Source organism: Acanthochromis polyacanthus, chromosome 8 (genome assembly GCF_021347895.1).
Source record: "Acanthochromis polyacanthus isolate Apoly-LR-REF ecotype Palm Island chromosome 8, KAUST_Apoly_ChrSc, whole genome shotgun sequence".
In the NCBI taxonomy this organism is placed as follows: Eukaryota; Metazoa; Chordata; class Actinopteri; family Pomacentridae; genus Acanthochromis; species Acanthochromis polyacanthus.
Window position 1 is genome coordinate 21,268,892 of NC_067120.1, and position 143,571 is coordinate 21,412,462.

General features: G+C 40.1%; 8 protein-coding genes across 12 annotated transcripts; 7 read left to right on the forward strand and 1 right to left on the reverse strand.

Annotated features, from left to right (window-relative positions):
- Positions 1–5,463: 5,463 nt before the first annotated feature.
- Positions 5,464–7,144, forward strand: c8h11orf96 (chromosome 8 C11orf96 homolog). The gene has a single exon (XM_022211764.2). It carries the CDS (start codon positions 5,920–5,922, stop codon positions 6,298–6,300), a length of 381 nt encoding a protein of 126 aa, XP_022067456.1. The 5' UTR covers positions 5,464–5,919; the 3' UTR covers positions 6,301–7,144.
- A 6,998-nt stretch (positions 7,145–14,142) lies between these two features.
- ticrr (TopBP1-interacting, checkpoint, and replication regulator) lies at positions 14,143–33,436 on the forward strand. Of its 2 annotated transcripts, none has more exons than XM_022211772.2 (21): positions 14,143–15,260; positions 15,819–16,056; positions 16,350–16,582; positions 17,313–17,547; positions 19,951–20,089; positions 20,254–20,381; positions 20,566–20,769; positions 20,930–21,075; positions 21,170–21,270; positions 21,422–21,515; positions 21,929–22,011; positions 22,339–22,569; positions 22,825–22,912; positions 23,155–23,227; positions 23,671–23,802; positions 23,983–24,073; positions 24,232–24,290; positions 24,707–24,984; positions 29,735–31,958; positions 32,145–32,273; positions 32,761–33,436. In XM_022211772.2, the coding sequence occupies exons 1-21, from the start codon at positions 14,586–14,588 to the stop codon at positions 32,877–32,879; spliced, it is 5,700 nt and encodes a 1,899-aa protein (XP_022067464.2). In that variant the 5' UTR covers positions 14,143–14,585; the 3' UTR covers positions 32,880–33,436. The 2 variants fall into 2 exon arrangements, with proteins under 2 accessions (XP_022067464.2, XP_051808511.1); XM_051952551.1 differs by having other exon boundaries at positions 32,148–32,273.
- A 2,903-nt stretch (positions 33,437–36,339) lies between these two features.
- ckmt1 (creatine kinase, mitochondrial 1) lies at positions 36,340–50,423 on the forward strand. Its single transcript, XM_022211767.2, has 9 exons — positions 36,340–36,624; positions 40,192–40,390; positions 41,392–41,487; positions 41,844–42,065; positions 42,677–42,762; positions 45,901–46,024; positions 46,726–46,860; positions 48,245–48,370; positions 49,528–50,423. The coding sequence occupies exons 1-9, from the start codon at positions 36,479–36,481 to the stop codon at positions 49,639–49,641; spliced, it is 1,248 nt and encodes a 415-aa protein (XP_022067459.1). The 5' UTR covers positions 36,340–36,478; the 3' UTR covers positions 49,642–50,423.
- A 6,628-nt stretch (positions 50,424–57,051) lies between these two features.
- On the forward strand, positions 57,052–65,574 carry pdia3 (protein disulfide isomerase family A, member 3). The gene is made up of 13 exons (XM_022211790.2): positions 57,052–57,361; positions 58,358–58,436; positions 58,551–58,668; positions 58,778–58,885; positions 59,129–59,258; positions 59,445–59,561; positions 60,529–60,654; positions 60,825–61,007; positions 61,797–61,905; positions 63,524–63,652; positions 63,954–64,033; positions 64,630–64,687; positions 64,773–65,574. The coding sequence occupies exons 1-13, from the start codon at positions 57,228–57,230 to the stop codon at positions 64,890–64,892; spliced, it is 1,491 nt and encodes a 496-aa protein (XP_022067482.2). The 5' UTR covers positions 57,052–57,227; the 3' UTR covers positions 64,893–65,574.
- Positions 65,575–66,606: 1,032 nt separating this feature from the next.
- isg20 (interferon stimulated exonuclease gene) lies at positions 66,607–75,533 on the forward strand. Its single transcript, XM_022211791.2, has 4 exons — positions 66,607–66,696; positions 67,555–68,233; positions 70,620–70,820; positions 74,627–75,533. The coding sequence occupies exons 2-4, from the start codon at positions 67,586–67,588 to the stop codon at positions 74,825–74,827; spliced, it is 1,050 nt and encodes a 349-aa protein (XP_022067483.1). The 5' UTR covers positions 66,607–66,696; positions 67,555–67,585; the 3' UTR covers positions 74,828–75,533.
- Positions 75,534–86,941: 11,408 nt separating this feature from the next.
- On the forward strand, positions 86,942–92,176 carry rlbp1b (retinaldehyde binding protein 1b). Its single transcript, XM_022209229.2, has 8 exons — positions 86,942–87,026; positions 87,755–87,798; positions 89,223–89,351; positions 90,025–90,229; positions 90,491–90,669; positions 90,783–90,941; positions 91,135–91,245; positions 91,649–92,176. Exons 2-8 carry the CDS (start codon positions 87,787–87,789, stop codon positions 91,775–91,777), a joined length of 924 nt encoding a protein of 307 aa, XP_022064921.2. The 5' UTR covers positions 86,942–87,026; positions 87,755–87,786; the 3' UTR covers positions 91,778–92,176.
- A 735-nt stretch (positions 92,177–92,911) lies between these two features.
- On the reverse strand, positions 92,912–103,926 carry abhd2b (abhydrolase domain containing 2, acylglycerol lipase b). Its single transcript, XM_022209227.2, has 11 exons — positions 103,817–103,926; positions 103,445–103,494; positions 102,539–102,772; positions 101,299–101,474; positions 100,766–100,933; positions 100,307–100,490; positions 99,988–100,080; positions 99,208–99,309; positions 99,033–99,102; positions 98,642–98,726; positions 92,912–94,704 (listed from the first exon to the last, which is right to left on the reverse strand). Exons 3-11 carry the CDS (start codon positions 102,748–102,750, stop codon positions 94,478–94,480), a joined length of 1,317 nt encoding a protein of 438 aa, XP_022064919.1. The 5' UTR covers positions 102,751–102,772; positions 103,445–103,494; positions 103,817–103,926; the 3' UTR covers positions 92,912–94,477.
- A 6,154-nt stretch (positions 103,927–110,080) lies between these two features.
- On the forward strand, positions 110,081–136,729 carry mfge8b (milk fat globule EGF and factor V/VIII domain containing b). Of its 4 annotated transcripts, none has more exons than XM_051952390.1 (11): positions 110,081–110,285; positions 120,689–120,811; positions 121,080–121,211; positions 122,247–122,279; positions 128,463–128,576; positions 129,244–129,425; positions 129,733–129,888; positions 130,281–130,425; positions 132,044–132,246; positions 132,333–132,488; positions 133,486–136,729. In XM_051952390.1, the coding sequence occupies exons 1-11, from the start codon at positions 110,216–110,218 to the stop codon at positions 133,627–133,629; spliced, it is 1,458 nt and encodes a 485-aa protein (XP_051808350.1). In that variant the 5' UTR covers positions 110,081–110,215; the 3' UTR covers positions 133,630–136,729. The 4 variants fall into 4 exon arrangements, with proteins under 4 accessions (XP_051808350.1, XP_022064917.1, XP_051808352.1 ...); XM_022209225.2 differs by having other exon boundaries at positions 110,082–110,285; positions 132,062–132,246; XM_051952392.1 differs by lacking the exon at positions 122,247–122,279 and having other exon boundaries at positions 110,082–110,285.
- The last annotated feature ends 6,842 nt before the right edge of the window (positions 136,730–143,571 follow it).

Consider the following 143,571-nt stretch of genomic DNA (forward strand, 5'->3'; position numbering starts at 1 on the left):
TGATATATCGTGGCTTTTATTATCACTAAGGTCTGGCTGTATATGCAGAGCTCACTAATTATCCCAGTTGTATTGACTAGACCACCGTGAGCCGTGACATAGAGAAGATGACAGGCTGCAGCATGTCCGACCAACAAGCCTGGTTTATTATAAAGAAGTATTTTCTACTTTTTACATTAGTCATTTTGTTAGATCTTTTATTTTGCCTTTAAAAATCTGACTTACATGACCCTGTGTCAAAAAAGACACAATTATACAGAAAATTGTAGCAGAATTTTCTGACTTTTCCACAAACTTAAATCAACAGAATAATTTAAAGGATTCTGAAATGATAGAAAAAATGTACATGATTCCATTGTGTACATGATTCCATTTTTAAAACAATGATAACAATAGGAGATCAGGTAATTTTCTAACCTGGACTGTATTTTTTTTAAGAAAGCTGCTTTGCTGTCCCCCTGTTTAAACTGATTTACAGATGAGTGCAGGACAGAGTTTTTTTTTTTTTTCTGAATTTTGTTTTTGCCAAACTATGTCCTTGTGTGCAGCACATGCAGCCTTGTCGCTGCCTTTCAGGAAAACAAGTCATCCCCAAGGACACAGACACGCAGCTCTTGGCCTACCAGCTATATGCTCAGCACACTGATCATTCCCTGCAAGCGTGTTGTAAAAAAAATGCATACTAAATACATGAGTGATGGCACAAAATGAACTTCAGACATGCCACATACACTACCAGTCAAAAGTTTGGATACACCTTCTAATTCCGTAGTTTTTATTTTATTATTTTATACATTGTGGATTTATACTGAAGACACCAAAACTATAAAAGAATACATATGGAATTATGTTGTAGACAAAAAAGTGTTCATCTTCAGTATTAATCCACAATATAGAAAACAATACAATTACATAAAAAGCTTTGAATGAGAAAGTGTGTCCAGCCTTTTAAATGGTAACATATGTGCACGCAGCATAGACACCCATTACACATACTCATCCCCTGTAGCACACTCATAGGTAAGTGTTAGCTGTCATGTGATGTCACTTGACTGGCACCTGCCAGCTTGATCATGGTTGACCTTAGAGCTACTCAAAATAGATCAAGGGGGCGTTTGCAAGTTCACATCCACAACTTATAATCCTGCTGTGTGTGTGTGCGTTTGTTTGCTAGGCTGTGTTTGTGTGTGTGTGAAGAAACAGGATGACCTGGTGTCCGTCTAACTCTCCTGGGGTATCATCACAGGAATTCATGACGAAACAGGAGAGCTGTTTTAAGCTGCAACGTCACTCCTGAAAATCTGCGACTCGAGCGAAGGAAATCCCATGAGGTCAACCTTCAAAATGCAAAATAGCTGTCACCCCAGTGCGACTGATGGCACGTTGAGTGAAGTGGATTCCGCTATTGGTGACAGTACAAGTTAATATTAGTAAGTATGGATGATACTCGGGTTTGCCCCTGAGTTTCTGCTGTTTGTGTACATGTTGCCTTGCCCACTGTGACATTGACTGCAGTAATGGGCTGTGATGCGATTTGTAGTTACGTATCCTCCTGTTTTCTTTAATGTGCATGTGTAATAATTCATTTTATGGTGCTCTGCGTATGTTTCAGGCGATCATTCTAATCCTGCCTGATTTTTAATATCTGCAACTCTTTCATCAGCTGTGAAAAGTTGTTTACATAAAACCCATCATAGTTTACAGCATCCCCGAGGACACAGCACAATAAATAACCAGAATGAACAAAATAGTAATCACAGTAGGTAAATAAAATGCAACATAATATATCTTTTAGTAGAAAATATATATTATTACATATTTTGATGGCAACAGTGTTAATTTGTCTAGCTTGTTTGAAGCAGTGGTGGCGCTCTGGCAGTGAACTCTCCTATCACCATGCATCAGCCCTTGATTTTGCCCAATGACTTTCTGTACATGGCAGCAATAGTTGTGACCATAGTAACCATCTCTGTAGAGAGACAGGATAGTGAATAAACATAAATTAGCCTTCATATAATTATAAAAGATAACTGAGGTGTGTTGTTTTAGCTTCTTTTCTTTTGCCTCTTTTTCTTCTCTTTGCTTCCTGCATCACTGCTTTCCAGACAGTTTTAGTAAAACTGACACCAGACTATTTCCATAGATGATGACATGAAAAATCCCTGATCCTGTTTTTTCCTTTTTTTCTCATGCGAGTGTTCAAAATAGTCAGAAATAGGCTCAGGAAGGTGTTTTGTTATTTCATACCAGAAGTGAGAAAATATAACTCCAAACAGATCTGAACACATCTGATCAATGTATATGTGGAAGAGAAAAACCTGTCAGCTGCAGTGAGAATGTAACAGAAGCAGCCAATCTACACCAGCCCCAAGGTGCCTCCGTCAGCAGTGACACTGATAAATTTAGTCATTACACTCTCAGTAAAAATGATGTGACATGTTGACTGGGATGATGCTGGTATCGCTGATGCGTCTGTGGTGTTTTTGTTTCTGTTAACTTGCCTGCTGTGACTTTGACTACATATAAGGCTGAGCTTCCTGTGTGACCCTCTGAGATTTTCAGATGATGGAACAATCACCCAACTTTAAAATCAAGTTCAAATGCATGCATTGACTTACTTCTATATTTTTGCTCTGAGCACAATACTCCAAATACTGACAGTATTTTAAGATCATATTTACTGTAGGTTTAAGATAATTTATCAAAACTAACGCACCAAATTTGTGTGTTCTTGTGTTTCAACTTCTGAATAGGATATTATGTTGCATTTGTGCACATCTTACCACTAAGTTTCTACACATTTGCTTGTCTTTATTACATAGTTTTACTAGTTTGATTAGGTGCCTACTTAAACTAGTAAAACTATTTAATAAAGATCTAATCAAACCAGGCAATTCCACAAATCAATCGGCCATAGTGAAAGTGATTTATGATTAAAACAACAAATGTTACCTGTTTGCCTCTCCCTCTCAGACTCTGCTTGTGTATGTGTGTTTGGTATGTGGTGTTTTTCTTTAATTCAATAGGGCTTTTCTGTGAGAAAACATCATAACATTCAAGACGTAAAGATCACGTGTTAATATAATTCATTACATTCAGAAAATATACTGACACAGACTGCCACATCATTGCAGCCTGAAGGGCTTGTCGTTGTAATGTGGGGTAAATGTGATGGATTCCAAGTGTCTCATGGGTGCTGTCAGTGCTGTCTGGCACGGTCTGGATGCCAGCAAACTCTGAAAGCCTGTACATTTTTTTTTTTTAAATGTAAATGCTTTACTTCAGCCTGGTGTGTCTCCCATTAATGTGGTCACTTTGACTCCAACTTTCATGCTAACTTTGCACTTTTCACCATTTTTGCAGAGATTCAGGGGGATAAATTGTGGCACAAAACAGCTCATGGACAGTGTTTAAAGGGCCAGTTAGCTTGAGCTCACTGCAGCTTTCCCAACAAAGTCAGTTTTTACATGAATCATTTCAAATGTTTGTTTCTAATTCCAACCAAAGCTAAACACAGAAATAATCTTGAAGCAATGACAAAGACTGACCAGACTGAAAGCTTAGCCTTCTGAGTAAAAGCTAATAGAGCAAAATGGTTGTTGCAAATGGCTATTTTCTGTGTTTACCTTCAGTCTGACTGAAACAAACTTTTAAATTGTCTACATAAACGCTGTTCACAAACTGTTTGTGTGATTCCTCATTTCCTCAAATCTCTACAGAGGAGGTGACAAGTGAGAATTTGGCATGATCCATATAGCCACAATCACCACATTAATAGGTAATTCACAAAGTTGAAATTAGCCAGACTTCTCTTTAAATGCTATGCTGGAAGTAAGTGTTATTACTTTGCTAAGGAATGGTCATGATCGACATACGTTTGTCCGTCTGTCCATCCGTTTATCTTTCTGTCAGTTAGCAACATTAATCAAAAATGGACGAACAGATTTGGATGAAATTTTCAGGGAAGTTCAGAAATCACACAAGGACCAAGTGATCAGATTTTAGTAGTGATGGGGCTTATGGTCTGGATCCATGGATATGTTAAAGTTTTCTGAATCATTGCAAGATAGCGGCAAGGCATCACTGTAACTATGACAACAAGTGAACACTACGTCAGCTGCCTGCTGATAATCACATGATTGTGATCCTACTACAAATCCACTGCAGACTTATCAGGATGTATTCATCGGAAATGATACAAGCAACAATTGATTACATTGTGGGGGTGTTTCCGAGTCCCATCAGTTCCCACCGCCTGCTGCATATTTAGGTCACATGACTTGGTATCCATATATAATGTACATATTCATAACACGTGTCTGTGCTCAGTGTAAGGTCATTTTGTTTGTGGGTAGATCTATATTAAATGGTTGCACTCTATGGTGCCGTGATTACCACAGCCAATTTTTCAAGACTTCAGCTGTCAGAAATGATACAACTACTGAGCTGCCTTGGCAGAGTACTGCACTTTCTGAGTGCTTTTCTTGTTTTTATTTTGTGCCATTCAGAAATCCAGACCTCCTGCTACATTTGACATGGTGGCATATGATACCAAAGGAAGAAAGAGTTTTACTTAAATAGTCTTTGCTCACATTAATTCTACAAATTAAATAACAGCACTTAATGATCTTAACAGATGTCTGTAAGCAAACATGTCCTGCTCTACATCTGGACTGTGTGTTGCAAGTTCTCCTGTGTGTATACAGGTTTCCTCTGAGTGATCCAGTGTCTTCCCAGTAATGTCATGCAATCCTGGTGGATTTGTCTGCATGTTGTTATAACATTTAGCCCGTTACTGACGTGTGTGCAAGTACTGCCACGAGATAAGAGATTAGATTGTTGTCCCAACACAAGGACTGTTGTCACTTTCATTATTTGTCTCTCCTACAGTCGTGTTTACATATATATACTATGAACACTGGAAGCGTCATTGCCAGCCAGACACGCGTGTCAGGGTGAGTTTAGGGGAAAAGGCGCAAGGACCCTCTGTAAGCATGTTTCATTTGAGTGACCCAGTGAATCATCTGTGTGCATAGTGTTTCTACTTGACCAAAGTTAAGCAAGTTGAGGGACCAGCAGGTGAAATATTAGAAGCTGGCTTTATTGGCCAGGCATGTGTACGCCTACAAGGACTCTGGTTTCTTGTGGCTCTCAGAGTATTTACACCTCGTGCCATTTCAGGAGATATAAGGAGCTAAAAACAAGAACAAAAATCACATCAGTTAAATAAACGTGGGTAAAACTTGTCATCATAGTCATTGGTCTGGTTCTTTTCTCCCCTTAACATCTCCAAGTCTGTCTCAGCTGCCTTTCTTTCCCTTTTTCTCAACATGTGTCTCCCCTACTACAAATCCATCAAAGCCAACTCACCCAGATAGTCTCTTCTCATGTTTATTTTGAGGAGCTGACTGCTACAGACGCCACAATCATGACTGAGAGGGAAGGAGGGGAGTGGGAGGGACCTGGCAAATACCCGGAGCAGGAAGAGAGAGAGAGAGACTGAGTGGGTAGTGAGCTGCTATAAAAGAGGATCCTGGAGCCGTTTGTGGCATTAGCTTCAGCGGACTGAGATTCACACACACAAAACGAGAAACAGCAGGAACCAGCAGCTGAAATACATCGAAGGCTGAAGAGCAAAAGCTGACCAGATCAGTTTGAAAACACTTTTTTCTTCAAGACTGGTAGTTGTCAGTAAGCCTGGACTTGGAGGTTTGTGGAGTGTTTGGGCTGACTTTTGGATGGACTCTTGCTTTGTTTCTTCTGAGACAGAGATTTCTCATCAAAAAGGACAAATTACCAAGACAGAACAAGTCTGAGACTGTCTCTGAGCAGTAAAATACTTCTTTTTCAGCTGTTTTTACACCTGCTGTTAAATTTGATTTGAAATTAAATTTCAATTCACTGGGCTCCTGTTCCACCATGGCTGCAGTGCGTCAGATGGTTATGGAGGCCTCTGGCTTCCACGTCCTGCCGGCTCACCTTATGGCCTCAGCTATGGAGGAGTTCCCCCAGCAACTGCCTGTCCCCAAGTGCCCTGCAAGGGGCAAGAGCCGCTCCCGCCGACCTCGTGAGGCTCGCTTCAAAACACAGCCTGTCACCTTTGCTGAGATAGCAGAGGTAGAAGAAGAAGGCTCCTCACCCCTGGAGGAGGAGAGGGCACGTCGTTCCTTCTTGCAGTCCCTGGAGAACCTGCGGCGGAGCACTCAGACCCTCCACTGCCCACCGGCTGCCCATCACAGCTGCACCCCAACACCCACACAAGCCAGCCTGGACTCCAGTGACTCCGACTCCACCCAGTGAGGACTGGGACAAGCTGTACTCCTGGAACCCTTGTTCCTTGTTTTTCCTTGACGCCGCTTCAAAAGGAGGCCAACTGAACTGAACCAAACTGGCCTGTCTGCCAGCCTGCCTGTGTGTGTGAGGTGCTGGTTTCATACTGAAGTCTGCTTTTAATATATACTAACGTGTCAACATACAGTACAGTTCTTGAAGATGCACTTCAGACATATCTGTAAAAGTTTCTACCACAGGCTGGTTATACTGCTGTACAGAAAGAATGAGTGTAAAGGTAGCAGATGACACAGTACTGAACACACCTCTCTTCAAATGTATTCCTTTTCTACTGTAGATGTCTGAGAAAAACTTGAAAGATGAAAAATAGCTGATATTTTTCCATTTTTAAGTTGTATAAGTCTTTTTGTTTCTATCCAAATTTTTCTACTTGTGCAGTCGTCATAGCACAGACTGCCTAATAATGTTAGTATTGTGACTTACGACACTGTAAATGCTTTGACAAAGAAGGGTACTGAGCATCCGAAGTGACCTGGCCGTCACTGAAGCAGTAGAGTACCATTACAAACCTCTGTCAAGAGTTTGAGCTCTTTTTTCCCAGCTTCAATCAATGAAATCTCTGCTCTTGCTTCAGCTCTTGAGCAAAACTTTGCCTTTTAAAATCTTTATTTATTCTCTCATTTTGTTCATAACCAAGTGGAGGTGTAGTTGTGATATTTTATGGCTCTTTCTGACTTTTAAAGTCACCTCGACTTTCAAAGAAAATGATAACCTTTATACTTTATATTTGTTTTGCTTTATATGTATATGTCACAATGTTTGTCATATGTACTTTAATAAATATTTTCAAGTATTTGGAGTCATTTCCTGATTTCCTTTCTGTCTAGGAAGTGCAGTCGTAGAACCAAAATACTATACTTTACAGGATAATGAGTGCGCATTATTTATTGATGAAGGGACATTTTTGTCGTTAACTTTGCTAATGCTTTGCTTCAACCTTTCTGCAATGACTGTAAAAAAAGAGAAAAAAGGAACTAATACAGGCAAACAATGACAAGAGGTGCAAGGATCAGTAAGTGTCAGTGTCAAGATGGTGAGTTTGAAGAAATGTTATTGAATCAAAAAGGCGATGTGTGACAGCAACGTTATGGGTGACAACCTAAAATCCATCAGAAAGGCTTGTGACAAATACAGGAAGAGCTTGAAGTGTGATATAGCCTGAGGCAACTGCCCATCTACAGTGTTATTGTTAAAATAAGCTCACGTCTGACCCATATGTAAATACTCACGACTTGCCTTTTTCTGCTACATACCTACTTGACTGGTGACGCACTTTCAGTAATGTCAGATTTTCATCAGCAAACTCAGCCACAACAACATGAGAGAAGTGTGCTCAGGAGCCTCGCTGAGAACCACTGCAAAATCCCTCCTGTTGCTAATAACCCTCCTGTCCTAATCCAATTGGTGACAAGTAAAGTGTGTTCCTTAACTTTCATGTGAGAGTAAACGTGCAGCATGCTGTGTCGGAGACAATGCTGCAGGCATTTTAGTTGAGAACCTGCCTGTGATGCATGTGGATTGACTAAAAATAGGCTCTGATTAAGTAAATCTGTTAGATGAGAGAGACATTCTCACCAGATGTTTTTGGCTTAAGTTTTGGATTGTGATGCATGTGGGGTGAGAAGATGTAATCTCAGAGTGACAGATTAAAAATCAGCACCAGTGAGACAGAGATGGGTCACTGAAAAGAAAAGACTTAAACCAACTCACAATAGTTTTCCTTGACTTTCTGATTTCTTCACCCTGTCTTTCCATGTTCTTAGTGTCATTTATTTATATTCTTGTAATGTGCTAAAGTACATTTATACACCAAGACAATGTATTTTGGGTTGACTTAAAATAAGGTTCAGTTTCAGTGTTATTTTCTAACAACCAGTGCAAAGGTTTGACACTTTAGGATGTTTTTAATAGTTTTGGATGACAAAATAAAAGTGTGTCAGAGGAATTATTTCAATGCAGGTTTGGGTGTTTTCATGCTATTGGTAGACAGCAGGAAAGATACAGAATATTGGCAGCCTTTCCTTCAACTATTTAAGCATACCCACACTTCTCATATCGTTTGCAAAAACAAAAGCTCTCTCATCTTTGTGTGTCTGTCAGACAAATGACAAGCAAAGTAAACTAGCATGAACTTACAAGCTGTGACAACCCTGCTGCCGTATTGAGAATGAAACAAAGCAAACTTCCAGTCATCCAGCCAATGGAGACGATGGACAAAGACTGTAGCATATGGAAGGTCCCCATCCCTGACACAAACACACGCATTAATCATCGTTTTTCTTGCTTTTACTTGCTTGTAAAGCTGTCATACTTTAGCACTGCCACAGCATAATTACTGTGTGGAAACGTAACTCTGGACACATCTGCTTTGCTGAGATTTTGTGACAAGACTGTGTGATCACTTTGAAAAGAGAGAGGGGGAGAGATAAGAGACTCATATTTGTCATCATACACTGGGCTGACAGATTGATTCAGTTTGTGCCTCCACTTTCTGCCCTCTTTCTTCAGCAACCTAGTTTCTGTCTTGCAGAGGAGATATGGGAGTGTGCGAGAGAATCACTGAAACATCATCTTTCCTCATCAGATCTTATGTATGAGGACACTTCACTTCAGACCTAATTAGTTTCACTGTCTGACTGCAAGACAGATGCTTAGTTTTCCATAGAAAATACATTATTATAAGGACTGACTCTAACCCATATTTAACCCTGGATGACTGATTTTTATAATTATGAAGGCTTTGACAAATAACTGTGGACCAATAATACTCTTTTTTGCCTCAAGATGAAAAACATTTTAAAAAAGACTACCTGAACAACAAAGGTATTCTACCTTGGTCTGGAGACTGCACTGCATTCCATCAAGGGTTAAATCCTCAATCCTTTCAAGGTTGGGAGTAGGGACAAGACCTGGCTAAGCCCTAAAAGCAGTTAGTTTAATCTTCGAGTCAACAAGAAATGAGCAAAGAGGAGTTCAAAGAGAGATCGTGATGTGCATAGTGTCCTTATGGCAGCAGACACAACAGCATCAAAGGGCGATCATTTGATAAATAGCATAAATAGGGATGTCAGGATGTTTGAGAGGCAACATGACTGCCTTAAGTGAAGCATTGTAATAGCAAATGTGCCTCCTGTTGTACACCTTGATTCATCCAAACACACATAAACATGTTTTTTATTATAGTATATTTGGGATCAATCCCTGAAGACTGTAAACACCGGTGGGAAGTCACGTCCACACAGGTCAGAACTGATAGGAGGAACTTTGTGTGAGCTAAAAAGTATGTTTTTTGTGTGTAATTATTTACTATTGTTTTACTCCTAAAGTAAAAAAAAAAAAAGAAACGGCCATGTACTTAATAAAGTACTTTTGTTTTAAAATGTCCATTTTTTTGATTTTCATAATTCTCATTATTATCTGTACATACACTGTATATGTACAAAACAGTAGAGGACACCAGTTAAGAGAGTTGGTGCACAATTGGTAAATAAAAAGGACTGGCAGTTATATACAGTCTTTTTCAATGTAAGATCCTAAATTTATTCAAAGTGATTAGGACATCCAGATTTATGAGAAATTGTAACCCATTTCATCTACTTCAGACTTGACTAAATCTGATTTGGTGAGCTCACAACACAGATGAAGTCAGTATTTAAAGTGTAAGTGGAGAGTTTTCTAACTAAACAGCAGACAGCTATGATTTATTACCAGCACATTGTTTAATGATAAAACAGTGCTACGTAATGAATCATTAGAGCTTGAACTGGGCCTTTGAGATAGAAACAGTGATACACATAAGAAATGTGAATGAAGCCTGAAAGCATAAACAAGTGATATACTGGTCTTGCATAAGCAGCTTGTCTGCACTTCCAAAGCTTATATACACTATCATTCAAAAATGTGGGGTCACCCAGACAATTTTATGTTTTCCATGTTTTCCATGTGCTAACATAATTGCACAAGGGTTTTCTAATCATCATTTAGCCTTTCAAGACAATTAGCTAACACAATGTAGCATTAGAACACAGGAGTGATGGTTGCTGGAAATGTTCCTCTGTACCCCTATGGAGATATTCAATTAAAAAAAAACAGCTAGAATAGTCATTTACCACATTAACAATGTCTAGACTGTATTTCTGATTAATTTAATGTTACCTTCAGTAAAAAAAAAACAAAAAAAAACTGCTGTTTTCAAAAATAAGGACATTTCTAAGTCTCCCCAAACTTTAGGATGGTCCAACATATTTTTTATTTGAGATCTTTCTTAATTAAGTGCAGATTCAATTCATTTGGAAAGCCCTCTCTGGAGGACACATTATTATAAAATGTCAGCAAAACAAGGACAAAATGTCCTCAGAACAAGCTGGCTGTTTGTCCTGTTTGCAACACAAACAGAAGCCAGGAGACTCATCCACAGACACAGAGAGGTTTGTTTTTAGCATCAGTAAGATCAGAAAAGGTCCACAAGGTCAGACTGAGTGAAGACTGTCCCACTTTAGTGACGTAAATGATAAATATGTAATTTACATCTTGGCAAGGCTACTCTCGTGATGTGCACTCACCGAGTCTACATAAATAATATCTGGTACAATATTTGCACTGGAACAAGAGTCCTTTCTGCCACGTTGAAAGCATCTGCTCAGTGATTCCACCCACAGCCTGGAGAACATTTTATTGCAAGCAACCTGTTCATTGCATTGTGTGTTTGTATTGTTTCCATCCTGGTCTGCCCTCTCGGCATTTTTATGAACCTATTGACATTTATAGCAGTAGATGTATAATGGGCACATGCCTGATTTGGGTTCAATGAGAAATGTTGTCAAGTCCAAAATGAGTTGTTTCATATTTTGAGTATTCTAATGTTTAGAAATATAACGAGCCCAAAGGTCTAGTTTTTGAAAGAATGGCTGGATTAAAAATTGAGAAATAACTTAAGCAGCCTTTAAAGACTGATTTTGTGACTTGGAAAATTAGCTTTTAACAAAATGTGGTTCCTTTCACTGACGGACTTCAGTTTTGGGGGGAGTTTGTATTTAGGGCCTTTGTCAGGTCAAGTGCATTACACTTTTCATAAAATACAGACTCCTGAGTAAAAAAATGTTATTTACAAACTGCATGTTCACATGAATGTATTTAAAAGTTAGAACCTGATAAATTCATAACCTTGATATGCCATGAATGCAGCATCAGCTGGGCTTCAGCTAGCTAAATGTTCATGTAACAGGAACTATGACATTAGTTTTGTTTAGTCATGAAGAGGTGTCCTGCACTGAAGCGGTATACTTATCATTTAAAAGTCAGGGATTTCAAGTTCTTCCTCTAGGAAGCATGAATGCTGACACTAAATGTCATGCAGGTCAATTCCACAGTCGTTCAGATAATATACCATTCCGTATTGTTGAACCAACCAACAACCAGGGAGGCAGACAGCATGAACACTGTTGTCTTTACCATCACATTGGTAAGACTATGAAAAATAAAGCCGTTGTGCTGCAATAACATCGAAAACCCTGTACTCAAGTAAAAAAAAAAAGTTTAAACTGCTGGTAAAATGTTTCATTATTACTGGTAATATATCCCATGACCCTTTCTGACTCCAGCTACATGAACCTTAACCCCTGAAATAAAGATATTTGTTGTGGAAAGCAAACACTGCATCTTTGTGCACACAGTATTTGAATATTCATTATGCGTATAAAGTGTCTAAGTTGTCTTAGCAGCTGCATGCACCCAAAAGTATCTCTAACCTACATCTTGGTCTCATGACATAGTGAAGAGGCAGTCTGGTAGGACAAAGAAAGCAGAGTCCAGAATATTCAGACACATCTTTCATCTCTTGCTCTCTATTTCAAAGCTTTGTTTCTAAGCTCTTCATCTCCCCCTGGTGCTATAAAAAAAAAAAGAGGTGATTACGGATGCAAAACAGACGGTGACCTATATACTGTATCTCTTCTCCCAGTGTTCTTTCCTTAAAACGTTCTTATTCTGATGTACCCTCCAGCTCGTGCGGGGAGAAGGAAAAAGAAGCCTCACTTTGACTGTCCATTATCTGAAGAACGGATAAGCTGGATACATTTATTTCAAGATGATGATGCCAGTTCAAGGATTTTGGTTGTAGCTGTTTGAAAGTTTTAATGAAGATGACGATAGTAATGTAAATAAATGCAATGTATGTATATATATTTCGGTCATATTATTACAATCACTGAGAGATGAAGTCAATGATCTTAAGTATCTTGTTGTGATGTGGATGTTACTGTGACATGTATCTACTGTGACTGAGTATACCTCCTCGTGACAACATTTTAATCTGCTCAGCAATGGCTTGAGGAAGATGACAAAAAGCCCAAGGTGTTGACAGACCTCCAAAGTCCCCAAATCCCAATCCAGTCAAGAATCCACTGGAGGCACTCAATCCAGTGAAGCCCCACCCCACAACCCGCAGGAGCCGAAGGATCCACTGCTAACGTCCTGGTGCCTCCACAGGAAACCTCCAGAAGTCCTGTGTGCATGTCCAATGATTCAGAGCCCTTCAGTCAGCATGAATAGAACCTACAGAAAATGATAACATAGTGTCTGATTGGTGTATTTGCTCAGTGACTATGCAATGTTGCAACTAATTTATCAGCAATTGTAAAAACAACACATATGTAACAACATAAATATTTATGAATAAATTTAATCCTTCAATCGTGCAAAATTTTTTATTATGTACACTCACATATGTCAATATAGCCTCAAAATATCAGTCTAAGTATGTGGACATGGTGCATTCTACTTTGTTTGAAACTTAAGAGAAGTTCCAGACATCCAGATCAAAGCCAGGTCTTGCTGTGAATGCGAGTTTTGCCATTTTAGGCAGTGAAATACAAAGGGTTGAGAATGCCAAGCTCTATTTCTCACTGCTTTACTTGGCACAACACAGTAAGTAAATAATGACCAGATCAAACTGTCAGAGTCCTTTGCCCATTTTTGAATTTATCTTTTCAGTTTACACAGTCACAGAGCAGGAGGCTGAAATCAAGTAATACATCTATATGTCAAATTTACCGAACTTTTCAACAATGTCCAACGTCACTGAAATGTAGGCAACATCTACTTCAAGATCAGTTTACCTTTTCTCCCCCTATACTCAAAGATTCAGGAATCTCTGTGTTTGCATGGTTGTCTGCCAAATGTCTTTTTGGAAGTCTACATTTTCAGAGTAACCTTTAAGGTACAGCCTCAATAATGGAAGCTTGTGGTTTGCTATTTTTAGTGTATTTGTGGAATATTTGTTTATTTCTTCTGATTGCTCATGTCACTCTTTTTTTTTTTTTGCATAGTAATTATTTTTCACATAGCAAGAGATATCTGAACAATTAACCCTGACAGAAATGACTGGAACTTGAAAGAATTGCTTTGTAATTATTTTAACTACTTCTACAAAGTAGAAAAGAATAGAAGGATATGGAATTTTGGTGGGTTCCTAGTTACTGAATTGTACTGGTTATACAGAGCAATTCACTTTCACGAAATCATTATATTGTTAACTATGCCGCACGCGTATTTCTTTGATCTTGATGCACTAAGAATGGCGAGCAGCTGCAAATAAATTATTCTTTACTGCTGCCTCTTCTTGTGTAGGGTGGTTATTTTTCAAGAAATGTGGGTCCGTCCAAGTTTGATTGATGGAACATCTGCCCAATGAATAAAGACATAAGACCCAGTTGCGTATCACCGGATTTGGACAAATGATGTTGGTGTTGTTGCAGGATGTAGCCAATCAGAGTAAAGGGGCGGGATCTGGTTCAAGGAGCGCGAACAGTTGACAGACTGCTAGAAGAAAATGGCGAATGTTGACTTACGGTGTGCGAGTAACTTTAAATTGACACTTTAAGCATTCTTAAAAATGCCGTAATAAGTTCGAACTAGCTTCTTTTATGCCATTGATGTTGGGTTATGCCACACAAAGTTGAGCGATAGCCTAATGTCGCGTTAGCTCATGCTAATTTGTAACATACGTTAGCTTTACAATAGTTAGCCATCAGGATGGAAACATGAAGTTAGCTACCGTCAATTGTAAATGGCGTCTATGTGCCCACACACAGTGAACAACAAGCTGGATCAAGTTTAGTAACCTCGTGACAACGGGCTGGAATACATTTGATCAAGACTGGCGTGTTTACGTGGCATGTGGTTGAGTAAGGGCTTTGAAGCCACTCACTTTCTTTGGAGTTTTTGCAATTACCGGCATGGCTGTACACAACTTAGTTTTTGTTATCGATGTGGATTGTGGAGATCACGGCTCAGACAGTCAGCTGGATGTCAGGAACCACTTCGTGAAACGGGGAATTTTACACATTCTGTTGCATTTCGGCTACAAATTTGGATTCGAGAAAGTACGGTGGGGTTATACATTTTTTGAATCTAAGACTGGTCGCAATGCTAGCCTCGTATCGAAGGTATCAGACTTCAAGGAGCTTCGGCACAAAACATTTGAGGACTTTGAGCAAGAGTTTGAAGCGAAGTTTGACGTTAAGGATAAAAGGTGCTCTTTTCAACAGAAGCAACAATCCAGTCCCTGTGCTTCAGTGCAAAATGCGCTTAAAGAAACCCTGTTGGACTTTCAGTGGGACAGGCCGGACATCACTTCTCCCACTAAACTGTCCCTGCGGCCTAGGAAGGCTGGTCGTGCTGGAAGGCCCAGTGTCTCACATGAAGATGACATTTCAAGCAATGGGAGGAATGTGGTGTTCGTTGTCTCACAGTGTCCACTTTCTAAGACACAACTTGTGGACTATCTGTCCTTTGGAGACAATGTCCTGCCAGCAGATGTGACAGGGTACATTATATCCAAGGGACTTTGTGATATGCTGCTTCAGCGACAAGTTGTCCTCCACTGGATTGACAGTAGATCACATATCCAGGTGAGTACAGCACACTGTACGGTATTATATAAGATAATATCACCAAGCCACCTACAAAAATTGAGAGCTTACAGTAATGAGTTATCACAATCAACACTTTATAAGCAAACTGTTTTAGGAATATTGGCATAACTACCAGATATTTACACTGTTTTACTTGGCAATTGGTCATTAACAACAAAATCTTTATCATTTATTATAGTGTAATCAGTCACTGCTTATTTTACATGGATGATATTGTCACACACGTTTTGAAAACAATTTCAGACCAGAAAAACCTATACAATTTGGAATTGCATTTTTATTTTGACAACAACATTTTGAAAGTTTTGGTCCGTGGTTGAAAAATTCTGTTTGCTACCCATGTGGCAGAAAAAAGATATTTCTAATATAATTTTTTAAACATCTGTACACTTTAACACAAACTTAACTCTGAGGCTTATAAACAATTAAGTCAATAATTGACAGTATTTGTCAATTAAGGTACTGGAAATTTTAGATAAACACTTGCTATCTCCCCTACTACACTAATGTGAACAACTGTTTGTACTATTGCAGGTTATGAAGTGTGAGGACCATTTCGGCTCTGACAAGCTGTCTGAGGCTCTAGCTCAGGTGGGTGGCAGAGTGATCCCTGTGGTTGCACTGTTGAACCTCTGCTGCAACCGCAAGCCTGACTCAGGATTGATGAGAGAGGCCTTTGCATTCGAGTCCAGCATTGGATACCTGCTGTCTTATGAGAGGCTCTACCGTCGGGCTTTTCCTCTCAAAGCTGGAGTTCTACGATGGGAGCAAGGTTGGTAGCCAAGAGATAACGTCTTTAACAAATGCAAACTGAACTCCGATCAGATCGGATAGGTGCACACTCTGCGTCAACTGAGAAAGTCAGAGTCAGCTTGCCATCCTAACTCACAACTGTTCTCTAAACTGTGATAGCAAGTGGTTAGGGTCCATAAAATCAATTAAACATGAACCTAATATACCAGGGGAAGTGATATGAGATGACAGGAAAATAAAATTAGATACATTAAACATAACATAAACATAAGGCTATTCGTTTGTGTTATGTTGTTTTTTTTACCAAACCAGGGGATGTGACTCAGACATGTGGTATCATGGTGGAGCCAGTGTCCCGCAGACAGAAGCTTCTTCCAGAGCCTGTTGAAGTGTGTCTGAAAGGAGTGCTGCAGGACTGGGATGCTTCATCGCTGACGCAGACCTCCACAGAGTCATGGGTGCTTCAGTGCACTAGCAGCACTGATCAGGCGGCTGCTGCCCTCCAGCATCTCTTTTTGGAACTGTCTGCTTATGCTCTACACATGGTGAGACCAACACAGCAGTTCTGTTGTACTTAACAGAGTGACTCTTATGTATGCATATGCATATTTTGTTTCAGTTATACAGAACAGTACAGACTCTGTTGCAGTGTTAGCCATAAAATGTTTTTTTGTGGGGGGAAGAAACAACATGTGCTTCCTATTTCAAGAAACATTGTCTTTTGCTTTGCTTTTGACAAGTTTAAATATATAAAGCTTTTCTGATACCATCATCAACACATCAACAGCATTTGTCAAGTTTTTGCATCAATCCCCCCAGAGCAAGTTTTTCTACAATAGAGATGTTTGCACTGACTTTCATTAGTGAGAAGTTCATTGCAGAAAAGCCAGAGATAAACTTTAAGTTTAACATTGAAGTCACTGAAACAAATTGAAGGGTATATGGTGCAACAAAAATGGTTGGTATCACATGATCCCACTAAATTTAGTCATGGATCGAATGGATTAAATTTGTCATTAATGATGTTTTAGTCAATGTATAGTTATGAAATTGAAACTTGAAACAATGTAGGGATCTAGGGGTCTATGATTAGGTTATACAGCATATTGCCAGGGAGATAGACGGTCAGCTGAGATATGAACCAGCCTTCAGAAAGCTGCATCAGAACAAACAGGACATACTTTTTTTTTTTTTTTTTAAAGTCTCTAATATTTTGTTGTCTTCAATATGCATTCAGTGATTCATTTCTTTTCCGTCTCTTGTTTGTTCCCCCAGGTTGCTGAGGTAAATGTCAATGGACTGATGTGTCCGGCTGTCGTCTCCCCGTCGTCTCATTCTACAGCTCTGCTGACCATTTTTCAGCCTCTAATCACTCAGCCGCACCAGATCCTGACCACTGAAAACATTGCCTTCACCACAACTGAAACTTCTGCAGATCTGCCAGATGTAGTGAGCAGCGTTCTGGGAGTGGTGTATGACATCATGAAGGAGGATGCTGACGGCGCCAATGGTAGGGACTGGTTTCAATGTATATGTTGGCTGATCAATAACAAGACGTTTCATATCAGATATGCCAAACTAGGTTTACGGTAATTTAGAAACATTGTCACCATTATATACTTTATCGAACAGAGAAAATTACTTGATATTGGAGATGTAAAATCTGTTGCTTAGAAAATTGATTCATAGAGATTCTAACTCTTTTTTCCCCCCACATTTTGTATTGCAGATTTAATTGTAAATGGTCACAATTTGCAATTTTTGCCAATCAACAGTAATACATAACTCCATAACTACTAATTTTGCAGTTTTCTTAAAAAAAGAGAATTGGTACTTTCATCTACATAGGGGCGGCACGTATGGGCGGCATGCCTTAGTGGGTAGAGTGGCCGTCTTGTAACTGGAAGGTTGCCGGTTCGATCCTCGGCCCGTCGAGCTTATGTCGAGGTGTCCCTGAGCAAGGGAGCAAACCCCTACCTGCTCCTGGTGGGTCGTGGTTAGCGCCTTGCATGGCAGCTTCTGCCATCAGTGTGTGAATGTGTGTGTGTATGGGTGTATCATGTAAAGCGCTTTGGATAAAAGCGCTATATAAATACAACCATTTATAGGGTGTTCAGACTCTTAATTTAGTACCCATTCGTTAGCCATTACAGTTTTGATTCTTAAGTCTCCGCAATCTTTACACACCTGAATTTGGGAAGTTTGTCCCATTCTTCCTGGAAGATCCATTCAAGTCCCATCCAACTGGATCTGTATGTGTGAACTGCCATCTTCAGGTCTTTCCACACATGTGCAGACATCTCAGGTTGTGTCTATTCTGGAGCAGGTTTTCTTAAAGGGCCTCTTTGTATTTGGCTCCTTCCTTTAATTCTGACCAGTCTCTCTTTTAATGCTCCTGAGAAGCATGATGCCCTGGTGTTTTTCACACAGAGTGCTTGAAGTTCTGCTCAGATACTTTAGTTTTTGTCTCCGACATAGAAATATTTTCCCTCATGCTCTACATTCTTTAAATGGCAAAGATACTCCAAGCGAGTTATTATGTGCTTTCTATTCAATGGTTTCTGTCTAACCACTGTGCCATAAAGGCTTGACTGATAGAGTGCTGCTAAGATGGTCACCCTTTCTATGGATTTTCCCATGTCTCCAGCGTGCGACTGTGCCATCAGTCTGCTTCCTGGTGCTCCCCTGCCTCTCGTCTTGAGAGAAGCCACTGAGAAGTATAATGACTGACTCCCGTGCTGCGAGTATTGTCTAGCCCTCATCATCTCCTTTTGACTCAAATGACACCCTCCACCCTTGTACTGACTTCCTTGTTCTATACAACATCCCTATTAAGAACAAATATTGCCACTTTCAGCAACTGAAAGATCTGAGAGATTACCTGAACTGGATTTAAGAAACTCCTGCCACTGGGTCAGAATCAGAGTGGAAAAACTGCCTTTTTCTTGTAGTGCCCTTTAGCCTTACCAACACCACAGCTGTTTTTTGAACAATGTTATCAGAAATTTCCTTGTTTGCTTTGTTTATATGTACCCAGACACCATTCTTATCCTCTCCCACACTCCGCTAAACACATCATTCAAATCCGGTATGTTCTGTGAAGGCTTTTGTGAAACAGAATGTTTGTGAAAACAGAGAATTGTGAGTTCCATGCCAACTTGGTCAGCTTCCTGGACTTCTTGAGCTGTGTTAGACTGACTGTTGGGTTCTTGGTCACCTACCTGACCGTTCATTCATAGTTACTCATGCTGGACAAATAGACAACTCTATTTAGTTCTAACAGCTCCAGCTGTCCTCTCTTTCACAATTATTGAGGCCACTGTGGTCCTCGGAACACTGAAAACTTTAGAAATGTTGTGATACCTCCCTCTGATCTTTTCTTTACCACACTTTGATCATGACGATCTACAGATAGTTTCTTAGAACTGTTTTTTGTTTGGAGTACCACAGCAAGTACTTCTGTAAATAAGAGAATTCAGTTTTTTATTTCTTACACATTTGCAAAAAAAAAAAAAAATCTAAATCATGTCATTAAATCTGTAACATAAAGTCTAGAGACTGCCTGAATCGTATGTACTTTCTTCTGTAAAACAAATCTAAGTAATTCATATAAAGATGTTTATGTCAAAAAAACATACCATTTGGTGATTATTCATTGTCTGTTCTTTATACTTGTACAGAGACATCAATATCAGCTTCCAAAGTCCTGCATTAATTTGGTTATTGTAAGAATTTTGCAAAATTTTCTGCCCTAAGTAGTTCTGTCAGATATGCATGTAAACATAAGGTGCTGGTTTGAATTGTAGTTGTAAATACAATGTTCAGTGGTCCACAATAATAGCAACGGTGTTTTATTTTCAATTTGTGCATAATTTAATGGTTCACCATTTGTTTGTATTTATTTATTCCTCAGACACGGTAGAGGATTGTCCCGTTCCGGAGTGGGCTCTGCAGGAAATCAGCCAAAGCCAACTAACAAGTAGCACGTTTGGGAGATGGTTCCCCCAGTCAGACCAGTCAGGAGTGACCTCTCATTTAATGGAGTCAATGGGGTACATGAATTTATATGTCACCATTTCTCTATTGCTATTAACAGTACTTTTTGTATGTAGAACTTCCACATTATTTACTAGTAAAGTTACTGTGTTTTTTTTGTTTAACATAAAATAATAAACAGCATATGAAAACCTGTGGTTCTCCTGACACTGTTGAACAGGTTGCTGTATGCTGTGCCAGAGCAAAGAGAAGAGGAGGAGGTATCTGTCCTGCAGCAGGAACTTATCAGTGGTCTGGCTGGACTGTACCAAACTTCACAGGACTCAGACAACAAGAGGGACAAGAAACGTAAGCAAACTGCATCTGAATTTTTTACTTTCTGTGAAAATCATGAAAATAGTCAAATTTCAGATATTTGGAATCACAAATATCCTTTTTGTCATTAATTTTCACTATGTTTTTTCTCCTTCATTGTCAAAACCTCAATGTCACTCCTGTTTGTTTTTGTATCCTTGCTTTTCTTTATCTATAGGTGGCGCCCAGCGTACACCAGTGAAACAGAAGATGAAGACCATGAGTCGCTCCTTGCAGATGCTGAATGTGGCACGCCTGAATGTCAAAGCCCAAAAGACCCAGGCAGAAGCTGAGCAGCTGGGGACTGAGGGAAGGGGGCCAGACAGACTAGCGAAGAGACGATCAAGTGACAGAAACAAATCTGGAGGAGCAAGCACTATTAGTGAGTACCCCTGTCAATACTTACAACATACCCGCTCAAATATTCATGTGTTGAATGAAATAATCTAAGCAAAAAATAAAGATACGTTTTCCAAAATTTCTGTCGAACTATTCTTTTATATGCTGAGAAATCAACTGGAGTATCTTTTCTTTTTGCCCAGGTTTCACTAGTGACACAGAGCTGCTGTCCCATCTGAAGTCCAATTATGAAAAGACTGTGGCAGAGAGAGACTTACCTCTCCTGACAAGTGTTCAGCAACTTTTGTTTGCTGTGAAAACCTTTCTTGCAGCAGAATCAGACTGGGAGGTGAGACGTGATAGCTTTCAAATGTATTTCGATATTCTGTCTGATGATATCAATCATTGCAGCAGACTGATGATTATATTTGTCTTCTTTTTAGGTAAAGGCCTCCTTGTTTGTTCAACAGCATCTCCTCAAGACTAGCAAATCAGTCAGACAGCTTTATGGAATGTCTGCTGATGTTGATAGCAAAGTTAGAGAGTGAGTGATTTCTAACACATTTTTACTTTTACTTTGTTTTAAAAGTTGGAAAAACAGCCGTTTTCTTTCTCCTTGATAGTAATAAAGTTATTCTGTTTTAAAATCAAGTCGGTATTATTTATGTGTCACTAACACAGTCTGTCTTATCTAGATGCCAGCTGCAGGTGGTGTTGAGATTGGAGCTGTGCAAACTTTTCTCTTCGGAACAAACTGACTCACTCGATGTTGATCAGATGGCAGAGGAGGTAAGATGCTCATTACTGTTTTGTCCTTTATGCAGTGTAGTCTTTTGTGTTAAATGTGAACAAGTAGAAGGCTAACTGTGGCTACAGGGTGTGTAGTTCTCTTTTGCAAACAAGCACTGCCATTCTTTTTCATACCATACTGATGAAAAATTGATGCTTTGTGTGTTCACTCTTGGGAACAACAATTTTTGGCCGGTTGTTGTCGTTTGACTGACATAGTAGAAGGGGTCAAACATGGCAAATATCTGAATAGAATCACGCCAAATTTAATTATGTGTCTGGTCATCATAAAATAAGATTTTCAATTACATTTAAAACCATTTAATCTATTTTTTTATCAACCATTTCAAACTAATTAAAGTACATATCCTGAACTGATCAAGTAGTACATTCTATCCTCCTCTGTCCCTCAGATGGCTGAAATGCTAAGGATAATCTCCTTAACAAAAGATCCAATTTGCCTTGCAAGGTTCCTCCAAGATGAAGTTCTTCCAGGGTAAGTGTATGGCTACAGCAAGGGGGATTTTTTTTTTTGTTACATCAAGAGATTTCAACAGTCAAGAATGAAAAAGTGTACTTTCTGTCATCATTTTCTTTTTCAGAAGCAAATAAGTAATTGTTAATGACTTGTAAGGATCAATACTAAGAAAACAAGAATTTCCATGTATGCAGTGGCAAAGTCACATCAGGTTCCTCACCTGTACACTTTTGTTAAAATGTTCTCCCATATATCTAAATTTTAAAAAACAACTAATGACAGGTGCAATACCATAATTCATACTAAAGTTCTAAGAGTCTAACAGCTTTTTCTGCATCACGTCAGGTTCCTGACTGCCGTCCCCAGAGTGCTTGCAGACGTCTACCACAGTCTTGGCACCCAGCTCCCTGAGGCCTTAGTGGCTGCTCTGCCCGATGACTTCTTCAGCGACGAGTCAGTTGTGAAGGACAGCATTTCACCCTCAGCCTCTTCACCTCCCACTTCCACACTCAGCCTGGTTTCAGATGGCAAAGATTGCCTGCATGACCTGCGAAATCGCTCAGCCAACAAGAGAAGGTAATGAGGCGCTGTTCTCTGGCTGAAAAGACAGTATTTGATTGTGGAAAGTCAAGAAAGACCTGTAATTTAAACAGTAAATCCCTGATACTACAATAAAGAGGCAGACATTTGAAAGAAGATGAGGATGTTGCTATTTTAAAGTCTCTGCAATGAAATCCTAGTAATTGAGTGTTAAGAAGCTGTTTTCTGTTTTCTCCATGACACATATTGTATGTTATGTATGTTGGTATTAACATTTATTTTTTTTCTTAGGAATGGAATGCTGACTCGTCATCGCAGTATGAGTGAAGCGTCACAGAGTCTTCGTCAGATTGAAATGCCCAGAAAGTCTACAAGAGCTGTAAGACAATCACTTCTGACATCTCTGTTGAATTACTATGAAACCTTGATCAATATTAATAATCCCTTTGATTGTTGGGTTGAATCCTGATTAGAGTCATCAATAGGCGAGAACATTTTTAAATGTGCTGCTTTGACTGTCTATATGAAGACCACTACCTATCTACGACGCGTACCTCAGATTTACGTCCTTGTTTATTTAAGATGTCTAATCCAGATACCCGTTTATTGTGTTTTCGTTAGTCCAAATCAAAACTCTTTGTTGCTCTGGAGAATCCTGCTGCAGAACCACAACCTCAAAAACAAGAAACACAAGGTACGTTCTTTATATAGATCATAACTGAACCTGTATGAGTTTGACTGGGGTGGTAAAAATATGGTGGTAGGCTCCTAGTAAAAGAATAGTGACCAGATATCTGGAATTCATTTTACTGAACTTGTCAACACCTCCTCTGAAAACTCAGGCTTCTTCGATTTAAAAAGATAGAAGGGTTCATTCCTCTGCTGTTCATTAAATTGTTCAATCATTTGCATCACTTGTACTTGCCAAAATGGGCTTAAATACCGCTACTTTGAACCTCTGATGAGCACAAGGCATCGGGAATGACTAAGTGCATCCCAGTCTTTGTTTTTTCACAAAAACAAGCTCTTTAATAACATTAATACCATTGGACACCTTGAAAATAGAAAACTAATGAAAACAGTGCATTGCTATACTGACATTACAGTCCTGAAAACATACCATGTATTGATCCACAGAAGTGACGAAGGTGAGAAGAAACCTGTTCAACCAACAGACTGTTTCCCCTACAAAGAAAGCCAAGTTGCCAAGGAGCCAGTCTGTGTCTGCTGTGGAAGGACTGAAACGCAAGCGATCTCATGAATCTGAAGGTAAAAGAATTCTTCATTAATTCAAACTAGTATTGTATAACATTTAATCTACAGGAGATGCAAGTATTTTGCTAAGCAACTTGGTATGAGGGTTTTCCTTGCCAGGCAGACAGTAGCAAAAAAGACATTTTAATTGCATAGTTTTGTTAAATTATCTAACAGGGTATTATGCCATTTCAGTGAAGCACAAGCTTCTTACAAAGAAAGTGTGTGAGACTCCTGCGCACAAGCAAGTGTCCAGTCGACTCCTACATCGGCAGAAAATGGGAAGGTATGTTTTGTTTTTCATTGTTTTTATTTTACCTTAATGACATTTATTTAGGGACAGTTTCTCAATTTGGACAATAGTTTATTCTTGACAAAATCAACATCAGTATCATCATCATCAAATTCAAAATATTTACTCCTATTGTGACAATCTTTTTGCAGGAGATCTACCGTGGCTGAGGAGTGTATTGTGGAAGAATCACCAGTAAAACCTGCAGACGGTATCTTAGTTTTTTTGTTTCTCCACATACATTTTTAAAATGAATGTACAATACTTCATCTGTCTGTTTTTATGTATAAAATAGATGATTTCGAAATGTAGAAACAAGTCAGATAAAAACATTGCAGGAATCTGGAGATTCTTTATCGAAATCAATATCTTCATTTTTAATTTGAATTTAATACAAATTAAAAATGATTTGCCTTGAAATAAAATAAAATAACTTAGTCTTGCATACAGCAATTGGCTTTATTACAGATATTTTATTTAGAAATGGAATAGAATTGCAGGAATATTTTTGAGCTTTTGACATTTGTTTAATGCATATTTTTTTGTTTTGTTTTTCCTAACAAGAGTGCGGTTTTACAGAATTCAAGCACTACCTACAACTTTTTTTGTGCTTTGGTTTTCTGTTAGACCTAAGAAGGAGTCCAAGGATAAAGAAGTTTGCTAGAAGACACTCGAGCATCTTCTACTCAAGTTCTCAACCTCGCTCACGCAACCTGGACAGAGCTCTGTCTGTTTCTCAACTTCCTCTCAGTGGTGGAAAAATCAGTGGGGTTAGTGTAAAAAGAGTTCAGTCTCCTATGCGGCTTCTTTTCGGGGCTGCTGATTCACCCAGACGTCATTGTGACCAGTCTGGTACAGCCAGGGCCACCAGGTCACGGCTGTCTACAGACTCTAGTGTTTTTGAGGTAAGTTCTCCATCTTACAATTGAATTCACAAAAATTTCACATGCGTTGGTGGTGGCTATACCTAAAGATTTTAATGTTTGCAGATGAGTGCCAAATGGGAATTGACATATACATCATTGTCAAAGCACAATTTACCTACATGTGTCAAATTTAGTGTTTTGATTTTATTTTATTTTTTTGTACAATTGCTGGTTCAACAAACACTGCATATATTTATTCACTCGCTATCTCATCATACACACATTCTGCAATATGTCTTCCAATAAAGTAGTCCTTCCCAGCTGTGATGCGGGTACTGAGCGAGATGCATAGTCAGCTGGAATGTCATTAGTATGTACATAGTGCCACTGAGCAGGTTTTGTGGACTGATGGACTCGCTGCACCCTGTTGTGGACATACACATAGAATTTCTTAGTCTCATTACATATGTAGCCTAAGACTACTTGACTCTGTGTAGAAGTTAGTTTCATTCAGCTCAGTGTCTAGCTCATCCTGGATGAGCTCCGCCATCTCTACAGCTAAGATGGCAGCACAAAGCTCAAGTCTTGGGATGGTGGATTTGGACTGAGGTTCTAACTTTGACTTTCCCATTACAAACCTTATGTAAACATGTCCATCTTTTTGCACTCCTTTAAGGTATGCCACTGCACCTATTGCTTTTATGGAAGCGTCGGAAAACACACATAACTCTGTGTGTACTGCCTTGGTGAGGGAGGTTTTTGTGTATGCATGCGGCATTTGCAGGTCTTTCAGGTCCTGGAGGGAGTCTCTCCAGGCTGTCCATTTACGAAGCTTCTCAGGAGGGATTGGACTGTCCCAAGCACACTGGTCTATAGTAAATTCTTGAAGAAGAGCTCTTCCTTGGATTGTAACCGGGGCTAGCAATCCCAAAGGATCAAAAACACTTAACTGTGGAGAGCACTCCCTGGCGGGTGAACGGCTTACTTGCTGAAGATACAGCAACGGTGAAAGTGTCTGCTGCTATCTCCCATAACAGTCCCAGACTATGTTGAGTGGGCATAGCTTGGTCACTAAAGTCAAAGTCTTTCACGCCTTTAGTGCAATCCTCAGGTGCAAAGGCTGCCATGAGGGCTTGATTTATGGAGACGCAGATTTGACTCAGTAAGCAAAGCTCGGGCCCTACTTAGTAGGTCAATAACTGTAGCGTCAGTCGGTACAGAAAGGAGTTCGTCGTCGACATAGAAGTGTCTTTTCACAAACTTGACAGTGTCTTCTCCATATTTGTGTGCACATTTAGTGATGTCTCTTCTAAGGCCGTATATGGCCCCCGCAAGGGACGGGCTGTTGCCGAAAATGTAGACTCTCATCCTGTATCCGATGACTGGTTTAGTTGTGTCATTGTCTTTGTGCCAGAGGAAACGTAAAAAGTTCCTGTGGTCTTCTCTAACCTGGAAACAGTGGAACATTTGCTGCATGTCAGCCATTGCAGCAACCGGTTCCTTGCGAAAGCGAATCAGGACACCAAGAAGGGAATTGTTGAGGTCTGGACCTGTGAGCAGCATGTTGTTGAGAGAAATGTTGCAGAACCAGGCACTGGAGTCAAAGACCACGCGAATCTGTCCGCGCTTTTGCGAATGGTACACTCCAAACGTCGGTAGGTACCAGCATTCCTCATCTTTTCCCAGTGGGGTGCTACCTTGGCATGGTGATTCTTGAAAATCTTGCCCATGAAGGTGATGTACTGATCATGCATTTCTTGGTTTTTACTCAGAGTTCGCTGAAGAGATGTGAAGCGATCGACTGCCTGCTGTCTGTTAGGTAGTTTTTGACTTTGCTTTCTGAACGGCAGCAGAACAATCCAATTGTTAGCTTCATCCCTATAGACTTCCTTGTCCATTGTTTTAATAAAGATCATGTCTTCAATGGATGGAGCTGGCTTATTGTCTGATTCAGTTCTGTTGAATACTGTTTGTCCCAACATCTTTTCTGTAATCTTGCTAGTCCTGGAGACACTGTCATGAGACTCCCCTCCCTGACAGAATTTCTCTTTAACATGCAGGAAGCTTGTGCGTGGTCGGAGGATTGAAGGGCGGCCATTCTCTAGCACATTGGTCTTGAATGCTGCGTCGATTGGTTTGTGCGCGCTGCCCAGGCATATTTCTCCTACTAGCACCCAGCTCAAGTCCAGATGTTGGGCGAAAGGGGCATTGTGTGGCCCGCTGACTTGTTGTCTTACTTTATGCACTCTGGTGATGTCTCTGCCAAGTAACAGTAAGATCTCTGCTTAAGGATCTAACTCTGGGATATGTTTAGAAACTTGCCTTCGGTGTGGGTGGTGCAGGGCTGCATCTGGCGTGGGGATTTCTGACCTGTTGTTGATGATCTCGTTACACTCGATGAGCGGTGGCAGGGGAATACTAACATTGCCATCCAGCAACTTGATCTCGAATCCCTCAGCTTTTCTGCTGGATGTCTCGACCATGCCAGAACATGTCTTGAGGTATTGTGAAGATGGTTCAGCCTTCATGGCAAATAGATCAAACAAGTCAGATCTTGCTAATGACCGATTGCTTTGGTCATCTATTATTACATAAGCTTTGACATCTTTGTCCTGAGAACCCTTTGGATACAGTTTTACAAGACAGATCTTGGAGCATGATCTGCCAACTTGGCCCAGATCACATATTTCTGTGCTGCTGGACCTAATAATGGCTTCGCTAGCATGGTCTTCTTCCCACTCCCCACTGTTCTCTGCCAACAATGAAATAGCCCTGGATGGTTGCAAGACTGGCCTGGGATGCATGGCTGTTTCATGAAAGCTGCTTTTGCACTCAGCACACTTTACTGTTCTTTTGCAGTCCTTTGCTAGATGAGTGGATGAGGCTACACATTTGAAGCATATTGTCTTCTCCTTGAGAAACTCCTTCCTGTCAGACAGCGCTTTATTTCTAAATGTCTGGCACTTCTTAAGAGGGTGTGGTTTGTTGTGGATTGGACATGTTTTGACTATGTCATTGTCGCTTTTTAGTGGATCTGCATCTGAATTCTCCAAAGAGATGTTGGTCTTGTGAACCGAGATTTGATTTCTGGAACTGTGACTTTTAAAGTTAAGTCTATCTTATTTTGCAAATACGGTGCTACTGCTGGGAAGAACAAAGCTTGGGTCATTGTGCTTTCTTGCTTCATGACAGACAAACCTGGTAAAGTATGCGAATGGTGGGAAACAGGTGCCATTTTCTTCCTTCCACTTGGCGCCAGTGGACACCCACTTTTCTTGAAGTGCATAAGGTAGTCTCTCAACGATGAGGTTTACGCCTCGTGCAGTGTCTAAATATGACAATCCCAGGAGATCGCCATCCTCCTTTGCACACTGTAGCTCCATGAGCAGGTCACCAAGTTCTTGTAGCTTTTTGTTGTCGCTCTTGGAAATTCATCCAGCCTCTTGAATAGGGATCTCTCTGTTATTTCTGGAGCCACATAGCATTCATGGTGTCTCCCCCATGCCTTTGTAAGAGCTGCTGCTGGGTTATTTACATGCACAGAGCGCATCCGTCTGACATGTTTACCAGGTTCTTTACCAAGCCATTTTGTCAGTAAATGATCTTGGTCTGCTAATGGAGTCAGCATATAATGGCTGTTTACTGTTATCTGGGCTTGCTGTGTTAGATAGATAGCATTTTCACAGACTTGCGGAGGAGAGATGACGGATGTAGCTGTCTGACTTTTGTCTGAGTAAAACTGTTTGTGATTTCACAAACTCACTTGTGCGTTCCATTTTTTCCTCTTCTGTGACGGCATCCAGCACTTTAAAGCCTCCTTTGGTTTCAGTAGCCTGCAAGGCTTCAGCCTCTGCAACAGCTGCATCTGCTTCACGTTTGAAGGAAAGAGCTTCCATTTCAGCTTCCATTTCAGCATCAAATTTAGCTGCAGTTAGCTGTAGCTTTGCTTCCTTAGCAGCCTTCTCTATCTTGAGTTGAGCTCCTTGGCTAGCATAAGCTGCTCTTACTTTTGCAGCCTCTGCTTTAGCACGGGTATGTGCTGTGGCGCTGGCCGTCGAGTATGATGTCCGTGAGATTCTCCTGCTTGAAGTTGAAGATGTATCACTGTGCCTCTCTGCCATCTTTTGTACCTGCCAACACCGATGATGTATGCCTTTTTACTGTGCTGTTCTCACTAAAGTGTACGTGTACTTCAGCTCAACAGCGAGCTAAACTCACCTCCAAAAATGACAGTCGTGTAGTAAGCTTGACCTTTGACTGAAGACTCTTCATTTGCACATGGACATGGAATAAAAACTGAACTACAACAATGTTACATGCTGTCCTTTTTCCGTGTAAAAACTTGTAAATATGAATTGTTTTTCTTATGCAAAACAATCACTTTTTAACATATTTATAATCTACTGTTATCCTGAACTAATTTATGCAACATAAATTATTATTTGCGGCATTGCCTCCTTGGTGTTGGTAATATTTATATTAACCGAGAGCCAAGGTCAACGAAGTTTAACATGTTCTCCGTCTGCCTCTCATCACAACTACACTTCCTGCTTCTCTAAGAGAGAGCCATTTAAAATAACGTACTTCCACGTAGAGCGCTTATCAAAATAAAGATTTGTTAAAGAAATATTTAAACCTTACAAAATTTAAGAACAAACAAGAAGTAACAACGCATGCACTAAGAATTAAATGACTAAAGACAAAATTGGATAAATTTCTTATGCCATGTAAGTGTAAATACTAACATTTTGTTTGATGTAAAATGTGATCAATTGTTTTTGTTTTTTAGAGCCCAAACAAAACGCCAGCAAAGTCACCCAGCAGACAAGGAAGGACTATGAGCATGACTCCCAAGACTCCCAGGACCCCTCAAACCCCAAGAACTTTCAAAACCACGCCCTCATCCAGGATGTGTGTGTCCTCTGTTGCAGAGAGTCCTGTAGCAGGCAGCTCTAGGTCACTTGGTATGGCTCTGAGGGGCAGTCCCTTCAGATCTCCAGCCAGAAAAACTCTTGTTGTAAAAACACCTACTAAGCAAAGCCCCATGAGTAGTCCTCTGAAGAGTATTCTCAGGACCCCGGTCAAGGCTTTGGTTGAATACAGCTCCTCTGCTGGAATACATCTGCTCAGCAGTCCAATTTCCAGGACTCCCAAGAAGAGCGTCACATGGTCTCCCTCTCCTCAAAAATGTAGAATGGTGGAGAGCAGTGCTACCTTTAAAGTACCAGAATCCCCTTCTATGGCATCATGCAGTTCTCTGAGAACACCCAACAAGTTCAGGAGTCCTGTCAAAAACACAAACACTAAAAGAGACATTTTCAAGACCACAGAAAAGACTTGTCATGTAAGTCTCAGGAGGATATCTGAACATGAAGATAATGTCATCTTGACTCCAGAAGACAATCGAAGGGCTTCTAAAAACAGTCACAATGAGATTAACACACCTGAAAGAGGTGACACTGTAAATCTTCTGGAAATGCCTCTTCCACAATCCACACCACCTACAGCCAATCACCTCTCACCTTACCCAAGCACTAAAACTCAAAATATGACCCCTAGTCCTACTCATCAAATGATTACTCGCTCTGGACAAACTCCAGGGAAAAATGCAAACACTGCATCCCCATGTGAGACAGTATTTACGTCACAAGGAGGTGATACTCTTACAGAAGGGTCAGATGCCTCCATAAGATCACCAGCAAAGTTCCTTGTAAGAAAAAGATCTGGTCAAGGGGGTAGAGCCACAAGAAGGAACTTAAGATCCCAGTCTAATGAGGATATTCCTTCTAATTTGGACACAGAATCTGCTGAGAACTGTGACCTTGTGAAAAATAATATGCAGTCAGATAAAAAAGAAGAGATGCAAGCTGAAACCTCTCAGTCCTCTGAAACAGACTCCAGCTCCCATACAGATTCACAGCAGTTTGATTCTTCTCATGGGAAGTCTACCACTACTACCACCACAGATGAGGACAGTATAGACATTGTTGATGCAGCAGTTGTGAAGACGCAGTTTAGTGGAGGTCTCAAGATGAACATAAGCTTTTCAAGAAAGCCATCACGATCTAATGAAGACTTTTTGTCAAACACAGTCTCTCCTAAAATACGCCTGCCTTCCCAAGAAACACTTAGCCGGAGCTATGGCTTCCGGCAGACCCCTGACCGCCAACAGAGGGAGGCTGCTGCTCGTTTAGGGTACGGGAATGATTCCCCTCGATTTTCAACCCCTAGAGGCCCAGCAAAACGTAGCCGACAAAAGGGCACAGGTACTCCAAATCCCCTGACGTACCAAGTAGAAATGGAAATGCAAATGTCAGGACTTCCCAAACTCAAACTCAAACGCACGGATTCCATGAATGCAGGCGACTTTGTCACAGATGGAGGTCCTCAATCAGGAACTCGGAGCCCTGTAGTTGGTGTGAAACCTCAGCTGGAAAGCCCTCTGCCTTTGTTCTCTAGACATAGAGATCCTGGATGCGTTTCACCATCTCTCTGTGCTCATGTCACTCCAGCAAAAAGCACACCTGGGAAAGGTGGAGGTGTTCAGACTTACATCTGCCAGTCCTACACACCTACACGACATCCTACTGGAACAGTATCTCCAGTGGCAATCGCAGAAAGCATTCCTCTGACTCCTTCACCTCAGAGTTTAGGGAAAGTCACCCCAGATAACCTGAACAGCTGGCCCCGCAGGAAAAGAGCTCAGATTGGAGTGTTTGGAGGCCAAGATCGTGGCGTGAAGGGGGAGCCTCTGTTGGAGGAGTTACTGGAGGAAGCAGAGCTCGGAGTTAGCAGGTTGCAGGACGTTGAGGACGCTGATGAGTCTTCAAACAACAAAGTCGAAATGTTAGCTCTGACTTCCAAACAATCAGCTCCAGTTGGAGCAGATGCATCTCCTCTTTCTCCACTGGAGGATTTGTTGTGGATGGAAAAGCTGGCTCATGACTGCACTGCTCCTCAGACAGCTGAAGAAGAAAACATCTGGGCTTCTGAAAACGGAGATGGCAAGTCAGGTCAGTTGTGGTTTTCACGTTCTGGAAGATAACACTTTAAGCTTTATCAGTGTTTCAAAATTGGACATCTTGGTTTAACTTACATTTATTTATATTTTTGTGTTTAGTATCCAATGAAATGGAGCACAAACAGACAGTAAGTGATTTGAAGCAATTCACTGAAGTTTGTTTTCTACATTTTGGCAGTAGCAACTCCTCCCAGCTCGAAGGTGAGAAAGCCAGTGACTGCAAGTGGGATTTTGGCCCTCACTCAGTCTCCATTACTGTTCAAGAGCGAAACGGGTTCTGCAAGTAAGAGAACACGAAACTTTAAAGGTGAGAGACATGCGCTGTTTTAAAGGCATGTTTTTATTTATACCAGTAAATTATTAGCACTTTGACATGTTTCCCATTATATCTATAATAGCAAAAGCAGAATATCTATATCATGTTAAATGAGATCTTATATTAGCGTCATCGTGTGTTATATAGAGCTACAACTAAATCCCTGCCATTGGTCTCAAAAATCCTAAGCAGTGTCTGCTCAGGATAGTAAGAGGCTGTTTCAGGACTTTGATAATGCTAATGGTTTTGGAATAAGATGCTAAGCCATCATAATTACAAAGATATTGCCATGTTGTTGATGCAACTGCAGAGTTTTGGCCATGTAATGTAGTTTCTGCCTGTCACCCTGAGCCAGTGGGCCAGAGCTCCAGCATCTTTACACTGGCCTAACAGCCAAAAATAAAAATACTGCCAGATAGTGGGCATTCTTCTTACTGCAAGTTAACCTCTGATCTATTTTATTTCCTGAATGTTTTAGATGAATCTGCAACAGGGAAGAGGATGGAGGTAGAGGGAGCGGACCTCTCTCCCTTCAGCCAACCACTTAAACGCTCAAACACAGGGAAGACCTACAGCAGGAAGAGGCTGCTGCACTGAACCTCAAAACCATCTGGCAAACAAAGCCAAAAGAGTATCTATTCTGTGTCTGACTGTGAGACTGAGCCTTTTGATGGCATATCTGAAAGATGTGTCCCATTCAGTCTACTCAGGCAGTACTTCTGACAGCGACATGTTCAATTCGCACCAGTCGCTTGTGTTGAAGATTTCAGGTTATTGGCTGATTAAAATGTGAGTGGAAAATCTGTGCAGTTTTGCCATAATGTTTGAACTGGCCTTTGCAGTTCCAGTTTATCATTTAAAATGCACCATGTTTCCTGTTTGGATTTTTCTGAGGCTAAAACTTTGAAAAAAACGTGAAATTAAATGTCCTCTTTTTTTTCCAAAATGTAATCAATTTTGCAATCAAGTCAAAGCTATCATTTGTTGAATACTTTTCATGTGTATTTATTAGCTTGTTTTGTCACAAATATGTTTTTAAGTAAAAGGGAATTCTTAATGATTGATTGAAATTGTAAATATGTGATATGTTGCCAAAGTATTGTAAATAAATGTGTTCTTAATTGTTTGAATGTCATTAAAAATGCTTTTCATCCTGTTCTCACCTTTTGTGAATCCAAAGCAGGATCAGTAAACCTGTGCAGTAACTCAAACTAAAATGTTCCTGTACAGACTTTCTTGTCCTTATGTGACTTTCATGATAAAAAAATTTTTATCAGCTGCAAGCAAGTAAAAGGAAATGTAGTCCTTTAGTTCTGTAATCAAAGGTCAGTGCTCTAAAACCATAAAACTCTCAATGTGTGTTCAGCAGGTGAGGCGCTAATGGTACATGTAGGAAATTAGGTTTTAGCAGCTGTAACAGCTAAGTTACAGAGGATCCTGATTATCATCTGATCAGGATTTTGATATTTGTTTCATCCCATCGGCTTGTTTTAGAAGTTACTTTTATCTTTCAAAAAATCTCATTGTGTCAATGAAGGGACTGGCTTAGCATTTAGCATCAATTGGCTGCTGGAAAGTCAGATAAGGTGACACACCTCTTAGGTGTGCTGTTTGTACAAGTCATAACCACACGGAACAAGTATGCTAAAGCTTGATACTAAAATGAGTACCTTAGTCTGGCACATTCAATGCTAATAAAAAGTGTTCATTGCAGTGGATTTGATATATCACAGCTTCAGAACTTGGACCGTCTATTCACAGAAAAGTGTTTGACCTGAGGAATAAATTATGTCAGAACTCACTTTAACACCTTTGGTTTTACAGCCTGGCTCAGTCACGCTGTCTTCTAGCAAACAAGGCTAATATTAATTAGTAATCTGCTTTTGTATGTGTCCCAAGTCAAAATATCTCCTGTGAGAAAACTGAATTATAGCAGATGTAATCAGGCTTTCTTTCAAAACGGAAATCTCTGAAACTATACACAGGTTCTCTGGCCCTCTTCAGGTCTGTCCTTTGCTAGTAATTACAGCTTAATCTCAGTAGTGTGTGTGCCTCAGCTTTGCAGATCTGGACACTGAAATATTTCCCTTTATTCATACAAAACTGCACAAGTTCTTTGATGTTGCGTGGGAGACCACGAATAAACAGCAGCTTTCAGATCCTGCCACAAATGATGGATTGTTTGGAGTTGTATGCTCAGACTTGGCTTCTCCACAGCATTAACACTTTGGTACTCTGCGTCAGTGCATTCAGCTTCCAGCAGCCTTTCAGGGCCTCCACTCCGACACACACCTAATGAAGCTGCTACCACCAGCTCCATGATGTGGAAGATAGAGCCGCCGGCCTCATGATGGACTCTGGCACTGTCACATGACACACTGTTGCTTTTAATCAATTTGTTTTGTATTTGCATTTGAATACATGAGTAGAAATGTGTTTTTCTGTGTTGATGCTTAAAAAAAAAATCTCAACTGTGTTCACTTAGTTTCCATGTTATAAAACATTAAAGTTGATACAGTCTACATGAGGTGAAAATGTTTTATAACCACTGAAGTTACTCCTGCGGGTACCTTTTGTGCTAAATGCAACCTATGTATTGTAAACTAATTCCCTTCCCTGCAAGAAAGCAATGTGAACTTTGATCCAAGTACTGTATGCCAACTATTTCATCTATAATCCACAGATTACTGAATTATCTTCCTTAAGGAGCTCAGGCCTGGGATATAAAACAGTATGGCCTCTGTCTGATAACAAGTGACTGTAAACTGAACAGTCTGCACAGAAGTGTTTGGCTTTGTTTGAGTTACTGTTAGGTGCACCTTAATTGTTGCCATTGTTTTTAAGCAGATGTGAGATCAATTTACTGTCTGTTGCAAAAACAGATTTTACCAACCCGGCAAATGCAAAGCTAAAATCTGTGTCAAACATGTGGCAAAGAGTAATTAAACCAGTCTACTGAGACAGTCTTTTTACTAGTCTGCACAGAGATCAAAGTTAACCTGCTTTGAGTTACCTTTAGTGATAAGCAATGTGTAACTGAACAAAGCAAAGTCACTGGCCTTAATTTTCCTTTATCAGCCATGACTCATCATCATGAGGAAGTTTCAGCAGTTTTTATGAATAACTGGATTAACATTGTGATCTGAATACAGAAGTAACGCTTGCTTGTGTTCATATGTGTGTAGTTGTGAAAAATGTGACTGCACAGTGTGTTTGGGGTGTGTAGTAGCCCCTTTGCTCGGTATGATTCAGTGCTGCAGCTCTGTTCACTGGAGTCCTTTAGTATTCACACAGCACTACTGTCAAGATAGCCAAAATAAGCACCGTGACTTCCTGCACACGGAATAAGTCACCTTCAGTGGTCACTCTATGGGCAGTTTGTAGTGTTGAAGTGGAAATGGTTTGAAAAGAAAAAAAACATTAATTAAATATAATGTGAATACCTGCTCCTTTAAATGTGATTAGATGCATCTAGATGCACAATCATAATTTTATCACTGCTCTTTAGGTATTTGTTAAGATTAAATCTGTGATCAAACTGTACAAGACAAATATACTGTACAAAGAGGAACATTATTCTGTCTGTCTTGTTGTCCTTTGATTGAAATCAAATGTTGCATCATGCTGTAAAAAAGTAAAAATAATAATAATAATGCAAATCATTAGTCATAATGATAGTAAAATTAATAAGAAAATGGAAAAGAAGGATAATAACAATAACAGCTTTTCAGATAGTTAATCTGATACTACAGACCTAAATGATGATTATTTGTTCCAACGTTGGGATTAATTTTACTTACTGCTGCAGATCTGTGTCTCCATGCATTGTCAGCTTTTGGATTTAAGTGTTAATTTATGATGCCTGTAGAATGCAAATATAACAGCAGGTTTTATGAATATGTGTGTGGATTCAAAGACAAGATCGGTGATGAGTACAGAGCCAGAATTGAGGGTGAAAATCAGTAAAAAAATTATCTTCTAGTCACTCACGAAATTGGCTTCAGCTTGACATTTTATTTTGAAGGCGCAGCTACATCCTGCTCTTGCGTGTCTCCATCTAGCTTGACGTCGCTCCCCGTTAACCGTCACCTACTCATTCCAGCACTGCACTTCATCACCAACGCTCCCGTACACCTGTTCCTCCCTCCCTGCGACCGTGGACCTATTTTGACATTCAGCTACAAAGAAAAATAAAGATGGCAAGCAGCTTCTCACGCATCCTTTCCTCCAAACGAAACATCGGGATCCTGTCGTTGGTGGGAGGCTCCGCCACGGTTGGATTTCTGCTGCACCGGGATCATGTCAGCGCCGGGTCGCCCGTCCGCAGGAGGTACCCCGCCAGGTAATGTTACCCCACCCGTCCGTGTGTCCGGCTTTAATAACACTCCATACACAATTATACTGAATAATTAAGACATATTTAAAATATTTCAGTCCAGATAATGTCACGACATCCCCACAAAGTCTCAGTAGCATTACAAATCTGGGTAATGTTTTATGTGCAATTTAAGCTAATGATGGAGGAGGATGTGAAAATAACGGCTACTTAACGGCTAGCTGGCAAAACGCTCACAGGTCCTTCAGCATAATAGAAAACGAAAATTAAACCAGTTATTACTGAAGTGTGTTATTGAGAAATGCACAGCTTATCTATAGCAATGCCCATTTTAATGTCATATCACAGCAATTCACACAGCGGGAGTGTTAATATCTGCTCGGCGCCATGTTACGACCAAATGTAAACGGTCGAGCTAACTTCTAACACACCAAACTGTAACTCTGTCCAATGTCATGTTGAGTAGCATCTTCTCTGGTGATGCTGGACAAGCAGCTGTGTGAGACATGGATCTTTTTTTTTCAATAAAAGCCACCAAATTTAAGGCACAACCCCAGAGAGAACGTATGGCAGATTATACAACCTTAAAATACAAGCTGATGTGATAAGATAATGCGTCTTTAAGCTCAGATACATGACAGATCTGTAATTATCTGCAGAATAAGCTGTAAGTGAGTCATGTGAACCTGACTCCAGACACATAACAGTTGGTCCGGACCCAGAACTTGCGTGGGTTATCATGCTATATGATGGTACATAGGCACAGTATGGGTGGTTTAAAGACACCGAGGAGCTGAGGAGGGCTGTGTACGTGTCCCACGACACGCCTGACTGCTTGCATTACAAAGCGGCATATAAATGTAGATTAGTCCAACGTTATCTGCTGCTCAGATATATAACCCTTCCCAGTGTTATGTAACCATCATCCATTGGTCACACCTGCAACCCAGAGAATCTCTATAGAAAAATATGACACCAGCATGCTTATTTTTTATTGATAACAATTGCAATATTGGTTAAAAGACCTCCATCAGTATCCATCATCCTGCATGACAGTTCAGCACTGACTATAGAGCTGATCCATCTGTCTGTCTTTAATACAAATGCGCCCTAGAACTCTAAACAAGCAGTGTGTTCCCCATTAAAACCTTGTGAAAACTGTGGTATACACTATTTATATAAGCACATTTAATGTGATGATACACTTTGCATTTTGTCAGTGCCTACCTTTGTGCTTTTTTCTGATTGTGGAAAGGTTATTGCAGTGCCCTTGTGGTTTTAGAATTGTTGCACCACCAGGGGCTGCGGCCTTGTTTTGCTCTCCTTCATTTCCTGTAATCTGTCTCCCGGCTTTTTCTGCCAAAGGACCACAACAAAAGACAACATCATTATAGCAGACACAGATAATGTTAAATAAAGCCTGATTATCAACTGTTAACAAATGTCATGCCTAATTCATGTGGAAGAAAGACGAATTTAGTCCGTGTAGTAAGTAAAAGTACAAATAAGGCAAGAATGCAACGTCTTTGTTCACAATGGAAATAGATAGTTTAAGCCAAGAAAAAGAGACTTTGGTGAGTGTCAATCCATAGCAAAGATATGAAATAATGCTTTGTGAAACTGTTCTGATAGCAGTTTTAAGTTTAAATGCCTAAGTCTGCCCTATCTTTTGACAGCAAACAGGAAACAGAGGCACATAAGCTACTTAATCTCTGCTACTTTTGCAGTTTTAGTCTTTGACAGGCTAAACAGAATTTCTTTCCTTCCTTGGCCTGAAGGCAGAAGACTGGTTGGATGAAAGCCAGCCTAAACAGCACTTTCCTTTAGGTTCTGTCCAGGACTTCCTGAATGCCCAAATACTAATTTCCAGATAGATGTTAATACCCTTTAGATTAATTTTTCTAATTTAGCAGCATTATTTTTTTTACTGTAATAGCAAAAATCCAATTCTGTATTTGGTAACAGCATTAAAGGAGCTATATGTAACTGTTTTAGTATAAAATATAATTCCATTTTGTGCCTCAGGAGGCCACAGACCCATATTTATTAGTGGTGAAACACAATTAAATATTTTGTATCTAATTAGTTAGAGACTTTGTAATTAATCATGATTATTTGCATGTTTGTCAAATAGCAATATTTGACACAATAAGCAAAGTGTTTTTTATTTCAAATAAATTGTCTATTGTGAGATGGTTACACCGTTAACCGCTATCATGACTGTCGTAGCTAACATTAGCTCAGGTGCTAACAGCAACATGTTTTGCTTTGAGGCGATACCGTAGACACAATTTGCTAACTGAGCTAGTTTCATAAACCCTGTATCAACAAATAGCAAACTTAGCAAACATACTGTCGGTAATGTTATACAATTAGCTACCCTTATAAGGAATAGCTACAAAGCCAATTTACATACATAGTAGTTTACAAGTAGTTACAAGTTCAGCATGAAACTTCTTTCCTTTAACTGCCAAAAGCTGTCTCCAGTAGTGGAAAGCAACACCGATGTTGCTTCTTGTTTTTCCTCTATTTCTGTCACTTCTTTTCTTTGCCGGTAGTACTTTTAACATAATTTGTTGAAGGGTCAACATTTGCCCTCTGGGCAGTGCTAGACCTCCCTCCTCTCACGTTGCACTGATGGCAGAGTGGACACTACAATGACTTACTATCACCTGTTGGAGACACACAATAGGGATGCACGAAATTGATTTTCCTTCCAGATGTCTGACATTTTGGTTGATTGCCAGTACCAAGATGTATACATATTTTTTCCATCTAATATTGCTGAAGACATCAAGTCTTCAGCAATCTTAGCATCAGTCTTAGCATCTTCTTATGCGTACCCTCGTGTTTTCAGACAGTAAACATAATGCTTTTCAAAGGTACACATTCACTGGGCAAAAAAACAACTACTTCAACCTACATGTAAAGCATGCTACATGTCAGTTATTTCATTTTAAGCCTAAATCACCAATGTCAATGTTGTTGCTGGTAAAATGTTGCATGTCTTGTCCAAAGTGATATTATAAGTGAAACATTTAGGGGATAGCTGGTTAGCCTGCCAACTTCAGTAGATATCTCTGCAACACAAAACATAAACATCTTTGATACATTATTTCTTTACATTGTCTTAATTTCTTTGGTTATTTGTGAGTGTTTTAACTTAAAATATTTGCATGCAATTTTACCTTCAAACTAATAGCATTTAAAGGAATTTCATCAAGATTTACACATTGATTTAACACAGTACAGTCACTGTACTGTCTGTCAGTATGCGGGCCATTTTTGAGAGTAGCAGCCTCACATCCCTGTTTGTCTTACATCATCTGTCTTTAAGTTGGTAATAGGGTTTGCGATAGAATGTGTTTTTGACAGAGGGTCACAGGTTTAAGCTGCTTATAACTGTATACGTTTCTTGTGGAGATTTCCAGGAGTGTATCACACATTCTACACCTGTTCCAAGGGCAAAGCTCCATAATTGAAAGCTCCTTAGTTAACCTGTGCCTACACTGCTAAAACATTTCCTCTCTGAAAGATGCAATCAAATATTATCATGCTTTTATATTTGTGCAGTGCGGAGTACCCTGACCTGCGCAAACACAACAACTGCATGGCCAGTAGCCTGACACCTGCAATCTATGCCAAGTTGTGTGATAAGGCCACACCCAACGGTTTCACACTGGACCAAGCCATCCAGACGGGCGTGGACAACCCTGGACACCCCTTCATCAAGACTGTTGGCTTGGTGGCAGGAGATGAGGAGTCTTATGAGGTCAGACATTGCGCCTTTTCAAACATACACGTATGAGGTCCTCAATGTAGAATGAAAACAAGGAGGTGGTACGTCTCTTTGCATATTAAACAAAAGCCGTGGTGGTCCACAGCCTCCCCTGGCCCCTTGTGGAGTTTGCAATAAAAATTACAGTAAATAAAAGTGTAAAGTTGTGTTCCAGTGTCTCCAACTTTCTAATACTGCCAGCACAGTTTCAACAATGATTTAAACCTCAGAAAAATTCTGAAATTACTCATATTTTCACCCTAACGACAATATGAAAGAATTTTGTAACTGCTCCTCCCTGTCCTGTTTCAGAGGAAGGAGTATTACAGCCTCAGACAGGCGGGGTTTTAAGCTAGGACACCTCTTTTGGGATGTCTCAATATCTAGCTGTAATGAGGATCCAACTAAATTTCCATTTTAATTGCCTACTTCATTTAGAGGGCCTCATACATATCTTGGATCTCTGACAGAGGTCACTGTATGTTTTAGTCTGAGAGTAGCTATGAATCAAGAGAAAAAGTATGTGTCAGGGTTAGGGATGCAGACACAGGTCAAGGCTCAAGCATTTACATCACTTCTAAATGTCTGAGCTGCACTGCAGCACATTTCCTTTGTTTATGATCTAAAATGTAATGCAAGTATCAGTCTCTAATACCCACTGCTGTTGACATTTGTGATTGTTTCTGTTGCTTATCGTACTGCTGCAACTGACTTATAGTCAAAAAATGTCAAAAGAATTGTGATAATGGATTAAGGTCAGGTCAGGAAACATTTGCTTCAGAAAATATCCAAACTGCCTCACTTTTTGTGTTGTAGATTAAGTGTTAAATGGATTGAATATAATTTCTTTGTCCATCAGTCTATACGCAGTGATAGAATAAAAGCATATATATATATATATTTTTTTTTTTATTGTTTGCAATTTTATTGAAAAGTGAAAAACTGAAATCGCAAGTCGTATATTTGTTTATTCTTTAATTGTGGGTGTTTCTCAGGTATTTGCAGATCTGCTGGACCCTGTCATCAAAGAGAGGCACAACGGCTATGACCCCCGCAACATGAGGCACCCCACTGACCTGGACGCCAGCAAGGTAACGCTCACACTGACAACACAGGTTGTCTTGTTGGAGAAGAGTTTTACTCTTTGGATTAGTGATCTGCTGCAGTGAAGTAAAAATATTGTACACCAACATCCAACAGATAAACCGCTACATATTTTACTCCAGATGTTATAAGTCAACAGACACACTCACACTTTACTTATCTAAACAAGTAACACAGTAGCTCTCCCTCCTCTGTCATTTTTGTGTTATCTTTTTTACCAGCCTATTTTAATCCCTCCTGAGGTGTAATTTACCTAAAAGGTGGAAAAACCTCACCTGCAAGATAACCTCTTTCAATTTTAGAATGTAGAGTGGAAACATTTGCCTGCCTGTCTCTGTTTCAGATCCAGTCGGGCCAATTTGATGAGCGTTATGTGCTGTCCTCCAGGGTGAGGACGGGCCGCAGTATCCGAGGACTGAGCCTGCCCCCGGCCTGCACTCGGGCAGAACGCAGGGAGGTGGAGAGGGTGGTGGTTGACGCCCTCGCTGGCCTGAAGGGTGACCTGACTGGGAAGTACTACAGTCTCACCCAGATGACAGAAAAGGAGCAGCAACAGCTCATTGATGTGAGTGATAGAGGAATGCTCCTCTTTTTAGTGCTTAACTTGTTTTCCAAAAGGAATTGCAGAGGAAAAATCAATAATAGTTTCTATAATTCTGTAAGGAAGAATTTCTTTCAGTTGTAATGAAGAAAAGATGGGATGATCATGATACACATTGGTCACTCACGGTGATGTGGACTTCTTTGGATAAAATGCACTTAGGTTACTGTGACTGTGGTTACAATTAGTTTTATCACTTGCAACAAAAAAGGGTGTGTTGTAGCTGACTGCATTTTTCTCCTCACAATGAGAAAGATTGACCAGATTATTGCATTCTAAAGTCTCACCCACTTGTTTCTGTCTCCCCATACGCTGCATTTTACTACTAAGCATTTTAGTAAGAACACTTGCTGTAAGGATAGGGTAAGGTTTAGGGTTTGGCAAGTAGTGGTCATGGTCAGGGCACGTTCTCCAGGAAATTAATGTAGTGTATTCTGTGCTGCTGTTAACTGTGTGCGTGTGAAGGCTGATTCATCGTTTTGCTACTTTGTACGTTTTTCTCAGGTCTTGATCTCAATGAGTTTGCCTACTTAACAAATACTGTATAAAACATTTGTTTTCTATATTTACAATAGGACCACTTCCTGTTTGACAAGCCTGTGTCCCCGCTCCTGACGTGTGCTGGCATGGCTCGTGACTGGCCAGATGCCCGTGGTATTTGGTAAGTGGAAAGTAAGTTAGAAACTAAGTTTCTGGCTGGTAAACAAAACTTATTTTTGGCATTATTCATTTAATGGTTCCTGCATTTTGGATGATGATCCTAAATATCTCAATAAGGGTCTCTGTGTTTTCACTGTAATTTAAAGACAGTGACAGTGCCAACATTTTCCTTTTCTGTGGAATAGAGCCTTCTAGAGTACTTATTTTATTAAATTTGCTAGTATGTGTTATGAGCATGTGGATGATTAGATACTGTACATTTCATTTCCTCATTATGATGCCGGTAGTGGGTATGTGCAGATTGGAAAGAAGAGGTCTGAGGATTGATGTGTGGAATAAATGAGTACAGAAGGGAAAATATATCCTCACGCTTCAAATAGGAGCCTCACTGTTGTTTAAGAACATACTTGAAAAAATATGTCCAGTTTAATCCAGTATTTAAAAACCATTTAGGCCAGACAGATGAACATGAAAGAAACAATGACAACAGCACATAACAATACAATTTCAGAGAAGACAAAAGAATATTTACGAAAACTACATTAAAAACATCCAGATCTTACATGCTTCGACAATGGAAAAATAATGCAAAACTTTAAAAAGGTGCCAGCGTGTTTTTTTAGTGATCTGTTTACACTGGAAACAAATTAGTATTTCTAGCAATCGCATGAGCCTGAAGGCAGGGCAGAACATTTTGAGCTCAGTACAGAATATTTTTATTAAACAAATCAGACAGGCTTGTTTGTTTGCTTTTTGTCTACGCTCTTCTCTCTGTTTCTGACAATGACACTTAGTGCATTTTTGTATTTCACGGTAACATTAGCAGCCTACCAGAACCTATCCTTCAAAGAAAGAAAAAATAATAATTTCTGCAGTGTTTTCATCTTTTTGCCATTTTTTAGATGCTGTTGGTGGCGCATTGTAAGTTTCAGATTAGTACTTTATTTTCATTCGATTTTTTAAAATTTGTCTTTCATTTTTCTTTCTGAGACAGTTCCAACATTTTTACACATTCATATTTAGTTCCATCCACTTGAAATTTTAATTAACATTTTCCTCCATTGTGTGAAACTGGTAATGGAGGGCCTTAATCTTCCCTTTGTCTCAAATAGGACCACTCCATCAGTGCTTCACTGCCTGTTTCATATTTAACAGTTAATAAAATAAATCTCTTAATTTACAAAAAATCTTGAGCTTTACCGTGGCATGGTTGGACGTGTGAAGTCATTTCTGTGTTGGTGAGCTGTGGAGGAGGTGTATTAGCAATGCGGACAATGCTCCCTTAGCATTGAGTTTCAGCATGTGCCCAGGAATAACCCAATGCTACGTGTCAGCCAGCCAAAATCAATCACCAGCCTCCCTCCTCGCTCCCTCTGCCAGCGTATCAGCCAGCCTCTCCTCTCCTTAATAATTCACCTTCACTTCATCCCTCCATCAGCTCTTCTTTCAGGTGTACTGGCAGCTTTCTCTTTCTTAGGCTCTCACTCCCCCTCTCTTCTTACGTTTTTTCACTGCCCTTATTCTCTGCTCTACTTTCTTTCATTTTACTAATGATTCCCTTTCCCCCTCTAACATCCCTTTTTTTTCTTACTCCTCCTTCATTTTTCCTTGTGTTCCTTCTGTAGTACACTACTGTATTTTCCCTCATACTCCACTATCTGTTGGCCAATCTGCTGTCTCCACCTTTATTAAATGTGCAAGAACCCCTTGTTTAATCTGAGCCACATGTGACATATGAACCATTTCTTCATCCAAAGGCACCTTCAGATCCTACAAGCTAACACACCATGTGAACCTTTTCATGATTGCTTCCTTGTTCAGTGAGGCACCATTGAAGGTTAAAAGTACAACTAGTGTAGCTGTTCTCTCAGGTGGTATACTTCAGGGTAGAATCCATGCACCAGTGAAAAGAGGATTTACAAAGGTGAGGTTAGTTAGAAGTTAGCTTCAAGTTAGCAAGCCAGGTAGAAAAATCTGTTTGGAAAAACGAGAGCCTCACTAAAGAACAGTATCACCATAAGGTTGATACGTCTTAAAAAGTGAATATTAAGGAGGTCAGCATGAACAAAAAACCCCTCTGTACCCACTAGGAGTGGCTTTGTGTTTGGATTTTAAACTTTGAAACATCGTGTGTAAAAAGTTAACACAATGCCACTTTTGACAGGAGTGTTATCAGTTCAGTGCACACTTTCTCTGGGAGCATGATTGTGTGCACTAAATATGACTTTGCTTTTCAGATTTTGAAGTATTGTATTTATAGCTTGAATTCTTAGTGGCAGCTTACCGCTTTAAAACACTTCAGAGCATCAACAACCCTGTAATAAATCCCGTTACATGTTCTTTTTTTGTGAGAACCGGATTCTTTTCTAAGTATCTTTTCTTGAACTGAAGTGTGGGATAGGTGGAAATTCTGACCTGGTTATAGCCCTGTTCATGAAAAACTAGAGCATTTCTTCATTAAAATCATCCTCTGGAGACCATCAGTGTCCATATTCCAGTTTTTAAGAATCTTTAGCCTGGACCATAATCCTGGACCAATGCATAGACAGATGGAGCAGTTTGGTTCCTAGATTTCCAAGAGAAAAAACTGTAAAACAAATAAACACTTCATTACATATATTTTTCCTCTAAGAACTTTAAGCTTGCTCTCTACATTGCAGACAAACTCAAGTAGTGAGATTTTCATCAGATTTTCCTTTCTGTTATCTGTTTAATGAAGTATGTCATAAATCAGTATCACATTACAAGGTCCTGACAGCACAACAGTAAATGACCCAAAACAGAAACAAGCGTTGTTATCCATCCATCCATCCATCCATCCATCCATCCATCCATCCATCCATCCATCCATCCATCCATTCTCCATACACCGCTTTATCCTCACTAGGGTCGCGGGGGGTGCTGGAGCCGAAGCGTTACATGCATAAAGTTAAACATAAATAAGATAAGGCATAAGTGAGGGGTATCAGCTCTCTGTTCAGGTTGTCCTGGTTGCTGCATCAACATAAATGACCCTTCCCAGGGATGCAGCTTTTTCCAGCACTTCTTCATATCTGTGATGGTACAAATACAGAAGACAGACAACCTAAACTCACAGAGGTCATGATAGTATAACTCAAAATACCCTCCCTCTGTGCAGGCACAACAACGAGAAGACATTCCTTATTTGGATCAATGAGGAGGATCACACCAGGGTCATCTCCATGGAGAAAGGAGGCAACATGAAGAGAGTTTTTGAGAGGTTTTGCAGAGGCCTCAAAGAGGTATGTGAGGGGATTTTTTTAAGATTGGTTAACATCAACATAAAACACTAAAGAAAGAATTGGTGTGATTGAGGAGAAAGTTAAATTTTTCACTTGCGTGTACAAATCTGACTGGTTTTAACACACAAGTATGGAGCGTAAGGAGTTACAGCCAGACAGTCTGAAGTGCAGTCTGACGTGCAGCTTTTATGATTGAATAAAGACAGTGGATCTTAGATTTGATAATAGCAGATTGTTGGACTGCTGCTTATAGAGGAGGAGGGGGAGAAATAGAAGGCATTAATAACATCTAAAAGCATTTCTACAGAGAATGCTTGTACAAGCAAAAAGACTGCTTACACTAGTCTTCATCCTACCTCCAAAATACAGCATGTGGGCAGACGCATAAAAGCACTCTGTCCAAACATGGCCATGCAAACATAAACTATTTATCCAAGCAGTCTAAGTTTCCTATTGGAGAAAGAGCAAAGAACAAGCAGTGCAACATCTGGTGCTGCACTGTTGCACGCTGACAGTGTGACAACCCTGAACAACACTCTTTAGTGCTACATCAGCCTTGATTTTTGTATCATTCTACTCCCTCCAGAGTTGATTTAACAGTCCTACAAGTGAACAAGTCCTCATTCTGTACTCGTCAGCCATCAAGTATAAATAATGAAATGCTCTTAACTGTTTACTGTGATTGATTTGATCCCTCTTAGGTGGAGCATCTCATCCAGGAGAAAGGTTGGGAGTTCATGTGGAATGAGAGGCTTGGTTACATTCTCACATGTCCCTCCAACCTGGGCACAGGACTCAGGGCCGGAGTCCACGTTAAACTGCCCCTGCTGAGCAAGGTAACACAACAACTGCAATAAAACTAGCAAAATTTGAACTACAATATTTACACTGTATATTGCTATTAGAGGATGACAAATATTTGTCTTTTCATTGCATCTGTTCTACTAAATACAGGGTGACACAAAAAAAGGGAACTTTTTAACAATCCAATAAAACCAAGAGTGATGGAAGAAAAATATTTCATTCATAGTAATTGAAACCTTAAAACAAGCCATTTTAGAAACAATGATGGAATTTTCATTTTTTAAAAATTACTTCCTGTAGATGGCGTCCTCCTGTACGAATGCATTCTTGAAATCTGCTGTTGAGTTCCTCATTGACCGCTGCAACATGTCAGCTGGGATTCTGTGAATTTCATCCTGAATTCTGTTTTAACTCATCCAGAGTTCTTGGTCGAGTCGTGTACACTTTACTCTTAAGATAGCCCCAGGTAGATTTCAAGAATGCATTTGTACAGGAGGACGCCATCTACAGGAAGTAATTTTTAAAATATGAAAATTCCATCACTGTTGCTTAAATGGCATGTTTTAAGGTTTCAGTTACTATGAATAAAATATTTCTTCTATCACTCTTGGTTTTATTGGATTGTTAAAAAGTTCCCGTTTTTTTGTGCCACCCTGTATTAGGGATGAGCAATAATATTGGCATCATCATCAGTTAGGCCGATAAAGGCTTTAAATAGAAATATTGGCATCAGTGTAAAATGAAAACTGACAGGCTTGTATTGTCTTCAGGCTTAAAGTCTACAGTTTTGTGGCATAATCCATCCATTATCTATACACCGCTTACCCCTCATTAGGGTTGCAGGGGGGCTGGAGTCTGTCCCAGCTGAGTTACGGTGAAGGCAGGGGACACTGGGCTACATATACAGACAGACAATCACATTCACAGCTACAGACAATTTAGAGTTACCAGTTAACCTCAGCATATTTGTGGACTGGGCTGCACAGTAGCTCAGCACCGCTGCCTTGCAGCTCAAAAATCTCCAGTTCATGTCCTGGCCTGAGCCTGAGAACATGTACAGTTTTTATGTTCTTCCTGTACATGTGTGGATTTTCTCCTGCCATCCTCCCACATTTAAGGTTGATGGAAACTAATAATTGCTAATCACCATAGGTGTGAATGTGAGTGTGTGCTTGTTTGTCTCTATATGAAGCCCTGTGATAGACTGCTGACCTGTTCAGGTCCATGTTCACTTGGAAATACGCTGTTTATTAGATTTTTATTTATTAAATGTTGGTAAATATATTTATGAATTCAGCATATCTGAAAGACACATATAGATACCTATAATAAACTGAATAAATCTAAATATAATAAGTAAAAATGTTGCAATATGCTAATTAAAGCGCTATGAAACTACTTTTTCCTGCCTCCCAGGATGCCCGCTTCAGTAAGATCCTGGACAACCTGCGTCTGCAGAAGCGAGGAACGGGTGGTGTGGACACCGCTGCTGTGGGCGGTGTGTTCGACATCTCCAACCTGGACCGCCTGGGACAGTCTGAGGTAGGGAGACCTGGTTAGAAAAGCACAGAAGTGGGAGCTAAGTGACAATGAAGGGTGAAAGTAAATTCTGCACCTTTCATTAACAGAGCAAAGTGTTCTTCTGCTACCCTGTTTCACTGGAACTGTTTCTTAGCCAATAATACCTGTCAGTAGTTGGTATGAATGTGTGAAAGCACAGCTTTAAAGAAACATTGCATTATTTTTAAAAGAGCCTCTCTGAGTAAACAAAAATTCCACCCCATGTTATCAGTGTAGTAATACCTCAAGTAAAGTCATGTAAATCTTAAATATGTCACCTTGAAACACTGGTATTGTATCAGATAGCACGAGACCATTGCAAAATGAATGTTTTGAGATAGGGAATGTTAAAAGAGAGTAGAGGAGGAGGTAGTCTTGTTCAGGCTGTACATATCTGTCTTTGTTATGTCCTTGGTCATGCTGTCACGCCTGTGTGACACAGTCATTCAGTACAATGGAGCAGTTCTCTATTGTTGTCAGTGTGTGTGGTAGCATATTTTATTCTGATTACATGGAGAGTAGAGATGACTCTGGAGTGCACAAATTTGCAGTGAATATTGTGTAGTCTGAGGATCACCAGTCTAATCATCTTCCTTTTACATAACACCATCTGACTCTGAGTGTGGGTTGCTCAGTGTTCTTTGGTCCTCCATCACCCAAACTTATGCTCAGTAAGTTAAAGAATGAGGATGGAGACACGAGAGATAAGGGGAGTAAGGAGAGTTGGAGCAAAGAATAGGATTTTCTCAAATCTGAGAAGATGTAATAACTATATATTCAGAGCGCTCTACAAAAGTTTAAGGTACAAGAATTGAAGTGAGGATACTTCAAAATGATAAACTAATAGTTTTTATTCCTTAATTAACTAAAATTCAGTAAAGAAAAAAACTGGGCTGCTATATATATCTCACATTGAACTATAGCTAAATGCCTATAAGATGATCTAATAATTGTGAGTGAAATACATAAAATCATTTGTTTCTTCATCTGTCACAAGATAGAAATAATTCTGGGATGTGCTGCGGATCAGACTGTGTAACTGTAGTATTCTTGCAGCTTATTCACCAAATTCCACACTAGGAGTCAATTCATATGATTTCCTGGGTAGATACTGATTATGTGATGTGTTCTTCCCTCAGGTCCAGCTGGTGCAGACAGTGGTTGATGGAGTCAACTACCTAATCGAGTGTGAGAAGAGACTTGAGAGAGGCCAGGACATCAAGGTGCCCCCACCCCTTAAGCAGTTCAAGTAGACACTGGTCCCTCATCTCTACACACTAACCCCTGGGCACAAACACATGCACAAACACCCCGCTCTGTGCCCATAGATATTACAGATATCTATGTCATTGCCTCATTTATTACTACTACTTATCTAATCACCCCTCCCTGCCCCACACTATACCCTTCTATAATATAATCTAAATATATGTAGCTATCTGGCTGAACCCAGTCAAAGTCCCAGAATCCTGCTTTGGGCAAATTCATAAATTCAAACCTTGCTCTAAGCTCAAATTCAAACATTTCTTAATAAGGATGCACAAATTGTGGGGCTGTTGTAATGAAGTAAAGATCACCCTTGCATGGCCTAGCAGTATCTATGGCTCTGCTCCCAAACCACACCTCAGCCCACCAAACCCAGCTTTACCTCACCTCCGTCCCCTCCTGCCGCATGTCCTGTACTCAGCCTTTCTCTTCCCCCATTCCTGTGTGTTGATCGGTCATGTCTATTATCTGGTGCTTGTGTAGGCCATCCATTTGTGCTTTACTCGCCATCGTGGATTGTGTGTACATAGTTTCTTTTCACCATTTCGAGTGGATTTGAATGTAGACTAACAGTTTAAGACTGAAGAGACTTGTGTTTTCCAGATGATTTGTATGTTTGATGACACCTTTGTGTCATATTCTAACGTTATAACACACACTGGCCGGGTTGGGCTCTGTACTGTAAGCTACTGAAGCAATATCATTTGAGCTCATAACTGAATGTCACACTGTAACGTCTTTTATTAAAGAAATCATCTATTTAACAGTACCCTGTCCTTCTCTGTCTCTTGATTGTCAAAAGAGTGGTCTCTTTTGAGTTTCAGTGTGAATTAGGTGTAATTCTTCGGTCTCCAAGTAGATTTTGCACAGACATGAAGCCCAAATGTCAAGTAACCATGGTAACTAAGCTTGAGTGGCATGATTGCAATCAGCGTGGTTGTGACAGTGTTTGGTCAGACGAAGAACAAAACTGTATACTTGGACTTCATATTGGAAATGGTGGTACATAGGGTTCCTAATTTAACAGAGCCAGGACCAAAAATCTGGAAAATGTAAGAATTTCTTAACTTGATTAAAATTTTTAAATTGCTCCGGTGTCTGAAATCTTTTAAAACATTTCAGTTATTTACACTGTTTCACGTTTCCATATTGCCATACAAAAAGGTTCTATAGTTTTAATCCCATGTGTACTGCCATAACTAATGACAACCACACACAAATTCAGCTGTTAAAACAATCCCTATCACATGAAGTTTGGTGGAAACACTTGGAACACAACCAGAACAACTAAACATGCTACATGAATTTGTAGTTGTGTGTGCAAATGAACTTGAGTTGGTCTTTCATTTAGAAGCGAGTGTGAAGACGTCATCTGTGCAGGAAGTCTGTAACAAGTGCTTTGTCCCATTGTGAATGAATGGATATTTATCGTGTCTCGTGATGAAACAACAACAGTTTTTCCAGTGTTTTGGTCTGGGCGCTGACAGGACAACAAGGCGTTCAGTGTTCTGAGGAGCAGAACAGCTGAGATGTCAAGTGTAGGTGTTGCGAGGCATGAGCAATCTGTTTCTCTTTCTTCCAGGATTTGGTTGAAGGTTCTGATGTCCTGAATGCTCACACACTTCCTCCTCCTCATCCCTCACTCTCTGTCTCTCACAGTAGTCAGAGCATGTCGCTAGCTTAGTGCTGCAGACCTCTCTTCTCCGCTCGTCTCCTCCTTCTTCCAGATATGGCTGAGGAGCAAGCAGGTTGCTATGGCAACCACTTCACAGAGGCAATTGGGGCTCTGATGGGGGAGGGAAGGAGCTTTGTGGGTAACAAAACAAATCTCTACAGCACAGATGAATGCTGCACATTGCACGGCCAAAAATAGATACAAGTTCCCAGGATGAAATGACAACTGATTCATGATAACATGTAACTGATAAAATGTATTAATGGTGACAAAATCCTTTAGCTCGCTGTCTTTTTAGTGTAATATGTGCAAGAGGTATTCTGAGCTGCTGATGGGTGTCCAGTCTGATCTTGAAATGCAACAAAATTGTGCTCCCCTACACTACTCAATACACTACGGCTGCACAAATGCTGACTGTCAGCTCGTCCTCTCCCCATGAGAAAGACAGAACACAAGTTGAGGCTCTGCCCTCATTTGATCCCTAAATTATTTCTGTCTAATTCTGTCGTTTCCATCTCAGCTGTCAGTTTACAGTAAACAGGCAGGTCTGAGAGAAGGGCAGCTCTGCTTTACAGGATTAGCACAGCTCGCCAGTCGTCTGAGGATCTGCAAGTGTAACTACAGAGACGAAGGGAGTCTTTAAGAAGCAAAGTTTACAAGCATGAACTGAGGAATTCTGTTCACGTGTTTTTTTTTTACGTACAGTGCTTTGCAAAAGTATTCACTCCATGTTGACTTTTTACCTTTTTTGTCACATTGCAACCTCTAATTTAAATAGTTTTTGTTTTTAATATCTGAGTATTATTTGATGAATCTCCACAAAATAGTCAGTTTTGAAGTCAAATGAGAAATGTATATATATATATATATATATAAAAAATTAATAAAAAAGTGAACTTGTTATGAAGTCCCTAAAAAGCTCTGGTGCAACCAATTACCTTCAGAAGTCACATAATTAGTGAAATGAAGTCCACCTGCATGTCATGTGATCTGTCAGTATATACACACCTTTTCTGAAAAGCCCCAGAGACTGCAACACTGAAGTAAGAGGCACCACTAACCAAACACCGCCAAGAAGACCAAGGAACTCTCCAAACAAGTCAGGGACAAAGTTGTTGGGAAATGCAAGTCAGGGTTGGGTAATAAAAAATATCCAAATCTTTGAAGATCCCCAGGATGACAATCAAATCCAGTATAATCAAATGGAAAGAACATGGCACCACAACAAACCTGCAAAGAGAGGGCCGCCCACCAAAACTCAGGGATCGAGCTAGGAGAGCATTAACCAGAGAGGCAGCACCGCGACCAAAGGTAACCCTGGAGGAGCTGCAGAGTTCCACAGCAGAGACTGGGGTATCTGTCCACAGGAACACAATACGTCGTACACTCCATAGTGCCTGGCTTTGTGGAAGAGAGAAGAAAGCTATTACTTTCAGCTAAAAATAAGAAAGCACGTTTTGAGTTTGCGAAAAGGAATATGGGGGACTCCTAAAATGTATGGAGGAAGGTGTTGTGGTCAGATGAGACTAAAATTGAACATTTTGGTCATCAAGGAAAACGCTGTGTCTGGCATACACTCAACATATCTCATCACGCCAAGAACACCATCCCCACAGTGAAACATGGTGGTGGCAGCATCATGCTGTGGGGATGTTTTTCTGCAGCAGGGACTGGGAAACTGGTCCGATTCAAGGGAAAGATGCATGGTGCTAAATCTAGATATATCCTTGAGCAAAACCTGTACCAGTCTGATTTGAGACCAGGACAGAGGTTCACCTTCCAGCAGGATGATGACCCCAAGCATACTGCTAAAGCAACACTTGAGTGGTTTTGGGGCAAACATATAAATGTGTTGGAATGGCCAAGTCAAAGCCCAGACCTCAATCTGATTGAGAATCTGTGGTCAGACTTAAAGATTGCTCTTCACAAGCGCAAACCATCAAACCTGAAGGAGCTAGAGCAGTTTTCCCTGGAGGAATGGGCAAAAATTCCAGTGGCAAGCTCATAGAGACTTATCAAAGACAACTTGCAGCTTTGATTGCAGCAAAAGATGGCTCTACAAAGAGTTGACTTCAGGGAGGTGAATAGTTATGCACATTTATGTTTTCTGTTATTTTATCCTATTTTTTGTTTGCTCTACAATAAAAAATAATCATATCTTTAAATTTGTAGACAGGTTTTCTAAATTAAATGATGCAAACCTTCAAACAATCCATTTTAATTCCAGGTTGTGAGACAAGAAAACATGAAAAATGCCAAAGGGGGTAAATACTTTAGCAAGACACTGTATATACATTTAGTGGAGCTATATTTGGAGAGTTAACAGAAAAAGCACATAATGCACACTGAATACACAGTCTGCTATAAAGACTCCATAAGGCAATGTAAATAATTATTACTTTACAGTATTTTTTCAATCTTATAAGTTTAGGTTTTTTTTGTCTCATCTAATTTTATCTACGTAAAGAGCAGCTTCATCTTCTGTCTAATTTATCTTATTTATTATAGTCTAGATACAAATAGTCTGTTTTCCCAAAATATGATCAAAGAGCTCCTTGGTAGTTTCAGGTACTCAGTGTTAATTAAAAATTTAAAAATATGTTAAAAATATGGAACAATAAAAGTTTTCTAGTACTTGTCTGTAAGCGTCTAATTTAAACATAGCATTTATATACTGCCATTCAAAAGTTTGGGGTCACAAAATCAATTTCATGTTTTCCATGAAAACTCACACTTTTATTCACGTGCTAACATACCTGCACACGGGTTTTCTAATCATCAATGAGCCTTTCAACACCATTAGCTAACACAATGTAGCATTAGAACACAGGAGTGATGGTTGCTGGAAATGTTCCTCTGTACTCCGATGTAGATATTCCATTAAAAATCAGCCGTTTCCAGCTAGAATAGTCATTTAGCACATTAACAATGTCTAGAATGTATTACTGATTCATTTAATGTTATCTTGATTGGAAAAAAAAGTTTTTCTTTCAAAAATATGAACATTTCTAAGTGACCCCAAGTTATGTGGGTATCTGTAAGAGTTTGGATTACATCATTGACACAGGGATAATTCGTAACTTGCCACAACAACTGCAGTCTGAAGGAGAGAAATGGGAATCTGATGTGAAAGTGAAAGTGAACATGTGCATGGCAGTTATTAAAATTTTTGAAGCAGGTACTCTTTCATTTTGGGGAAGCAATTGCACCATCATTGACATGTAATGGTACAGATTAGAATCATAAGCAGTATAAAAATGTATGATTTTATCTACCAAGATAAAACAGGACACAGTTAAAGGGAATACCAATGTCTGTGGGGTAATGAAACAAACAAAAATGTTTAAATCTCATTGCAGATGAAGTGTTTTATGGCTTCACATCACTGGTCTGCATTCATGTGACACTTTGAATATAGGTCATTTTTTTAAATATGACATACCATGAACAGAAGGCTGTTAAACGGTGATTGTGTGGTGCCCTGAGCTGTCAGAGAGCTCCCCCTGCTGTCCTAATAATATAACTGCAGCTTTATAAAGAAGGAAAACGCTCAACACACAAATAACTGGCTGCTGTGTAATGGCAATGATAGCAGTGTCTGTCCACCTCAGCTTTTAAAATAGTAAACAAAACCTGTAGTGGGATCCCAGACTAATTGACAGATGCAGAGTTTGTTTAGAGATCTAGTTTTACAGCTGGATTTAAAAAAAATGAAAAAAATCTCAATTACACCAAATTAACAGTGTAATTCTGACTAAGATAACGTTGTTTAGAAATTGGCACCATGTGAGCTCAGTAGAAACAAAAATATTATTAATTTGAATATGTTGAACATGCAAAATCCTGCTTCAGAGCTCAAATTTGAGTCAACATTCTGTGGCCTTGCAGGTTGAACTGTACTTAAGCAAATTAACAGGTGTCTACTAAAGCAGCATTTCATCTCCTGCTTCAGGATGTCAAAGAATCAGCAAAAGTGGACAGATGCAGACTAGAACATCATAAACTGAGATAATGACAGTTAATTCAGATAATGACTGCAGCACACTAAGTCCTAGAGGGTTTGGTTTTTCCATAACAGATACATGGCACAGAGACTGAACAAACCTGCACATCAGCATGGCGATCATTGTGTTGACCTTTCCTCTGACATCTGAGCCAAGGCTGTGCTTAGTTTCACAACACTAGGACACTGGTTCATTGGTACACATGAGCTGATAAAAGTGGTCACCAGCAGTGCTGGCTGTTTGCCAGTGGTTGGATCTCTCTTGCACAACTGAAAATTAATCTGAAATGTTTTCAGAACTGATGAAGTGTTTGAGCCATTTTTAAAGCAAAAATTATCAACTTTTTCTAATCCTAATGACTGGTTTGTGTAAATCTGCTGCTGTTCCTTGTCTAGTTACTGTTTTCTGATGTTTTACAGGCTAAACAATTGATCTAGAAAATAACTGCATATTAATCAATTAAAACAATGGTGTTGGTAACAATGTTAGGAGTATAGCCCTAATACTTACACTACCATTCAAAAGTTTGGGGTCACCCAGATAATTTCATGTTTTCCATGAAAACTCACACTTTTATTCATGTGCTAACATAACTGCCCAAGGGTTTTCTCATCATCAATGAGCCTTTCAACACCTTTAGCTAACACAATGTAGCATTAGAACACAGGAGTGATGGTTGCTGGAAATGTTCCTCTGTACCCCTATGTAGGTATTCCATTAAAATGAGCTGTTTCAAGCTACAATAGTAATTTACCACATTAGCAATGTCTAGACTGCATTTCTGATTCATTTAATGCTATGTTCATTAGGTAATCCTTTAAAAGTAAAGAAAAAAAAGTTTGATGATAAATAACTAGAAATACACTGTTTATACAATGTGGTGTTAGAGCTTTTACTTAAGTACAAAAATCTAAAAGTAATCTAAAAGCAAGTCATTTTTTTTCTTCACCTCTGGGCTTGGAATATTTTTTTTCAATGATGATGATGACAGTTTGCTTTTGGTACAACATATCTGAGCCACCAACATTTCTTGACCTTTTATGTCTTCGCATTAAGATCCATAATAACAAGTATTATCTGGTGATTGCACCTTTTATATCAAAGGTGAAATCACCAAATGTCAGTCTGATATGGACTGGATGGTTTTGGTAACTATTGACATTTCAATTCAGTTCAGTATTGACAATTTTGACAGTGACAACAGTGCTGCTGGTGTGAGACTTTGCACACATTCTTTTTGGTATTTGTTCATTTAACTGCTGTATCTAACTGTATTCATTAATTTTAACTGATACCTGCAGCTTTACTTATCTACCTGGGACATTAAAGCTGTACTCTATTGTATTCTCATATTTTAAGCTGGAAGCTACGTTTCAGCTCTGCATCGGTATTTTGAGGTCTTATAAACGCATGGGCAGGGCAGGTGTATGTGCTAGGCATAATAAACAGCATAACTAGCCTTAATAGAAACATTCAGAGTTGTTTGCACTTCATTAAAAAACATGATATGAAGCAGTGAACTGACATAATCGCTTCCGCGTGTGAGAGAGGAGTTTTGATTTTTGTCGTATGATGATTGGTTCTCAGACCATGATGTCCTACTTGCCTGCTTCTCATTGGCTAGTGGAGCCAGAATGACACAGTGAACGGACCAATGGGAGGCTGCCACACTGTGGTTAGGAGCGGTCCCGCTGCCTCTCTGAACGTCTTCACCGCCCCCGTCCCTTTCTCTTTCTCTATCCAACAGTCTGCATTTGGCCCTGTATGAGGAGCGTGCAGCCTTGGCTTTCACGTCGCTTAAGAGCCGAAGAGGGGCCGCCACGGACCTGATTTGCAATTCAAACTTTTTTTTTTGCATTAACAGTGAAAAGCCTTTCAGGTCGCGCAGGGTGCGATGCTGAGACTCATCTTTTTGGCCGCTCTCGCGGGGCTCAGTCGGGCCAGTGATGTGCTTGACTACACGGATGACGATTTCGAAAGCAAAATTGGAGACCATGACCTCGCACTTGTGGAATTTTTTGCCCCTTGGTAAGTCTTTTAACATTTTTTTTTCAGAGTATTTGGGGAATGAATTGTTTGCAAATGTGAAAAATGCTAACGCTAGCTTACTCGTTTCGTGATTAAGCTCAGTGACGTTCACTCACATAAGTTATAACGGAGTAAATGCATCTTAAGGGGTTTTAAAGCACTTAGTTCGTACAAATTGTTAATCTCTTTTAGACGTTAGCATTAAGAGATTCGGTACTGTCAAATTATCTGGACAATTGGCAAGGGACCAAGCATTAGCATGTTAGCTACAAGCGAAAAGGTGTAAGCTAATTATCAGCACTGTTAGCGTTCTTTAAGTTGGACCAACGATGGAAGGACTGCCGCAGTTTGGGAGTACAATAAGCTGCAAATATGTAAGAGGTTTATTTAGGACGTTTATTTTTATTATTCTGATGCCTTTTCAATGGAAACTACGTACAAATGGGGCTATGAGGAAGTTAGGGGCGTGTCCTCACACTGGTGTAATGATCTGATTGGATATGGAAGTTTTGGTGTCCTCCTCTGATTGGATTTGATGAACAGTGACGTGTACCACTGTGCCAAACTTGAATAAAATGTTATTTAATCAGTATAGTAACTGTTAAAATTTTAAAATTAAACACTAAATAAAACATTTTGTTCTATGTAGTGTCTTAACTAACTTTTTAAAGCTGAAACTGAAACCATTTGCAGGCTTCAGTGTGTAATGGTAATATTTCTTGGAAACGTACTTGTCTGGGGCAATAAACCAGTTATCTTTGGGTTGCACACTGGACCTAATACTGTTTAACTTATGGTTAAATTATTTGTGTCCTGTGAATCCCTTTTTGTTCTTCGATATCTTAGTGTCTAGAATTTTTCAAACCCTCACTGAATTACATCAGAGATATTAAGTTCCAGTGCAGCAAAATCAGTAGATTTCCTTCAGGATCTTCAAAAGCTGAAACCTGAAACATTGCTCTCCTGTTTGACTGATAAACATCCTCTCTCCTTCAGGTGTGGCCATTGTAAGCGACTAGCACCTGAGTACGAGGCAGCGGCCACGCGTCTGAAAGGTGTCGTTTCACTGGTCAAGGTATTGCATAATGCAGTTCACTTAACTTTGTTCACTTTAGTGTGGCTCCCTGCACTCTGAACTGTAGTGCTCTCTGTGCCTCGTAAGAAAGTGGATTGTTTTCTTTCCCCTTAGGTTGACTGCACAGCCAACAGCAACACCTGCAGCAAATATGGGGTCAGTGGATACCCAACACTGAAGATCTTCAGGGATGGAGAGGAAACTGGTCCATACGAGGGCCCCAGAACTGCAGGTATGTTGTTGTATCTGCACGAATACAAGCTTATTTATGCTTTCTCATGACCATCTTTATTTTTACCTCTATCTGCCTTCTTTCTCTGCCTTTCTCTTGCTCTGTGTAGATGGGATTGTCAGCTTCCTAAAGAAACAGGCTGGTCCAGCTTCTGTGGAGCTGAAGGAAGAGGCACAGTTGGAGAAGTTTATTGCAGATCAAGATGCAAGTGTTGTTGGTGAGTTAATTTTCTAGTGACTGTCTCCGCATAGCTAGCAATGTCACTGTTTCCTAAATATCTTATTAATATACTGTTAGTTTAAATTCAGAGCATGTGAATTGGCTAGATTTGATATTGCATAATAGGCTGCTGTCTTAGGTAATAGAATCATTGTTCAGATGTTTTTGTGGTATAGTTTGTGGTCAGTAAAAATGGTGGATACTGCATCCTGATCTGAATGTGACTGATGTTTCCCCACAGGGTTCTTTGCTGATGACAAGAGCACAGCACAAACGGAGTTCCTGAAGGCAGCCAGTGCCTTGAGGGACAGCTACCGGTTTGCCCACACCAACTCCGAAGCTCTCCTCCAGAGCCAGGGCATTGATGGAGAGTGAGTAGCTCACTCTGCATTGAGTTCACTGGTGCATTTCGCTTGGTCTTCTGTCTTGGTTTGAGACAAGTCCATTAGAAAAGACAAAAGAATCAAAATAACCTTCACATGTTCGATCTTACCAGCATCATTGGTTTCAATGTGGTAGAACTACAGTGACATTTCTTTTTGTTTTTTGCTTTACAGGGGAGTTGTTCTGTTCCGTCCTCCACGACTCAGCAACAAGTTTGAAGACGGCTCCGTCAAATTTAGCGACGACAAATTCACCAGCAACAAAGTCAAGAGATTTATCCAGGACAACATGTGAGTGCTGAGTTTTAATGGAGATCATGCTCTTAATCCGCATCCTATCATCGGTGCCTATAGACCACATGGGAAGACTGTTTGCTTTGTTGGCAGCAGGAAGACTCACAGTCGTCTTGCATAGTAGTGGTACATATTTGCTCACAGGGCCCAGTGCCAACAGGACCTTATGTAGTAGCTGATATGTCTGTTCAGCCGTGGCTCAGTTCAGACAATCTGAGTAATACAATTTGACACCAATATAGTTTTTATACTGTGGACCAATTGTTAAACTTAATAAACTGCTGTCATTGAATTTTAAGGCGAAATAGATCATTGATTCTCTTATTTGAACAGACAAACATTAAATCAGATTATACAATACAGACTTATATGGTGTAGATGAGACTGGATAATCTGTGTAACGCAGGAAACATACAAACATACAACAGGGTGATCTGGCCAAGACCAGGATTTAGAAAATATATTCTATATGTGATTCAGCAGAGTTTTTAAGAACGCATGGGTTGGGCAGGATACTGTAAGTGTGAAGCTCACTAGCACACCATTTCCTCTGGTATTGTTTAGCACTTACTTTTTAAAAAAAAAATTGGCCCCTATCACGAGACCTGTGTTTTCACTTGAAACCGAAACTAAATAGATTACAGAAGTCATCTGCTTGTTTCATCTATGAATGGTTTACCTACGTTCCCACTAAAAGTTGTGCGAGGGTTTGCAGAAGAACCTCTGTATTTTCATAAATATTTTTTAAACTAAACTCATGTTCACATGACGCAAAATGCTCCCGTTTACTTGTTAGTATCAGTATGTTTGGCAGTTTTTGTGATTTCCTTGACGATATGAACACTAGTGCAACATTTAACAGCCCAAATGTTTGTTGGTTGTCTGTAAAAGATGGCTAAAAGAATGTCAATTGTGGATTTAAACTACTTTGTGAGCTGATCTGTTGTGTTGCTCTTCAACTCAGCTTTGGAATCTGTCCCCACATGACGGATGACAACAAAGACCAGCTGAAAGGAAAAGACCTGCTGGTGGCTTATTATGACGTTGACTACGACAAAAACCCCAAGGGCTCCAACTACTGGAGGAACAGGTGGGTGTCTCTTATCTTGCTCTGTTCTCTCCTCAGCTTAATCTTCAATCTCACAGGTTCTTTGAACACAAGCCTGTGTGTCGCTTTCTTAACCACATTCTAAGAAGCAGTAATGAAATATGAGCAACACCTGTTTTCATGTCATCCTAAACCAACCCAACGTTTTACAGAGTGATGAAAGTGGCAAAGAGCTTCCTGGATCAGGGCAAGAAGCTGAACTTTGCCGTCGCCAACAAGATGGTGTTCAGCCACGACGTGTCCGAGTTTGGACTGGAGGGCAGCTCAGGAGAGCTGCCTCTGGTGGCCATCCGCACCGCCAAGGGAGACAAATACGTCATGACTGAGGAATTCTCGTAAGTCCAGATAAATGTGTTTACAAGAGGACTGCAAACACCAGACTTCACCACCCATAGTGTCCACATAAGTAGTCATTTAATTGTACCCACACCCTCTCATTAACTAGCTAGTTGACTTCAAAAGAATGCTGAATTCTTTTTACACAAATGCCCACTATGTAACATAGAAACACTGTTCAATAAAGGTAGAAACCACAGGTGTGATATGTGTTAGCAGTGGCTGTATAATGTTGATTGGATCATGTTGACATATCAGTGCCAGAATGAGGGTCACAGTGGCAGTATTTTGGGTTTGCTGAAGTTCTGTCTCGATCTTGCACTGATGTGAATTTTCTTTCTTGCACAAAGTAATGGTAGGCACCCCTCCATTCCCACACACAGAGGTCTTAGCCTGCAGGAAAAGGAAAGCCACTAACACCTAAATTGAGAATAATGATAAAATAATATTCCCAATTTTGGTTAGTGTAATAGACCTTTTTTTTTCAGCATATAATCAGAAATAACAGGAAAATGCACAGACATCTGTGTCACAAAAGGTAACACAGACTTCCATCTTACTGTTGTGCCCTCAGTAGTCCCTCCCCAAAGGCCCTGAGCCAGTAAAATCCTGAAAGGTTGTGCAACAGTCACATGGTGTCATAGATCTACAAAAGAGATTATCACTACATTAACAGCGTTTTACTGCAGTGGTGTCTAACATGAACCTGACTGTTTAGGCTTGTTTGTTTCTGTGTGCTTCGCTCTCCATCTTTGCTGACCACTTGAACGTCTTTCGTCCACCAACAGTCGTGACGGAAAAGCTCTGGAGCGTTTCCTGCAAGATTACTTTGATGGCAAGCTGAAGCGCTACCTCAAATCGGAGCCCATTCCAGAGAACAACGATGGGCCTGTGAAGGTGAGCAGTAAGACCTAGTTAAGATCTGTACTGAGAATTGGTTCTCAGTATGATCTTTATACAGGGATGGGAATTTTCCGCGGATTTCATTTCAAGTTTGAACACTTTATTGTCGCTGATACTCCCGCAAGATGGTAATGACGTTAACGATAGCTTGTTAACGACGTTAACAAGCTGTAAACGGCCCAGCGATTGGAAGTCGCTGCCCCCCCCCCCCCCCCCACACACACACACACACACACACACACACACACACACACACACACACACACACAACTTTCCGCTGGAATCAGAACTTGCTGTTCCCATCCCTGTTTATATTTCCCATGAGCTTGGAGTCCATGTTACATAGAGGGGCAAGAGAGGGGGGAGGTTGGGAGGAAGACTCGCCCCTGGTGGAGGGACAGAGATGCCTGAGAAAACAGAGAAGGCGACACGTCAGGAGATGATTTTAAAGATACCAAAACATGCAACACATACATAATTGTTCGCAATTGATAAAGAGAGAGATTTCTCCATTTTCCTCCTTTTTGTGTTGATGTGATTCTCCTGGTGTGGATGAAGTTTATTTTAAATTCACACATTATATTGCTGCAGTAGCCAGATACATGCAATAGGCTTTGTATTTTGTGTCTCTGGAGTAAAGTGTTCTGCCTAATAAACCTGAAAATAATCTCACTTTAGATATATAATCACTTTCCAGTAATGCAGTAGTGATGGGATGATCAGTGCACGGTGGACAGTGTCACATGTTTTACTCACCAAATAAAATATTCTGTCCAGCATTAGATCAGAATTAAGAGCTCCACTCTGAGCAAATATTAAGTAAATGTCAGTACATTGTGGTCATGAAACCTCTTCCTCTATTCACATCTAATTATAAAATTAATGGCCAACCTTTCTCTTTGACTATATTTTTACTGTGTTAATAGTTTTAGTGAAGAAAACAGTTTAAGTACTTCTTCTACTACGAACACCAACATTCAGTCAGAGAACAGTGAAAATAAAGTATGACAGTTTGCCTGCAGCCCCCGAATCATTAAATCTTGCTGCTCTGAAAATGAAACAGAAATTCTAAATGACTGTTGAGAGGATGCTCTGAATTTCTAAACTTAGCCGCAGTTCATCAAACGGCTGCTTATAATCATTAGCCCATGTTTGTATCATTGAATTAACTGTGTTCAGGCTGCTAGCAAACATAACAGAGCTGGTTAGTGAGGGATCCGCTATGCGCTCAGCAGTGGAACATTCCTGTTTGTGTGATGAACTTTTGCTGAACAATTCGAGAGATTACATGTTTCTGTTTTAACATGCAAACATTTTGTGTCACTTGTGGCACAAGATGAACATTTTCTGCATCAGCTGTAGCAAAATGTAGTCATTCTTTAGAACATTTAGTTCTTTCCTCCAACATCCTCTGTGTTTGAGCTGCTAGATAAAGGCTAACACACACACACACACACACACACACACAGAGCCGCTTGTTCAGTTCAGTGCTCTGTTCTCACGCTGAGTCAAAGGTATTAATATAGGGTGACCAGAAATACTCCAGCAGGCCAGTACACAAAGGAACTGCTTTAATATGACATAACATCCAGCATCTACTGTTTGTCTTCAGGTTGTGGTGGCTGAGAACTTTGACTCCATCGTCAATGACGACGGCAAAGACGTGCTGATCGAGTTCTACGCTCCGTGGTGTGGACACTGCAAGAACCTGGAGCCAAAATACAACGAGCTGGCAGAGAAGGTGAGGAGAGGGATTCCAACCTGCTGCTATGTTATGGTTTCCCTGATTAAGATAATGCTCACAAAAGTTTGCAAGTCAACACTTCATGCTTTCATTATGAATAAAATCTAAATAACGCTTTCGTCACCCACTTCAGTGGTGTCTCTGTTTCATGCCATACCTGATTAGTATCACTGTAGTCAGTAGTTGCTGGTTTTCTAGTTGGCATTTTGTCCACAAGAGACCGGCCGAACTAGTTTTGTAAATGATTTAGTGATGTGTCTGGCAAACATGTAACAGTTTGTCTCCTCTGCTTCTAAAGCTGGCCGATGATCCCAACATTGTTATTGCCAAGATGGATGCCACAGCAAACGATGTGCCGTCTCCATATGAAGTCAGCGGGTGAGTCATCAGTCACTTGGTGTAATATTCAGGCTTCTACCAGACCTCAACAAGCATTAAGGCTTTGTGGATGTAAGAAATAAAGCACTCTAAATTTAAAGGAGCCTTTTTATTCAAAATGTGTGACCTAAGTTCACCTTTAAGCGTCCGTACGCAGAGGTGTGTGGTAGAGATGGACTGTGATACATTTATTCAAAAGATGTTTAACAAATCGCCTCAGGATGAGGAACAACTGTAGTTTGTATTGTATGTTTTATTTGTACTTATATTGATGATGTTAATGTTTCAGAATCTGATTAGATAATACTGACAGTGTTAATGTAAGAAGATTGTTTCTAGAGGAGCTCCAGCATGGTTTATCAGAGCTGGTTTTCAAAGCTGTACAACCTCTGATTCAGGGAACATCCCTGCTCAGGATTCCATTAATTTGACAGGATCAGAAATGAAGTCAACAAAATATGCTCCCTATAATGTCTGAAACTTACTGGAAAAAAGATAAAGAAACGCTGATCAATGAAAAGAAATGTCACTCTCTGATGCTACGGTAATTTAATAATGTGAATTCTTATTCATGGCCTCAACCTTTTCTTTTCCAGGTTCCCCACAATTTACTTTTCCCCAGCTGGACGCAAGACGAGCCCAAAGAAATACGAGGTGAGTATCAGCTGCAGTAAACGTCATCCAGGTGACTTCTTGCCTGTACTTGGACTGACGATCCGTCTCATCGTTCACTTTGCAGGGAGGTCGCGAGCCCAGCGACTTCATCTCCTACCTGAAGAGGGAGGCTTCCAACCCCTTAGTGGTGCAGGAGGAGTCCAAGAAGAAGAAGAAGAAGAAGGAGGACAAGCCAGAGCTATAAAAAGCTCCAAACAGGAACTCAACAATCCCCCCCCTGCCATGACAAGAGGAGGAGGATTGGGGAAGAGAAAGAACTAAATTATATTCCACTCTCTTAGTGAACTACCGAATGCTCTGAAGTCGAAAAAGACGCGGTCCTCCCTTTAGGTCCTCCGCTGCTCTGGGAATACTGTGGAAGGTGAAGAGGTGGTGGCAAGGGTCTGCCCGATGTTTAAAAACAAATTTTTAGGGAAGAGGGGACAGCTTTTGAAAAATTGAGATTTCTATTTCCCCTGGTCTGTCTACTACACCTCAGGCTGATGCACTTTGGTTCGATACCAGTCTGCAGTCATCCGTTGCTTTTGTTTTTGTCGTCGTCATCACAGGGGTTCATGGTAATGGTGATTTATTTTTTCCTGTTTTTTTTTTTTTTTTGTAACACATCTTTGTTTTTGTACATTTGGAAGGATTGTGAAATAAAAAGGCCCACAAAACCAAAACAAACTGTATGATCTCATTAATGAGCTCAAATGTTTCAGCGCTGGTTAAACTGTAGGTTTGTGTAACGACATGTAGCGCCTGATACACACAACAGCTCCCAGAGCCCAAGGGAACATCTTCAGATGTGTAGTGTCGAACCCAAATACTGAAGCCCAAGCTGTTAAATTTTAAAGGTATAAAAACAATAAACAAACTATAATCGACTTTAAAATGTAATTATTTAACATGTTTAATTTTGTTTTGATTGTCTACTTTAGATGTTCTTCAATTTCTAATCATCCAGGTCCTGCTCAAGTCAAGAATTGCACCACAGCCTCCAAGTACAATCTGTCTAAAATGGTTAAAAAAAATAATGAAGACTAAATTTTAATATGGGCATATTTTATATATTTAAAATGTTGGAACTGTGTTTGATTTCTAGAAATCCTCTCACTTTATGCCCTTTACTCTCACTTTGGGAGCAACTGGACTAATATATTTATTCCAGCTGTAGAATAGAATTACTTTATTAATCCCAGAGAGGAAACTTGGTTATTAAGCAGAAAGAATACAATTCCCACCACCATAAATAAACATAGAAAATAAAAAGTGCGGTAAATTCAAAGAAAAAAAAAAACTATCAAATGTATTCAATGTAAAGACAATATGAGTCAGTTTATAAAATAATTTCATATATGAAGGGAAATAATTGAAATAGCAATTGCTCCTGTAACAATACAGTGGATAAATAGTGCAACATAATTAATTTACTTTAATATGGACTTTACAATCATGTATGTACAGGAAAGGCTCTTTGTTCAACACGATGAACTGCAGATTAATCAGAATCCCTTTCATCACTAAGTACGTTTTCACATGTAAGGAGTTTGACTTAAGTTCTGCATGTTAAATACACGATGTAGCAAGTCAAGGCTATTATAAAATAAAAGCTGTTTTTCAAGCAAGACAGTCTATTACTACAGCATTAAGTCATACTAAACGAGACATTTGTCAGAATTTTGTACAGAATGTAAGTCAGTACATTCAGTCCAAGAGGTTTTAGAAGTAAGTGTTTTTATATACGGTCCGAACATGTTTCTGTGACACCTACTTCCTGACATTTTGTCCTATCTTTGACCGAAATTGTAAGTGGTTATAAATTCTGAAACCCTGCACATGGAGCATCATTATTTTGAGTATTAGCGCCTCCGACCAGCAGGCGGCGACTCTGCTGGATTTCACTTCCTGGAAAACAGCAAACGAAGAAGTAAATGAGCCAATCAGAATGAGCGCAGAGAGGAGCTGCCCGGGCATGTCCAGAAGCTGCACACGTGTTGCTACAGAAGGTATGATATGTGTTTTTTAATATCATCTAATTGTCTTCTGTATTTTTTGAACAATCAGAAATAATCACCTGCTTTCGGTATTCATCTTATGAGGTGACTTTTTCTGTGAGAATGATGTTTAGTATGTTGTTTTATGTGGTTTTCCTCAGCTCGCTAAACGTCGCCCGATTTTTCACCACAGAATAACAAACTGCGTTGAAATATCGGCTAGTTAAAGCTGGACAGCTGAAGACAAATGAAACATGACAGAAAACACAGGCTTTTCTGAACCGTTTAGGGCCAGTGTTTAAAACGGTTTGTTCATGTGACGGCCCCTAGCACGTTTTAATAAATAGCAGTGAGCCCTCTTTGTCTGTCATGGCCTGTCTCAAAATACAGACATCCAAGTCAGATATTAGTGGTTTGTACAAACAGATCACCACTTCTGATTAGTAACTGAACAGAGTTTGATGGTAGTTTAGTTTCACATGAGGATTTAGAGGCCGATCTGACATCTTCCAGACTTTTATTTAATGTTTGCAAGTTATCTCATAATCTGCATCACAGTCATCTTACTGCACTTTGCTGTTGTCATCACCAGCTCTTAAAGTTTTCACTTGAATATTTCTGCATGGACACATGCTAAATCTAACTTTAGCTGTAAAATTTATGGGTTCAGATTGGGCCTGCTGTCATAGTCGGTATGTTTAGGGTAGTTCCATAAGCAGTCATACTTTTCCACATTGCATACACACACTAACAACCACAGTAATGATATACCATCAGTGACTGACACACTGCTGCCTTTTATTTCAGAGTAAATGTGTACATTTTTAAAAAGCTAAATGTTGCTGAATTTTGTGTTTTATTTCCTCACAGATGACTACAATGCCTGTCCCATTATTTAACGATGGCAGAGACGTCAAAAAGTTGTAAAGCCTCCTCACGGGGGCTTCTTAGTAACTATAGATATTTGTGCAAAAAAGCCATGCTGCTTAATGCCATGGAGCATGCAAGAGCCAGGAAGAAGCGGCAGCAGGAGAGGATCATTGGCAGCATGAACATAAAAAGAAAGTGCACCCACCAAGAACCGCTGGATGCAAATACACTAATCAGAAAAACAAAACCGAGTGATACAGACCAGGAAACGCAAAACAGTGTGAACTCTGAACACAAACCTGCTGATGTGTTTAAACATGGACTCTCTGTGCCTAAAGCAGCTGACCACCACAGTTCACTCACAGCCCTCGGAGACAGCTGGGAGGTGGACAGCGGTTTCTCCTCTGAAGCCAGTCCTCCAGCCAGCGGTCGCAGCTCACCGTGCCTCAGCTCTTGTCCAACCACTGCGGTGGCGTTGGACTGTGAGATGGTGGGGACGGGGCCCGGGGGGCGTTGCAGCGAGCTGGCCCGCTGCAGCATCTTGGACTATCATGGCAATGTCCTTTATGATAAATATGTCAGACCTTGTCAGCCTGTCACAGACTTCAGGACTCGCTGGAGCGGCATCCGGAGGCATCACCTTCACAACGCCACACCCTTCGCTCAGGCCAGAGAAGAGGTAAGACCTGCTCTGTGTTCAAATCTGGTTCAAATCCTCATGTCGGTATACAGACGAGGAACCAGTGTACACAAAGAAAATATGTGTTAAACCTCACAGTGTTGTCTGGTGAAACTTTACCCATAAATAGTAAGTTATTTAAGTTATCTGTCTGTCAGCCTCCTCACCTCACAGTCATACCTGGACACACACACACACACTGTAATTCTGCTGCCATCTGTGTTGAAAAGTAATGTGTAAAATTCTGGAATTAGTCCCTTTTTCACTTTTTCCAGTTGAAATTGAAAGAGAATTACACTAAAAGGCTTGTTCTTCATCCACTAAGATGGAGCCAGATGTTTTATTCTTTACAAAACTCATAAGCTGTTTTGATCAATATTGAGATCCAGAGGTGGGTAGTCACAAGTTACATTTACTCCGTTATCTTAGACGTAAGATCAGATCCAAATATTCAGATCTCAAAATAAATATTCAGATACAACCACAACGACCGACTATTTGGATATGCGGGTCCAGCCCTAGTTGTGATGTTATTTTCTATCTACTGAGCCTGTGCCATTTGGAGGGAAGTGAAATACATTATTTTGCACTGTTCAAACATGAAAATGTTACCTTACTACAGTTATTTGTTTAAAAGCGTTATGTTGTGAAAAACTGAGATTTGGAAATTTGTGTTTCTTGTGCCTTAACTTGTCATTTTATAAAGATGTTATTGACTTTTGATATTTTTTATTTTATTACTTGAAAATACCAAAATTTGAACATTATTTTAAATTTTTGTCTGATCGCATCATTTCTAAGAAATAAATCAGACATTACAGTCAAACCGTTACACAGTACTTAGGTAGTCTTTTCACCAAATACTTTTTTACTCGAGTGATTTTTGGGATGACTGCCTTTTACTTCTACTTGAGTGATATTATTTTTAAATAATGTTGCTCTTACTTGAGTACAGTTTTTGACTACTCCACCCACCTCTGTTAAGATCACAATTATTTATCAGCATTGTTCACTGATTTATGTACAAAATAATATTATTTCACTTTGTTATATAAATAAACAGAGCACTGCTTTTATTTCCACATTATTCTGCTTCCCTGCTAATGTACAAATCTTTGCATTAGTATCAGATTTTTAAAAAAAAAAAAGTTCTTCTTCACCTGAATTCTGATCATCTCCTGGTGTCAAAATACATGAAATTGTAAACAAAGTGTGTCACTTGCTGAACGTATTCACATCAGTAGCAATTTACAATTTACCGACGCTCTTTTAATGCCTCACATGCAGACTGCTGCAAACATGAGCTACACAGCTGAGCACAGAGAAACCTCAAGTCTCTTCTCAATTAGTGCAGCTCAGACAGGTGTAGCGCTGCAGTTTGTTTTTTTTTATTAGATTTCAGTTTTGTTAAATGTAAACGTTTCCAAAGAACCAAGGCTGTGAAGGAATGGGAGTATTTCAGGCTATCACAGAACTAACGTGGTTTGTAAACTGTACTTGAACTGGCAGACCACAGCACAGACACCTGAAAAGAAACATACGTGTGCTTTTCAGCATGGGAACATCTGTGTTCACATATGCTGTATTTTAATATAGCTAAATTCCAAATAAAAGGTGGCTGTCATTTATACGTTTTTCTTGTGTTGTCAGACAACTGAAAAAATGTTAAACCGCTACAAAAAACGTGTCTCATGGAGACTACAGGTTAACCAGTCACTTCTGAACCGTTGGTCCACACTGCTAAAATTCTCATTTTATATCATTACTGGACAAACTCATCATACACATAAATTAAAGACATTATACTGTAAATTCATAAAACTCAAGGCTACTACCAAAATCAAGAGAATAATAATTACAAATAAGGACAGAATTTGCATTAAGTTTTCTCTGTGCTGTAAAATATGCACCATGTCCATGTTCCACTTTAACGTAGTATTTAATATTAATACACTTTGTCCTTTTTTTAGTTATTTTTATATAGATGATCACATTTTAACTCTGTAGCTTTGCACGCACTATGTAAACCGTTGTTTATATTTTGTTCTTTAGAGGAAAATTAACGGTTTGGAATAGTCAGTATAATAGTCGATAGATCGGTCACTGAAAGCGCAGTTGTTAGAGGCAGCTCTTTGAGCCTATGTTGGTGTCTTAATCTGCAAACAGCCAAAATGATTTGGAAAATATCCGCATATTGGCTTACCCAGGATAGTGCACCCCTGGTTTGTGCCTTAACAGGTGATGGCAAATGACTGCTGCGTCCGCTCTGTTTAAGATACCGTCTGCCTCATAATATAACAGACAAAGGATCTGAATAAGTGGAAATTGTTGACACTAAATCATTTCCTGTCTTTATTTATATCTGTGTGTTTGCTTTTTCTTTCAGGTCCTCAGGATACTTGAGGGTAAAGTTGTAGTGGGCCACTCCATCTACAACGACTTTGAGGCGCTTGACATGGTCCATCCATGTCACATGGTCAGAGACACGGGAATGACACGCCTCCTCAGCCGATTGGCCGGTTTCCCTCGTGAACGCTGCGCCTCCCTCAAAATCCTGGCCAGTAAGCTGCTGAACAGGAGGATTCAGGTGAGAGTGAGGAGCACATTCAGACGTCGCAAACTGTTAATATCAGGGCTTAAAGTTTTCCGGCGCATGGAAGTGTACCATTTAAAAAAATTCATCCATCTCCGTCCTGAAGGCTCCAAGCATGTGCGTCATTGTGCATTCAGTTGCTCCGCTTTAATCAATCAAACTCCAAATCCTACATTAAAAAATATACAGCTTCTGTCCAGGCATGCGACTTTCTGATAGAACTTTTATCCAATTACAGTTTTCGACCTGCGAGTGCGCATCGACTGCTGGGCGCACGATATGCTGCGCCCTCTTGGTTCGGCATCGTCAGTGCTGCTGAGCCACTGATAAGAAATAACAGTATCCCACAAACAAAATCCAAATTTGCAATATTTGTTGGTGTTTTTTGTAATTATATTTAAAGGGAATTACTGGAAACACATTGATATATATTGTATATTATTTATTTTATTTCTGCCTGGACTGTATACCCATTCCACATGTGTCCCAGCCCTGTGGCTGCCTGGTCTCTCCAGAGCGCACGGAGCTCCAATCTGTGAGTGGTGCGGTGAGGAATCGAGCAGCTGATCACTGGTCAATAGCGTTGGAGCTTGTGTTTAGCCCAAAGACGCAGATACTAAAGTTTGCTCAGACTTTGTGTGACAGAGGAGAGAGGATGTGTCTCTGCTGATTAACAAAGAGAGCAGCCACTGCCGCGATCCCTGATTAAGTTTTCTCTGTGCTGTAAAATATGCACAATTAATATATATATTATTTAATATTAATACACTTTGTCCTTTTTTTAGTTTTTTGTGTGTTGACTCGCCCCATTGGCGTAAGTGCGTCAGTGGCGATGCGCGTGCACGCCCCACAGTTCCCATGGTTTCGCCACAAAATAAAAACAAACGGGCTTAGGTATTGAATTAAAAAAAGTAACAAAAACAGAAGTTGTTGATTTTAGTTTGCTGGATTTTATTTTGAAAGGGGAAAAAAATCAAAGATCAAGCCATACGGATTTGTCCCATTATTCTACTCAGAACATCTGTTTAGTTAAATATGCACAAACTGAATGTAGCTTAGGTGATATTAACCTTTTTTATTTGAGGACATATAGGATGTTTGTAATAATGAGTTAAATAGCTCTCAGCAGATTTTGTGACCTTATGCATCCGAATGACGTCTCGCCACAAACAAAAACTCTCCAATCTTAAGCAAATATTGTTAGTAAGAACAGAACGAACGTATAGGTTGTGTGAAATGAATAATGGATAGATAGTTAAATAAGAATGTTCTTAGCCTGCTTTTCACCGTTTTTTCTTCCCAAAATATAGATAAAAAATAGAAACATTTAAATTGAAAGCCAACTGAACAAATTATACAGTGAATACATTTTTCCCCTTACCAAAAACAAACAAAATGTGTGTCAGTTCAAATTGAAAATCAAATGATTTAAACTAATCACACAGATTATTGAGGTGTATCAAATGAGCAGTTACTAACATGTGTATGTGTGGTTATGTGCTACAGAGGGCTTCTTAATCAGATCTTTGTGAGAAATGGGCTGACTCCAGAGGAAAAGGCCAGAGTAGAAGTTCTTCAGCATGAGCAGTCCATTGCCGCCAGGAGCCAGATAAACCAGATCAGGAAGGCCCGAATTTCTTTGCTAGTTACAGAGTTTGAGAGAGTCAGCATCATGATCAACTTATTCAGAGGTATCTTATATTTTGAGGCAATAACTAAAATTGCATTTAAGAGTTAATGCTAGTACTTTTATTACCTGCTTAAGTACAAAGTTGGTATAGCAAGTGGCATATGACAGTTTATTCTCTTGTAGTGTTCTAGAGAATATTAAACAAGTTAATTCTGTTGTCTGTGTTTTGCAGTTTATTTCAACAAACATTTTGAACATGTTAAAAAGAAAATGTTCAGAAAATTCACAAACAAAGCAAAAAAGAAAAAGAAATGACTTTTTCAAACAGTATTCTCCAAGCACTAATATTCTCTTGAGACTGACACTTGAGATAATGTTGTAAGTAAAAATTGTGCCTTATGAAGGAAAGCAGCATAGTTTTGTAGCAGTTTTGTTGTGGTTGGTGTTGTTTTGAGTTCTTGTTAAATCTACTGAAGAGATAAAAATTATTAATACATGTACTTGATTTTCATGATTTTTTTCCCCTTTACACTAAACTAAATCTTTGCAATTATAGTGATGTGGTATTGAAACATCAACACAAAAAAAATCTGACTTGGGGCACTTTCTAAAATGCATTAAGTTTTGGCCAAGTAAGGTTTTACATTTGAGCAACAATAAAATAGTGGGATCATAATGGGCATTATTTCCACCAGATGACCTCATATTTGCTCTGAATTAATAGAATCTCATATATATTGTGTTTTAGTGAGTTTTAAAACACATTTAAATACGTTTATTGACACTATAAATTGGATCTTAGAAGTTCAGGCTCAGGATTTTTTCTCACTTTAAGCCCTGTAATATGCGGCTTTATTTCTAGTAGAAATGGAAACTGTTTCTTGATAGACAGTTTGATTTCCTTCTCTGCATCATATCTCCTATATAAAATCAAATATATTTGCATTTCTAAACCTTTGAAAGTTATCTTTAGGTTATGTTGGTCAAACAGGGTTTAAGACTTTTCTCTGCCTGCGTACACTGTAACAAGTTGTGCTCCAAGTTGTAAAGAAAATACATTGAAACACTTGAAAAACAAATACTGGTTCTCAAATGTTCCTGTGCAGTTTCTCTTGTTTTTCTCATAATAACCCAACAGGCTGAGCAAAAGACTGTAACCCTTTAAGCCTCAATAACCAGCTGAACACATTATTTTCACAAAAGCATCAAAATGGAAGAATTTATCTGAGAGAGAAATTGTAAAAACAGCAAGAATTGTAAGATTTGGAACTTTCCATCCGACTGAACTACTCATATGCGACGTATAGTGGGAAAAATTATCCAAATCTAATCATGAAGATGTGATATTTCATTGAAATTATTAATTCTACGCCGCACTAAAAAGTAAACTGAAAGTAAACCAGATTCTCAAAGAAAAAAAAACATTTCTGCACTTGCCTGTACAACTGTAAATCCAGAAGTGAATCAGTTGTAACCCACAATCATGTGAGAAATATTTTAAGGACCTTTCAGATAAACTGGGCTCAATTACAGACTGTGTTTACATGGTGCAGATTGGAGACGAGTATGAAAACATGATAAATGGGGAAATGTTTTCTGTTGTTCTGTTTGTATTTTGAGCTGTCTCAGCTTCTACCCATGGTTGTGCTGTTTCCATAGAGATGCACAATTTAATACTGCAGTAAAAATTAATCCACAGTGACTCAAAATGTGACAGCACAAAGAGCACCTAGAAACCACTTAGAGTTAAGAGTTATTAGTAAATGCTAGGACTGGACCCAAATATCTGAATATTCGGTCGTGACGGTGGTATCCAAATATTTATTTCCAAATGTTTATTCCCCCTGCTGCCCCTCCCGTGATTAATTGTGACTGAATATCTGGAGCCCAGAAATTGGTATTCAGGCCAGCCCTACTAGATACTACTTGGAGATAAATCTGCAACACTAAGCTTTAATCAGTCAAACATTTTCCACACACAGTTTAAGACGACTGGAAGACGTGTTTCTAAAAAAAAAAAAAATCCCAGTTTTCACAAAATAGTCCCAGTTTGTCTGAGAAAAATAATACAATTTGCACCTGTAATTGCAGTGTAGTCAGTATTTTGCAGTCACTGTGACTTCTGACTGTAGTTGGGCTGGTTGTTGACCCTGCTTGTTTGTGTGTGCAGGAAGGGAGGAGAGGTCACTCCTCCGTAGAGGACGCTCGGGCCGCCCTCGACCTCTACAAGCTGGTGGAGGGAGAGTGGGAGCAGGAGCTGCAGAACAAGCTGAGAGATGACGACGCTCCACATGAGCCAAGCTTCGCCTCGTCCAACCACTACATGCAGGATGAGTACTGGCCAGAGGACGTCATAGCTGACAGCCAATGAGAAGAGAAGAGAGCACTCATGACACATTTAGAGGGAAACAACAGGTTCACACAGCTCCAAGTAAAGTGGATAAAAAACCGTGACGGCATATGGAGTCTGAGGAGAAGTCGAGTTTAAAAAATGGGATAAAATAATCTACCTTGTCTCATACTAGAATAAGTACTGTATCACGTTTGGAGAAATATCTTTTATTGCTTGAATGAAAACACTTTCTAAATTATTACTTTTAAACATGTTAAACATGGTCAGAGTTCCTATCAGCATATTTTTTGCTGTGATAATATTTAACACAGAGGTGTTGGTGATCACGTTGGTCGGTACAGACTAGATCGTGTTTAGAGTGAAGAGTTGCTGCTTTTGTAGCTGAATAACTTGAGATGTGCAGTTCTCTAACAGTATCTGCTCTTACTTGAAAGGTTAAATTATTAGCTATTATTGGGAAAAGAAACTGATCTTTGGCCACAAATGCAACTATTTAGAACAGCACAGTTTGAGAATACTCGTTTAAATTGTGTTTCACTGTCTCAAAGGCAAACCCATTATTGAAGAAGCATTGACACGCTGAAATAGTTGCATTTTTTTGGTTCTGTTAATGCATATGTGGTGTCGAGTGTAACAGTTGTTTTCAGTTGTGACAGTGTTTCATTACCTCCATTGTTTGCTGCTCGTAAATGTTTTAATAAAGTAGCATCATGTTAAAACTGAAGTCTGACTTTGATTTACCTTTTATTTAACTTCACTGTTAAATTTTGGACGACTGATTCGGATGCCTCTGAAGAGACTTCCTTTGGAGGTTTTCTGAACACATCCTCCTGGGAGGAGACCCTGGAACACACCCAGAACTTGCTGGAGGGATTATACTGTATATCTCGTCTGGCCTGGGAATGCCTCGGGATCCATCAGGATGAGCTGGAAAGCGTTGCTGAGTGGAGGGGCGTCTGGAACGACCTGCTTCATCTGCTGCCTCCGCAACCGGACCCTGGTTAAGTGGAAGGAAATGGATAGGTGTTAAAAAGCTGAGTCTAACTTGCTTGGAATTTCTGAGAGGCTCTTATATCTGTCAGTCTGCTTGACCTTGATTGTAATTTTTTTTTGGGGGGGGGGAACAAAACTGTCTTTAGGTGAGTTTTTACCAACTGAGTCAAAAGTTTAACAGGTTTTTGAATGTGAAATTTATCGGTACAATAATATAGACTGAAGAGAACATTTGGATTGGAGCTGTGTGGCACTGGCATAATTATGAAGTGATCAGTGTTGAAAGCTGCTATGTTTTTATGAGGCATAAAACACCTGTATGCACAGCTGTTGTCATGATGATGAACACAATCAGTCTTGCAGAGCTTTACTGAAAATATTAAAGTAGAATTTAAAACAATGTTTACTGGAATGTACAAAATATAAGCATTCAACAAGAAAAACAATGGGAGAGCGCAGTATAAGTCGTATCATTTCTGATGGATGAAATCTTGAAAAAAATTGTGGCAGAAATCACAGCGCCATAGAATGTGGCCATTTAATATAGATGTACCCACAAACAAAATGACCTTGTCATGCATGTGTACATTATGTATGGATCCCAAATCGCGTGACCCGTGTGGCAGGAATTGATGGGACTCAGAAACACCCCCACAATTTAATCACTTGTCCTTGTATCATTTCCAAGGGATAAGTCCCAACAAGCCCACGGTCAGTTTGTAGTAGAATCACAATCATGTGATCATCAGCACGCAGCTGACATAGTGTTTACTTGTTGTCACAGTTACAGCAGGCTTGGGGTGGCTAGTCGGGAGGACCGGGACAATTCCCGGTGAGCCGGTCTGATGTTTGGGCTGTGAGGGCCGGTGTTCAGTCATGGCACTGGGTTGATCATTCTGCTGCTACCGCTGTTCCTTTTCTCCTGTCATCCAGATGTTCAGAGGGAGCTGATGCGACATCTGGTCCAGCCGATGGAAGGTCTTGAAGTTCTCTGACTGGCCTCGACTGAAGATGGTCCTCTCACTGGATTTAAGGTTCAGATGCTCAGGAACAAACTCCACCAAAGAGCCAACAGGGAAGCTTTAGGTTTATTAAATGTTGCTATGAAGCATGAAGATTAAACTCTGCACAAGGAAATTGCACTTCTACATGAGAGCTTTAGTTATTCTTCATCTACTTCCTGAAAAGTTTGGTCAATAAAAAAGACAAAAACTAATATTTTCAGCTGAACTAAAGACAGACTTTGTGATTTTTCTGCTCACATGTTGTGTTGTTGTAAACTTACTCTTTCAAATAAATAGCCACCTAACCCCCTGGAAGCCAGCGTCTGTCCTGTTTTTGTGTCGCTCCTCGGCAACCCTATACAGCTGGGTTGTAATGTTTTTAGAACAACACACCATACTATGATGTTTTTACAGTGAAGGTTCTACTATGGAACCAGTTTGACATGTTCAGGCATTCTATGTGTGAAAACTTAGATATTTCAGGTATCAGAAGGTGGTTTTCAACTTTCTTTGTTAACTTTCTGCTTCAACTTTAAATTCACTTCATTAAGCCAGCCCTCTGGACTTCCAGTAATCTGTGTTCCTATTGGTTGTCCAGGTGGCTGCTTGGTGTTATCAGGAACACCTGAGCAGCTCAGTGTTTTCCTGCTTTATGTCTGCAGTCAAACAATCTCGTTCTGAAATCGCGCGATAGCTCGTGCTATCACCGGTGTTTTGGCGTGAGCTATCGTGCAATTTCGGAATGAGATTTGCTTTCTAGCGTCCAGAGATTTGGATACAGACCACAACTAATAGCGATCGGGTTTCATTTCGTTTCGTAGGTTTTCGTTCACTTCTCATCTCTTGTATGTTGTAGGACACTCGAGACTATCCGAGCCGGTCAGTGTGGGAAAAAAAGCACGTTAGGGTGGACTTTGACGCGGGAGGGGCAAGTTGCCCCATACTTTTCGCTAGCTGAGCTGTGAAGCTGCCTGCCTGGCTAAATACTGGAGCTATGTCAAAAATTCATTTCTCCATCACTCACATATATGAAATGACATATGAAAACAGACCACAGGTTGAAAAAAAACGAAGTTCCCCTTTAAGTCCTTTTAAGGAAAAATGGGTCTGGGTTCTTACGTGTTAAATATGACAAAAAAATAAAATAAAAATAAAGTGTCTTGAGAGAATTTGACCTGTAACTGGCATTATATAAATAGAATTGAATTTAAATTGGATGTATCTTGTAATGTTGGAGTAATTCAGCCATATATGTTGGAAAACACATTTTCTTTGTCCATTAATCTGTTAATAGTTTTCTCAAGTAATTCACTTCTTGTTTTAGTTTATAAAATGTCAAACCCAAATATATTCAGTTTACTGACATAAAAAACAAAAAAGATTTACATTCATGATGCAGGAATCAGGCAGTTTGTCACCTTTTATCTTAGTTTCGTCAGAAAGATAGTTGATAATGTGTGAATTGTTGCAGCTTGTGAGCCATAAAAGGTTTTAATCTTTAGGGTCGAGTGTCAGAAAACATTTGGAAACCAGCATCAACAAAACGAAGACTTGAACATCATTAAAGGAAAATTGAACTTTTGCATGAGAATGTCTAATTAAAGGACATTTATTTCCAATGCAAATGTGTGATATTCATCCTCTGGAGCTTTCTCTTCACATCGTCTTCCACCTAGACTTATTTGGTCGGGAGCATGTGCAAACATCTGAAAAACTGCACTTTAACATCAATGAATGACACTGAAGTTTAATCTCCACATAAATGAGACTGAGTCTGGATGTGCTGCTCTGTCATTAACTCCTAAGTTTAGGGAAAGTTCAAACAAAAGAGGACAGTTCAGATCAGAGTTGAGAATGAGCTAGGGTGACCATATGTCCTCTTTTGCCCGGACATGTCCTCTTTTGAGAGGCTGCATATATAAAGTCCTTCAAATGTCCAGGTTTTTGATCTTGCCTAGCTTGAGCGCGTCACAAACCAGTGTATTTATCATTCATGTTGAATGGTTCCTTTGGAAACACGCTCTGAGAGGCGGAGTTTGAGCCGAACCCCGGAACGTGTATTAATCATTCACAAAGCAGTACAGAGGCGCTCCACACTCACTCACTCCTCGCAGGCTGACAGGCAGGTAGGCACACTGCAAGAGAACACTCGAACCGAAAGAAAATGCCGAAACGCAAATGTCATTTCACTGATGAAATGCAAAAAAAGTACCCCTGTTTTCGTCCGGGTCGTGTCAAATGGGAGGCAGAATGTACAGTCTGCAAAGCTGGGACTTATGTCTCTGTAGCTAATAAGAGAAGGAAAAAGAAGGAAAAAAAGGACTGTTGACTTGGGGCATTATTTCTATATATTTTTCATTAGCCATTAGACACTTTTTTTTTTTTTTTTGGTTTGTCTGCATTTATTCTCATTGTTTAACTCCATGGAAGGGGTGTCAACACTTTATGAGATTAATGCATATTTTAGTCTTGCAGCCAAATATCTTATTATTTAGTGCATGTGTGTGACCATCACCAGCCCTCCCTGAAAGCGAAGCTGACACTTTATTACATTTCCCTGTTAAGAGCCAGGGAGGGCAGTGCTACACCTCAGTGGTGATGTGAGGGGAAACAAAGGGTGGACAGGACGAGAGAGGACGGACAGGGACAGGGGCTAGCAAGCGGTGCTATTACATCTGAAGAATATCAGGTGTTGTGTTATTCCCAACTAATAATTACCCATCAATAAGACAAACAAGCAAACACATACACAAGAGAACAGAAAACCAAACAAACAAACAATAAATAAACAAATAAATGAATAATTAGCCAGACAGTACTGAACACCATAGTTGTGGGTGTCATGTTAGTATAGAGTGGATTAGGCCAGAAGAAGATACTAGAGAAAAGGAGAGTGGGTTTAGTGTGAGATTAGACTCTGGAGAGAGTCTCAGCACATTCTGGCGGGTCCCATCACTGCTCAACAGCGGAACTTGACAGGAGCTGGTGGGACCTGAGCAAACATGCACATGCAAGTGTGAAAGACCCTGAAGCCCAGAACAGCCATCACAGCAATGCAGGGCCAAGCCGACAGGGCACCGCTCCCCCCAGGCCGCAGGAGCCATGGGGCAGCGCCCCCAGAGAGCAACCGGGGCCACCGTGTACCACACGGACCCCGAAGACAAGAGGGAGAAGCTACCGACACCCCCAGCATGCCAGAACTGACCCAGGCAGCCCAGGGCAAGAGGACCCACCCGCCACCCAAACCCCAACCCCGCCCGCCCCAGCCCCCACCAGCCGCCCGCACCCCCCCACCCCCCACCCACACCCCCCCACCCCCCACCCACACCCCCCCGCCCACACCCCACCCCCAGGGGGGGCCGACGGCCCCAAGCAGCCAGGAAGCCAGACACAGGGGCAGAGGGCCCCACCAAAGGGACGGCAACCAGCCGTTAATTGGGAGGTTATTTTGAAGAATAGTACTCTACCTCACTTTTCCGAACTAAGGTGTAAGTGTCAGACTTAAGAGAGATGATTATTTCTTATTTTGTTAAACATCTGAATACATGTGTTCCTACACAACTTGAGTCAATTACTATTAAAGACTAGAGCATGTGTGGTATCTGATCTGTTACATGTATTACTTATTAAGTTAGTAGTATAGAATCTGTTTTGTTTGTTCTAGTATTTGATATGAGTTGCTTGTTATATGTAGTGTTTGCTCTGGTGTCTCTGACCACAGATGGAATCTGCATTATATTCAACCCATGCCATGGGAAAGTGTTCTCCTGTTTACAGAGCCCTGCTGGAGGTGTTTTTATGAGGGTTCTTCTGTCTAAAACACTGATTTAGGGATTCTTCAGCTGTTGTAGACAAGGGGGAGTTGTTTGGGGATGCTCTCTGCTTTCCCCATATGGTAGGCAATAAAGAACCATTTGTTTTAACCCCTCCTATATGTTGAAAACCTATAAAACCTGATTGCTGGTCATCGTCCAGCAAGGAGGATTCAATTGGCCGGCTCCTTCCAGGCAGGTTCTGTCTGTACTGATGCTGCTCTTTCTTTTAATAAAATACTTTTAAAGAAAGTCAGTGTCACGGACATTTTCTCCTTCACCTGCACATCATGGACACCAGAGAGAGAAACAACGACACATGCCATATTTGTATGTGACTGATTATATTGTTTAGGAGAATTGCTTTAAATTAATAAATATATTATTCATAAAGGAACTGTTTGTGAGTGTTTTGGGCTATTTTTCTGTATATCCAGGTAAAGTGTTCTTTTCTGGGGAATTCAGAATATCTGTTTAACTGAGTTTGAAGCACAGAAAGCCCCCTGACCCACGGAAAACCCCTAAAAATGGGGGGGGGGGGGGGGGGGGGGGGGACTGAAAATTTTTCGCGCGCGAGCTGGAAGTGTGTCCTCTTTTCAGAGAAACAGAATATGGTCACCCTAGAATGAGCTCATTTTGAACAAACATCTCAGACTTTCTGAGCTTCAGCACCTCTAACAATGTATTTGAACAGCAAGAAACTCAAGAGATCCAGACGTTGGAGACGTTGGAGAGAATTAGCTTTAGCTGAGCCAAAGAACATGTGGGAAGCTAACCTAGCAAACATTTCAGACTTTTTTCTGTGAATTCTGAGAAATAATTTCCTATTTAATGACAGCTATACATCTGAACTCAGTCTCATTAAAACAGACTCTAATTCAGTGTCATCCATCCATATTAAAGTGCAGTTACCCAAAATTAGTGATGTTACGCTCGAGCCAGTTTGCTCGACACAGTGCCGAGCTTTTGAAGAGAAAGTATTCCGAGAAGTTGTTTCGATCCCTGCTTCAGTACGCCCACAATCACGTGACTATCGAGAGCAAGGCCTCGTTACATCACATCACGTGTCGCGATGCTTCGAGCGAACTTTGAAGGGGTCGGACATTTCAATCTGTCCAGGTCTTAAAAGGTATAGGGGTCTGATTCACTCCTCAAATTGTGGGTTTTTGAGAGGAGGAGATTACGCTAGTGCATTTGCCATTTGTCATTTTGAGAAAAGTTAAGGAGAGTATACATTTAGTAGGCCATACTATGTTATTCTTGAAAAGTATACTATACTTTGACATTTTCCGAACTACATCCTATACTATGGCGTTATACACGGAATGCTTTGGTTACATGTTGATTTCCATCCATCCATTCTCTATACACCGCTTTAGCCTCACGAGGGTCGCGGGAGGGGCTGGAGTCTATCCCAGCTGACTTGGGTGAAGGCAGGGGACACCCTGGACAGGTCGCCAGTCTGTCGCAGGGCTACGTATACAAACACACAATCACACTCACATTCACACCTACGGGCAATTTAGAATAATCAATTAACCTCAGCATATTTTTGGACTGTGGGAGGAAGCCGGAGTGCCCGGAGAAAACCCACGCATGCACAGGGAGAACATGCAAACTCCATGCAGAAAGATCCCAGGCCCAGGCCAGGACGTGAATCAGGGATCTTCTTGCTGCAAGGCAAAAGTGCTAACCACAACACCACTGTGCAGCCCTAGATCAAGACCTATTACCATTAAAATCATTTCATTCTAGTCTTGTCTTGTAATTCAGTGTGTTTTTCTAAACTATTTCCAATTCACTGCAAGTAAGGGTTGCTTCACAATGAGGATTTATTCCAACATGAGTGCACATCTCCAATATTATTCTTTACAATATCAGAATCTATATTCTGTTCAAATAAGTGTTCAAGGATATCCAAATCTTAAAAATGAAATAAAAGAAGAAATAAAAATATTACATTTAAAAAAAGTGTTGCACTTTCTAATAACAATATCATCTCTTTTTCCATCTGCAAGGAAACAGTGACATTGTTTTCGGTTTTCCTACAGTTGTGGGGACATTTGGTATAGCCAGCACCTGAGCGCGCGCACACACACACACACACACACACACACACAGACACACACACACACACACACACACACACACACACACACACACACACACACACACACACACACACACATATATCTGAATCTGAATTTGGCCCTCCAGCTCAGGCTATAGGCAGAGAACAGAGCACAGCATTGTTTGTCCAATCCATCTAATTTTGTTCACCAAATCGCTTTATTGAGCAGATCAGGCCTGGTTTAGCAGATTACTGGTTGGCTGCCTGCTCTTTCGTCATTGCACCAGCAGAAAAACATGTGTCAGTGACCTCAGCACCACCAGGGTCAGAGGGAGCAAAAATGGCCACCATCCAAATATGAATCACAAGAAACCTGCTGCTGGTGCACTCAGTCCACACAATGTTGTACGGAGATGAAGCTGCCCAGTGATTCAGAACATCGTCATAAGAGCAGAGGTCACATTCTGGTTTGGAAGGACAGCAGATGGTGCTGCCATAGGGTGAGAAGTTAGCGCTGTAACAGGAGCTAGTCAAACGATAACATACATTCCGGCCTGATGTCCTGGAATGAGGACATCCTGTGAACTAAAAAATATGTCACCTCAGTTGAACAGTGTCTTAAATAGGGTTTGTTTAATGGTGTTGTGTCAATAATACTACAATAAAAGCAACTAATGATAATAGTTTTAGGACTTACTCTAGTAATCATTTTGGTTGTAAAATTTCAGAAAATAGCTAAACAAAATTGCTCATTATGGCAACCCAAAGCACAATTTCTTTTGCAACACACATGCCAGTGTACACGGAGGTCAACGACAGATGTTCACCTGACTTTTAAACCTCTTGTTGAGGGAGTGGATACATGGAAATACTAGCTAACAGAAATTACATTCAATAAAAGAATTGGGCAGGTGTGAGTAGAACAGCTAGCTGAAAGTAATGTCTAAGCAGTAGAAATACAGCGCCAAATGGAATGGATAAATAATTTACTAGGTACAAAACAATTTTCAAAAAGTGACTAAATGGTTGAAACAGCCACCTAAAAGTATGGCTGAAAGATGAAATTGTAAACTAACTTTATGGATAAACTGCTGAAGCTGCTAAAAGTGTGCTAAAATTGCTAGAAGTTGTGAGCTAAAATTGGGACTAAACAGTTGGAAATTATTGCTTGTGCGTTGGGAAAACATTGTGTTCAAGTTGAAAGTGTAGAACAGGGATTAACAGGAAATAAGTGCCAGCTGAAAGTGATGGAAAGATGTTAAAATACATAGCTTCAGCGAAAGAATAAATAACTCCAACCAAACTGCCCTAAATGCTGACAGTTGAATTGAATGAAATATTACAGTTTTTATACAATTTTTGTAATTGAGACACAATTCAAAGAGGGAAAATGAACCCATTTTAAGCAAAGAGGATAGTTCTTGAGTCCATGTAACAGATTTGTGGGGGAAAGGAGATTAAAAAAAAAAACACTGGAAGTCACTGTCATATGGAAAAGACAGAAGTACCACAGATACCACCTTCATCTTTCCTCCACTGATAGTCCTAGAAGTCTGGGTTTATCACAAAATTTCCCAAAAAGTTGAATATTTGCCCCGTTGCAGCCTTTATAATAAAGATGAAACACCAAATCCAGTCCAGTGGCTTTTAGTTAATTTATTTTCATACACACCTCAACCTAACCCTAACCTCACTCTGCTGTGATTAGACATGCAGACTGAGTGCTCAGGTCTGATGTGATAAAGGGCTGATCACATTATATAAAGCTTCACTCTCTGCATAAACACAAATGCACGTCCTCCACAACACAGCTGTCAAGGTGACCGTCACGTTCACGGTGTCATTATGTTCTGAGTGCTCAGATATAATGTGTATGTGAGAACTAATCTGATCACAGGGAATTGTGGGTAGTTTAGTTTAGGGTCCGTGTTTACTGATATAAGTGCACCTAAGTCTAAATCCAAATCCTTGTGCTGGTGGTGTGCTTTTAAGTGTGAGCGCATGAAAGTGATGTTTGTTTCGAACCCTGTTGATCTGCACGGACCTCCATCTTTACAATTCTTGTGATGTTTGACATATCCAAAGCAATGGGCCTATTTGGTGATCGGCTGTGGTTTTTTTTAATGTTTTCCCACTTTTTCTTGCCTTCTGATAGTCTTTCAGTTAGTAGCAAGATTTACTGTTGCAAAAATAAGTGCATACATACTATGCACCAAGTCTGGTGGCAGCAAAAGACCAAAATATGTGGCACAAATGAACACAAATGGTTAACTAAAAAAGTTCATGAAGTTCATTCTATGCTGTTCACTTGTGGCCTAATATATCCAACCCACTAACAGATGTCATGACAAAGAGATAACTAGATGAGCCCTCAGTAGAGGGCAGAACCACGCCCTCTGCTGGCGAAAACCCTGTCCTCCCTATACAACTGATGCAATATGTATCAATTTTGATCATCATATGTATCTCCCTCCCTACTTGATCTGCTGACCTGTAACTCCACAACTGAGCAGGGGACCTTAGACTGACCTTCAGTGCCAAGTTTGATTATCCTGACTTCAGCGGTTGCAGAGATATTGGACCGGACACAGCCACATACATACATACATACATACATACTTACCCAGCCAGATACCGCACCGAATGCAATAACCCCGCCGACGTACCCGTCGGGCATGGTTAATCAGTGTTATTCACTTCACCTGTCAGCGGTCATAATGTTTCGCCTGATCGGTGTATAGACACTTTTACCACATATACACAACCAGTCAAACGTTTGAAAACGCCTTCTCATTTACTGTTTTTTTCTTTATTTCCATGACTATTTATATTTACATTGACACTTTACCAACAGTCTTGAAGGAGTTCCCAGAGATGCAGAGCACTTGTTGGCCCTTTTGCCTTCAGTCTGCAGTCCATCTCATCCCAAACCATCTCGATGAGGTTTAGATCAGGTGACTGTGGAGGCCAGGTCATCTGACGCATCGCTCCATCACTCTCCTTCTTGGTCAAATAGTCCTTACACAGTCTGGAGGTGTCCTGTTGAAAAATAAATGCTGGTCAAACTAAACACAAACCGGATGGGATGGCATGTCGCTGCAGGATGCTGGTTCAGTGTGCCTTCAATTTTGAATAAATCCCCAACAGTGTCACCAGCAAAGCACCCTCACATCATCACACCTTGTCCTCCATGCTTCACGGTGGGAACCATGCAAGCCGAGACCATCTGTTCAGCTTTTCTGCATCACATAAAGACATGGCGGGCAGAATCAAAAGTCTCAAATTTGGACTCATCAGACCAAAGCACAGATTTCCACTGGTCTAATGTCCAATCCTTGTGTTTCTTGGTCCAAACTAATCTCTTCTGCTTGTTGCTTTTTCTTAGTAGCGTTTTCTTAGCAGCTGTTTGACAATAAAGGCCTGATTGGTCAGTCTCCTCTGAACAGTTGATGTACTGATGTGTTTGCTGCTAGAACTCTGTGTGGCATTTATCTGGGCTTCAATCTGAGGTGCTGTTAACTTGCAATTTCTGAGGCTGGTGACTCGGAAGAACTTATCCTCAGCAGCAGAGGTGACTTGAAGGTGTTTCTTTCCTGGGGCAGTCCTTGTGAGCCAGTTTTGTCACAGCACTTGATGGTTTTTGTGACTGCATTTGGGGATACATTCAAAGTTTATGCAATTTTCCAGACTGACTGATTTTTTTTTATTTACTACATAATTTCATGTGTGTTTATTCATAGTTTTGATGCCTTCAGTGAGAATCTACAATGTAAAGAGTCACGAAGATAAAGAAAAACCATTAAATGAGAAGTTGTGTCCAAATTTTTGACTGTATGTTTGCTGAGGAAATAGGCAAACCTGGGCTCCCATTCACAATTATGCCTCTGAACATGTGAAACAGACTATTTGAACAGAGGCTTCACCCCTCCTCTCACCTGAGCGTGTTCACGTTGCACAAATCAAACCAGGACTCAGCACAGTCACAAAGGCCACTTTTCACTCCATTCAAGTCTCCCTGGAATGCAATAAAATCCCTCCACCCCCTTAAACCACCTCTTACCTAAAGTGTGTACTCCACATTACATCATCCAAAATGCTCCCACAGCCTGCCTTTCAACACCGGAGAGCCGCCACCATTGGCCCAAAACTGCCACCATGGATGCCCCCCTCCTTCACACCCACTGCCACTTTCATGCTGATTGAAAAGAAAAAAGAAATCTGTTGGGTGTAATCTGCTGTGACGCCACTAATCCCAACACTACAAATCAGAGGTCCCGTCCAGCCTGCTCCACACAGACCCCTGCGACTCCCCGCCAGCGACTTCACATCTGCCTCAGGTAGGACTCAGCCTCCTCTGCTGCTGATGATGATGCTGATGATGTGCAGCTCTTAGACTCCTGCTGCAGTTGCTGGGTATCAGTTTTGACAAGCGACACTGAACTTGTTTTATGTAGTAGCACAATAATATGGATGTTTTACTGCTTTTTGTTCAAAATATTTCTCTAGTATTTTGAGGTATTTAAGCTATATGTAGTTGCAAGTAGAATACAAACTTGGTCAGTATTTAAATCATGAGACTGACACTGACAGGCTTTAGATATTTTCACCGAGACCAACAGTCCTAAAAATTAACGTGTCTACTATGTAATAAGAGGCATATTATGAACAAGATTTCTGTCAATCAGATGGCAGTGGTTTTCTGTAGTTTTCTGTAAGAAAAGGTTCTTAGCATGTGCATATATATGTTTATACATTTGTTCTGTGTATAAATACTCTCTTTATGAACACTTGTGTAAAGTTCGTCAGCACAAAAGTCAACAGTTCAGTTCTTGACAGTCAATGTGAGCCTGTTGATTATGAAACCAAAAGACCTCATATCTCCTGATAGATCACCTAGTAATGGGTAGGTGCTAAATATAGCGTAATCAAGGTAATCTGTGAGAGAAGAGATGATGGGATGAAGAGGGATTTATGTGGAACACAATGTTTCAGATTTTTTTTTTTTATGAAAACAAAAACAAAAACTTGGAGTCATGTGGATCACAAAGTCTTGTTTTTCTTCCAGACCGTACGACGCTGATTTAAAGAGCAGAAGACATGGCTGTGGTTGTGAGTACTTCCCCTTTTACTTCCATAAATTTTAAGAGAACAGCACTGACACTTGTCTTAAAATTTTGCTAAGAGAACTTTCAATGTGGATGTTTTACACACATCTCTTCAGATTGAGCTCTAATAGGACAGTTCAAGATGGAAAGAAATCTCATTAAATAATAGCACTCCCCAGGACAAACATCTATTCATCTTCCTGTAACATGATTTCAGCTGTGGCTCAACATTTCACAAGACCAAAGCCCATTGTTATGGATTCCATCAGCAGCTACAGTAGCCTTAGCTGCTAATCTCTGATCCCCGCTTCAGGTTTACTAGTAGTCCTTACCATGTATTCACGGGCTTTAGGAGTCATGTGATGGAGATTAACCAAACACTGAGGCCTATTGATTATAGTCTTGCAACATTAGTGGACAAGCATCCTGTCTCACGTTAATTAGGCCTGTTTTAAAGCCCACACAGCACAGCCAAGTCTTGTGAGAGAATTATATTGACATGGCGAAGGTTTTAGTTTTGCATTGTAGAGCTGAAGTGTTTCTCTGAGGACAAAATAAATGCAGGTATTTCTGTGCTCATAGGGAAACTGTTAGGATATTTCTGCTGTGACATCACTAATTAGCTTTTATCACCACAGACAGTTTGACTTGGGAAGGCAAAGACAAACCTAATATCATTAAAAATGAATGTGTCTCATTCTGATGTGCCACTATGCCACTGCCAGTGAGTGAGCATCCACAATATGAAGGTCATGGAACTGGCACACTTTAGTGGAAAGCATCCATTATTAATGATATTAATTATACCAGTTCTTCTCCTGCTATGGTAAAATGAGAAAAGGGTGTATTGGGGTGTGCTAACCTCAAGTACATAGTTACCATTATTATGGGTCATAACAAATAGGACTATAAGCCAGGGTTTATTCTACTTTACAACACTAACTTAAGCTGAAAACCTTCACCACTTATCTACACAGCCTTAGTGCTAATTTATCAAAGCATCCACCCTTTAGCGCCCAAAAATTCCAACAAGTCACTGTTATTGAGATAGCACATTTACAACAACAGATTCTACAATATTATTTATTGTATAAACAGATGAAACTAGTTTAAATATTATGGTTAAGATCCCATAATATTATTTATTATATGCATTTACCGAACAAGTTTAGAAATCAGGGTAGGGATCCTACGATAAAATGCTACAGCTACATCATCGGAGACAAAGAATTCGTTTGAGCTCCTACAAGCTCTTCTTGTTAGCAGTTCTGATGATTGTTCATGAGCAAATATCTGATTTCTATTAAACAAGATTGCAGCCATAGTAGTCACAGGGTACTTGTTCTTGGTCTAAAGTACTTCAGAAATATACCCCATGTTTCAGTTTTTGCCATCCATCATGACCAAGCTGTTTGACTCTCTCCTCAGAGTGGAACTTACCGTATGGTGTCGGAGGAGGAACAAGCTCTCAGGGCCAAGCTGGAACGTCTCACCGTCAAGGACCACGGGCCAGTTTTTGGACCCTGCGCCAATGTGCCAGACCACACCATGCAGAAGGTATCCAGGCCTGTTCTCAAACTGAAAGAACACCAACAAAAAAATCAACCCAAGCCTCTGTGAGCAGAACAGTTAGTTGTATTATCAAGCCGCAGATCAGGACATAAAACAGCTGAACAGGCAAACAAAGGTTCCCTGTACATGGAGGCCAGAAAACATTTGCTGAGTTTAGTTTCCAGTTACGGTTTTTATGTTTTCATAGTAACAGTGAAGATTTAAGAAACTGTGTTTTAATCACTGGAATCCACTAGTTAGTCAGATCATGGTTTGAAACGAAGGGTTATTTAAGGTAGACATGATGCATTCCAGTCTGAATAGAGAAAATAATGTGAAATTAATTTATCTAAAGTGTCAAATGCACTGTCTCAATAAAATGAGTATTGTATCTGTATCAGTACTGTAACACAAGTTTCCCTTAACTACAACCTTAGCTACTGAATCAGAAGTTGTGACTCAGGGGCTAACTTCAATGCTGTACTTAGGCTTGGTCAGCTATTAAATTGTCCAACAAGAAGGTTATATTCATTTGACATATGCATTAGAATTGACAGCTTTGTTGCTTTTTTACTGATCATATTAATTAAAATGAACATTTAATCTCTTTTTTAATTGAACAGTATAAAATGTATACCCTCCAAATACAACTAACTGTCTGGTATGGCTCCCCCTACAGGCCAAAGATGAGCTGAATGAGACAGATGAGAAGCGGGTGTCTGCAGCGAAGGAGCTGCGAGGAATGATTAAGGAGAAGGCAGATGGAGGTGATGATCTGGCCAAAGGGGTGCAGGACACCTTTGGGGAGAAACCAGACAGTTTGCTAGTTCGCTTCATCCGGGCCAGAAAGTACGACGTTCCCAGAGCCTACGACCTGATGAAGGGTACGTCAGAACAAGCAGTTGAACAAAGAAAGACAATAACATATACAGAAACAGGTTGTGATGATAGTATAAAAACTTCCCCCGCCTGTTGAACCCTCCTTGAATTCATTAATGCTCCACTGAAAGTCTCTTTATAAGGTTCTCAAATCCTTCACTGTGGTGTCTGAGAGATGACGGACTGACAGAACAGCTAACTTGAGGACAGACACCAATTCTTTCTCGAGGTTTTCACGACAGAAATCCTCCTGTGCTTCTATCTAGGCTACGTGCGTTTCAGGAAAGATTACCCTGAGCTGTTTGAGAATCTGACCCCAGAGGCTGTACGCAGCACCATCGAGGCCGGTTACCCCGGCATCCTGCCGAGCAGAGACAAATACGGCCGCGTGGTTCTGCTCTTCAACATTGAGAACTGGGACTATGAGGAGATCACCTTCGATGAGGTACAGTGAGTCCATGTATCTGTCCCATCCCTAACCAAGAATGAGCAGAAAATATGTTTAGCAAATAAGGAAGGTTTAATGGAGGTAAGATAATATTGCATGTTTGTATTCAGATCCTGCGTGCCTACTGTGTGATCCTTGAGAAGCTGCTGGAGAATGAGGAGACTCAGATCAACGGGTTCTGCATCATTGAAAACTTCAAGGGCTTCACCATGCAGCAGGCGTCAGGAATCAAACCCACTGAGCTCAAGAAGATGGTGGACATGCTGCAGGTTGGAAAATGATTCTTAACCTTGAACTGTTCCAGTGGACATGCTCAAAGCTCAAAAGTTTGGTGTGGAACATGTCGAGTACCTGTTAAGAACATCTGTATTATTATATGTTAGTATTTTAGCATTCCTCTCACTCATGCAGGACTTTCTGAGGTTGTATCACCAAAGCACCTTATTCTTTTTGTCCCACCAGGACTCGTTCCCTGCCCGTTTCAAAGCTGTGCACTTCATCCACCAGCCCTGGTACTTCACCACCACATACAATGTGGTCAAACCACTCATGAAGAGCAAGCTGCTAGAGAGAGTGAGTCCACTGATCGACCAAATTAGTGACAGAGTTAAAGTGACTGTAGTCTAGTTTCAGATCTTCAATAGGAAGAAACAGGAATGCAGGGAGTTCTGCTGCCAACAGTTGAATGTGCTTCTGAATAATTGGTGATGTTTATTTAATGCTGGTTTTTCTCATCAGCAGAGCTAACTGTGCTTTTAAATCACACTCCTAGAATTCCCTAAATGCCTCATAAAAACTGATTTATTGATGTTTTTAAGCAATAAGAGTATTACCTTTTTTCTCTGTGTGTCAGTGAGTTTGTAGAATCTCCTCACCTCAGGGTGTTGTAGAAAGCCAATAAATTAAATCATTACTCATTTCAGATAGTTGGATGCTGAAGAAAAAGTATATCTAAAAGCTTTTGTTCTTGCTTCAGGTATTTGTCCATGGAGACGAGCTGGAGAACTATTACAAGGAGTTTGACGCTGATATCCTTCCTTCTGAGTTTGATGGAAAAGGTGCCAAGTACGATGGCAAGGCCACAGCAGCCAAGCTGTTCGACTAAACATCATCCATCTCTTCGTCAACGAGGCTGAGAGCCATTATATATTCCAAACCCCATAGACTGTGGAGAATCAAAGCCCAACGTAGCTGTGTGGTTGTAAAGACAACATTTATGAATGAAAGTCATGATAGAACAACCAAACAGGAACAAGACAGTCTGACTTTCAAACATCGTGTCACTCTACAGTCGTATCGTTTCTGTATTAGCCACTTGGTTGACACCGTTTCACCTCAAAATTCCTCATTTCTAGCACTGATGACCTTTAAAAGACTGGACACACATTTCACATTTTATTGGAATAAGCAATTCATCACAGTGAACATTTAAGTGCCTTTATCGTATTTTTGTTTGGCGCGTTCAAAGAAGCTCTGAAATTAAAGATTTGAGTGATTTACATTATTTTTGTGGCTGTTCTTTTTTCACTGATTCATAAACATGAGCTGTCAGAGCTTCTTTAAGAGTCACCAACACGGAAGAGTTTTCAAAACAGTCCTGGTCCACACCCACATCACTGTAGCTGTAACAAACAACACAGATGACCGGATGTTCACAGTGGTGGATTGGCTAGCTTAAACAGATTCTGGTATTAGCAAGTGGATTTTCATGCTAAACTGAATCCTATGGCTGCCCCTGAAAGAAGTATTTAATCTTAAAAAGGCATGATTAGAAAGACAGTGAGTGCTTTTGTAAAGTATAGACAACTTGCAATTAACAAACAAAAACTGAAAAAAATGATTCTTGGACTACAGAAATGCTTTAAAGTCTTTTAAAGGTCATTCCAGTGAAGAAATAATGCTGAAATGTTTTAATATCACTTAGCTTTGAGCAACAGATTTTCTGTCTCTCACCTCTGTTGAATTGTGTTTTGTTTGAAGTTACTGAAGTTCACCCACACAGCTTGTTTTAACACTGGCAGGCCCCAGCTTGATATTCCAACAAGTGCCTCTCTGTTTTTTTTTGTTTTTTTTTTAGATTGTTCTTCAATATGAATATTATGAAGTTTTACCCACTGTTCTACCTGGTGCACCAATAAGAATGTCAATAAATGTACAATAAACTGTATATAAGTAAAAGCCGTAGTAATTGTATTCATCCAGAAAGCTACAAAAGGAACAGCTCAAAAGTCAGCATACATTAATGTTTGTGGAAAAGATTTATTAAGGATTTATTCAGTCTAAGCTGTGCACTGCACCAGAACAAAACACATTTATGATTAGATTAGAAATGTTACACTTATATGCTGATGCATGTTATAGTACCATAAATTACAATACAGACAGTAAGGTGCAGGCAAAACAATCATGACATATTGCACATAGAAACACAGCAGTAGTGGTGCTGCTGGTTGTACTATATTTATATGAAAGGGCACAGAGAACAGTAGTATTAAAACTGCTGATTTAAATTTCGATTAATAGGACATCAAAATAGTGCCGACTATCAGCTACACGGACTGCGTTGAGTCCACTGCATTGTCATAGTACAGCGTCAAGACACACTATGGAGCTTTACTGCTCTTTTCAACATATTTACAGTTTTATGTGTATCTCGTAGCCAGCAAGAAGCAGCTCAAAACAAACCCCCAAAAAAATGTACAAGTTGATTTCCGTTCAAACTAATGTTCTATTTGACACCTCTACTGTGGTGAAACCGAAAGTCAAAACACGTGCCTTTTTGTGCAAATGATTGAGAAGAGAATCTGAAGATTAGTTCAAAATCGCATTTCTCATTTTTCAAACGTTCTATTTGTTCTCTAAAGTGTGTCTAAACACAGTTTGATCAGTCATTTGTTACATTTACTGAGTACCAGTGGATTGTAGACGTGACATCTTCTGCAGCAATATCCCATGTAAACAGCAGCATTTAGTACATTAAAACACCTGACTCCTCTCAGGCAATTAGGCATCATAGCACTAACTATAATTATTTGCATGTTTCAAGGCACTGTGGAGCAGTTTTTGGAATGGTACAAGCTGACCTAGAGCAGCACAGTGTTAAAGCTGGTTTGTAAAAAAAAATCCTGTATTTCACTTGAAGATTACAGAGATGATTCTGTCTTTTTTATATATATTCCTAAACATCTATTTAAAAAAACTTGGTGCTCCACTGCACAGAATGGAAATGCAAAGTAAAAAACTGGAGTGTGTCAGAATGAGTAAAATAATGCCTCAGATTTTTGTTCATGCTAAAGCAAGTAAAACGTCATAACATCAGGAAACAACTGCTGTAAGCCATAAATCAGACCGTACTACTACCTGTCAGAGTATCAGAAACCCAAATCTGCTGCTGATACTCATATTCATATTAAAGCGCTTAAATCTTAAACCAATAGCATCTTCAGCAGAGGTCAAAGGTCACATGCATACTCAAATTTCAAAGTATGCGACCTGTTATCCTGCTGCTCAGACTAAAGGAGCATTTTAGACAGCTGCTTGAAATCAGCACGACATAAATTACTGTTACACCAGAGGTTCGATGACAGCAAAAGAGGAAGCAACAATTCAGTGTTGGGTCACATTACACTTATAAATAATATTAACTCAGTAAGCTTTACTTTTCCGGTTGGTTTACGCACTTCCAGTCAGCCTGCTGTTCTAATCCGTCTACAGAATCACTGAACAGCCAGGACACTCATGCTGCAGTAGAGGAGATCCAGTGGACTGAGCATGTGCCTGTGTGTCTTGAGCAACCGTGTATGTGTTACCCGCTGAGTGTTTCCCTTTTGCTCTGCAGGGAGGAGCTCATGTGCTGGCGGCTGCTCCTCTGGCAGACTGAGCGTTTCTTTTCCCAGTGGCAGATGGCGTCGCTGTATTCGATTATGACCTTGTCCATCCAGGTGAGGGGCTGAGGGAAAAGCACGGCCCCCTCAAAGAAACCCATGTGGCCTCCGTGCTGTGTCAGGGCAAATACCACGTTGGGCATCTTCTCTAAAGAGGATGACAGTTAGAAATAAAGGCGGGTGAAGTTTCAGTCCACCAATTAGATCCGGAATTTTGCCTCAGTGTATGGCACCTAATAAAAACACTGGCTCCAATATTATTGTAAAAATAAATGTTTTACATCTTGAAGTGATTATTTAAACCTGAATTGCACAATGTCCCTTTATGCTGCTTTCGTGCAATTTCCTGACATATTTATTCTCTTTTAATGGTTCTTATTCCATTTCATTTACCTCCCATATTGTATATATCTGACCTCTTTTGCAGATGTCGTCATTTTTAATATTGTTTTGTTGTATATATACATTTGATTTTATTATTTAATGTTGATATTTTATTTCTTATTGCTTGTTGTTGTGCACCGTCCAGCGGAAGCTATTTATATTTTCATGCCATGCATTATGACAATAAAGCCATTCAATAACCAGCTTAACTGGTCACTTGGGGATCGCAGAAGCAAGCGGTGGACACATGCCAGCATATTACAACTTTAGAAAGTTAATCAGGTGAACAGTTGCCTATTTACACATGTGCTATGTGACATGACACATTAGCATTCATTCAGTTTCTTCTGAGTTGTGTTTGCCTCTAAATCTGAGGAAATCATGTCATTCTATAGCTGCTACATTCTCCACTGTAGTCACCAGCTAACTGTGTAGTGTCAGTCAGGTGTTTTAGTGGGATTTTACAGCTTTTTCACTGAAAACAGATGCCTGCTGATGAATAGTAAGGCCTAAACCAAAACAGCAACAACTGTAGAGATGAGTGGAAGTGAGTGAGACGATAATTCTCTGTGGAGTTGTTACTACAGGTGACCCCTTTCATGTTGCACACTGTCATTTAATCTACTGTTATTCCAAGATATTCATTATAGCCTCTTCCAAGTTACAGTATGTGAGATTTTGAGCATGTAGCATAAAATTAGCAGAAGATAAAGCGGAACAAAGCTGTCCTCAGCAGCGACTGAAGTGACACTGTGTGTATGTGTTGGAATCCGAGCTTCTCTGTTCAATGTTTTAGTAGTCGGTGCAGTGACGTATACATCTTAGTGCATGTGAGTCCCTCCCTTTGAAACTGTTAACCATCCTATGTTTATAAACAGACAGAGAGTGATCTGTCACACCACAGTGAAACACTGAAAGTGCAGCCCGAGCCTTCAACTGGCACCCTAAATTCCAAATATTAAAAAACATCCTATTTTTTTGTTATTTACCTCACTTGTGTACACTAGTGTCATTTCAGCTAAGTGTGAGAGTCTCTGTTGCTGCTATCCTCTGATTCTTTGTGTATGCACCACTCTGGTCCATTTGTTTGCTTCACCATGTGTGCAGAGGAGGTGAAGTAAAGATAACACTAAGCTGACAATAACTTGTTAAGGCAATTCAATGCATTTTATGCTAGCATTGGCTAATGGTTGTGACTGGATTATTTTTTGTTGTCTCTCAAATACACAACCTTCCTGGTTCTAAATGAAATTCAAGTGTTGGGGTAAGGTATGCTAATGTGTGAGACATCCCACAGCTCTGAATGTTGCATACAACACCTTCGCAGCTGCATCTGGAAATATACCACAACACACTCAGGGAAACACAATCCTGACACAATGTACAGGCTTATCAAATTACCAAACAACTGCCTATGTGTTCATGTAGCAGACACACAACATCCACATGGTGTCATATTCGCGTTAGCTGACGAATCAAGTCTAGTATATACTCCTTGTAGGTCTAGTTGTGCTCCACAAACCTATTTGTTAGAAAACAAACCGACTGCCTACACTTCTGTATCAGAGAAACTGGGACGAGCACTGAGATTCAACCATATCATCTATAGAAATAGTAAAATAAATCTAAGAAAAGAAAACCAAAGCAATAAGCAAAACCCTGTGCAGAGTTTCAGATATTCAATCAGCTGAGCAAGGTAACAATTATATATTCCAGTTATTCCTTTTGGTGGCATTTACTTCATTGAGAATAACCCAGTAGTGGCAATTAATGAATTTTGGTTGACATCATATTCTATAGCACCTAACAGTGGCCCCAAGAACACACAAGATTGCATAAAAAGACTGTAGAGCAGAAACATGCTGACCATAGCTGCTGATGTTCTTTCATTTTTCAAGACTGCAATGCTTACACTTCTTAAAGTTGCAAACCTTTGGCAGCTGATTGTCCTATTTTTGTTTTCTGGATAAGCATCTCTAGCTGTTTCATAATTAAAAGTGCTCTGATAATTAAGCTATCCTGCTTTGAAAGTTGAGGTATCACTAAAATGGATCAGTGATTAACGGTGAGGTCAACGGTAAAGACATTTTGTTTCTGCACAGAAATACACCACCGTCTTTTCCCTTCTGTTAGTCTACACCACCAACGATCTCTTTCCAACATAACACATTTTGTGTCTCTACCTCACGTGTTATGTAGAACACTGAATATTGTCACTAGATGTCAAAAATCTATTCCTATGAACGCAAATCTTCAAGAATGACGAACATTGTGGCAATACATTTTTTGTCTACTAGGTTTTGAATAGGTTTCATGTGTGCAGGGAGTCAATACAGAAAACTGTAATTATCCAATTCAGTTGAAAAAAAAATGTAAACTGCAAATCAGAAGCTATTCAATGGAAAGCTGTCAATCTAAACTGTATCTGCAACTGATTCGCACTGAGTAAAGTAGGAAAAAAATCAAAATGAAACTGTAATTCTAAGTGTTTCCTTGAAGTAGGGGGGGAGTTTAGAATTTCACTTGTCAACATCTATGTCATTACATACATTGATTTACACACAGTGGGGCCATTGCATGTGAACTACTGAGGCAGGACAGGGCAGCAGGCTGTGACCAGACACACACACACACACACGTTTGTTTTTCTATACCGGTGGGGACTTACCATTGACTCCCATTCATATCTAACTCCTAACCCATACCCTAACCCTAACCAAATCAATGCCTAACCCTAAACAAACGTTTTTGCACTTTTACATTTTTTATTAACAACAATATGGCCAAGAAAACGGTGTTGCCACCCGTGGGGACCTCATTTTAGGTCCCCACCGTAAGACAAGTCCAAACCTTTACAGCAACAAGTACACGTACGTACGTACGTACGTACGTACACACACACACACACACACACACGTTTGTGTACGTACGTACACACACACACACGTTTGTGTACGTACGTACACACACACACACACGTTTGTACTTCTATCTTAGTGAGGACATCCATAGGCGTATTGCATTTCCTAGAGCCTTACCCTAACCTTAACCATCACAACTGATTCCCTAAACTTAATCCTTACCCTAACCCTAACCAAACCTCAATTCATACCTGTTCTCTAAAAACAAGTCTTCACCCTCAAACATGGCTGTTTCAAAGTGAGGACCGGCCAAAATGTTCTCACTTTGTAAAAATGTCCTCACTTTGATAGTTAAATGCAGAAAATGGTACTCACCATGTAGCAAGTACAAGAACACACACACACACACACACACACACACACACACCAGGCAGATCACATGGCCCTGAAAAATTCAACAAGACTGTCTGAGCTGGGCGGTGTTAAGCAGATAGCTGCAACAAGACTTTGTCAACACTTAAACCTGTGTTTCCAGTGTCCAGCTTTAGAGGAAGGATCACGGGGTAATTCGCTGCACACTATTCTGAGTTAGTACCCCAGAGAGGACAGTGTTTTATTGTTCTAGTCATCGTTCTCTAGGAAACATGCAAAATATGGACAAAAACATATGACGTGTTAGAGTCTCTGAGCAACTGTTGTTACAAAGCTGTGAACTCTACATCATCACCTGTGCAATATATAACAGCTGATGCCATTCAGTAGTATCTTCCATATTGGTAATGAACTAAAAGAGGCTTCCACTGATTGTAATGATAACGGATCTTGGTAAGAACCACAAACCTGCAAGTGTGCGTGGAACAGCCAGTAGCGACTGATGAACCAGTGGATCATCTGAGGAGTTTACTAGCAGGAGGGGTACAGTGACCTGGAGACAAAAACAGATAGTTTATTTCTAAAATATAGTGGAAACTTGATTGTACACTGCAATGCTGTTAGGAGTAGCTTCGTTAGTAAGAGCAGAAGTGCTGATTCACACAATAACTTGTTGTGCAGGTTTGCTGTCTGAGCACCAGCAGAAGTTACAGCAGCAGCGGCAGTCATAGCAGTAGGAATGGTAAGACGCATTCCATTAGTAGTGTGAGCAATAGAAATCCAAATATAAGTAGTAGCTAGAGCAGCAGTATTGCAGGTAATTTTGGTAAATAGTGTTTTACAGATACTCATCACTCACTTTGTGGATGTAGTGCACACAGCTCTCCTTCTCATAGTACTCGCTCAAAGAGTTGTAACCGTGGAATTTTCTGCAGTGAAAATCATGTGGTAATGTCAGTGACAGAGATAACAGATGTAGATTTTGGAGTAGCTTGCTGCAGCCCATTTAAATTCATACTTCAAGAATACTTTACCTCATAATACTGTCATCAATTTGCATCAGGGAAGTAGCTGCAGATAGTCTGTTCAGGTCTGCATCACTAATGTTGCTGGAACTCATGCCCAACAAACTGTCCCTGTTGAACACAACAACATTTAGACAAATCAGGGCACAAGGCTTAATCTTTGTTTGGTTGCTAAGCCATACCACCCCTCAGACTCTTCAGACTTTTTATAAAACAAGCAGAAAAAAATGTGGATGGAATTAAGACATTTGGACTAATTTTTCAGAATTAGTCTTACATCTATGGATGATTTTATGTCCCTCATAGGCCAGACAATTGAGAAAATGTTGCATTCTATGGATTTCAGTATTTCACAGAAAACCAACTCAGTGCATCTTGATCCTCTGAACTCCAAGCAACTTCTAGGCAGTTTTTGTTAATCCTGTCAGGTCAACTTATAACGTCACTAATCAGGAAAAGTTGAATTTGAAACATTGCCCTTGAAAACATGCAATTTTTTGGTAAATTCAATAGAAGCATGTAGAATGACGTGATATTGATTAACCGGCATGACTTTAGGCCTAAAGTTCTGACAAAATGACCCATCACAGATGTCATTTTAGCATTTTTTAAGATAAAACCCACTGGTAGGTTTCAGGGTTCAGATAGTTACAGAAAACAAGACCCCAGCAAGTTATTGTCTGACCTGGAGAACAGAATAAAGCAATGTTGCAACCTGTGTGTCATAAATGGCACTGTCATAAACTTGAGGGACTCTTTATCTTGACTGTAGAAAATGTTTTTCTTTACCTGTGTAACAGGATGATCTTCTTCATGTTGTCTGCCAACACAAAGTTGTAGAGCCTCCGACACTGGTCCCACTGAAGGAATGTTTCCTGGGCCCTAAACACACACAGTCACATAAATGCATGCACACACAGAACTAAACTACAGGAGGAAAATCATCCAACATTTAAGATACTATAGGCTTGAAAAAGTGGTCAGTTTCTATTTTAACATAGAATACAATAACAATAATGCTGCTTTTGAGATTATGCTCAAATTAAAATACCTCCCCTCTATTAAATCCACTTGCAATACTGTTCATTTGTTTGCCTGGTCTACGAACCTGAGGGCGCTGTAACCTTGGCAGACGCTGACACAACACAGCACTCGTTCCTGGTTTAATCGGTTTTCACCCAGGAACTTGCAGACGATGTTTCCTCCCAGACTGAAGCCCACAACCACCAGCATGGTCTGGGGATAAGCACGTTTGACGTAGCCCACCATGGCTGCAAACTCCCAGGTACACCCTGAATATAACAGGGACAGTTTTACTAATGTAGAGCAGTGATAGATAATTGATAATAGGACAAAATAAACTGATAACATTATGTTACTCATATTTAACAAATGTTTCAAACCTTACATGACGACACATTACCAAAAGTGCTGCTTCGCTATCTGATGTTTCTTTACAAACACTTGGTTCACGTGTCATCCATTTTATGAGGCATTATTAAAAATGTACAAAATCAGACACTGTTATTTCTGAGTCACTGACTGCAATGTGACATTCCCTCTTTACCGTAGGTAAACATTCGTGGTGAGGTGAGCTCCATGTTAGGCAGGGCTCCCAGGTGGTTGAGGACAGCACAGCGGTAGCCCTGCTGTTGGGAGTAATCCACAAAGGTCCGAATATAGTTTTTCTCGCTATGGTTACCGATCCCAGGGCAGATCACCATGGTAATGTCATCTGACATATATAAACAGACACAGAAGAGGGAACATATAAAGTGGAGTCATGAGTAGGCGTAAAAGTGGATGTCATGTGCGTGTGTTTGTTTGTGTGCTGATTTAATTGGCTGCTGAAATGCATGGCATCTCTGCTCGAGGGAGTTCATTAGAGCTCTTCCTGCTTGTGCATACTGTAGTATGAGCTGCTTACTTGAGGCTGATGTACTAATAATCCATACAAGCACATGAAACTCAGGAGGAAAGGCATGCAGACAAAAACAACAATCAGTAAGTCTTAGAAGTAAAATAGCAGCTCTGTTGTTGTGTGTTTAATGCCAGCAGCCTTGGCATCTTAATAGAGACAGCATAGTATTTGTATTTGACCTCCTGTGCTGTGGTCTCCGAGAGCTTCGAAGAGGTCAAAGGTCGCTGTGGCTCCGTCCTGCATTGGGAGGAATTTGCGAACCCCGCAGGGCGTAGGAGTGTTGACACGTCCCATCTTGCCATACAGGGCCGTCTGGAGATGACCGCTCTTCCCCCATAGCAAGGGAGGAATGTATCTGAAGAGAAGGACAAGCTCCATATTATATAACTGAGCTGTAACCTCTACCCTGAAGATGTTCAGAAGAGTCTTAGTAAAGATTATCAGCCCCAGACAGGCAAACATACCACTCTAACCACAGGCTGTGGCAGACAAAACTAGTCGTTCAACTGACCAGCCACCTGCGATAGTATTAAGCTCTGAGCTACAGAAGCTCCCTTATTCATAGTTGATATTTTAATGCCAACAAATTGCACAACACCCGAGTGACATCCAATTAGCATATAGGTGCAAATGTGTCAGAAACGAGTAGCTCTTCAGGCAAAAAAATTTAGCATAACTTTAAATTCAAAGCACATACAGTACATGTAAATAAGTGTGTGGCTCATCTATATTGAAAAATAAGCAACAGCAATGTATTTGCCAGAGGGAACAGGCAATTGTCATTAACTTTTCATTATCTTCATTAAACATACTGCAGACTGTAGATAAATAAAATGCCCACAAACACTCCCACTCTGTACACAGAATGTGTTCAGAGTAGAAACCTGTAAGTGTGGAATTAGAAAGCTTGCCACATTTGAACCCAGTGACTTATGTTACATTAACTGCTGTTACCATAACATACCTGACTGTCTCAATACACTGTCAGCAATTGTGTTGCACTGTGGTTAATGTAAGCACCAGGTTGTGGCCAGGAAGAACAATTCCTACAATATCTCTTCTGTTCAACTGAAAGCGATTTTGATTTTTGAACAGGAACAAGGAGTTACATTCCCCAAGAAAAATACCATATGTTTCTGAAGCATCACGGTCAAGACAACATTCAACAGTTTTCAACATCTGAGAAACAAATTCAAGTTGAATTAACTGTCATCCCTCAAATAATCGGTTAGTGGCTGTAAGATAAAAATCTTCTTGTGGGTTTAGAACAAATCAGATAATAAGACAGCAGGCTTTGTGTTTACACCATAAATATGTGGCACCAAAGAAAGTTACAGGTATAAGATCAAATTCAAGTTGCAGTCCAAGCTGCATCACATATCTTTAAAACTCAGACTAGATAGTATTTAAATTTCTCACTCTTTGGTCAGCATTGGGCAGGATTTGAGCAGGTAGTGGCTGAGTGGTGTGTCCTGGTAGATGATCTCTGGTGATGCAGTAGGACTCTTCAGGTTTAGATAGCGGACAATGATGTAGAGGACGGTGGCAACTGCTGCCATCTTCACGCCATCAAACATGGCCGGTAGCTCTGTGCCGAAGGTGTGCATGTCACCGTCGTTGAGGGTGGTCATTGTAAATGTATGAGAAGACCTGCTGTGTGCACAGAGAGTTAGGATAGCTACATAAGCAAAGAGTTTATAGGAGGCAGAATTTTTTATAATTAGCTAATTTTGAGACTGAAAGTTGCCAATAACAAACAGAAATACATTTTTCAGCCTGTTGATTTTTCAACCTTTAAAGACACAGACATTTGCTATCGACCCTGTTGTTGTAATAGAAGTTTCTGTCAAAGAAAAAGCAGAAAATCGTCTGTAAAACTCTATCCATCTCTGGCTGTTAAGTTATTGCTAATTGAAAGGGTGCTATAATTTATTACACAATCAAACAATGGAGAGAATGAGCTCTACTCATTGTCTTTGCATTCAATCTTAAAGGTATTTTGCTGCTATGAGTCAGGAGCAAATACCCACTGAATTCCTAAATAAGTATGGCAAACACTGAACTCTATTCTTGCACTACTGCTATTATTAAATCAATGGCATTAGTTAAGTTACCAACATAGATGTTTTAGCATCTACAGTCCTTAGCATGTGTACTGCATTTACTCTTAGTGTTTAGCTACTCACTCAGAAAAAATATCAAAACAAACTAGTGTGAATAGTTCAAATTACTGCTCATGTTAATGTCCAACTCAAAGTGGAAAAACATCTTCTGGAAAGTTTACTTGAGGTATTAATCCTTGTTCATTCAGCAGTGTTGACTCACCTCCTGTCTGAGTTTGAAGAAAGTACAGAGGGCGCGATGCTCAGTCAGAGCTGGAAACACACAGTGAAAAGTTAGGGCAACTTTTAACATCTTACTGCATTAGGTGAAAAATATAGGCTAACAAAAGTCTACGCTAACATGAAACATCTGACAAAACCAGAAGTGGACAGAAAAGAACAAACAGTCGACTCTCCTTCAGTTAGCTTAAATTAGCCTCAACAAGTGAGTCAGTTCCTTCCCTTTTGTTCAGTCACTCAGGTGAAACTGTTTTGGCTTAAGTCCGATGACTCAACACAAGAACAGAGCCTGAACTTTACAAAAAAGTAAATAACTTGTCTTTTTTAAGTATACAGAGGACATTTGCGTTCTTACCATGGTGTTTTTTGGACTCTAGCCGGGTTCTGGTTGGTTCCGTCCGGAGTTGAGCTCCGTGTCTGAACACCGTCTGTTTACAGCAGAGAGGCTGACTGACCGGCACGAACTCACGGTGCGTTCATGCGCTGCCACAGAACTCCAACTTCTCTCAATTGCTTTTACGGCCAACAATAAAACACATGACATTTTGCTTATCCTTCGTACGACTTGGGACGTGTACTTTTCACACACATATCAAATGAGTTATATGAAGTTAAATTACAATTCATACACACTTACATACTCGTTCTCCGGTGTTAAAGCCTCAGTCTTCCTGACTTGGAATAAAACATATCCGATGGTACCTTAAGGCAGCACGACAAACAGCGGTGTAGCTTACTTCCTCAACAGAAACCACGGCTTAATTTACTGTAAGTACCCGCCTGGTGTCACTGGTCAGATCCTACCGGACACCACTGAGGTCACAAATACCAAGTAGACTACTCAACAAAAAGTAATAGTCTTTAACAATAGTCAGCACCCAAGATATTTATTAAATATGAACTTTGTTAGTACCTAAACTGCAAAACACACATTAGTCCACACAAAGACGGATTTATTACCAGACTGTTCTATTGTACTGCACTAATTTCAGCTTGGTCTACTCAATAATCTCTCAGATATTTATGATTATAAGAATAAGGTGGTAGGAGTGTGGTGGGCTTCGTGATGCCGAGGTAAGACAGCTTTTTCTTTAACGTTAGATGACCATAAAACAAAACAGCAGGTCAAAATTTAATAAAGTGAAATATGAGCAATAATATATCACCTCAATTTCCAGTTATCAGTCAACTCCTTACATATAGTATTTTTACCACTGGAGGGCGCCATCCATTCATGGGACATACTGGAAAGACCTGATGCATTCATAGTGACCCAATCGTGCTTATTAATCTATTTTTTGTGTTTAGAATGATTCTTAAGTGATTGTGGGTTTATTATAATTTCTTTATGACATAGTTGCACGTTATTTATAAAACAGTATTAGATTTAAAATAAATATTTTTACGCATCTGGAACATGCACTCTCCATGTTGTTTCATAGCTATTCACCCCACAACTGTCAAGCTACCAACATTTTTTATAGAATAGAATAGAATAGAATAGAATCACTTTATTCATCCCCGAAGGGAAATTCAGTTGTCAGAGTTCTTATCTGTTTAATTTTGAATTGAATAGCCTGACTGCTGATGGCAAGAAAGATTTCCTAAATCTTTCGGTCCTGCAGCGCAGGGATAGGAGCCGTCCACTGATGTTTCGTTGTTCATTAAGGCTATATATGTTTATATTTTATATTATATTATATATATTTATATGTTACATATTAAAACCACAAGCCACAGAAACTCAACACTCACTTAAAGTGAAGATTTATTATGAGTTACAGTAAGCTGAAAGAAAAATGTTGCACAGAGATACAAATGCACAATGCAGAATTAATTCAGTTTTTTTTTGGCATACAATAAATGCACTAGTTACTGGTATACATATATTGTATGTTTTAATTAGTACCACATACACTAGAGACCCCACTAGGCCCAATCCTATTGAACTTTGTGAATGATAACAGCTGCAAAAGCCATGAATGTCAAAATGCGACATGTGCACTTGAATCCTCAATCATTTTCACTTCTCTATTTGTGGTGCTGCTTATAAGTATGAATCCTCATTCGTGTTTCCAGATGGGAGACGAGTGCAAGAGGGCTGAGTCGAATAATCTTGCTTCTGTGTAGGAGAAAGAAGTGAAACCTCACTGATGCACATACATTAATGAATTCTATGGTGAATTTCTTGAGTCACATTCTCCTTCAAGAGTACTGTATGTCCTCAAGGTTTGAGTTTACAGGATTATGCCTCACTACGCATCGAGGATTAGGATCAAACAGACTGGTGCCTCATTGAAGTTCCATTTAACCATCATCTTGTGATAATTTTCCTCACTGGGTGGCTCAGACTCAGCAAAGGTCAGTCATGAGAAGAGGCTTTGTCTGATAGAAGAAGACCATGCCATTGTAGAATCTCACCACATCTGATCGCTGTTAAATGTCAACTAGCCTGATCTTTACTTATGGTTTCATTAATGTACAAGATGAGGCACTCTTTCATAGATTGCTGTCTAGAAAATGGTGATGATCTTTGTGTCAGCATCAGCTTTGTCACACACCCTAAGCATTTTCAGGCATATTTTCAGCATCTGCATTAGTTAGGTCTCTCCACTCATACATTCAGTTTTTGTTACTTAATTTGTCATTCATCTGTATCTGTGCTACCAGAAGATTTATGTGCTGTTGCAGCACTGTCACTTTAGATTTGCCAGCATATCCTTAGTCTGTCTTTACTGAAATGTTCTTAAAACCTTCTCTATTTGCATTTACTTAAAAAAAAAAAAAAAGCTTTCAACCTCTAAAAGAGACACATACATTTTCATTCCTTTTTCATGTTCCTCATCAAGCAGAAGCCATATCAGGAAATTTTTTCCTTTCCACAGTACAGCATGTTCACCCTGCTTCACCTCCTTCTCATCAAACTAATGAGTGTGAATATAAGAGCAGCCTGGTATCGCTCCATATAACTTGACGTTTATCTTTGATGTGAAAAGATCATCTTAGAAGAGGATTTTCTCTGCATGTGAGAGGAAGAGCTATAGCTTTCACACAGTATGCTTCAGGTCGGATCCATCACTATGTTTTAAACTGCATTTGATCTAAACAGGCATGAGAAGAGAGATGATCCAGCATGGAGATCTGATGAGAACAGTTGATAAAACATACAGCAGTCTTTTTCCTCTGTATTTGTGCAAGTCGACAAGTGTGAGATCACTTTAAGCTGCATTTAAATCACTTTGGCTTGTTACTAGGCTACAGAAGGGTAAGTTTTACCCTGACAAATCAAAGTTTGTAGAGTTCATCTGTGAATATTGCTGCTGCTATCGTTGAATGCATCCCACTGTGTGCTCTAGGAAGGAAATGTAAAGATAGGAGCCAGGAAGATTCTCTCCAGGCCTTTATGTAACTATATCCTCTAAAGTTTACAGTCATGTAACTGTTGTTATATTTAGTTTGTGTTTGTCTCCCAAATTTGGCTCTGGAGGGGAAACCACAAATAGATTGTACTCATTCATGCAAGAAAAGTGAGGTGAAAGATTGAAAGGTTCTGACACTGTTGGACATTGCTGTCAGACTCACACCCATTAAAAACAATTCCTCGCCTCACATCCACTCCCTCTGACGGCACAAAAATCAACTCTGACCCACTGCTGGATCTCAGTTCAAGAAACACCCACACATGAACTGTTTGGCTTGATACAATAAAATGTTGGCCTTAATCTGCATTTAAGAGGAGGATTTCATGCATGGAGCCATCATGGGAATTTTCCCAGAACCTCTTAGGGATAGGCCAACAATGCATCTACCAGACTCAATCAAGAAAAGACATCACAGATTGAAGTTTAATTGGCACAACTAACTACTAGCCTGGGTGATTAAGAAGAAATAACACATGCAGACCCAATTCTAAGCAGTTCCTTAACAGAAGACAAATTTGTTTCTTTACGCTCCTTGAGACCACGTTTCAGTGTGTGGACGATTTTGAATAAAACAAACTTGATGTATGTCACACATGTGATCAAAACTATCATTTATCTCTCTTATTTACACACTTATTATCATAGCCCCATTATTCTGGCAATTTTTATCGAAGCTAGCAGGGAATAAAATACATATAAGTATCTGAAACTAAATTTGCGCTTTGGGTTCTGAGGGCCTGAGGTAGTTGTTCTCTTTGCCTATTTATAATCCAACCCTTTGTTTATCACATTTAAAATCAGGATTTTGGTGAATTGAACTCATATGTAGCTATTTTCCATATTTAAAAAACAAACAAAACACACAAAGCACAAGTTTGTACAGGCAGTTAATCTGAAGGCAGAATGTTCACATGTGCTCATTCTAATCTAATATCAATTCATCACATATGGAAAGAAATTTCACCTGTGATAATTTAACACTCAATATGGGACATGAAACCTAAACTTTAGTAAGGAATTCGGGTCTATTAATCACTGGTGGAAGAAGTAGTGGAGTCGTACTTGGCAAATTAGTCCACTGGTTTCTTGCAGCTCTTTCAGATGCTTTGAGCCAGCATTACTGTTTAGTTTGTCCAAATGGAGGCAGAATATTTGAACACAACACTGACATGTGTTTAACTTTTTCATATGGCAAACTACTTAGGAAGCTGCTTCTTTTCATTATTATTCATTTGAAGCTGCTTTTGAGTCCACAGAGTGAATATAAATCTTCTTTCTTAAAGCTCTGTTTCTTGTCCCCACCATCTACTGAGGGGACATTTCTTGCTCTTGAGCTGACAAATGTTCCATTACCTTTAACAGATATATGTAACAGGTTTTTTTTTTACTGACAACAGCTGCCTGCTACCCAGTGACCTATGAAAACATGGAAAGAGCACCAAAAAAGACGTGGGTGAATCACTAAGTAATGAGCTGAAACCCGTTAAAAAGCCCTACAGAGCTGAGGGGAGCAGTAGATTTACACCGAACAATAATGCAAATCCAGCATGTTATATTGTACTACACTGCAAAAACTCAAAATCTTACAAAGTCTATTTGTCTTATTTTCAGTCAAAATGTCTTATCCCACTTGATTTAAGAAAAATTCACTTAACAAGTGACATTTCAGCAAGATGGAGGGACTTACTTTAAGACAATGCATCTTTAATATCTTGTTAAGTCAAACAATCTTGAAATTATCTTGTTTTGAGTTGTATTTCACAAGGAAACTCAAAATAAGTTTAATATATCTCAAATTAGGAGGTTACATGAAAGCAAAAATCTATTTTTGAGTGAAAACTGTATTTTTTTAGCATATCTGGCTTATTTTATGATACCTAAGCTTGACACCTAAAATATAGCTGAAAATAAGCTTTCCAAGCTAAGTTTAAGATCTCAATATTCTAAATATCATATCTTATTTCAAGAAATCTTACCAAGTCATTTTTCACTTGTTCTACTGGCAGATTTTTTCACTTATTTCACGGTAAAAGTGCCTTGAACTGACATGGCAGCATCCAGCAGGCCAACAGCTTGTTGTCATCTTTCTCATGCTCTTGTGACATCATCCATCCATCCATCCATTCTCTATACACCGCTTTATCCTCACTAGGGTCGCGGGGAGTGCTGGAGCCTATCCCAGCTGACTCGGGCGAAGGCAGGGGACACCCTGGACAGGTCGCCTTGTGACATCATGTCATTAAAAAAAAAGATAAATAAAAAGCCTTTTAAGGTGGTCTTTTGTAATCACTGCTCATAAAGAAAGTCTGTGTAATGGTCACACTATCTGACCAAAAAAAAAAAAGTAAAGCCACACCTGATTAGAGTTTGGATGAATTCATCCATCCATCCATCCATCCATCCATCCATTTTCTATACACCACTTTATCCTCACTAGGGTTTCGGGGGGTGCTGGAGCCTATCGCAGCTGACTCGGGCGAAGGCAGGGGACACCCTGGACAGGTCGCCAGTCTGTCACAGGGCTACATATACAGACAAACAATCACACTCACATTCACACCTACAGGCAATTTAGAGTAATCAATTAACCTCAGCATATTTTTGGAATGTGGGAGGAGGCCAGAGTGCCCGGAGAAAACCCATGCATGCACAGGGAGAACATGCAAACTCCATGCAGAAAGATCCCAGGCCCACCCCAGGATTTGAACCAGGGATCTTCTTGCTGCAAGGTGAAAGTGCTAACCACTACTTCACTGTGCAGTCCTGGATTAATTCAGTGGTTGAGAATTTCTTACCAGTTGAGCACTTTTGTGCACAGACCATTTGCATGCTGTGTTTATATTCTTGTTTAGTGTGGTGACTCTTCTGTGCACAGTCTTATTACCATTATTGGTATTGAAAATATGAATGCTGCTTCAACTAAAATGCATGGAAACAGTGAACTGGTTCATTGCCAACGTCATGGATCCATTATTTATCTTCCAGGGATTTAATACTGCAGATCTTAATCAAGTTATTGTATTTAATGCATCCCATTAACCAGCAGAGTATCTTGTACTTCCAGGATAATTTACTGCCCTCAGTGACAGTTTTTTTTGTCAGTAACAGAGCGGCTGAGGGGGCAGAGTTTCAATTAAATGCCAGGCTGTGATTGGCTGAGAGCAGAGGCGCACGTGCTCCGTGTCTCCGCCTGCTGCTGGGAGTTTAGAGCCGCACAACAAGCTCGAGCCGCCGCAGCAGTAACGTTCACATCTTCGCTGAGCTCCAAGCGACCTGTCGTCCCTCAGAGCAAATCGACTACAGACTATTAACAACCGACAAAACCAGCAGCTATGAAAGAGCAGACGCGTTTCTTCCTCTGGCTGCAACTTTTCACAGCTTGCCTGGTGTTTGGGGTTAACGGTAAGTTGCCCGTTTTTCAGTTGTTTACAGTTGGCCGTTAGCGTCCCGCACCGTCGCTGCTTCAGTTGTCTTGGTGGATGTTGCTCACTAAAGTTGCTTCTTCTCTGTGTCTTTTCTCACTCTTTTGAAATTTGTTCAGGGGGCAAGTAGCTGTTGAATTTCTTAACGCTTCGGTGTGTTTTTTACTCGCTGAGTGTGTGGTATGTGGTGATTTAATCACTGCTTGGCACAAGTGGCACCGTCAATTCATCACCCAAGTAACGGAGCGGTGGGCATTTGTAGGTGCACAAGTTCCAGCTCCTCTTGAATAAGTAGACCAGACGTGTGGGAATGTGTGAACTGGGACTCTGTTTGGTTCTGAAACTGCAAAAATAGGCAGCTGTGTGTTGAGGACCATCACTCAATTCAAGAAGACAGAAAAATAACAGCACTTAGAAGCTTGTTTTTTCGCATTATTTTGATCAGACATTCCTGTTACGTCTGAATATATCGTTTCAGAACCCAAAGGTTGTGTAGTACAGAGCGACCTCTTTCAAGAAGCCCTACACATGTAGGCTAGCTATTGTATTTCTCCAGTATTAACCTCTTGCCAGTGGCGCCAGGCTTTGTTTGCATTTCCATGCATCAAACACATTTAGGCTGATGGACAAAAGGCAAAATGACCTGACTCGTTTGCCTTCGTTTCTGCTCACACACCAAGGGAATGAAATCACATGTCACACAAGTGTTTTCCTTGGTCTGATGTATTTTCCAGTTGTGAAAATGTTCCACTCTTTGCTTATGGAAAAAAGAGGAGATTGCATAACTTGGGCTAGTGGTGTGTAAAAGACAACTTGTATGTTTCTTTTCAGATGAAACTTGTGACTATCTATTTGATAAACAATAAATTACTGACCATAATACTGACCATTCCCCTTTAAAGATCAACCTTTATTATCAAATCTCAGGCACATTTTATGTTATTCACAGGTTTATTTCAAAATGTGCAGCACAACTTAATACAAAATGAAGAATTAATGCTCAAGTTAAATCATAGGACTGCTTGAGATTAAAGTAGGCCTTTGACACATTGCTCATGACATTTTATTAAAATACTTTCAATCAATTCCTTTAATTGACAAGACTATAGATTATTGAATTTTGAGTCGTGTGCAGTGCACGTGGTTTCCAGTGCTTGTTTTGATTGACTGTATTGGCAAACTACAGGCTGCACATGCAAGTGGCTTCATTATGAGACAGCGAAAGATTTCTTCAGTTTAGAATTTAATAGAGATATTTTACTGGGAACTCCGTAAAATAAACACCTTTTTTTTCCCCCTCCAGAGAAGCCAAACTGAATGACTGATACACTGAAACTAATCTATTCCACTTAGATTTTCATTATGTTACATTTATTTTCCCTTGTGCAACATTGCATGAGGGTTTGATGCACTTCTGTACCTCTTCTCAAAAAATAAAACCTGAAAAACAGTGCAACTTGGACAGAAGAGTGCTTCCAAGCGTGTTTCTTCCTTGAGGCTCAGGGACGGGACAGCCGTGGAGAATAGGTGTGGTTACTCTGACCACAACGTTGAGTCACTTTTCCGGATGGATCCGCCAACACAGACATGCCAGTGAACTTCCACCCACAACAGCGCTTGCTGAGTCCTTTCCACACATCCACGCTGCCAAAGAGGTGGTGGTGGGAGGGGGGTGGGACACACGACTTGTTGCTGCTGTGTCATGCAAAGTGTTTACAGAGCATTTTAAAAGCTGTAAGGATATTCCCCTGTGTTTTACCTGATTTGGCTCAATTCAGCAGGTTCTAGTTGCTTGTCCTCTCTGTTAGCTGGTGAGAAGAGAGAAATGGAAAATGGTGCTCTGTGTCAGGGCTGAGGCAGTCTTTTCTCACAACAAGACCACTTAGGGTAGCTGAGTGAACTAGGGCTAAATATAGCCAGACGCTCGGCCAATGGCATGGCTTGAGCGTGTGTATCTGTATAATTTGTGCTTGCAGGCAGGTGGATGTGAACATTTCTCTGTCTAAATTGGTGCAGATTTAGCAAGTGAGTTGATAAATTCTTGCAATGCTTGAAGGTTTGGATATTCTGCAAAATGCTGAATACAACGAATTTGTATGATCTGAAAATGCTACACTTTGAAGCACGATTAGATTAGATGTTGACTTACACCATAAAATGACATGCACTGTATACTTTGTTTTGTAAATATTCTATTCAGTACTGTATATCAAAACCCAATGACCTCGAAGACAAAGACTGGAATACAGCTCAAGTGATAACTGACTGACTGACTGAAAATGAATGGGCAAAATGACCGATCATTTAATCAAAAAATAAAGAGTGACTTATTTGATAAAGACAGTAATTGCCAGAGTGGATTTTTCTGCTAGAATATTAACACAGTGAATTCTTGAGTCACTAAATTTGTGAATGTGTGAAGAAAATATCTGCGTCCATTGTCAAATCTAGCTCTTACCATCTGCCCTTATTGGGTCTTCCCCTCAGGCTTCTGTCTTCTTCAGCACTGATGACTTTATCATTGCTTTTCCCACCAAATCCCTCAGGACAGGACTGACTCTTTTTATTATTCCATTTGAATTTTGAATAGCTTCCTTAATCAATGTTTCATTGCAATATGGAGTATCTTCTAATTTGGGCAACTTTATTAGTGTCTGTCGCCCCACTTTCCAATCTGTCATGTTGAATATTTTACACCCTGTCTTGTGAGCTTCAACACTGAGCCAAGGAGAAAATTGGCAGTGCTTGAAGTTCTGTGTTGTTTGTTTACACAAAATCTATGTGTTCATGTGAATGGAGAAAACAGGCAAAGGCAAATTGCTAACAGTACTGACATACAGGTAGAACCTCAGTTTAGACTGTGGTTGTCATGCTATTCTTAGCTCTGTTTCAGTTGTACTACTTCAGAGAAAAGCTTGTTATTTTGTTGATGGTGCGTGACTTTAGCGTGTATTTTTAGAGTCCTTTTTTTTTTTTTTTGAGCAGTAGCAGATGGCCGTGCTCTAGAGTAGCAATTGCAGATTACAGAAAGCTCACCTGCAGCTGGAGTCCCGCTGATTCTAATGTTGAAAAAGCTCCGTTTATCGAAGGACTTATCAAACGGTTTCATTGTTTCAGTCTAACCCTAATAAACTCTCTCCCTGTTACACTTGTCCAGGTTCCCTCCTTCTCACATCTCCTTCATCAAATACTGCAGTTTGACAGTGGCAGATTGTCAGATCAGACTGAACACTACAGGTCTTACGTCTTCTTATTGTACTTCAGCACATCCTGAACAGTTTAACGAGGACTGGACAAGTGTGTGTGTTTGTGTGTGACGTAAGCTTCTCCCTTTGGCTTTCTGGAACACAGAGTTTCTATATTTGCTTGCTAGTCTTTTTGCCCCAGCATGCTGTTGTGTGCTTGACAGAGCAGAGGGCAGCGTGTTTACTGTTTCAAGGCCTCAGGACACATCAGATATGAGCACTGATGCACGCGTATTTTACATTTTGTACATCCCCTTCAATTGTAGTGTTATCTTGAATTTTCTTCCATGCGAGTCTTTTTTTTTTTTTTTTTTTACCATGCTATATCTTAAAAAAACAGCATCAGGCTCACTGTCTTAAAGCTCATTGGCCCTTCCACCCCTGACCTCTCAGGTCTGAAAAACTGAAGCATCTCACACTTGACTCTGCTCTGGTAGGAATTTCTTACTCTCAATCATAGCAACCTTAAATAAAACACCACGCTGGATATGTGGCCCAGATTAGTCTAAATGTGTATCAGTATAGGGTTTAGAAGCTTGGGTATGAATGCAAGGTTCTCACCAGGATTTTTTTACAGCGTAACGGCAGGTCCTCCTGCACGCACACGCGCATGCGCAATAGCCTTCATTAAATCTCGCAAGCGGCCGGCCCAGATGTCAGCTAATGAACGTCACGCAGATGCTCCAAATGCTCGTGATTTAGGTCACGATTCACCATACATGGCATCACGGAAACAACTGAGACATGCTAATTGTAACCCTTAGGGATGGGTATCGTTAGGATTTTTATGAATCCGATTCCGGTTCTGCTTATCGATTCCGGTGCCAAACGATTCCTTAATACGATTCCAAAATAGTAAAAAAAATAGAAGGTCAATAGTTTATTTAACTAAAGTAACTTTATTCCTTTACCTTTAGGAAAACTGTAAACAAAAATAAAATGTGCTACAATACTAAACTGTATTATGCAAGTTTTCTAGTATCAATTTTTTTTTATTTGATTCTACAAACTTAGGCCTCATCCATTTCCAACCCAAATCACACTGTTTTGTTGTTAGGAAATCAGTAATACAGTGTCGCAGTGGCAGAAATACACAAATACAAGAGCTGAAAATATTTCAAATGAATACAGAATGCCTGTATTGTGTTTATTTTATTTGTCTTGATTTAATTCTATACAAATTCAACCGTTTTATAGTTTGCATGTCATTGACGTTTGCAGGGAAATATAAGCCTACACAAGACGAAATACTGTATTTTTGCCACAGGATTTAGGATGGAAATATGCGACGTTACATTATTTAACTTACCTGAATGACGGAGACTCGACAACCGAGAAAGGATGTAGTCCTTTCACTACAAACTTGGTTACCGCACGGTGACACTCGTCAGCTTTCTCTTTTGTCAGCCTCCTTTTCGCCAACGTGAACGGTGTCTCTTTTGGGGCTGCTGGCAAGGTGCTAACGCTGCTTGTAGCAACATTAGCACTGGCTGTGTCGGTCCGCAGAAGATCGAACACTGTACAGTCTTTCAGCTCGATGCCATGGAGTCGTAAATGTTTCGTCAAATTTGACGTGCAGCCTGTCTTACAGCTAATAAGCTTATGACATATGTTGCACTTTCCTTTTTCATCTCTTTGTCTTTCAAAATGAAGCCACACTTCAGAGCGTTTCCCATGGTCCATAGTTAGCAAAGTTTCTCCAGTGTTGTTTTTTTTTCCTTTACGTGACTACGTCACACATATAAGTCCGTCCAAGAACCGAAAAGCAGAACCGAAAGTAAATATTTTTTATGGGTACCCAGTACCCGCCGATTTTGATTCGGTTCCTACTTAGAACCGAATTTCGATACCCAACCCTAGTAACCCTGGGATTGGAAGCGACTCTTAGTTTTAGACGGGAACGGGTCAATCGACAGGAAAGTACAGCTGAGGTGGGGAGACAGAAATTAACCTAGATAGGCACCCAGTCGATAAAAACAAACGCACATGGCGTTATCTGTCAAAATAACAGCGTAGCGGCCCTAATCACAGCGTAATCTTTTAAACTGACAGCGTAACGGGCCGTTACGCTGAAATGCGCTGGCGAGAACCCAAGAATGCATGCAGTCATACATCTGCTTTTTGTGTTTCGGTCTTGTGTATTTTTTTTTTTTCGATGAGATTCGTTTAAATTCAAATGGAAATACAAATTTGTCATCCTGAAACAATAAAAATTATGTTTTTTTTTTAAAAAAAGGGAAATTTAGATGTGTATCTTTTTGTTTGCAATTACTCAGTATTATGGAGTGGATATATCAAGTCATTACATATTTTACTTTGTAAGCTCATTCAAATTAAATCAGTTGCTTTCCATAGTTCTGTCCAATCAACTAAATCCCTCAAAACCTTCTTAAACTGTCCAAGTGTATTACATTTTTGTCAACCCCCAATTTGCTCTACATCATTTGTGATTACTCAAGAAAACTTCAAATGAAAGACATTTTTTCCCCATGGATTCCCATATATATTTTTCATATGCAGCAAATACCATGCTTTGTCACTCTAAAACCCAGTAGCCCCCAGAAATAGTGATGTTTCGCCTGCACACTGATGCCACTATGAGTTTTATTTTGCCTTTGCGCTTTTTGTCTAAACTGTGCTGCATTAACTGTCCTCAGATCATCCTCTCCAACCCCTTTTGTCCTGAAAAGGCTCCCCAGTCTTCATCCTCAGTCATGGCACGCAGCCCTTAAAGGATTTCTTCGAGCAAGTTTAACTACACAGCCCTGAGGTGTTACTCTTTTGTTGTAATGTCTTCTCAGGTAATTCAGATTGCTAGTTTCTCGTAATGACTTGAACGACTGAAATTTGTTTGAAGCAAACATTTGACTTATCATGAAGACTAACTCCAAATCCATTTCCCTGCAGCCAAATCATCCATCCATTCTCCATCCATTCTCTATACAACGCTTTATCCTCGCTAGGGTCGCGGGGGGTGCTGGAGCCTATCTCAGCTGACTCGGGCAAAGGCAGGGGACACAAAGGACAGGTCGCCAGTCTGTCGCAGGGCTACATATACAGACAAACAATCACACTCACATTCACGCCTACAGGCAATTTAGAGTGATCAGTTAACCTCAGCATATTTTTGGACTGTGGGAGGAAGCCGGAGTACCCAGAGAAAACCCACGCATGCACAGGGAGAACATACAAACTCCATGCAGAAAGATCCCAGGCCCTCCCAATCCTCCCAGGATTTAAACCGGGGATCTTCTTGCTGCAAGGCGAAAGTGCTAACCACTACATCACTGTGCAGCCCTGCAGCCAAATCACTGTCACTGAAATCAGTTCAAATATGAGCCTTGTTTTCAAAAGCTTTATGGGTGAAGTTACCCATTGTTAGTCAGTAGTCAGTATAATTATACTTTATCGGTAGAGCTAAACACTATAAAGCCTCCTGCTTAGTATTGTGTACTTTCTTCCTAATGCCACCAAAACAGCTTAGACCTCTGACGCTGTCCTCTGGTGTCTGACACTGGCGGTGGATCCTTTAGATACTGTGAGTTGGATATACATGGGATATACTATGATGTTGTACTCAATCCCAGCTGTGTCCTGATGTCCGACGCTCAAAATTTTTCAGATTCACGTACACCTTTTATCAGGGGGTCACTGTGGGGACTAAGTCATTATGTGAAGCTGCCTGTAACTGTTCTGTGTTTTTGTTCTGGCATGTTAACCTCATTCATGGGCTGCGGCATCATGGGAAAAGCACAGACCATGACTCATAAGGAGTGAGAAAAGCACAATGCCCTGTGGAAATGGCTTTTCCTGCCAAACATAACTTCACATACCTTCCTAATCTGTCACTGTGGTTTAGACAAAGTGTGGCACCATGTTGGGCACTTTAAGCACTGGTGTAATCTTGACAAACTTCACATAATATTTAGTGCTGCAAAATAGATATGTTTGTGCTTGTATCCTCAGATGACTCATAGCTCTGGTAGCTGTCCAGATTTTTTTTTTTTTTTTACAGATGATATCAGTTTCTTTTTTTATATAATAATAAACAGATATACTGATAACGGTCATGTTGTTTTTGAAATGTAGTCTGTGTTTATAGGTCCTTGCTCACATCTAGTTAAAGTCCAGACAACTTTAACATGGCAAGGCTTGTTTTGATTGTGGTGCAGGCAGTTGTTGCAGAGGTCAGAGAGACCTGTGGACAACCAGCATTTATACGTGCAATCTGTGTATTCGGATTGCTGCAGCTGTTTGGGACTTTCCGTATCTGAGCAGCTGCAGCACCTTAAATAGTACCAAAAAATTAGAAAAACTGTCACATATACATCTACGATATCTAGCCTTGCAGATAGTTTGCGTTGGGCCTGTTGAGGTTTTAACATCCCCTATACACATCCCCTTTTGGATCCATTAGAATTGTTGAAAACAAAGCATACTTTCCCATTGAGATTTCTCAATAAACTGAACTGAAACTCTGGCCAATCATTTCCCTTGAGCTAGAAAAGTGTACTTATATGAAACTGTATGTGTCTGTCAGCTTTTCATGTAGAGGATGTCATGGAATAAGACTGGTTTTCCTTGAACGGGAACAGAACTGAGCAGGGAGGGGCTGCTGGTTTTACTGTCTTGACATTTTGTTTATGCCTTGTAACCCATCAAATCTCATTGTATTTCAAGGGCACTGTGGAAAGGTGTGAAAAGGGGGGAAATGTTTTTTCTATTGTTTCATGTAATTTAATACATATATGGCTTTAGCTTGTTTGATCACGGTCTCTTGGCGGACCACACGACCTGATACATCACTAATTTCATTTCCTCAGTAAATCCAGGCAGGCTCGTGGTTAAATTACCGTACCCTTCAGTCAGAGCACCACAAGCGACATTTACAGAAACGGCTAAATGACGTACGGTATCTGTCTAATGTTTCTTTTGTTTTTATCGTACAAGTCATAATTTTTCAGTCAGATTGTTCCAGTAAAATGTTCATTCTCAGAGTCATTTGTTCAGCATTGTTTTCTTTTGGCACTAGCAAGGCTTTCTGACGGGAGCTGTCTGCCAGTGTAGGAAGGGAGGTTGTGTTACTATTCAAAGGTAAACAAGCTGCAACTTTTGGATAAGAATGTGTTGGCAGTGCCAGGCACGCCTGTTGCTGTAGAATCCCATGAGATGTGAAAGCACTTGAAGGCCATGGCACTGGATACAGCAGTGATAATACTTGGCATCCATGGGAAGTGCAGTTTGTTTGTGTATAAACAGCCAAATCCGATGTCTACAAAGCAAATCTCTTTCCTCCTCTTTCATCCTTCTCTCCCACTGAATATGATCCAGATGTGCCCTACATCTCCTTAATTGCTAATGAATAATAAATTGGATTCAAATTTTATACATTAGAAGTTAAAAATAGAAATGCTAAGTGCAATCCACCAACTATTTGCTGTTCATTTATTCCTTCATTTGTTTTTTTTCTCCGTTCTTTGTCTTCTGTTGAAAAGCAGTTACTGTTTCTCTGTTGGCCAGAGTTTGCACTGAATAAACTACTCAAAGTGCTCTCATCCCTGAGTGTTTTTTTAGGAATACATTAGGGTGTGTGTGTCTATGTACAAAAGACAATGTCTTTTCTTAGTCATCCAGGTCATGGTAATCCTAGAAGCTTCAGTAAAATCCAGCCATACTGCTGTTTTAGTTTCTTGAAGACGTTTCACCTCTCATCCAAAAGGCGTTTTTCTGAAGATCCTAGGAGCGAAAAACTGAGAGGACATACAAGCCCCTCAGAAATACCATTTTTAGCTGTGGCCCTGCGGTTTTTGAGAATTATACCATCAGCACAACGAGAACAGCTCTTATCTTGACTGTAGAAGGCTAAAAAAAAGTGTCATCTACACCCATGACTGTTTTGTTTGAGGTTAGGAAGAAGTATCCCCGTGAAGCACTAAAAAATGGGGACACAGCTATTTTTTTTAGCCTGCGGCAGACAGTGGTGATGCTTGAACCACCAATTTCACACTTGGGGTCCAACCTCAATTTCCTTAACAATTATCTAAATGATAAGTGTTTAGAAAAGCTATCCCTGTCGTCTTGAGTGTTAAAGACTCTCAATTATTTAGTTCCTCTATATTATTTCTAAGTGTCATAGTGGGTATATAAGGGTATAATTTAAGAGTTTATTTCCATCCATGTGCAGAAAATTGTAATTATGCATGGGTTGTTGCTCGAACCTTAAGCTTGAGGCTTGCTGGTTTGTGAGGATCTACGGTATCTAATTGAAACATCATGCTGAGTTTTCAGTTTGTGCAATTTATTATTTTGTAAGCAACATGAAATTAAACTTTTCAATAGCAAATCATTCACTCTGAATTTTGCAAACCACTACATGCTTTTTCAAGTCCTTTTTTCTCTACCCAGTGCTAGCTGACATGATTTCCCTCGTGCCCACAGAGCTGCCAGATTGTCAGGTTCAGGCCAGGCAGCAGCTACATGGCGGTGGAAGCATCCAGTGTTTGTGTTGTGTTTACAGTGTAGTTATGGCTTACTCAGCTGTTCAGACCATCGCATCCAACCTGCAGCAGACTGTTTATTCTTCATTCAGCAGCACAACAAGGGAATGGAGTGGAGAATGCAATAATGACAGACAACGTCATTTTCACCACTGCTCTTTCAAAACATGTTCAGAATCACTGGTGGAATGCTGAAAGCTTGTCAAGGAACAAAATAGGCAAAACATAGTTCCAACATTTATAGAACCAGTGACAAATCTGCTTACAAATCGCAACTGCTGCAATATCTGATCTCTCTCTTCCTGTCTTGAAATGTCGGCCTGGGATTATCAGACATTTGTTGACAGGAAGTAGTTAGCTTCAGGCATTTCTGAATGTGAAATGAGTATAAACCAGAGCTCAGTCAAAGAGGGTCAACCATTTTTGAATATTATGCTTTTTTTTAATGATATTTCTTGTTGCTGCTGTTTTGGAGCAGCTGACTTGAAGAAGAGTACTTTTTCAAATGAGGGATTTGTTTTAACTCGATCAGTAGTAGTTTTGTTTGAAGTCCTCTGGTAGCCCATGGCTGGAGCAGAGCAGCTGTTTGTCATCTATTCAAATGTTCTGTAGTACTCAACCTGTCATTTCTCCCTCCCCAGGTGATTACTGTAAGGTGAATGTGTGCAGCAATGGTGGAACCTGCGTTACTGGGGCAGGGGCTCCATTCATTTGCATCTGCCCCGATGGCTTCTCTGGAGAAACTTGCAATGAGACTGAGACTGGTGAGACACGACTCTAAGGTCTTTATTTTCCAGTTTGCCAATTAAACAATTACTACAAAGAAAATGTATCACACACTTGAATAAAATACTTCTAGCAGCTCTAAAGCTGAATTGTAAATGAAATTATTTTTTGGTCAAATTTCACAACTTTTGAAATGCATTTTCTAAAAATTTTGACAAACCTGGCCCCAATCTCCAAACTTCTCCATAGGACTGCTTAAAGTTAAACTTTGCTTTGTCTTTTTTCTTGTCTTTTCCTGACCAAAAGGACCCTGCAACCCCAACCCGTGTAAGAATGATGCCATCTGTGAAGTAACAGGCCAGTCGCGCAGAGGTGATGTCTTCAGCGAATACGTCTGCAAATGCCAGCCAGGCTTTGATGGAGTTCACTGCCAGAACAGTAAGTCTGTGCACACTCTTCAGTAGTTTCGTTAGTACTGTGTTTACACCAATATGTTATGTGTGGTCAGAAAAAAAAACTTAGACCTAGAAAAAGCAAAACCAAACCACCCAGCACTCTTGCCATGTTTGCAATGCTTCCTGGAAATCTGGTTCTGTATGAACATCATGAACCGTCTGATCTAGACACATCTAATTCAGATCTAGTTCATAGTGCACAACCCCATGTGTTTCAGCAAACAGTGTGCGTGTTCTTGGTCACGCTGCTGCCCCGATGCACTATCTTCAGTGGCATTAGCGGTGGGAATGGTTTGTCAGTTCACAAGAGGAATATTTAATGTGAAGAGTGGCAAATTTAGGAGTCATAGGGGCAGTCTCCATATTTTTCTAGTCACACCTCATAGAGTAGAAATGCATGTAATAGAGGCTATGAATGAGTAGAAGAATATAACAAGATCAGAAAGTATGTCTTTGATTCCATCATATACCGAAAACATTTTTTTCTGACTATTACCACAGGTTGTTTATTGATGTAATGAAAATATAATAATGAATAGCAATAATGAATCTTAATTATGTAGGAGACATTCTTGATGAATTTCATCTACGACAACGATGAAGTAGCATTGTTGTTTATATACAAGTATCCTTTTTATTGCTAACTGTGCATTCCTACAAAATGAACTGGCAAGTGCGACAAGGTCCCTGTTTATCTGTGTAGCCCTACACACTAACAGGAAGGCGGATGCTGGCCACCAGACAGACAGCTGTTGTCCTTATGCAGCTTCATTCAAACGTCACTCAGATGAGGCTGGTTCAAACAGGGTCAACCTGCGAGAGGACTGGGAACATGTGCTGTTCTCCTCAAACTGCCTGCAGCACTGCACACAGAGACAGATGGCTACTGTTTGCGAGAGAAAGCAGCAGAATAACAGTGGCCAAGTGTGCGCAAAGAACTAATTTAACAAGAATCAAGTGGGACTTTTGAAAGAGCCAAAGTGTCTTGTGTTTGATCATATATGCCTTTTTATCCTAGGTGTCCAAGGCGCAGATTTAAGTTCAAAAAAAGGTAACGGTGGAAATCGAACTGTTTGTTGCACTGTTGTCTCTTTTCCTTCTTTGACCCAGGTGCTCTCTGTTCTCTTAGCTGCATGCGGAAGCTGAGGAATTTGACAGCACACACACACACACACACATGTACCCCTAGATAGGGAACTGCTGAGTTCAGCACTATCTCTGAGTCAAGGCCAGGAACAAAAAAACAGTGAGATCATGTCAGCATTAGACGAGCCACCTTTGGATCAGCTCATCCACCCTAACAGTATGTGTCTTGTTATACTAAAAGACCTATCATTTTCCTAAGTCTTTAACACCACTGAAACTGTACATATGCTCTCTGAGCCAGTTGAGTTCTTTACAGCGTCTCATCTATTTTGATTTCAAATCCCCAGAGTACATTTTTGTTATAAACATTTTCATTTGCCCCTGAAAGCCACAAATCTCAGCCTGTCAAAACCCATACATTCTCAAGTAATTTGGCTGGTAATGTTAGGTAGCTGCCAGAGTAAGATCCCTCTCCTGAGTATGCATTTGCACTAATTAGATAATGCCTCAGGGATAATGATGAGGGAATTTATTTGACCATGTTGGTTTATGAGAATCCTCCTGAGGACTTCTGGTTTAGGGAGGTCCTCCAACTTTTGCAGCTACTGATGACTGCTCTGACAGTTTAAGTGCTCTCTAATTTGTGTGTGTATGTGTGTGGGCAAGGAATGAGCATCCTGGTAGCCAGCTCCTATGGTATGTGTGAAACAGAAGGAGACAGGCTGCAGAAATACAGTGACTGTGGTGAACCCAAGGAGGCGTAGTGTAGTTAAACATTTAGCCAACATTGTCACACTCAATGACATTACACGTTGAGACAGACAATTAAATGAAATATTCAGAAATCTATAGTGTATTTGAGCCTGTAATTACTGAGTGGGTTTAATCACACGACAGCCAAACGTGAGGCATGACAAGTTGAAATGGGCAAACTGGAGCCAGATGTAGAAGAGGATGTTGTTCCCAGAGAAATCAATGCATCTATGAAGCTATAAATAGAAACAGTAAATAAGTGGAAGATGGACTAGTGGAGAACAGAGTATAGGATAGAAAATGTTACCATCTGATACCTTTTTAAAGGTTTTTTTTTTTTATCAGTTATGGAAGATAAGTTAGAAACACTTTCTCTTTGTGTAGTTCAAATGCAGTATTTAAATGACGAATACATTTCCTCTAAAAAGAACTAAAATTCCACTGAGAAACAGATCAAGGAAACAAGAAAACTTCTACTGGAAAAAGCTTAGTCACGTGTGCACTGCACAACCCACATGAACAACCACACACAGCTCATGATCTCATATACAGACTGTTTAGCATACACATACACACATCCCTCGTACCAGTCTAGCCAACAGAAAGTGGCGGTCCACGCTTACTGCTAGCAGCGTCAGCGCTGCTACTGTTGCCGGGCGAAAAAGTGAACATGGAGGCAGAACGGTGAATTAAGTCTGCCCTCCTGACAATGTCACACTCACTACTCAGGTCTGACTGCAGCACTTGTGACTGTCTTGTCAAATTGGCCTAAAAGCCTTTATGGGTTTTAAAGAAGGAGTGTGTTGTTGGGGAGGGCAGCCCAAATATGGAGGTGCAGAGGAAGAAAGAGAGAGAGAGATATCCACAGCAGTTCACTTCAGGCCAAAGCAGATGGATACAAACTGTGAGAGCAGCAGTCTTTCTTGCTTACAGTCTCTAAATCCCAGATTTTCAGAATGGATTATTCCAGTTATTTTGACTGTTTGGAAGTCACCAATGGGTGTGTGTATGAGTGTGTTGATCTCTGTTGTTTTGGGAGAGTTTTCAGCTCCTCCCAGGATGTGGTTGTGTGGGCAGACTGGGCTTCATGCCCCCCTGTGTCCTGTGTGTGTGTGTGTGTGTGTGTGTGTTAGAGAGTCTGCGTGTTTGCTGTCACAGATATGTCGAAGCCTGGTATACACTTCAAGGTTTACTACTGTCTGTATTAAATAAGCTCTGTTGACCGATCAGGCTCCTAAAGCTCCTTATCTGGAACAACAACATGATCTTAAGTAACACGAAGCAGCTGTCAGGTGTTTTGACTAGAGAGGCTGAGCCCTCACAGGTAAACATCAACGTGAAAATGGCAACAGTCTAACAAAGGGGTTAAGTCACAATTAACCACAGAGTGTGCTTTTGTGAAAATGTAACCAATAGAGCTGATATGACTGAGCTAAACAACAGTTATGTTTATTAGGCTGCATCATAAGTCTCCAGTGCATTTAAACAAACTTAGTGAGTGTTAAGTTTGGAATTTCCTGGTCTGCTAGAAACTAATTATAAAACAGCAAATTCTATAAAAACATTGCTGTTAAAAATCTTTTAAAATCTGTTTTCTTCATCTGTATTCTGATATTCACTCAGGGTTATTGTTGCCTGAAAGTACTGGGTTGTTCATTTTGATTTCCTTTTGACCACTAAGCAGTTACGAGACGAATGCTTTGCTTGAGATACACCAGAAAGTACAATAACCACTTTTATGTAAACACGTAATCATAATGTGGTTTGGACTCTAGAAGTTCAGCCGGGGAAAGTCCATCAAACTTCAAGGCCTTTCTAGTTTTTTTGTTTAAGCCACAAGAACATGAAGTCATGATTTTGTAATTAGATGACGCCTTTTTTCTCTGACTAAGATGCTCGTGTTGTACTATCTGTTCATCTGTTGTAGCGTGTACGGAGGATGGAGTTGTTGTAGCAACTACAGATTCTGGGTAAGCCAAGCTGTTCTTACAGTAGTAATGAATATCCAGTAATCTAGATATTAAAATGCTGCCAACGTTGCGGTTTTAAGAAGCACAGTTATTATTAAACAGTGGACTGGTTCGGATGTCGCCATGCCTTGATCTATTTAGAATGAGCTCTCAGAAACACGGCTTTAAATATTGTGTTTGGTAAATATACTTTATGATATCAAAAGTTTCATCTTAGAGCTCTGCATAACTCCATCGGACAGAAGTGAATCTCTGAGCTATTCTTGGTTCTTCTGGCACTCCCTGGTGTACTGCAGCTAGTCCAGTCCACAGTGCACAGAAAATAACACATCTGGGAACCCTTTCAGCCTCTTTTTTTAATAATACCATTGTGGTGTAGAGCACCCCATTGGTTAATGTACCATGGCAACAGTATGAATGGTAATTAAAAGTATGTAATTTCCTCAATTCATGTTGTCATTGGCTGCAGTAAATCCTAATTTCACTTCTCTATAAGTCACATGGCAAATTTTGTGTCTAGAAGTTGAAGGCTAAAAAATATTTTACTAAAAGTTAAGAGTTGTAATAGATTTTGTTGTGACTAAAGTTTCTTTTTCTTAATTTTCTTAGATATATCTCTTATGTTTGTAGAAAAATGTTCTTGTGGACCCATACAAATCACAGATGGTTTGCTTGAACTACTCCCTTTGAGTACCTTTTGAGCTGAGGTCTCACATTGCGAGGTATGGAGAACATAACACATTGCAAGACACCATCTACTTTTGTAGGACATCACCAGTAAAACAGATTTGGGCTGTCAGACACAGGCTGACCCCAAATCCTGCTGGCTTCAGCACAGATCCTGTGTGTTGCTTTGCTGATCACCACATGCACTGCCAGCTGACCTTGGCTTTGCATCGATCCAGGTCAGATTTCAAACAAGCCATATGAGATTTCTATTGGTTTTTACTTTGTGCGGAGGCAGATATTGACACTCTAAATAATGTGGTAGTGCACTGTTTCTGTTAAAGCCAAAGGGTTTGTTGGATACGTGTCATGTCACTGCTGCTGGTCTTTCTGCCTATTATATGCTCAGCCTCGACAAATGTCTGTTAACCCTTTACGCTTCAGTGCGTCATAGGTGTACCGCCGGCGGTACACCTACTAATTTGCATAGGAATTTCAAGAATGTCCGACGGCTGCAAACCCGATTATACAAACACTATACGCCGATGGAAAGCTTAGATTCTCATGAATCCGCCGGTATAAACCACTTTCAGATGTGATTACCACAGCGGGTGAGAAAAACACATTTGTCCGACAAAAACAAATATTCATCCATCCGTTCTCTATACACGGCTTCAACGCACACAGCGCGACTCACATTTCCGGGTTTATTATTACACACAGAAAAAAAGATTCCACAAAAAACGGCCATAATCCAACCTTTTACATCCAGACAACACAAGCCAGTAAACTATTTTGTCCAAAACATGTCCTGAAGTCGGTATAAAATCCACGAATCGGTCGTTTTCAAGGAAATGCACCTCGCGATGTGCGTCCAATATTCCCTGTATTTTTCGTATTTTTTTTTATTTAAAAATAGAATATTAGCGATTTTTTTGTACTGAAAACTGCTGGAATTGACTGAAGCTTAAAGGGTTAAGTATCTCAAAGCATCAGACATGGTTAGAGTTAAATCAGAGAGCCAAGAATGTATATGTCCGATTTGTGCAAATCACAATATATATACCTCTTCCTTTACCTGTCCCAGTGGTACTGTGTGCTGCTCAGTCTCCTCCTTTTAATGACCCCCCTCTTTCCTCCAGTTGTCGGATAAATGGATTAGATCCTGGAGCTGACCAGGCAGTGTGTTCCACCAGGTGCTCAATCCTCTTACAGTAGAGAAGGCCACCAGCTGACGCGCTTCAGAACCAAAGTTTGTTAGTTTGTCATGAGTTCCTGATGTAGGTTTCTGGGTTGCAGAAGGTGCGTGTTCCTTGACATATTGCAGGTCAATCCTCCATGAGAAAGATAACTTTGCAAACTTTTTGCCGTGCCAGCCTGTTCACCAACCTTAAAGTCTAAAGTTCAGAAGGCTTTAGAAAGTAGTTCAGATGCTAAATCTCAAACATGTAGATGCTAGGCCTACACATTTATTTTACAGATTTATCTTAGTTTGTAATAGCTTTTTATTTTACAAGCAGATTTTTTTAGAATACTTAGACAGCATCATATATCATACTTCATACATTACATATAATGAAAGCTTAATTGTTCCAGTAACACCTGATATTGTGAATGTATCAATATGCCTGAATACAGACAAAAACAGGTATCACGTTGTTCCACAACAGAAAATGAATGAAAGAGCTATTGTAAACATGTAAACAAAGCTCTGTTTAATATGTTTAAAATATTCAGCTGCTGCTTCAGCATAAAAGGATCTGTTTATTATGATTTATCATGAGCTCCCGAAGTCAGAAGTGTCATGACTGTGGATCTCGTTATCCAGAGTTTGTGGATGCGCATTTCAGAATTACTATATTCCTTCTGTGACGTGTGAAAATGAATGTTTGGATACGGAGCTATTTATAGAGAGAGCATGTGGGCAGGAAGATGCTGCCATGTGTGTGTTTGCTGGTTACAAACATTTCATCGTTGTGCCTGGGTTGTTTTGCGTGAATGTTCATCCATAATAACAACCACTACAGATTCAAGCTTTAGAAATTGCCTGAAATTTCCCTTTTGGTGTACAGTCATCTGTAGAAGCAACTAAATTTGTGCCTTGTTCCTCGCAAATACAGTCAATATAGAGCGTGTTCAAAGCTGGTTTAGTCACACTGGCAGTTCTTGTGGGTGAGACATGAAAAAGAGTTTATTACCGCTTCATTCTGCTGATTCGTTTTGCTCCCTCTGACTCATTCGCTACAGACTTTGAGCGGGACTGTAGTGTTTGTGAGTGCCATCAAGAGGTGAAACAAAAAATTACAGAGAAACTTGCACAGGCATTGCCCGACTCTTACTGATTCTGTAGTCTACTTTGAACATAGCATGTCTCGTGAGTTTTGCCCCTTTTTTTTTTTTTTGTCATAGTAAAGCTCCTATTCACACTCGACAAACTGGACACAGCTAGACTCTGTTTTATAATTGCCGTTATGTGATCTTCTGGTCCAGCTGGTCCTTTGATGCCACTTATCTTGATTAAGGCTACATTTACTGTCTAAGAACAAGAACCAAGTTCCTCTTACTAACCTCCTGTCTGTAACAGCTCCAGTCCTTTTGGCTTGGCTTCAGTTAACCTCCTTATGAAAGTTATCAAACTTTGCATGATATGATTATTCACATTTCTCAAAGTAATTGGCTTTCAAACTGGCCTACAGTTGCCCTCTCCTCTACCTTATGCTTAACTGCATTAAGTGACTCTGCGATTTATCTCTCTGCAGATGTAAACGACTGTGCTGGCCAGCCATGTGAGAACGGTGGCACCTGCAGAGACCTGGATGGAGATTTTAAATGCCACTGCCCTTCCCCTTATGTAGGGAAACATTGTCAGCTGCGTAAGTATGACTGACTCGCACTTCACATTACAAAATTCTGTCCCGTGTGGGCCAAAAAATAGCCACGAATAAAGACATAATGTGATGGGTTTGTCTATGAGATTGGCAACTTATTCTTAGGCTGTATAGATGTAGTGTTGTACAAATGCTGCTGTCACAGAAACATTGTAATTGAAGGAAGATCAACTTAAGGAAGACACTAAAGATGATAGGGTTGGGATGGCAGCCAAGCTGCTGCATTTCGGAATGATCAATAGGCAGTATAAAGATAGCCTGCTGCAAATGAGAAATCAATACTGTATTCAATTAAGCTAATTCAATGCACTGCATCCTGAATGATTTTATGTCTTACACAGCCAAGTGAAGGTTTAGCAGACACACACATTATATGGCTGAATAGTAATAGACTTGGACTTTCTGTGTATGTGACCATTTACTTAAATGAGAATCAGCTTTAATGTTATTGTTTACTCTCTATGTCTCTTTAGAGCTATAGCATTGCAATTTTGTCCAAATTCACATACAGAAAATGATGTCTGCTAGTAAATTATTCTTTTTTATTTTTTGCCAATGAAAACTTGAATCAAGTATGTGTGTTGTATGGAAAGTTTATGTGAGCAGGAGGGAAAGGTGATATCTGAATCTCATCCTCATCTCACCTTTTCAGGCTGTATTTCTCTGCTCGGCATGGAGGGAGGAGGCATCGCTGAGTCCCAAATCTCAGCCTCATCAGTCCGCTACAGCCTGCTGGGCCTGCAGCGCTGGGGACCTGAGCTCGCCCGCCTCAACAACAAAGGACTGGTTAATGCCTGGAGTGCAGCTGCACATGACAAGAACCCGTGGATCGAAGTGAGACCAGTGATACAGTACATTAACAGACTGATAACAACCAAAAAACGATGAGAGATAAGGGGGGGGATGTTTAGTCCTGGAGGTCTTAAGTCATCAAGTTTTAGAGCAGATATATTTTAGCCAAATATAAGTTATTTGATTAGTTTTTGCTCTTTATGTGGATGAATTATCACACACTGGTTGGACTATTGTTCTTACTGCTGTGCGCTTTTTTTCAGTGTTTGACATCCTGACATAACCTGCACTGATAATTACTTTAAAACAAAACAGCTTATCTTTGTGTCACTTATCTCGACATTTCCAGATCAACATGCAAAGAAAGATGCGCTTTTCAGGTATTGTGACACAAGGGGCCAGTCGCATGGGCACAGCTGAGTTCATTAAGGCCTTCAAGGTGGCCTCCAGCCTTGACGGCAGGACATATACCATGTACAGAACAGATGGACAGCGGAAAGACCATGTAAGGAAACACAACAAAACCACAGCACTATTGTCCACAAGCCTGTTTTAAACGGATTTATTTTGATTTTGTTAATGTAATATTTAAAGGTGTGCTAGTTGAGTTGCACCTGCACCAAGGCAGTTTTCTGTGTTAAGATGTACTGTAACCACAAGGGGGAGCAGCATCCTTTCTCACAAATAAATCATACTGCACATGTCTCACAAATAAGTCTTGTAATGCTTTACTGTAACTTTACCGTGACAGTTTTGAGAACTGCATCAGCTATGTAACAGAGAAACAAGTTGGTGTAGAATAGGTTATATATCTGCTTAAAAACATCTGCTGATGTCTGGCAATACTCGGTTGAAAATAAGAAGGCATAGTGCCACTGACTTCCTGCTCTTTCATAGGTGTTTGTGGGGAACGTGGACAATGACGGCACTAAGACCAACCTGTTTGACCCCCCGATCATTGCCCAGTACATCCGCATTGTTCCTGTTGTGTGTCGCAAGGCTTGCACAATGCGAATGGAGCTAGTGGGCTGCGAGCTCAACGGTAAACTCACACAGAAAACCATATACATGCTGCTTGTACATGCACACATTTTTAGGTTTCTCTTTACTGATGTTTGTTTGTGACTGAAACAAGCACAAGTGTTTCCAGGAAAGAAAGCGATATTTTGAAGGAAAGCATTTAGCTATGATGATTTCCTGCTAATTATTTGCAGGTCTGCACTCAGTGACTGATCGTGTCTCAAAGGATGTTATTCAGATGATAACACTACTCAATAACTTTCAACACAGCTGTATGCTATGACTCTACTCCAAGATGATCCCTGGAATTTATCAAAACCACATGATTATAATCACTGCAGAATGGATGCTAATGAGTCAAAGTTTAACTGCAGAAAATAGATTGGTCAAATACATGATCTATACAGTCACCCAAGCAAGCTAATGTAATACTTGGTTCTTTTAAGTCTTCTGTATTGCAACAAATGTCTTTTCATTGTGTTATCTTAAGCCTGTGTTGTTGTTCTTCCGAACTCGCTGGTGTCATCATACTGTCAGATACTTGTCTTTCTTGATGGTTGTTTCATTTGTCAGATCAGTGTTTGTTCTTCTCCCGTCGTGCTTCTCAGATTATGCATGATTTCTTAATTTTTGCTTTGCTTCACAACCAGCATGTGTTGTTTGTATGATCACACTTACATGCTTTCACTGCTAAAAGTGCATTTTGTTGTGTCACTGTCCCTGACTGAATTCCACTCCACTGAGTGAATCACTTCAAGTGTAGTGTTTTGAAAACAAACGTATGCTGTATGCGATGTTTTTCATGCAAATGTCACATCGCAGTTAACCGGGCAAAAGGCTTTTAATCGGTTATGCAATTTCTAACAGTTAATCGGTTAACTGTGAACACCCCTAAAATGAACATTAACCACAATAATGATTTTAGCTTTGCACCATTATATAAACACTATCTGGTATTTCTGCTTAAAAATGCAGCCTACTTGTGAAATAAGGAGCACACCGACATGCGTTATTTTTTCCGCTCATAGAAAAGATTACATGTAACAAAACAACACTCGGTTCCATCTGGGACAGATCTGACATTAGAAAGCCCTAGTTTACTCTTATTCAGGTCACTTTTGGTCACACGTGTCTGAGCACACCACAGCCACCCAACAGCAGCTATCGCAGCCTGCAATCTGTAAATGTGGTGTCTATCGATAAGCAGATGTTTAGCAAGTGATGTGTTTTGCCTGTGACAAGGTGGAAGGTGCAATCTAATAAAGTGTTACAAGTGGAAAAGTTAGTCTGGAGCCCTGGAGTGAGGGTACTATAAACTGCAAACTTGTGGAGAATCACTTAATAATGTGGGCGTAGTCAGCTGAACCACAGATTGTGGAAACAGAGCTGAAGGCACTATGAGCTTACAGTGTGACCTCAGCAAAGCATAAACTGCAGATCTCTAGCTGTATGCTTGCCTGTACAGCATCTGTTGGTCTCGTCCTGCACGTCATCATGTTTGCGTTCTTGTTTGCCGCTTCACACCTCTGGCTGGCCTGGGCTGCTTCCTGTCTGTCCCCTGTCCATCATGCTGTCTTTCTCTCTCTTTCCATTCCTCTTTTTTTCTGTCTCTTCCTCTCTGCCTTGTCTCACCTCCACAGTGTATTCAAACACCTCAGGTTGTTCAGAGCCGATGGGCATGAAGTCGCGACTGGTGTCCGACCGCCAGATCACGGCCTCCAGCACCTTCCGCACCTGGAGCATTGAGGCTTTCACTTGGCACCCTCACTACGCCCGGCTGGACAAGCAGGGCAAGACCAATGCCTGGATCGCTGCCACCAACAACCGATCTGAGTGGCTGCAGGTAGGAGAGGAGGACAAGTCAGAGCTGCATGCTGTTTTATTAGTTTGCCACATACTGTTTTTGTAATGTTGTTTGTGCATCCTCAGGTGGACCTGGAGTCTCCCAAGAAAATCACAGGAATCATCACACAGGGGGCCAAAGACTTTGGCTCCATCCAGTTTGTTACAGCTTTTAAAGTGGCCTACAGTGATGATGGACGGTCCTGGACTATAGTGAAGGATGAGAAAACAAGAGCAGACAAGGTCAGTCCAGTAACACACAAAATAAACCAAATTAATTCTGCAAGCTGTTGTATTTATATAATAAAACAGCATGTAAATACAAATTAAAAAAAATCAACTGAAAGATACAACACCGTAATGTATATGTAAATGCATGAGTGACGAGTATAAAAGAAAATGTAGACCGCATCGTGGTGTTTTGTAAAATATTTTGAAGAGAGTTAAATGTATGAAAAGTGCCGGTAAAAAAAAACAAACACTTAAATAAAAAAATATGCACATTTTTAAAATAATGGAAATAATCATTGACTTAAATAGAAGAAAATAAAAATTTCACTCTTTTGCATATCTGTGCTCTCACGGAAAAAGTCAAACGTTCTGAATAACAGTTAAGCTTGTGTCTGACACACTCATCTGCACACCTGGAACCAATTATGCGAACGCTGGGACTCATTAGTTCTCTGTATGCATTCATTCATAATGCATCCAAAAATCCATTTATCTTTCAGATGTGAGCAGTATTAAGACATTAAATCAGGGATGTGGTGCACTGACTTAATCCATCAAACATTTATGATTAAAATGTAGTTTTTGCCCTCATCTTCTTTTTATTGTATGGTGTTAAAATGGTTTACAAACTAGTACCAATTGTCAAGGTTTCTTTTACATAATTTATGTCTGTCTGGTTAACTTGGAAGATTTTCTGCTTTTCACTTTTGTGCTAGTAAAACAGCTTTCACAAAGTAAAATAACTTACCACATTTATTTCCATTCATCTGATATCCTCAGAAATGATTCCTAAATACATACAGTTAATCATCACACATATTATGTTTGTCTTTATTAAGAGTTTTTAATTAACAGAGACTGTAAGTAATTTGAAGCAATGTTCTTTCTAAGTTTACATTAAGAACATATTATAAATTGTGAAGAAAAAGACAGCAAAACCTTCCAGTTTTATTTAGTCATTACGGAGTGAATGATGTATTGTTTTGAATGGTTGCTGTCTTCTATCCAGATCTTCCCAGGAAACAGCGACAACAACGTTCACAAAAAGAACATCTTTGAGCCGCCCTTCTATGGCCGATACGTCCGCATCCTTCCCTGGGAGTGGCACGAGCGCATCACTCTGAGAATGGAGCTTTTGGGCTGTGATGAGTAGCGCTGCCCTAAACCCTGTCCCCCCACCTCCTCCTTTCTCTACCTCCTTCCCCCTTTGGTCCTCCTTTGCCCTCCCTCCTTTCCTCCCCTCCTGAGCCACACCTGCACTGCCTTGCTCTCAGCCCTAGGGGGCAGCAAACACCAGCGTAGCACACAACCTCTAACATCTCCAACCCTGGCTGGTCGGAGGTGGGAGATGTTACCCCTAACCACTGTTACCAGGACCGTTATTGAGCTAAGCTCACATGTCCCTTCATTTTATTGTTTCCTGATTTGATCACTCATCTTTTCCACCTGAACCAAATCTGTGATCTCTTCAAGAAGCATGACTGGGATCACATTTGATCCTATTTATTGGCTAAATAAAAGGTGGGGATTCCCTAATTCCTGTGTCAGAGGTCAGGGGTAACAAGACTGCTGCTGTATCAGTTGGTGCTGCCTGGACTTCTACCTGGAACATTGAACCTCCAAGACCCACGGCTGGTGATGTACATAAGCTCCACTAAACAGCTTGCACACATCCTTTAACCCACCACTTGATGTCCCCTCAAGTCACACACAATATATAATATCTTAAGAGGATACATTGAGATGCATGATCAATTATTTTTCTTCACCAAAATGTCCATCTGTTCATGTTATAAAAAACAACAACAACAGATGAATATAATGGTAAGTAACATGAACTTTGTGTTCTGGTTTGTTGTTCTAAATTACCAAGTTATTCCTAAAGAATGCACTTAAACATATTTTTATTTGTTGAGCAAAAATAAGCGACCGAACATCTCAAGGGTTCCCACTTTGTGCTACAGTGTTCCTTGTGTTTCTCTGCAGTGGTTTGGACAGTGAAATCCTCAGTTTATGTTTCTCATGTACATTTGTTTGGATTGCTTTAAGAGGTTTAACATCTGTGGTGTAAACATAATGTTCATTCATTCAAACATACACAGATTGCAGCTAATAACAGACAAGCAAAAATCCTCCATTTATACAAGTCATTTTGAACCGGTGTACAAAACAGTTTTCATGATTTGGCTGCTTCAAATCAAATTGTCAAGCCATCTTGTGCCAACACACCCCCAGGTTCTCGTGTTTGTGGTTTTATTTCAAAGAAATCTGCTAACTGCAGTACTGACGCAGACGCACACAGAACTAAAAAGGAATCAGATATGTCGAGTCTCTGTCTTTGTGCGACATAATCAGTCAGTGAACCATCACAGTCCGTCTGTTTAGCAGCCAAACAGATGTGGCCTCAAAGCCAGAGGAAACACCCTCATTGACAGACAGGATGTTATAAACAAAGGACAAAAAGAGTTTAAGATCATTGTTGATGGGGAAGAGAAGACAGACTGTTTATTTCTCTTGAGGAAAAAGCCATTAAGATTTACACATGTGGCCGTCATGAGCTGGTATGGTGTGTTCTGCCAAGAAAAGGGCATGTTACGCAACAACTCATGTTTTCAAGTCTTGCATTATTCATTTGGAAAATGATCTCACCTTTGGCAGTAAGTGTTTTAGTCACTTCACCTTTTTTTTTTATATATATATATATATGTGTGACAGTTAATGCAGTTTTCATATGCCATTGGCTGCTACAGCAGACGAGTATCAAATTTCATGAGGTGGTTCATTTCAGAAAAACAATTGCTTTCATGGTCAGTGTACAGTTAATTAGTCCCATCTTTAACAGGCTGTTTGATGTGGAAAGAATATGGAAGGAAGCCTGATATTTTTCACCATCTGTGATTGTCAGAACCACTTCAGACCTGGACACTTCTTTGGACCACTTGAAATCCATTTTTCATTTGCAGCAGGATTCTTGGAATAGCAGACAGCTATCGATGTATTATACTTTACACCAGTGTTTTGCTCGAATAACAGTATTAAAGCAGTAATAGTCCAAAAAATTGCATGTATTACTGATTGCTTAGCTTCATAAATTGAGAAATTAATAATAATATGGTGGCTGCAAGTTAAAAAGAATGATGGATGTCATCGTCTCAGGTCAAAGCAAATCTGCTCCAAATGTACAGTTGATGCTACTGAACGCTACTCCTTCACTCACTCTTGGCTGTGCTTCTAGTCGTGTTCACCCAGTTTCACTTTTTTATGGCACTTTGATGTTTGTGTTTTAATATTTGAAATATTAAAAAAACCAAAACCAAAAAACAGTGTTGTGCATTGAAGAACAAAGAGTAAACATGTACGTTATTATATGTAGAGGTAAAATAGGAGAGAATACAGACATTTAATTCAGTGTCTTTGTTGGATTAAACTGAGTTCTAAAAGTCTGGGGGAATCTCTTGCTTTGTTGAAGTGTTAATATGTGACATGCATATATACAGTACTTCTGTACTGGGGTCTGTCAGCATTAATAGATGTTAATGTTTGCTGCAGATCATTTATTTTGGGTCCAACATTATGCCTCTAGTTCAAAGCTGTGGCCCCGCTGATAAGACGCCAAAGGAGAAACCAAATTAAAACTGATTTTAACGGTTCCACTGGACATGACACGACCTGCCATATCATCTGCTTCTGCCTCCCCGTCACAGTATTCTAAACCTTTCCACACCATGAATTATGAATTATGGGCTTGTGCAATATTATACTGTGTTAGTTTTGATAACAATGAATATTAATTCAAGATCCTTAAAAATGCATGAGGGGATAGCAGTGCCACTGAGAGGTCGCAGATAGATGTTGGTGTCAAACACTGTACAATATTTATTATTGTTGCAGACAGTTCCATAAGCATTCACCCGTGTTATCCACGTCTGCATGCATTTTATTGACGAGTGTTGGTCAGTTTGAGTTGAACCGATTTCACTTCATTGGTGACATAGCTTCATTTTTTCTCAGTGTTCATCAGCTTTGATGTTATAGATATTTTGTTCCCTTGCTATTTTCTATGATTGATCAAAAAGAAATTGATGTGTTTTATTGTATTATGAATTCATTTCTTGCTATACTGACTGTTGACCTCATAGAATTTGGACTGGATTTTTATTTTTTTTTTAATTCCAGTATTGTGTTTCTAAGAGGACCTTATGTTTGGCCTTTATATCTCAAATTGAAGAATAAATAAAGAATTTAAAAACACATTTAATTGACTGTAACTTGCTTTGATTGCACAGCAGTGATATTTAAATCTATGTGTATTACTGGATGGAATATTTAAGTAATATTACAGAGCATAATGCTGAAATAATTGGAGCTGTTTTCCATTTAAAAAGGTGGAAGATCAAAAGACCAAAAGCACTGAGGGTCGTTTTGCCTGTTTAGCATTTAAACGCCCCAGGGGCCTAATCTCTCTCTGTACCACTCTGCGGTCTTTTAAAGGTGTCTTCACCCGAGGAGGCCGTGTCGTCTTCTCGCCTCATTACAGTCTGTGAAGGTCACACTGAAGAAGTGAAATCCCTCTGTAAGGTTCAGACCATTAAATTATATGAAAATACGTTCAGATGATGACTCTGTGAAGGTTAAATCCTCATCTGTTTGCAGTGGAGAATCTTTTTTTGTGCTGAAACTGCACAAACATCAGTCCACCCACGCAACAAAAAACATTTAAGGAAACCAGATTATGTCACTTTTGATGCTCAATTAATAAATCCCAGCTTATTATCATGTAAGACTGAAGTTGATGATCTAGTTACTTCCAGCTCACCTCAGTAAACCATCTGTTTCTCCTCTGGACTCGCTGGTAGTTTTCGTGAATGACAGATTTCTTCTTAGCTTCTCCTTTAAATTAACTCTCCTCCTCTCTTTGTTTCCTCTCTTCTATTGTCCTTTCTCTGCGGAGCTCGAGGAGGCTTAATGATCCAGAGTATTCAGTGGGAGATTATATTTTAATGGTTGGGCATCCACTACATTTCAGTTGCAATTTGTTTATTTCCATTAGGTTTCTAGGTTTTGTTGTAGTTCAACAACATTTGAATAATTAGCTACAGAATATCCTAAAATGAGAATATGATAAATATATTATGTATGTAAGGTACCTGAATAGATTTGATAACTAGCTAAACTAATGATTTCAAATTTATTCACATTAAATGGTTATTAGTACTCCTTGTTGAAAGAAAATTTGTAAACGGAATAAGTTCATCTACCATTTGATTTATTAAGCAGTAGTAGTTATTGTCCTCAAATCTCATGTTCTAATGTATTAAAGTCCCTCTTGTCTTTGATTTAACCCCTAAATTGTCATCTCTGTGTTTCAAAGTTATATATTTTGAAATGTATCCATAAAAACAATCCCTTCCTTCCTTAACATGGCTCAGATGAAACTCTACACTGTTGTTTCCTCTCGAATGTGCAGGTCTGTGAATTCCCTGCCTCTTTGTGCACTTCTTTTCATTTGCTGTGGATCAGCACAACAGCTCACCTACAACTCTACTCAAACACTGTAACACTACTCTTGTTCCACAATGGACCGTTGTAATGTTGGAGTAATTCAGCCATACATGGTTGAACCGGAAACCGAAGAGCTCCACCCCGCAAGTAGACAGGATTTGTTCCTTGGGTCTGACTTGGTTTTTGTAGTCTGTCACTGGTGCGCTTCAGTTTCAAGGTGGAAATGCTCAGCCATGGCGTTAACTGCTTAGTTCGCTCGTAATTTGTGTTCCAGGATATAAAAGGCACCATATGGGCATGTTAACAAGGCATAAAACTTAATGTAGTACACTCTAAGGAACAGGATTTCTTCAAATGGATGGAAAAAGCACTGAGTTCCATGTTAAGATCTGTCAGATGAAAACCATACACCTTACATGAAACTTTCCCTGATGAATTAATATGAAATGATAACTGAACAAATGGCCATTAATATGCCTTCTTGATTAAATTATGTTTTCATTTTTTCACTTCTTCAGTCCTCAAATATAAAGTGTTAGGGACATCGCTAAGGCCAATAAACATCAAACTTGTACACCTGAAGTTGGACAAAGCCTAACATGTTCTTTGTAAACTGAAAATATCTGTCTCATAAATGGGAGTAATTTAATCTGACTGCATCTCCATCAGTGCCGTGCTGCTCTCTATGTTTGTGTCCTGGTGTGGTGGTTATCTAGGGAAATATGGAGGCATCAGGCCAAAGCAGGCAGGAAACTGGAGGCACAGGAAGGATCCACTCCTGGATAACAACTGCTATTTTAGATCAGGTATGTACTAACACAGGCAACTTCTCCAGGGATGTCATTTAAAAGAGGTGAAAGGCTGCGCTATTTCTGCTCAAATGACTGTTTAAAGCTGTTGATTTGGCAGGTGATGAGGGCCTTGTACACGCTGATGTTCATTACTATCCCCGTAGTTTGGCTTGTTGCATTTTTAGTAGGTGCTTATCTGGCATTTGTGAGTTACAAAAACAAGAGAAATTGTAGTGTTTATTTGTTATTACAGCTCATTTCAGCCTTTATCTTTTAATCAAGTTGGAAACTGTCAGCCTGAGCCCTGCACTTCAGTCTCCTGTTGGCCTTTTATTGAAGCCCTCCTCTCTAATCATGACAGTCACGCTGAAACCACACTCTGACACACACACACCTTTTGTGACTAACCTCCCTTTCTGTGAGGAGTCTCTGCTAATGACAGTGTGTGTCTGCTCATACTGACTCGATCAGCTCCTTGGCTCAATCACATGAACTCAAACATGCACGGCCATCCTTTCCTCTTTCATGTCATCTCTCTGGGCTTCAGGTCCAAACTCCGCTCACCTCTCTGGGCCTGAATGTCGCTGCCTTGCAGAAATTACACCCCTCCAAAGACTCAGTCACCCAGCAGTTCACAGGGGCTGCTGGTATTTGGGGCCTCAGGCTAAAACCTTTCATCTGGGGCTTTGAGAAGAGCACCGGTCTGAGATAATGGCTTAGAGACACAGGGAGGGGAAGCGGCTGTCACACTGGCTGAGAGCAGGAGCTTGGTTTTAGGGGCTTATTGATGACTAATCACGCCAGCTCTTGAAATTTTAGGAGGTTTAATTTCACTTGGGAGGAAAACAACTTTACTGCTGAACATAAATGCATAAATCAAAGAGTGGTTACTTGTAATTTGCACAGAAGACGGAGTTCTGTCCCTTGCTCATTTTGAGGACAGCCAGACACTTTTAGACATTCTGAGAGAAGAAAGAGCCTGGAGCGTAACCTTGAAATCCAACTGGAGCTGCTCTTTAGCCAGGCTTGCGGCAAGGCTCTGGATGGCTGTGTCTATTCCAGTTGTTGTTTTTTGGTCCAGACTGAAAATATCCCAACAATAATTGGATGGAGTGCCATGAAATGTTGTACCGACATCTACAGTTCCTAGAAGATGAATGACTTTGGTTGACCCCCTGGCTTCGTGGCTCACCAATCATGGGGTTTCTGTGTGAGAGGTCTTAACAGCGGTTGGATGGATTGACATGACTATTTGGTACACACATTCCAACCCCCCTCACAATGAGTCAGGATGACAATAACTGAATGAAAGGGAAATATTTCTTAACATTTTGACCAGCACCATCAACAGATACATTTTTTTTGGGCCTATTTTAGACATGTAAAACTATCATCTATCAAACTCCTCTAAATGCCAAATGCTAGAATGCTAATATGTTTAACTAAGATGGTGAACATGATAAACATGATACCTGCTTAACATTTCATTCATGTTAGTATCCTGTTGCTCAAAGCGCAGCCTCACAGAGCCATGAGTGAGACTCTTGGTCTTGTTGTTGTAAAGCCTAAAAAGGAAATATGAGGTGAGGAAGCAAGCCTTTTTTTAAATTCAATGTAAATATTTACTTTCAAAGCACATATTTTTGATGATAATGAAGCCAGTGCAGGGAAGCGGTGGAGAAAGAAGAGAGAATGAGCGTGAAGAGGTAACCAAGATAAAGCTGTGACTCCTCATATTCAGCGTCAGTGACGATGAGTTAAAGTGCAAATATGCAAACCTTAATGGTTCAGTGAAGTAAATTAAACCTCTCCTTGTGACAGATGTGACAATTATGTTTTTTTTTCATGAAACTGTTCGATAATGTGAATGTGACTCAACATGAGTCATTACACCGTCATCTGTATTCAACACCCTGTAAGTTGGTTGGGAACAATATAATAAGGGAGAAAGAAAAGAAAATGAGGATTGAGGGAGGAGGAAGAACACAACCGGATGGATACTGAGGTTTAACTGGCATGAGAAGTTCAGCTTTGGGAAACCACAGCTGATGAGTTGCTGCTGTGATTCGGATCTGAAATTTCTGCCATTAGATGATTATCGTTTGTCAGCCGTGACTGTGACAATAATTTAGAATGACTCTTTGCAAGGTCATATAAGCTCAAACCAATGTTTAAGTGGCTCCGCCTTTTTTAGGGGTTTTTCAGTCAGACCATTGTTTGAAGGTTATGGACCGCTGTGAAATGTTGTGCAAACATTTATAGCCTCCAGAGCACAAATCCTAATAACTGTAGCAATCCTTCTACTTTCCTTGTCCCCACCAGTGACTCTGGTGATGATCCAACCTTTCTTTTAACCAAATATCTGTAAAATGACCAATGAGAATGTCATTCCATCCGTACATTTCCTTCAGTTTGTCCAGGTCGGGTTGAGATGGCAGTAGACTGGCAGGACATGCCAGATGTCTCTCTCCCCAGCACAGTTTTCCAGTTCCTTCTGAGGAAACCAAAGGTGTTCCCAGGCCAGATGAGATATGTATCCCTCTAGTTAATTCTTTGTCTCATCCCAGTTTAGTGTGTAACACCTCCAAACAACACCACCCAGGAAAGATCCTAATCAGATGCCCGAACTACCTCAGCGGGCTCCTTTCGACATGAAGAAGCAGCAACTCTACAGTGAGCTCTCTCCAGATGTTGCACCCTATCTGCAAGGTTGACCACAGCTACCCTATGGAGCAAGCTCATTTCTGCCACTTGTATCCGTGGTCTCATTACTTTGGTAACTACCCCGAACTTATGACAACACGAAAGGGATGGAACAGACAGATGGGTAAACAACAATCCAGTCCAACACCAACTTCACTGATGATCCTTCTATCCTTCTCACCAACCTCTTTCATAATACTTTGAAAAAGATCCCAAGATACTGAAACACCTTAATCTGGGGCAACAACTCACCTCCAACCCACAGGGAGCAATCCACTGGTTTCCAGCAGAGAATCGTGGCCCTGGACTTGGAGGTGTTACGGCCTTAGAGCACTGGTCCTGTGCTCTTTCTCTTGCTGGTCTCTGGCTAGGCAACTTGAAATCAGCATCTAATTAACTGAGTACACCTGAACTGGCCAGTGTCCCCAGGATTTTGTAAGCAAGCATATTCGTCTTCTATCCAGTCCTGCATGCTCATGTTCTGTGCATAAACTGCATGCTGACTCTCATTCTGAAAGCTTCATATTTGTCCGTAGATTGCCCCATTGTGTTAAAGGTCGCGGCCTGCAGAGCCACATCATTTAGAAAAAGCAGAGAGACAACTCTAAAGTTCCCAAACCAGTCGTTCTCCTCACCCCGGCTGTGTCTTGAGATGCTGTCCACAAAAAAACAAAAAAGAAGAAAAAAAGATCTGAGATGGCTGAGTACAACAGAAACATGCTTGTGCCAAAAATACGAACACAGCTCTTCATTTGGTTTTAGAAGACCGAATTACTCAAATGAATGGCCCTGATACACCATACTCCGTCATGACCCCCACAGTGTTCCCCGGCAGATGTAGGTCTTCTCCAAGTCCACCAAACACATGTGTACTGGATGGTCAAACTTCCATGACCCTCTTTGTGACTCTGTAAAGACAGAGGTAGTCCACTGTTCCACAGCCAGGACTGAATCCACACTGCTCCTTCTGAATCCCATGTTCAACAGTTGTTTGGAGCTTCCCTCGAGGCGACCTGAAATAAACTTTCACTGGCATCCAGGACTGGCTCTAAGGTTGTGGAATGTGATTGGAATGTGTTGCTGCTTAATAACAAGTTTTAGCATGTTAATGTGGTAAACTAAAATTGTCTAAACATAAACACCAACATGTAAACAGCGTAATTGAGAGCATCTTACAGTGTTATTATTAGCATGTAGCGCATGCACTAGGGTAAAAACAAAACAAAGAACAACCTTCCAGGCTCATGATTGTGGCTGCATGCGATTTATAATGCAACTTCATGTTTTAAAAGGAAAGAATGTGATGGCATAACGATGAAAATCTGGAAAAAAAAAAAAAAACTAATTGCAAAATCGGGATATATGCTAATCAGCTTTGATTTGTGACTATAAGTGTGATTTAAAATGGAATCCTGAGTCCACCCCCGCCTCGGCTGAAATCGTGGTGGGCTTAGGTTTCTGTTATGCCGGCTGGGTGTCAGTCAAGTCACTAAAAAAACATCAGTGGCTGCAGAGAGCTGACCACAGAGGAAATTATTGCGTGCAGGACTCTGAGACTGTTTATTTGGAGGACTCTGAGCACTGTAGCTCTTCTGGAGGATGGCAGCGTTGTGTCAGACAATAATATCTAACTTTAGGGTTTACTATGTGCCAGTGTCAGGAGGGCAGGCTCCATCTGCAGCGTGATAACCAGCCTTCACTCAGATATTCAGGCAGCAGCACATTCTAGTGAGCCCCAGTGGAAAACTGGAATTGCTCTTGTTTTCCATCACGACTACTATTATTTCAGATGAGTGAAATATGAGTTCATGTGACAATATTTGCTGTGTTATTTGAGGATCTGGCAAAACGGGCATGGAATATATTCTGTCGGCCTTGACATACCAGGAGTACAGAAGCTGACAGCCTTTCAAAATGCTGCAGAGATTGGACAATAATTACACTTGATGGTACAAACACTGGTCTAAATCTCAGTTATTTGTTGTGATTAATAAAATGTGTGTTTTTCTCTGTCAAATAGACAACAGTTAACATTTTAAGGATTTAGATGAAGTTCACGAAGACAAATACAAAGGGTTTTGAACACCTCTTTTATAGTA

Excerpts from the sequence above, each read along its gene's own strand:
- c8h11orf96 (XM_022211764.2), top strand. The coding sequence starts at position 5,920 with ATGGCTGCAGTGCGTCAGATGGTTATGGAGGCCTCTGGCTTCCACGTC.
- ticrr (XM_022211772.2), top strand. The coding sequence starts at position 14,586 with ATGGCTGTACACAACTTAGTTTTTGTTATCGATGTGGATTGTGGAGAT. Across the intron at positions 22,913-23,154 it reads CCAGAAAGTCTACAAGAGCT|TCCAAATCAAAACTCTTTGT; the intron begins GTAAGACAATCA and ends TGTTTTCGTTAG. Across the intron at positions 32,274-32,760 it reads GAGAACACGAAACTTTAAAG|ATGAATCTGCAACAGGGAAG; the intron begins GTGAGAGACATG and ends TGAATGTTTTAG.
- ckmt1 (XM_022211767.2), top strand. The coding sequence starts at position 36,479 with ATGGCAAGCAGCTTCTCACGCATCCTTTCCTCCAAACGAAACATCGGG. Across the intron at positions 40,391-41,391 it reads GAGATGAGGAGTCTTATGAG|GTATTTGCAGATCTGCTGGA; the intron begins GTCAGACATTGC and ends GGTGTTTCTCAG. Across the intron at positions 48,371-49,527 it reads ACCGCCTGGGACAGTCTGAG|GTCCAGCTGGTGCAGACAGT; the intron begins GTAGGGAGACCT and ends TTCTTCCCTCAG.
- pdia3 (XM_022211790.2), top strand. The coding sequence starts at position 57,228 with ATGCTGAGACTCATCTTTTTGGCCGCTCTCGCGGGGCTCAGTCGGGCC. Across the intron at positions 58,886-59,128 it reads TCAAGATGCAAGTGTTGTTG|GGTTCTTTGCTGATGACAAG; the intron begins GTGAGTTAATTT and ends GTTTCCCCACAG. Across the intron at positions 60,655-60,824 it reads TCCAACTACTGGAGGAACAG|AGTGATGAAAGTGGCAAAGA; the intron begins GTGGGTGTCTCT and ends AACGTTTTACAG.
- isg20 (XM_022211791.2), top strand. The coding sequence starts at position 67,586 with ATGGCAGAGACGTCAAAAAGTTGTAAAGCCTCCTCACGGGGGCTTCTT. Across the intron at positions 68,234-70,619 it reads TCGCTCAGGCCAGAGAAGAG|GTCCTCAGGATACTTGAGGG; the intron begins GTAAGACCTGCT and ends TTTTTCTTTCAG. Across the intron at positions 70,821-74,626 it reads TGCTGAACAGGAGGATTCAG|GAAGGGAGGAGAGGTCACTC; the intron begins GTGAGAGTGAGG and ends TTGTGTGTGCAG.
- rlbp1b (XM_022209229.2), top strand. Across the intron at positions 89,352-90,024 it reads CAGACCACACCATGCAGAAG|GCCAAAGATGAGCTGAATGA; the intron begins GTATCCAGGCCT and ends CTCCCCCTACAG. Across the intron at positions 91,246-91,648 it reads AGAGCAAGCTGCTAGAGAGA|GTATTTGTCCATGGAGACGA; the intron begins GTGAGTCCACTG and ends TTCTTGCTTCAG.
- abhd2b (XM_022209227.2), bottom strand. The coding sequence starts at position 102,750 with ATGACCACCCTCAACGACGGTGACATGCACACCTTCGGCACAGAGCTA. Across the intron at positions 100,491-100,765 it reads ACCACGAATGTTTACCTACG|GGTGTACCTGGGAGTTTGCA; the intron begins GTAAAGAGGGAA and ends TGTTATATTCAG. Across the intron at positions 100,081-100,306 it reads CAAGGTTACAGCGCCCTCAG|GGCCCAGGAAACATTCCTTC; the intron begins GTTCGTAGACCA and ends GTGTGTGTTTAG.
- mfge8b (XM_051952390.1), top strand. The coding sequence starts at position 110,216 with ATGAAAGAGCAGACGCGTTTCTTCCTCTGGCTGCAACTTTTCACAGCT. Across the intron at positions 130,426-132,043 it reads AGTGGGCTGCGAGCTCAACG|TGTATTCAAACACCTCAGGT; the intron begins GTAAACTCACAC and ends TCACCTCCACAG. Across the intron at positions 132,489-133,485 it reads AGAAAACAAGAGCAGACAAG|ATCTTCCCAGGAAACAGCGA; the intron begins GTCAGTCCAGTA and ends TCTTCTATCCAG.